Source organism: Phaseolus vulgaris, chromosome 7, assembly GCF_051622355.1.
Source record: "Phaseolus vulgaris cultivar YP4 chromosome 7, ASM5162235v1, whole genome shotgun sequence".
NCBI classification, from domain to species: domain Eukaryota; kingdom Viridiplantae; phylum Streptophyta; class Magnoliopsida; order Fabales; family Fabaceae; genus Phaseolus; species Phaseolus vulgaris.
In genome coordinates, this window is record NC_143504.1 from 45,138,143 (window position 1) to 45,246,050 (window position 107,908).

General features: G+C 32.7%; 5 protein-coding genes across 6 annotated transcripts; 3 read left to right on the top strand and 2 right to left on the bottom strand.

Moving 5' to 3' along the window:
- The first annotated feature begins 18,911 nt into the window (after window positions 1–18,911).
- Window positions 18,912–22,500, top strand: LOC137828896 (ACT domain-containing protein ACR10). Of its 2 annotated transcripts, none has more exons than XM_068635642.2 (6): window positions 18,912–19,394; window positions 19,490–19,708; window positions 20,267–20,372; window positions 20,960–21,296; window positions 21,572–21,856; window positions 22,070–22,500. In XM_068635642.2, the coding sequence occupies exons 1-6, from the start codon at window positions 19,241–19,243 to the stop codon at window positions 22,205–22,207; spliced, it is 1,239 nt and encodes a 412-aa protein (XP_068491743.1). In that variant the 5' UTR covers window positions 18,912–19,240; the 3' UTR covers window positions 22,208–22,500. The 2 variants fall into 2 exon arrangements, 1 of the variants encoding a protein (XP_068491743.1); XR_016523221.1 differs by having other exon boundaries at window positions 18,927–19,394; window positions 21,642–21,856.
- A 1,786-nt stretch (window positions 22,501–24,286) lies between these two features.
- Window positions 24,287–29,335, bottom strand: LOC137829308 (uncharacterized). Its single transcript, XM_068636113.2, has 13 exons — window positions 28,942–29,335; window positions 28,509–28,646; window positions 28,195–28,276; window positions 27,880–27,956; window positions 27,658–27,773; window positions 27,355–27,463; window positions 27,150–27,266; window positions 26,019–26,110; window positions 25,586–25,652; window positions 25,380–25,461; window positions 25,199–25,290; window positions 24,942–25,085; window positions 24,287–24,578 (listed from the first exon to the last, which is right to left on the bottom strand). The coding sequence occupies exons 1-13, from the start codon at window positions 29,179–29,181 to the stop codon at window positions 24,432–24,434; spliced, it is 1,503 nt and encodes a 500-aa protein (XP_068492214.2). The 5' UTR covers window positions 29,182–29,335; the 3' UTR covers window positions 24,287–24,431.
- Window positions 29,336–47,197: 17,862 nt separating this feature from the next.
- Window positions 47,198–49,992, top strand: LOC137828899 (protein NUCLEAR FUSION DEFECTIVE 4). The gene has a single exon (XM_068635645.2). The coding sequence runs from the start codon at window positions 48,111–48,113 to the stop codon at window positions 49,875–49,877; it is 1,767 nt and encodes a 588-aa protein (XP_068491746.1). The 5' UTR covers window positions 47,198–48,110; the 3' UTR covers window positions 49,878–49,992.
- Window positions 49,993–72,472: 22,480 nt separating this feature from the next.
- On the top strand, window positions 72,473–78,569 carry LOC137828902 (serine/threonine protein phosphatase 2A 57 kDa regulatory subunit B' beta isoform). The gene is made up of 2 exons (XM_068635649.1): window positions 72,473–74,192; window positions 77,935–78,569. The coding sequence occupies exons 1-2, from the start codon at window positions 73,026–73,028 to the stop codon at window positions 78,256–78,258; spliced, it is 1,491 nt and encodes a 496-aa protein (XP_068491750.1). The 5' UTR covers window positions 72,473–73,025; the 3' UTR covers window positions 78,259–78,569.
- A 22,033-nt stretch (window positions 78,570–100,602) lies between these two features.
- LOC137828908 (putative pectate lyase 12) lies at window positions 100,603–103,242 on the bottom strand. The gene is given in 5 exon segments (XM_068635660.2): window positions 100,603–100,722; window positions 100,724–100,898; window positions 100,983–101,631; window positions 102,118–102,578; window positions 102,973–103,242. Coding segments are annotated over 5 exon segments (1,443 nt in total). The 5' UTR covers window positions 103,107–103,242; the 3' UTR covers window positions 100,603–100,698.
- Window positions 103,243–107,908: the final 4,666 nt, after the last annotated feature.

The following is a 107,908-nucleotide window of genomic DNA, read 5'->3' on the forward strand; positions in this document are numbered from 1 at the left end:
TAAATTAAAAATATTTTATAAATACATAAAGCTTTTCTTTTAAAAATGTTTATACAAAACTCGTTTAGACAAATAATTTAAATCTATGACTCAGTCTCATTCATTTGTTTTATTTATTTAATTTGGAGGGCCCTAAGTGGTACTTTCTATCATTATAAATATAATACAGTGCTGCTTTTACTTTAAATATATTATTAAATTCATTTTTTATTTGTTTAAATTGATTCAAATGGATTTGTATTGATGGGTATGAAATGGAAAGTAAATAAAAGGACAAAAAAACTGGGTGGCATTTATGTTGTTTTGAAGTGCATGCTTTTGATAATGTTGACCGGCGCCGCCGGTGGCCAGTTTGGAGGCCATGCCCCACTTGTGGTATACATCGGATAAAGCAACCGGCCTAAGATTCTACTCCATTATTAAATTCAATAATTGTATATTATAATAACTAAATAATGTCATCAAAATTGGACTGCTGAAATGTGTTTCGAAGGTCAAATTTAAATATTTGTTGAGTCTTAAGAGTGGTGTAAGCATGGGGAGTAGAATATCAACGTGCCTAATATGTTTTTTTTTATTACTTCTTATAATTAACCAGTTCCCATTGGGAAGATATTAATACTACATTACATTTAGGTCTTATTCAAATGGTATAGGAGAATTGAAAAAATATGTAGTTAAATTGTTTTTAACTTCGATTATTAATGTAGGATTAATAAATGTATCAACATAAAATTGAAATAAATAAATAAAAAAATATTTTATTTTTATATTTATTTAGTATCATTAAATAAAAGACCATTGAAATAAACCAAATATTTTTTATTTTACTTTTATCTTTAGTATCATCAATAAAAGTTCGTACAAGAATTTTTATGTATAAAATTAATGAAATTCTTGACCCTTTGTTTAAGTTGTATAAAGTTAATGAAATCCTTGATCCTTTTGTTTAAGTTGATTTTGTTATCTTATAGTTATGCGTTCGTCCATTTGTCGAGTAATATGCATGTTTCTGTTATTTTGAAAGATGTATTATACTTTAAAAGGATTGCATAATTGTTAAAGAATAAAATTAATTTATCTTGCGCTTACTATTAGTGCACATGGAAAAATCCAATCATAAAATTTAAATTTAATTAAATGAATTGAACTTAAAATTGATATTAACTTTATTAAAAAATGTTGACTTGGATCTTTAAATTTACTTTTAAAAATTAGTCTTTTATCAAATTTAATTTATTTTTGAATTGGATTTCCATTTCTAATTTGGTTGATGACACTTTAGTTGAGGCCAAACTGATGTTTTCTTGAACGAACAACGGTTACTCAATGACTCTCCAAGCATACTTGAATTGAGGAAGTTCAGTCAACTTTGACCAAATTATCGATGTACTGGTCACATGCAAATTTATAAGGTTGAGAAAAAAATTCAAATTTCCAAATTTAATTCATAATTATTCAAATTTATATTATTTTTAATCCATTTAAATGAATTTATTTCAAATTCAAATTTATATTTTTGAATTTTAAGTTCATTCAATTTAATCAGATATAGATTAGATACATTTTTGGATGATCCAAAATGGATTTTGGATTGAATTTTGACTTCGTCCTAGCCTAGGTTGAGCCGAGTCAATCTGGGTCCAGGTCGAACAAAGTCAACCTGAGTCCATGTTGAGCCAAGTCGGCTCGAGCCAAAGTCGAGTCTATTCGGTTCAGGCCAAACTCGAGCCGAGTAAACCCTGGCCCACGAGCTGATGGGCCAAGGCACAAGTCAAGTCGACATCGACCCATGTCACGCCAAGTAGACTCAGACCAATATCGAACTGATTCGACTAAGGTCCATGTCAAGCTAAGTCGACCCGGACCCATCTCAAGTCAACCTGCATCCCTATTGAGCCAAGTCAGCCCGGGCTGATGTCTAGCCGAGTTCGCCTGACCCGATGTTGAATCGAGTCAGCCTAGGCCGATGTCAAGTTGACTCGATCCAGGCCGATGTCGAGCCGAGTCCATCTCGACCGATGTCAAGTTGAGTTGGCCCGACCTGATGTCGAGCTGAGTCGAACTGGGCCCATGTCGAGTTGAGTCGTCCCGGGCCCATGTCTAGTCGAGTCGAGTCGTTATCGGCCGATGTTGAGCGTTGTCGAGCTAAGAGGGTGTGGGCCGATGTAGAGTCGATTCGAACCAGTTCGATGTTGAGGCGAGTCGGTCCAAGCCGAAGTCCAGCCGAGTCCACCCAGACCCATGTCGAGCCAAGTCCACCTAGGCATATGTCGAGCCAAGTCAGTTCTGGCCAATGTCAAGCTAAGTCAGTTTTGGCCGATGTTGAGCCGAGTCGACCCCGACCGATGTTCAACCGAGTCGGCCCGACTCAATGTCAAATCGAGTCGCCTCAGGCCGATGTTGAGTTTACTCGGTCTGCGCCGATGTCGAGCCGAGTCTGCCCGAATTAAGCTGAGTCGAACTAACCCATGTCGACCTGAGTTGGCCTGGGCCCATGCTGAGCATTGTCTAGTCAAGTCAGTTCTGGCTAATGTCAAGCCATGTAGGTCTAGGCCGAAGTCGAGTCGAGTCAGTCTAGGCCCGTGTCGAGCTGAGTCGGTATAGGGCGATGTCGAACCGAGTCAGCCCGGGTCAATGTCGAATTGAGTTGGCCCGGGTCGATGTATAGCCGAGTCGGCTCGATCAGATGTCGAGGCGAGTCGGTTCAGGCCAAAGTCGAGCCGAGTCGGCCCGGGCCCATGTCGAGTCGAGTCAGCCCGAGCATATGTTGAGCTGAGTCGGTCCTTGTCGAAGTCGAGCCGAGTCGGCCCGGGGCGATGTCGAGCCGAGTCAGCCTGGGCGATGTTGAGCCGAGTCGGCCCGGGTCGATGTCAAGTCTAGTCGGCTCGGTCTGAAGTCTAGCTGAGTTGGTATAGGTCGAAGTCGAGCTGAGTCAGCTCGTGCCCGTGTCGAGTAGAGTCAGCCTGGGCTGAAGGCGAGCCAATTCGGCTCGGGACAATGTTGAGCTGATTCGGCCCAGGCCAATGACGAGCTGATTTAGACCGGATAAATATCGAGTTGAGTGAGCCCATGCCCATATAGAGTCAAGTTGGTTTGGGTTGATGTAGAGCCGTGTCGGTCCGGGTCCATGTCGAGTCGAGTCAGGTCAGACCCAGATCGACCTGATTTGGCCCAGGTCTAAGTCTAGTTGAGTCGACCCAGATCCAAGTTTAGCCGAGTGGGCCTAGGTATAGATCTAGCTGAGTTGGTCCAAGTCTAGCTCGGGTCGGTTTAGGCCAAGATCAAGTTAGGTAGCTCGTGTCCAAATTAAAATGGATTTAATCTAATTTATAAAATGGATTTAATCTAATTTACAGAGTCGATTTAATTGAATTTGAAAAAATCTAAATAAATTTGATCTAGTTAAAATGGATATGGATTTTAAATCCAATCCATTTGTTTTAATTTGGATTGAATATAGATTGGATTTTAAAGAATCCAATCCATGACCACCTCTACAAATTTATTATGTATCGAGTCTGAGTTGAGTTAATGATAACCTAGTATATGATGAATTAATGATACTTCAACGAATGTAAAAAAAAAAAATCTTGATTAAAATTAACATTCCTAAACTAATACCTACACAAATATTTCCTAGTGGAAGTAGATCAATGATTTCCATTCAAGTTCAAACAAGAAAATGAATTAAAAAATTGTGTAAAACATGCTTTGGTAGAAATCGTGTTTTGATCAAATTATGTTCGAAAATAACCAATTATTGATGATGATCATTACGACATGATAGATGTTCATAATGATTCCATAACTTAACTTCTGACCATATTACAAGGTTGTGGAGAAAATCTTTGCATGTAAAGTGGGACAACAAAGCTTTTGGAGTTGATAGTATTGTTGTTCCTCTAAACATTTCCTTACCAAACGTATTAGAGACTATTAAGGAAACTTTCATGTTAAATATTTCAATCATACAACTAAAAGTCATATAAGTCATATTTTCATTTATATTTGTAGAGATTACAATAATTACATTATGTTAGAAAATAAAATGGTTTAATTAAACCAAGTGATGGTGAATTAGTTTTATTTTTTTTTTGAAAATTTACTTTCTTGAAATTCATTTCAGACTTAAAAACAAAAGACACTTAAGTGAAATTAAGATTGATTTAAGAATTGAGTGCAATCAAAATTTATATTGGTTTAGATTCTCTAATCCTACATCTAATCTTACTAATTCATCATTAGAATTGTTGACAAAAATAAAAGGATATACAACAACTCTTGGTACCAAAAGAATATTGTACCAAAATGATATTAATCCTTATCAACTCTTACCTCTTAGAAAGATATATAATTTATCAACTATTGATCACTAAATACAACAACAATATTTAGAATAATGTAGTTATAATATTAAACCAAACAAATAAAGATATAATCAAACCTTCTCATAAGACGAGTCTCAAGATCAACACATTTACAGAGTGTTGATTCAAATGTTTGTAGAACAAGAAAAAGTAAAAAAAAATGCTTAGAATTTAAAAAAAAAATCTTTTGAATACTTGTTAATTAGTATACAAGACATGGAGTCAATTGTTTTATTTACTTCTCGTAAACCTTATTGAAAAAACATCTTATGCATTTGATCGATTATATTAATTATTAATTAATTATTTTTTTAAATGAAATGTTTTTTATTTTAATTGATTAAAATATGTTAATGTTAATAATTGAATCAGCTTAATATTTAATACTAGATTACATCTAATCGACTATGAAAGGTTGTAATTGATTATTATATTGAGAATTCTAAAAATACTAAAATTGATTGTTTGATTTAATTATTAATCAACATCCAATTTCGTTCAAATTATTAAATATATTAAACAAAATAAAATAGAATTGATAAAAGAAAAAAACAAATGATAAAATTTTAAAAAATAGATTAAAATGTTAAAAAGGGATTAAATTGAAAAAAATAGAAAAATATATGTTATTTAATTTAACAAAACTTCAAAACATATTAAACAAAATATTGTAAATTTTTTATTTCAAATATATTTAAAAATGAAAAAAAAATATAATTGAAAAGAAATATCTTTATTTTGACAACCAATTTTATTCCAATTTTTATTTGTTTCTTCTTTCTGATAAAATATTGACCTCTCCTAATCTATATTTTTGTCTCTCAGAACACCCATTTTCTCCCCTCTAACTAATCACTCCGGACCATTCTCTCCACATTCACCTTAACTTCCCACACCCACTCTATTTCTTTTCTATTTAATGTTTTGCATTAAGATTATGTTTGAATTAGTGACTGAATTTGAGATACTAGATTTGAAATGAGTTGTAGAAAAAATATTTGTAAAGAAAGTGTGAAGAAAGTAATGTTGTTTAGAATAGATAAATAAAGTAGAAAATGTAGAAATTTTTTGTGAAAGGTTGGTAGTGATGTGATAGATATAATTAAAATTATATTTTTTTAATTGATAAAAATGTAAGTTTACAAAATTACTCTTGTATTTAAAAATTATTAAAAAATTAATTTGATTGATTTATCTATAAATTATAATTATTTTTAATTAAAATATTATTTACAGTAATTTTGAAAGTAACTTTGAAAAAATACAAAATAATATAAAATTTGATAAAAAAATTTAAATATTTAATAAAAAAATTGTTTTTATATTAAATAACATTATTAATTTTGTCTTTATTTTTTATAATTAGTATAATTATTATATAAATTTATTTTTTATTATAAAAAATTATTTATTATTATTATTTATAATTATAATTTTATAATAACTATTAATTATTATATATTATATATTTTTATAACATAAATATATTTAAAAGTTAAATTTTTTCTGTTTTTATTATATTATATTTAATTATGTAATATTATTTTAAATAAAAGTTATTTTGAGTTTAAAATATAAAAGGATAAAAAATAAAAAATAATTAATTAATTTTATAAATATATGTTTTAAAACTTTCTTTCCAAATTTCTTGTAAGAAGCGAAGAAGAAAGTTTGAGATTAAAAAATTCTTAATTTATATGTTTATTCTCTTATTTTCTGTAGTTTCTTTACCTACCATAAAACTTTGCATTTTTTTTTGTAGTAGATACAAATCGTAAATGCTTTTGGAATTCTGCTGCTAATCTGTGCTTCTGATTCATATATCTATACTTATAACATTTGAGGGAGCACAACTACGAAACTTTCAACACGTGGCATTTTCACTTTTTTTGAAAAAAAAATCAAAATATTTACTGAAAGAAGAAAGTTTGATATGTGTCGCAATGTGAGATTTTTTGATTTTTTGTGTGAACAAAATGGGCTCTTGCCTAAGCGGGTGCAAAATCAACCCAATGTTTTAAAACTCATTGTTTTCTCATTCTCTCTCTTTCCCCAATCTCTTTCATTTTGTTTTCGCAGTTCTCTCTCTCTCTTAAGCAACTAAATTAGGGTTCCTGAATTAGGGTTTATAAACATGGCTTTTGCTTTTCCGTGAATGATTGTGCAATGACGATAACAACAGATGTTGCAGAACAATGACAGAGCACCCTTCAGGTAATTGGTTTTGAATTTGAATTTCTGATTTCTAGCGTTTTTTTCCGCTTTCCCCATTCTCTCTGTCTATGAAACCCTGATTACTCTCTTTTCTCTCAAACCCTAATCGCAACCCTTCATCTCAACCTTCCACCCTCCCTTCTCTCATGTTCCTTTACTCCTTTCCACCATTTCGGCAACTTCAAAGATGTCGTATTTGAAAGCATTTTTGCCCAAAACACCATTAGACATTTAGAAAAGGCGCGTGCTTTTGAAAATTGAAATGACAATGACGAATGTTTTTCACTATATATACAGTGTTGTATATAGCCATTATTCCATTTCTGTTTGGTTTTGTTCTTTTCATTTGACATTGAACGAGGTAATCTTTTATATTGTTTCTAGGGTTAAGTTCGTGTTCTAGGGTTGTAAGCTTGTGTTCATTTCATTTCTCTTTATTTATGCCTTTCTGATATTTTGTTCTTTTGATTTGTTCATTTAATTCTTCAACTTTTTAAGTTTATTTTTCCTCATTTTTGTTGAGTTCATATTCCAAGTTTGTAAGCATGTGTTCATCTTATTTCTCTTTTTTGGCTTTTTGATATTTTTATTTATTCGTCTAATTTTTTCTTCTGATTTGTTCATCTCATCCAAGTTATTCATTGTGTTTGTTTTTCGTCATTACTGTTTAGTTCAATTTTTTCATGGTTTGTTGCGGTGCATTTCATATTTATTTTCAATTTGTTTTGGTCTCTCCTCATTGGATTCATATGTTGTTTAGTTTTTTTCTTCCTCATTGTTTTGCTGCAAGTTGGATGGTTTTCATATTGATAATGGTTTTGTCACATGTTTTCTTCCGCACTGAATTTAACAGGGTTTCGTTTTAGGTGTATTTGGGGCCATTGCTTTTCTAAAACGTGGTACGTGGTGCAGAAGAATCATAGAGCACCTAAAAGGTAATTTCTTTTTGAATTTGAATTGTCCATTGTTATTGGTTTTGACATTTGTCATATTGGTTACTGCTAATATTTTAAAATTGCTTTATATTGGTTTATTAGACTTTATTGTGTAGGTTGCATTTGAAGAACAATCTCTAGGATCAAAGAACTTTCATTTGTAGGTTTGATACAAGGATCAAAGAATTCTTTGATTGTTTAAAGACATATTTTTTATACTCTGATGAAAGAAGTCTATATCAATGTAAAATCAATTTTTGATGTAAAATGTTTAGATTATGTTCAAGGTAATTTGATTTATATGATTGATACTAGGATAAAAGATTTCTTTGATTGTGTAAAGAGACATTTTGTATACTTTGATGAAAGAAATCTATATCAATGTAAAATCAAATTTTGATGTAAACTGTTTAGATTAGATTCAAGGTCATTTCCTTGTTTTGTGTAAAGATATGAATATTTTGTCATTGTTTGGAAACTATTTTCTATTGCATTGTGTTTTTTAAACCATAACATGTTAACAACGTAACATTACATTTAGATGATATAAAAAAATAAAAAAAATATAATGACATTGATTTCCATTTAATATTATTTAAATCATTTTATGAACATTGAATAAATTAGAAGGCTTAAGAATTAATGAATAAAATGGAAAATATTTCTAAGTATAGATTCATAACTGAACTTAAGACGAGTTATACCAAATAGTAGTATTGGAGACAATCATTATATCTTTTGAAGGTTAATAAACTTCATCAAATTTTTATTATATTAATATTATGATTATTATTATTATTATTATTATTATTATATTAAGATTATGATTATTATTATAATATTAAGATTATGATTATTATTATTATATTAAAATTATTATTAAATTAAGAGTATGATTATTATGATTATTATTATTATTATTATTATATTATAATTTTAATATTAATAATAATATTTGATTATTAAAATTAAAATCTATACTTATAAGTTGTAGTGTGGGATATCATTTGAAACACCTTTTCAGTTTTCCACTTTTGCATTGTCATCTTTAGCTATTGTCTTCTTTTGCTTCTTTCTTTCAAATATGGCAAACAGATCCTCCATGCATTAAAAAACAAGGCCCTGCAACGGTTCAGGTTCTATTGTATTCCCTTTTTTCTATTCTATTAGTTTTCTTCCTAACATGCAAAATCTTTCTTCAATTTCTTTTTGTTTTTGGTTCTCTGTTTCTGATCAAAGTTGCAACCTTTGACATGTTTATGAATATGTTTTCACCATTTTTGGTTGCTTATGGTTCTCTATTTTTTAATTTTTTCACCATTATTGTTTTTGACATTTGTGATTTATTGCCATTTATAATGTGTTTATCTGTTAATTTTATTGTTTCTGATGAATATTTAAATCCATTGCCAATTCCCTATGTTACTGCTAATATGTAGATATTTGTTTTACCATCTGTTATAGCACCACTTATACCAAATTTTCCAAATTTGGATGACATATTGACAGTGGAAACCAAAGGAAAGTTCCAAACGATGAACCTGTTAGATGAGGTGTGTTGTCTTCTATTGTTTTTGAATTTCAGATTACCATTACAGAAAAAGTAACATGTTTTTTTTTTTAAAGAATCATGGTTTAGTTGATCGTGCTTTTGCAATTGAGTTCGGGTATGAACTTGGTCCAACTTGGGTTTTGGTGGATAACGAAGGGCATAAACATATTGTTAAGTATAATATGGACTTGTGTGTTCCTGAGATCATTGGAGGATGGTCTCAATTCCTCGAATTTTATGGCCTTCGTGGCAATCATTTTGTATATGTAGGAAATAACAGTTTTAAGATTACTTTGTTTAAGGGAAGATCGTCTTCTTCAACCGTGAATAAATTTTATGATCGTATCGAGAGTCGTTGCCCTCTCATTGACGGTCCGTATCTTCATTTCACTATCGCACTATCTGTGTCAATCAAGCCATCTGGTAATTTTTTGATTACTGTATTTATACACATGTTACTTGGCTTTTAGGATCTTCATGTTTCTTTTGCCAATTTCATTCGGAAAAGCAGGCTAAAGTATACTGTCCTTCATGGACATAAGAGTGAAGTTAAGTGCAAAATTATGATACAGCCACCTCCAGAAGCTTCTGTTAAATTTGGTGCTGGATGGAGAGAATTTTGTAAGATGCATGCATCTCGTGAAGGTGACAAATTGATTTTTTAGGCTAATATTGAGGCACAACCACATATTTGAGGGTGTTGTTAGTTCTGTGATTAGTGAACAAGTTAATTTCACAAATATGTTTCAGCGAAGGACAATGTTACTTTTATTTCATTACAATATATGTTTTGTTTCATTATTACATGTTATGTGTTTGATTTTATTTTATTTTATTTTTCAAGTTTATTTAATTTAACCGTATTAGCAATAATTTAACCGAATAATGTTCTAATTTGTCTCAAAATTGGAAATTGGAAATTCGAATTTGAATATTTTATAATGCAGTATTGTATAAAGCCCAATTTGAATATATTGCATGTTGGAATTAGAAAGTCCACTTTGAATATTGCATGTCAAACCAATAACCAGCTTCAAATAACAAAGACACATGAGAGTATTTGCATGCAAAAATGTTAAGGACATACCAAATATACAAATCGAGAATACTGAGCAAACAAGATTGACAATGTTTGTGAATGTTCTTTTCCTTTCTCAATAGCAATAGCCTGTTGATACAAGGAGAACACATCCTCCATTTTTTACTGTAATATCAATATCAATGAATGGAAAAGCTGTAAACAAATCAACCTAAAATTAAGTCAAATGTAAAAACACTTAGACAAGCCAACATACCAATCTTTGTTCCATATTAGCATGCCTGATTATTGCTTCAAGAATAAAATTTCACCATCTATCACCATTTATATCTTCAAATAAGTGAGTAAAAACTGTAATTTGTAAAATTTAATAAAAAAAATAGAAAGTGGATTTTGGGAAATCATGTGGCGCCATATTGACTGCACTAAATTTGACTAGATTTATGACATTGTTTCAATAAGGTTTCTTTGTATTATGAGACACATTCATCAATGTTTTCTCCAATAGTGTATAAAGTTGAATAAGCCTTCTCAAAAAATACTTACACAAGCTAGCATACCAATTTGTGTTCTATATTTGCATGCCTGATTATTGCTTCAAGAATAAAAATTCACCATCTATCACCATCTATATCTTCAAATAAGTGAGTAAAAACTGTAATTTGTAAAATTTAATAAGAAAAATAGAAAGTGGATTGTGGGAATTCACGTGACGCCAATTTTGAGAAAATTTATGACATTGTTTCAATGAGGATTGTTTGTATTACGAGACACATTCATCAATGTTTTCTCCAATAGTGTATAAACTTGAATAAGCCTTCCCAAAACTGTAAAAAGTATGTGCAAAATTACTTTTTGCTGCATGGATTGCATTTATAACATTTTTTATGGTTTATGAGAGCAGTGCACATTGATCAATGTTTTCACATTTGTATAATTCAACCTGGTGTGTTTCATGAAGTGAACCAATTGCCAAAGCTGCCAATCCTATGAAGTTCTGGGTGGTAGAGCAAAAGGTCTGCCATGGCCTTTCCCAAATGTTGCTCAAATTGGGTTGCCAAATAGAAAGTAGATTCTGGAAAGTATCACCAAAATGGTACTAATTTTGTTTGGATTCATAACATTGTTTGAATGAGGTTTATGAGAGCAATGCACAATGATCAATTTTTTCTGCAATAGTGTATAAAGTTGAATAAGCCATCCTAAAACTGTAAAAAGTATGTGCAGAATTGCTTTTGTATATAGGCAACGTGATGTACCTTTCATTGTCGAGAGGGGAGAATTCTGAAAAAGACAATTAATTTATGTGTGCTATAAAAAAAGTCGTGCCTTGGGTTTACCTTAATGGTGTTAAAATTTAGTTGACATATGGAAAGTTGAATGTGGAAAGAATATACATTTATTATGAAGGTGTGCTATAAAGCTAGGTAATGCTGACTCTATTTAAATGAACTTTAGCATTGTGAATACATTCAAATTGAAATTTTATTCTGTCATTGTGTTTCTTTCACTAAAATTGTTTTCTGTATTTCGTGGAATACACTATGTCTATATTGAAATTAGATCAAACAATCAATGTGTTAAATGACGTGAATTCAACAAAGAAGTCATGGAATGTGGTTGTCAGAGTCTTACGGCTATGGTGTGCAAGATTTCACGAAACAGAAAATCCCTTTTTCACTAGAGATGGTGCTACAGGATGAACAAGTAAGTTTTTCATAAAACTCAAAGTTGTGACATACATATATTTTATATGTGTTGCTTTTGAACATGATTTCCTTATGTATTTTTTTAGGGAGTACGAATCCATGCATCTTTGAGGAGGACACTAATATATAAATTCCAGAGTCAGATATTTGAAGGTCATGTGTATTCCATCCAATCGTTTAGTGTGGCAGTGTGGCATCCAATTTAGGATCTTACAGAACAACTAAACATGCTTATAAGATTAACTTCCAACATGGAACAAAGGTATCTTTAATGACTAATGAAGTGGTACCACAAACTAAACCACATTACACACCTCTTTCACTGCTGGCTTTGACATCGACTTTTTAGTGGGTTAGTTAAATTAACTTTTATGTTGGTATTTGGTATCTTTTCAATACAAGTTTACTATTATTAACTTCAGTAGTGTTTTACGCAGATATTGTACCTGAGTGGAGAGATGGGGCCCAGGCACGGTCGGTTGATGTAGTATAGTTGCTGACGTGTCGGTCTTCTTCTCTTTCGGTCGGTCGCTCCTTCTTGGTGTCTCCTTCGGTCGGGCGGGGGAGGGTACCTGCGAAGGCACTCTGACGCTCAAGTAAGTATGAGATTCTAAGTGTAGTTTAGTCAGTGAATGAAAACGTACCTTTCTCTGGCTTGAGCACAATATTTATAGGATTGCCTAATGGGCTTTCTATCCCTTGGGCTCGGGGTGGTTATGGATAGGTCTTGTCAATCGTGCTCCGGAATACCCGGGGAACATATCTTCTTTCAACACGTATTCCTTATTTTTCGGAGGTGTATCTTAACTGCTTTAGCTTGTCACGGGTGCACTTACATTTATTATGCGTTCGGTCGGTCGGTCGGCTACGTGTGTTCGTCCGGTGCCTACCGGTACAGATATAATTAGAATTTTGACTGGAGTTGGCATAGAGTGAGAGTTGACAAAGGAAGGAAAAGTTACCAAAATGAATGTCATCTCCAAAGATTGTGATGGGTAATGTTCTAACTTCTATCCACCATTTTTTTTAAACTGATTGTGTAACAAAGTTGTTTTGTGAGAGTAGTTTTAGGATTCATTGCACCCTTTTTGGGAATTATGTAGATCAGTTAAATGCATCCCTCTCAGCTGGGGAAGTAGACAATGCAGTCATATCTATAGAATTTGCCAAAGTCAAGTTGTTCAGAGGTATCATTTTGGATGAATCAAAGTATCTTATCTCTATTATTTGTTATTAGTATGGATTTTTTTAATTTTCTTACATGTTAATTTTTTATTATATAGACAACATCTATGTTCAAAATTGTATTGATTGCACAAGAGTGGAATATAATGTACTGACCGAAGAAGCATTAGTGTTGAAAAAGAGGTACTTTAGAAATATCATTATTTGATATTGGTGAAAATATTTTTTGAATGAATTCTATTTTTTTTTTAATGGTAAAGGATGTTAGAAACAATTGACTCTCCATGTGTAGGATTTGCCTGTGACTTTCGCAGTTTATATGCAAAGAGGTAGATTCCAAAATGTCACTTTGCACGGTCCAAACGAACAAGTGCAATGCAAAGTTCTAATCCGAAATGTTCCCAAAACGACTGTCAAATTGGAAAGTGGATGGAAAGAATTATGCAGGGAACACTCACTTCAGGAGAATGATAAAATTATTTTTGAAGCAGATAATGAGCATACATGACTACACTTTCGAGTAATCATTATGAAAATAATTTGATTGAAAGTTTATTGTAATATATTTGGGAGTCAAGACTGTTTTTAAAGCCTGATAAAAAAGATAAATTTTTAATTTTAGTTGGACTTAATGTGGACAACCATATAGATTGTTCAAACATTATTAATATTTATAACTATTATATTTATGTTTTTTAACTTATGTTTGTTTTTTTTTATTTGGTATTTTGTTATTTTGTATAAATCTGGTGTCTTTGTTATATTGTATAAATCTGATATGAGATGATTGTATTAGGTGAAAGTATATATGTTGTAAAATTTATTATTATTAAAACATTCAATTTAACACTGTATAAAATTATTTATATAAGACAAACAACTCTATGCATCTTTATTGCAACAAAAAAAAGTTAAAATATATACCTACATAAATTACAATTATTTAATTATTTATTAATATATTAATAATATTTCATAAATACAATCTTTCTCATTTCTTATTATATATATATATGATTGCAGTCGTTTACTTTTAGATTAAACTACTTTTACTTTTATACAAAACAATAACTATTATATTACTTTCTTTTTTCACTTTAATATGCTTATCTTTTATATATTTTACTTTAATATCATTACTTTATATATATATATTATTAATATTACACTGATTTTTTAATATAATTGTGTAATTTATAATTTCTTCATATATTTATTAAATATCTATTTAGATATATATATGATTGTACATTTATTTTATATTTAGTGTCTATTAAATAAAATATGTATTTATTTGAAATAAAAGTTTTTAATTTTTTATACTAATTTTATATATTTAAATAAATTTTATATTCAATACATGCCATTTTATATTTTATTTTATTATTTAAAAATTACTTTATTAAATAATTAAAAATAATAAATTATTTAAAATATAAGTATTGTTGCACACTATTTATTTATATTTTTCTCTCTTATGCCGAACTTTGTCTTTGTAAAAGGAGATATCTTTCACTTGTAAAGTAATTTTTGAAGATTGAATGAAATTTTCATTAAGAATTATCTACTTCTCTCCTTGTTCATATCTTGATAAACTTTATCAAGTGGTGAATCTTCTCACACCTATCCTTTCATCATTTTTCTAGTCCTTAATCTATTTTATATTTTCTTTTACAAAATATTCTTGTTTTTCATTGGTTTTCAGTGACATACTAATTTGAATCACCATGGAACATGCTTTCACAAGTTTCTTCTTCTCTAAAATCTCTTGAGTTGATCAAGATCCTCCCAACATTCTAAGGTTCATGTCATCAAGTATTATTTGGAACGCAACAACTATTGTTAAAATCCAAACATTATTTTGAACACCAATCACTTAGGGCTAGACAATCCATATTATTGTTTGGAACGTAGTCACTCCTAGCTAAAACTTGAGTATTCTTTGAAACACATTTACTTTTGGTTAAGGGTTTTACAAAGAAATGTGTGATATAAAATATCACATGGCTTTGCCTACTAGATAGAGAAACACGTATTTTGACAAATACAAGATTTGAATATTGTATTATTTTGTTAAATGAACACAAACATTGTGTGTTAAGAGCATATAGAGATTTGAACAACAAATTTTGTAACATTTCCATAACTCTTGATTACTTTGGTATATTTCTTTAACTTTGAAGATTTCTATAAATAGAGAGTGGAGTAAAAAGTCGTTGCAAATCCTTTTCTCCATGTTGAGAAACTTCACTTCAATTTTTCATCTTCAAGCATTCGTATGTTCACGCATGAACGTATAAATGCATTAAATGCACTCCATGCAACATTAATTGCATATCTCTTCTTTAAGCAACACCACGATAATTGGAATGACTTATCAGATAAACCAGAGTAAAGAATAGGAATGTACGTGACAAATAACCTTCCTACACTTGACATAAGATATGTCAAAATGTGTGTTGATGCTGTACAACTTTAACATGCTTTTTAATAAAATTTTGATGGTGACAAATACTTTGCAAGATCTTTTCAGTACACATTAAGATAAGAACATTCTCTACAACATAAAATAAATTCATAAATAATTTCATCAATGTTAACTTAAAAACTTTGTACGTATCTTCTAAAAAGCTTTTGTTTATAGAAGAAGCGAAAAAACACACGTAACATATAATTTTTTAGATAAAATGCTTTATGTTTCACATTATTTATTTAAAAACTATGTCTTAGAAATGAAAAATATTCATGTTTACTCTTTATTGTTTAACAACATTATAACTTAAATTTTATTGTTTAATTTTTTTAAACTTTATTCATTATTTAAAAGCGAAAAATAAATTAAAAAATTATAAATTGATTAAACTTAAACAAAAATAAATAAAAACCCTTCATAAAAATCGGTTCACGGAGAGTCGATCTCTATCACGGACACCTTTATAAAAAAGGTGGATGAGAATTTTAATGCCCACAGAACAGTTTTGCTTCACTTCATGAACATGAAACTGGTTTACTTTTTGTTTTAAATAAAATATCTGTAATTCTTTTTTCGGTTTTTAGTTTATTGAAGAGAACCAAAATTCAAAATGTTGGATTTCTCTTATTTTAAATTCTGTACTATGATTTCTAAAATAAAAATACATTATAAAAATGATAAGATATATCTTAAGTAACCTAAAAAATATTTTCTATATTATGATTATTTTTTTCTAATTTTATACAAAATAAAAATATTATTTCCCATTCAACAATTAATAAGTTAAATAAATCATTCATATATGTATTCTTGGAGGCAGAATGGTCGAGAACGTATGGATATCCAGTACCAACATAATGGTATGAGGTCAACTTATTAACTAAATATTAACTAAAATACATATTAATAATGATTAAATCATATAAAACATTAAATAATATTAATGCTAATTATGACACACTTTATTTTATATAGATCCGTAAAATGTTTACAAATATTACACAATTATTATAAATATTTACTTGAATGTTTTGAAGAATCTTTGGCATATTTCCAATAAAAAATTAAAACCCGAACAACTAAAAGAAAAAGTAAAAATAAAAAAAAAGAATTATTCAATTAGAATTTCAACTCCTCATAAAAGAATTCGTTATACTATAAGTTTGATATTAAATTATAGAAAAAAAGGTATGCAAGAACCTGCAGATTAAAGAAATGGAAGTTGCAGGAATAGTGAGAGAAGTGAACTTTTCTTGAATCTTCAGTGAAGATTTTTTCTGATATAGTAAGTCACGTGACCTCATCATATTTTATGCTCTCAAAATCACACGCGAAGCTCGCTTCACTCTTCTATCTATTTACTTATATATTTTTGTATGCTGCTCTTACATGCAATTCAACATTATTCATCAAAATATTCCAAAGCTTTTTATTAGGGTGTTTCTATCTCAGTTTTATTAATTTTTTCATTAAGAACTACTCAAAACAAACAATATGAAGTTAAATTTGACTCTATTTTAATTTAATACAAATCAAACAACTTTAATTTTATAACAAGTATTAAACATTTTAGAATAAAATTTTATTAAATAAAGAGATATATTGAATTTTTATTTATTAAAAGACATATTTTTTATTTTTTTATAATTCTTATTATTTCAAACTTCAGCTTTTTTATTCATATATAACTTTTTTACAAAATATATTAAACATCTTCTAATAAAAAATTGTTAAATAACGAGACATGTTATGAAAATTTGTGTATAATTATTTTCATATTCACAATTTTAACTTTCTCTTCCATTTATTATTTCTTACTTCTTATTTATTGCTCTTATGATATGTTAATTCTTTATTAGAAATTACTTACACTGGCGTTTTTATTGTACAAATTCATTTTGATTTTGATGATTATTTGTATTGTATTGATAATTATATCAACTTGAATAATATATATATATATATATTGTATTTTATTTTTTTAAATATATATATATATATATTTAAATTACTTACACTTGTGTTGTCTAGTTCTCATTTATTTTTGTACTATTTTTCGTCTTAAATTATTAAAATGACATTTTTATAATATATTTCAATGATCTAATTTATATATATGATATTCTACTATTTTTAATTCATTTATTTTGGTGAATTTAAAACTTTTTGAAAAATGAAGAGAATTTAAAAGAATAATTTAATTATCATGCATTTTTTTATTTTATTTTTGGAATGGTTGAAATATCTAGTTCAAACACCGTGTTACTTTATTAAGTAACTTAAACCGTTCTCTTTGGTGTTGTTTCATTTAAATAATCATTTTTTACTATGCAATTTTCATTTTAAGAAACATAAATATTACTTTTATTGAATTAAATTATTTCTGTAACACATATGATTATTTTTACTTATTTTTAATATTTTTATTTATCATGTATATCACTCTTATAACCCGAATGTTGAATCGCATATATTTTTAATTTATTAGGTAATAAATTTACATCCTCTCCTCATTTTAAATCATAGTTTCGTTTCATTCAAGGAAACATTCTTCTCTAACATAATTATTCAATCATCCTTTAACGGTCTCAAGTAGCATAAATCCCACTTATGTCACCCAAACATCTTTTCTTTTCTTTATTTAATGAAGTTATTAAGGTGTAAAACTATTTTAATAAAAATGTATAAAAATTTATTTTTTAATTTTTTCAATCTATAGTAAAAGTTTTAAACCTTAAATAAATTGTGACAGATGTAATATATTAAAGATAAATAAATTTAGAAAAGTAAATGACGACTTTAGACGTGAGAGCACAACTAGAAGTACAATAACAAATTCTCTCTTCTTGTCGACAAAAAAATATTCTTTGATTAAAGAACATAACCACTTCTTATTTTATTACTTTTTTAAATATGCTTTTATTTTGAACTTTTAAAATTTTCAAAAAATTTATAAAATATTTTAATAAAATGTTATTGAGAGTCATTAAACTAATTAAATCAATTTGAAGATTTTCTGATAAATTTTATTTTAACTATAAAGTTTCAATATTTTATAGTTTTTATAATTTTAAAAACTAAATTATATATATATTATATCAGATGGCATTTCTTACAAAATATGTTAAATTTAAAATTTTAGCTTAATACCGTTGGGCAGATAAACTCTTCACACTCAAAAGCTGTTTTCTTTGACTTACCTATTTCTTAAAAAGAAAAACACACCTCAGATTTTTTTGTCGGTCACAAGTATAGTTTATTTATTATTTTTATGTTTTGACAAATTACTCGGATATGTTAAATTTAAAATTGTTTATGTTAATAAAAATTGAAATTGCTTATTCAAATTTACTTTTGTTGTGCATTTAATACGACATTAACAGCAAATGACACTGAAAATTATAAAACGACAAAGACAAATACTACATAAAATTATAATAATATTGTTATCACAAACACCGTCGCCTTAGATTAAAAGAAAATTACGTTGACAACTTTTTAAAATAAAATCAAACTAATCAGATTGAAAAAATTATTATAATTTTGACCGAATGGTGATGATATTGAGAAACTGCAGCCATAGCAGAAGAGGTAGTGGAGAACTGGAGATCCTCTGGTTTTGTGTATATGTTGTTGGCTCCACAAACTTCTCCATAATGATTCTTCAACACCACCACCAACCGCTGAGGCAGCCTTAAACACTCCAACACACATAAAACTTTTGGTTTCATACCTCTGAACAAAGGACAACCAGATTTTTACTATGGGCATACTCTACGACGACGTGGTGATCATAAGCCCGCCACAAAAAGACGGCGACCCAACTGTTCTCACTGTCAATTGCCCTGACAAAACCGGTCTGGGCTGTGATTTGTGCCGTATCATACTCTTATTTGGTCTCAACATACTCAGAGGAGGTACCCATCTTATAAAAATCTTTTTTTTTTTTATAATTTCAACTTCAACGTGATTTTCTTATTTTTTTTTATTTTTTTTATTTTCTGGAATGAAGATGTTTCAACGGATGGGAAATGGTGCTACATCGTTTTCTGGGTGGTTGGGAAACAGAGGACGAGGTGGAGTTTGCTGAAGAAGAGGCTGATGGAGGCATGCCCTTCTTGCTCCTCGGCTTCTGGAATCTCTTATTATCGATCTGAGTTGCAGCCCTCCAAGCCTCCCGATGTCTTTCTTTTGAATTTTTGCTGTCATGACCGGAAAGGGCTTTTGCATGGTAATTTTGGGAATTTAAGTCATGAGTTTTTTTGCACTCTACGTGTGTGTTGTATTGCTTTTGATGATATAATTTGGACACTTTGGGTTGGTTTAAGGCTGTGCTGATGTTTGATAACTTGATATCTTTATTGTTTCTGTTGAAAAGCCTGGTTTTAAACTGCGGTCCTGATTCATGATATTGCAAGATATAGTAGACAAATGCGGTTGGTGTGTTCTCAATTGTGGTTGTGATGCCGTTTCGGTGATTCCATGGTCGAAATTGTAAATGCATACCGTTTTTTAAAACCTCTTTGCATATCTCAAGATCAATAATCTTTGGGGTTTCCTTTTATGATGAGGCCATTGATGTCCTTCTAAAAGGCATTCTGATTCTAAAGCTTTATTGTGCACTTACTATTCATTATGCATATGCCTTGCCTGTCGTGTATTTTGCCTCCCTTAATAGACATATTGATTGGAAGTTATCTGGTTTTTTTGGTATTGTTATTTTGAGATTGATGTTTTATGGAATTGGTAGACAGAACAAAATGACTGAATGTGTTTATAATGGTCGCAGATGTTACTGAGGTTCTTTGTGAGCTGGAACTCACTATAAAGAAAGTGAAGGTATCTACTACACCTGATGGCAAGGTGATGGATCTGTTTTTCATCACTGATACCAGGTTTACATTTTATATTTGCTTTCCTCTAATTCTTCGTTCATTTCTGTTGAAACTTCTTGATCTATTTGTTAAGACTGCAGTATGCAAATTACTTTGGCCATTTTGAATGAAATTAACATACATGGTTTGGAGATGAAAAAGAAATTAATCACTTGAACTCCAATAATCTCTATTTTAAGTGTGAGTCCTTTTCAGATCGTGTAGAATAGGGAAGTAGAATAACATACAAGTAGCAAAGATCTAGAAACTTACTGTATTAAAGTTGAGTCGAAAGTAGTGTCATGTTCTCTTGCGTGTTGGCTTATTGATGAAAACATCTCCAATGTTTCTTTCCATCAGATTCTCCAACAAAACTTTCTAACTATTGTCATCTGGATGGTCGTCCTATTCAGTTTTATATTTTGTTTTGTCTGGGAAATGTGCTAATACTTCTATATGAAAGTCTTTTTTTTAGCTTACTTGTTTCATTCGAGAGTGTTGCATTGTGTTTTATGAGGATGAAAGTTTATTTGATGATGTCCCATTTGATGAAAATTTCATCTCCTTTGAGTAATGTAGTTTACTCCTTAATCTTGCATCTATGTCAGAGAACTTCTTCATACAAAGAAGAGAAAGGACGAAACAATTGAACATCTAACAGAGATTTTGGGGGATGCCATCATTTCTATTGACATAGAGTTGGTTGGCCCAGAAATTACAGCTTGTACCCAGGCATCTCAATTCCTTCCAACTGCAATCACAGAAAATGCCTTTGATTTGGAATTGCCTGATTTGGCGCGTAGCGGAACTCTGAGGTCAGATTATGTTTCTGTCACGATGGACAATACGCTTAGTCCTGCTCACACCCTTGTCCAAATTATGTGCCAAGACCACAAAGGTCTACTTTATGACATCATGAGAACTCTGAAAGACTACAACATTCAGGTACAGAAATTTGAAATCTTAATAATACTACAATTCTTAGAGTTGATTTTATGCTGCTATAAATTGATTTGTCATCAGAAAAATAATTGATAAACCTAGACTTCATTTCATCTTCAATTTGTTGTTTTTGTACTTACATACCACAAAATGAAATTTCACTTTCCTTCTACTCAGTCTATTTGCCTTTGTGTTTCTAAGCTTAATGAACACCGGCTTACATATACTTAGTCATCTTTAGTATCCTAAGGGTACAACCTTATTTGTCTTTCAACCAGATTTCTTATGGGCGTTTCACTACAAAACCTAGAGGAAAATGTGAGATTGACTTGTTCATCATGCAAGCAGATGGCAAAAAGATTGTTGACCCAAACAAGCAGAATTCATTGTCATCACGCCTTAGAATGGAACTATTTCGACCACTCAGAGTAGCCATTGTGAGTAGGGGCCCGGATACCGAGCTTCTGGTTGCAAATCCAGTGGAGTTATCTGGCAAGGGCCGGCCTCTTGTTTTTCATGATATCACTCTTGCACTCAAAATGCTCGGCACTTGCATCTTTTCGGTAATCACTGATCCTAACACGCTTCCTACTCTTTACTGAAGTCATAATTTGAATTTCCACTGTCATAACTTCCCACTTTCTTGAATCATTCACATTGCTCACAAACAGAAGTCAGTTTTACTAGATTTCACATACTTTTATGTTTTTTTGTTCTAGCAACTTGATACATTTGTGTTTACTTGTTTTCTATATTGTGGTTCATTGTTATCACAGGCTAAAACTGGGAGACATGTAATTGGAGATCGTGAGTGGGAGGTTTATAGAGTCTTGCTTGATGAAGGGGAGGGGTTATCTTTTCCAAGGAACAAGATTGAGGAGGGAGTTTGGAAAATGCTGATGGGTTGGGAGTAACATGGTTGCCATACTGACATTGCATCCTTTGGATTGGATGAACCTCTCTACCTGTGTACAGATAGCTGTGTTTAATATAGTTTGTTGTTATTAGGAGTAATTGTGAAATGTGTAGTATGCAAAAATGGTAGCTTTTGCTACACCATGCTTTTCAGCTTTTCTATAATTCTAACTTAATGTATATAAATGAGAAGGCAGTAACAAGTAGAAGACTTTGGATGAGAGAATTTTGCTCAGAGCTATTAATTATAAGTGAAAATGAAATGAAATATTGTAAAGTGATTAGTATACCAGTCCAGTTTTTTCCTATTCTGGTAGCAGTAATAAATCTAACCTTAACATAGTTTTAACTATTAATAACCCAAATAACATTCACATTTAAGGTATATTGTTGGAAAAAAAAAATAGAATGGAAAGACAATAATAATAAATAGAACATTATTGAATTAGTTTAGATGTTGATAAGGTGTCCCCAAGGATATCAAAGAAAGGAAAGGATAAAGTTCTATTCAGGGATTTTTTTTCTTTTGTTTTATATTAAAGATCTTATATTTAAGATAATTCATTTTTTTTCTTGTTAATAAAGTGAATATACACAAAGTTCATAATTTACATAAAATATTCAAAAGAAAGGGAGATAATTAAATAATAAGAAAAAAAAATTCGGAATGTTATTTGTGTCCGACCAGGTATTATTTTAATGAGTTGATTTAATACAGTATGTAACTTTTGTGCACAGTTAATTAATAATAATTATTGTATATATTTTAAATTAGTTATCGCAAAACACTATCAACCTATCATTATTTAAGCGAAATAATTAATTATAATTAAAATAAAAATTCGATTAAAGTAATATAAGTTGAGATATCTTATGATAATATTAGACAAAATATTATCATGTACGTGTTCCTTTAAAGAGCTCGTTAAGACTAGAAATAGAAGAAAGAGAGTTTATGAAAGTATTTTTTTTTATCATGTACGTGTTCTCACCACTTTTATGTATTCTTTTTTAAGAGTCAAACTTTGCTTCATTTTGTATTAATTACCTGTAAGTTATTTTCATTCCAAGTTATAAAGATTTAAATTTATGTTTTTGATAATTTATTCTACAATTATTTCACTGCTTTTAGACTTTTACTTTTATCTCAATTTATATTTATGACCCTTTTAGAGTTTCTTTGACATTATATGCATTACACCACACTTTATTGCTTTTCAAATCGTTATATATTATTTATTAATTAATGCTCTTTTCAAATGTTACTTTGTGAAATTTACAAGTTAATCTATACAAAATACACAACTTTCTCTATGCATTTTCATTAAACAAAATGCTATTTTAGTAACTATAAAAATTAAATTTAATCCTTTTATAGTATATTGTTAATTGAAATTGATTGTTTTATGTAAAATCGGCTAGCTATTATCATATTCTAAATTGAAGATCTAAGAATTGTTAATGTAAATACCAAGAACTCACAATTATATTTGTTTTGGTTGAATAAAATTCATAAACTAATTAAAAAGAAACACTGTACTATTGACATGTGGGTATTTTAGGACTTCCTTTTAATATGTTTTTTCTTATATATATATATAGTTTAGATAGATATAAGAATAAAGAATCACGTGAAAACTGATATTTTTGGATTTTTTTTGTTTTCGTTTTCAAATGTCATTATCATATAGAAGCTCCATGTGCAATGGTACAAATCAAATGATTCTTTTCATGCTTGTGGTAGATATTTTGGTGCTCTGCGTTCATATTTTGCTTGACAACTGGTTCACTTGTAAAGGTAAGAAATTACCAACTAACCAATTTTATAGAGAGTTTGGCAAATAGTATTGCAGGGTCCATCCACAATTAGCTGAATGATACCAAAAAGAAAAACAAAGAGGGGTTGCAAGGTGTGTCTTTTTCTTTGCTTTGTTTTTGGAATTTGGATCATCATTAACCCTTTATGACAAGTTATTATTTTGATTTGGAGTTAGAATTTGAACCAGAACCAGTTACAAAGTATCATCAACTTAATCACTTGAGACAAATGATCCTTTTTTTTCAACCCTTTTTGGCAAGTTGGGGGAGAGAAAAATCATAAGAAAGAAGTGATTAAAACTTGGATTATATGGACTATAGAGAGACAATCATTGCAAAGAACAATTCAGATATTGCACTATTTTGTATCTATTAATTAACATTGTTGATTGTATAATTTGTTAATTACAGTTTCCAGTATATTCCCAATTTGTGGAAGATGCCAGCCACCACACCCCAGAAAGTGATTTCTGCAAATATGACATATAACAGAGTTCCCAACCTCTCTGAGTGCCAAACATTGATAAACACATGATTCTGAATCCAATTTACCTGATTCATGGTTTTCATATGCAATAAAAATTGTCAGCATTTTAGTCAAGCTACTTGAAATCTAACTGAAGACAAAAAAAAGATATTTCTTCAGAGTTCAAATTAGTTTTAATTCTAATATTTTAAAATAATGCTTTTGTTTTCCATATTTAGTGAATTTCATTATCCATCCTATCTTATATATCTGTCATGAAATGTACAAAATGCAAGAAATATAACCTCAAAATCATCATTTTTGAAGTATAATAAGACTGATTATGACAGAAAATATAGCAACTTTAGCTTAAAACAAGGTAGAAAGATATGACTGGTAAATTAAAGTAGACAGCATGTATAATATAAGTCAAAAGGTGAGGTTCTTACTAGTGAGTTATCTGGATCCTTGTAATACCATCCATTTACAAATGCTGCAAAGATGCCCTGTGCTGCCATAACAAACACTAGCATTGCATTCATTCCTATCCATTCCAAGAGCAAGAATGGAGTACGAAGGTCCCAAACATCTATCTGTTTCATTTTCAGAAATACTATATAAGAATCATAATTAATTATCAATATCAAACAGAACCATAACTAACATTTGAAATTAAGCTATCAGATTGAATGATCACATTGCATACCAGTAAGTAGAATACAGAGAAGACAATTCCAGCTGCCCCAGCTGTGAAACAAACATAGCTGAAGCTGTAGAGTTGCTTGTTGATTGGGATTGCTGCCATATTCCATGGAAATATTGTCACATATTTTCAGCAAAAGTATATACATATATATAACAAATGTGACATGTCTTAGTAGCCTTACCATCTGTAAAATGAAGGATGATGCCTATGATCAATAAGAAAAACCCTAATGAGAGCCATTGCTTGAGCCTCTCGGAATGACCCTGTGAACAAGTAAAAATTTAGAAGGAAAAAACTTAGTGAGTGAACAAGTAAAAATTTAGAAGGAAAAAACTTAGTGTGTGAACAAGTACAAGGCATGGGACATTATTGTGTAAAGTGTGTAACCTTGAAGTGAATCAAGACATGTCCATAGTGGATGCCAATGATACCAGAGAGGATAGCTGATATGGAACTACATAAAGAGAAACACAGAACAATTTAAACATGTTTTGAAAGCTTAGATTGATTAATGATTGGTTATTATTTTATTTTTCTGGTAGTAGATGTCCAATTCACTATATAAAGGGTTTTCATATAATCAACATTCCAACTTAACTATAGATTTAGATAAGCTGATTAGGACATGAATTATGCACAGAAAACAGAGTTATATGGAGGGTTAGTTTGTCAGTACCTATTTTACCTTTTCTTAATAAAAATATGTTAAAAAAAATTATAATAACATTAAACAAACTTGAAAAGCTACTGCAATAGTTTTTCAAGAAGTTTAAAACAGAATATTTTTAAAAAAGAAATCACAAGGGTACTACTTATAAACCTCAACAAGCCTTCTGGTTCAAAAGGAGCACGACACCAAGATGGAGCATTTTTACGGAAGTGGCCTTCAGCTGGAGAACTCAGTGTGCATGCCTGTAAAACGTTTTGTCAAAAAATACATCATTCTACCTAAAACTCTATAAATAATTATTCATAATAAATATTCATTATCTAGACTTTTTTTATAGGTTGTATTGATATAAATTAATGTACAATTTACTAATGAGTAAATACCTATATTCCTTAATTATGGTGATAGATATTAATTTGTGCAATATAAAATGGGTTTTTGACTATCATGGTTTTTTTTTTTGCTTTTTACTAAAATGGGATCCGTTTAAAAAAAATTACAAATTTAGGCAAGTTGTGTCAATTCGGCACGACTTCATATACACAAATCGTCCCAATTAGGCACAACTTATGTCTTGTCATACTGAAGTTGTGCCACACGACTTCTGCGCTGTCACACTGAAGTCGTTTCAACTAGGCACGACTTATGTCCTGTCATACTGAAGTCGTGTCAACTTGGCACGACTTCTGCCACGTCATAATTTGTTTAGTTCTAATTAATCTCTTCTCATCATTACGTGTTCTGTAAAATCATTACTTCTCAAGCTATTTATTTTGTAAATTCACAACAATAATTCTCTATTTATTTTCCAAATACAATAAATTTTCATTTATCTATTTATTTCCAAATTCAATAACAGTTTTCTTCATTTTTTAATTAATCAAATAATCAAGTTATTGTATTACATTACCGTCAAACATGATCCATACAAGATTATCCAATTTTTTGTTTCTTAAAACTAACACTCTTAGAAAATTATGTATCAAATTAATTTTTAACATTACATGACTTAGTACCCAATATATAAACAATAAAATTAAAAAAATTATGACGTGACAGAAGTCGTGTCAAGTTGGCATGACTTCAGTATGACAAGGCAGAAGTCGTGCCTAATTGAGACGATTTGTGCATATGAAGTCGTGCCGAATTGGCACGACTTGTGTAAATTTGTAATTTTGTTTAAACGGACCCCATTTTGGTAAAAAAAAAATAAAAATAATCCCATCATAGTCAAAAACCCATATAAAACTTCAACTTATGCTAAACTAAGACAAAACTCACACTTGAGCGTGTCCAAACAGGCTGGGAATAAAGATGATTAACGCCCCAAACTTGTCTATCCACGTAACCAACCGCGTTACATGCAGGACCTAGGTGTCCTCGTATTCCACATTGGACCTAGAATCAGGAAAGTAGCATCAACAAAAGAACATAAACCTATTGAAAATTTGAGAAAAATATCAATATCTAGAGACAGATTATGTACTGTGTATCTCTTTGGTTCGTAGCTGTTATAATCCACGAAACTCCAATCTGGAACGTAGAGGCTGAAGGTTGTAACCATGTAAATCACAAATGCCACAAACCCCCCAAACCTATGTAACACAAATGTATGTCTGTCATAAGTCCTAGCAAATTCACAATCCCATTAACTGTTTATATTTCAACCAACTTTCAACAACTAAAAAGTGGTTTAATTTAAAGACTATGAATATCATCACACAAGAATATAATTAAACTTTTTATATTTTAGTGGGGTTTTGAGAATGAAATGTGTTGCTTTTCTCACCATTGCCATCGATAAGCACTAAAAATTGAAAGGTGTCCCGGTTTCAGGGTATAGGGTCTGAGCTTGTTGGTGTATGTCTCTATTAGAGCAACAACACAGTACACAAGGGCTATTCTCTGCACAGACACAATATGCAGAATCATGGTTACTCAAGAACTGAGCTGTGGAAATTTAGTATAATGGAATTTAGATCCGCATGTACTAGTTTAATTCGATTCAAACCTGGAGAATGCCACACCATCGTATAAATCTCATGTCAACTCCATATGAGAGATCATCAGGTGCATGAGAATATCCACCTGCGACTCCAATTTATCAATGTCGATTGAAGAGTGTGTGACTTATTGTCAACTACTATGAATATAAAAAGAGGGGTTTGCATGAATCAATTAATGCATGATATGCATTAATGGTAAATTAGATACATGCAATGGTAAAATAATCCTTCACTAAAACTTCATAACCTCTGTTGTCAAGTTTGAGTTTAGTCTTCTACAATAAGTGCGTTAAGAAAGTGAGCTAGGGAAGTTTTGTTACCTTGCAAAAGAACACCCCAGAAGAGAAGCTTCAATGTCCTAAGGATTATCTTCTTCACAGCATCCTTAACCCTGGGGATTCTCTGTGTTGTCACATGTTAAAACCACAATTATAAATGAAATAATACAACATATACTGAATTGCTAAAGTAAAATTTACTTAAATCTGGGTACAATTTACTTAAAGTAAAATAGTTTGTTGAAACAAGAAGAGCCAACTATGAATAACATCTTATGATAATACTACTATGCAGAGAAAAATTCATAAACAAGAGCCTCTTCAAGACCAAAAACAACAACTACACAAGCCTCTACCTTCAGTGCGAGGGCTATGGCAACCCCAACAATGAAAAGAAAGAAAGGCATAACAAAATCAGCCAATGTACATCCATTCCACGGGGAGTGATCAATTTGTGGATAAGCTCCTCCCGCATCATCTACTAGTACCATCAGCTGCACATTTAGCAAAGGTAAAAACAGTTACACTTAACAACACTTTTCACACTTCTTTCCTTTTCAAAATGAGTTGAAAATCTTTTACTGAAATAGAGTTATTTTGATAATGGTAAATTGAAACACATCAGTTTACAATTATAATTTTCAAAATTGATCATTTCAACAAAAAGTTTCTTTTATCATATTATAATCTAGTGCACAGTGGTTAACATATGATACTCTTTCGCAATGTACATAAATCATAAGAAAATAATATATTATCATCTTTAGTTACAAATTATCTAACACTGACCACTATGGTGAGACCCCTAAATGCATCAAGGGTTGCAACTCTTTTTGTCTTTTGCTTCACCAATGGTTGTTCTTGCTCCACTATTTGCCGAGTGGACTCACCCTCTTGTGTAGTACTCCTTGTGTCTCTGTCATGTTCAATGGAATCTCCATCTCCATTGGTTTTTTCAATTTCCTGTTTCAACTCGCCATTCTGGGGAGTGCTGCTGAGCCCTTCTTCCATTCTTTTAGCTTCATCCATGATACAATTCCTCTTTAGGTGGAATCAATCAAAACACTTAGTTGCCAATGCTTAAGGGTGTAGGACATAAATACACACACGTCCACACGAGACAGAAAAAAAGTCTCTGGGAGAAAGACAGAAAATGGAACAACATTCTCGTTTGACTGAGAAACTCTTCACATTCTAAGCCTGCCTTAATTTTAACATCATATCTAAGGTGGGTGTTTAGATTGCATCTGTTTTAACTAAAATATAGTTTTTGAGTCAAAAGTTCTGCATAAAAGAGTTTAATCATAAACTTTTCAAACAATACAATAATTTTGAATCAACCAACAAGGTGGTGCGTGTTAACGAGTGTAGCCGGTATTTTGTTTCTTGTTCCTGCTCCAGAAACCAGAATTGCAGTAATCGTATGAGTACGTAATTGTCAATCTTTAATCACAAAAATCCCTCTTTCTGTCCTTTTGACCAGAATTTCGTAACACTTTTATGTTCGTAGATTACCAAGTACGGTTGTTTTGGTTGGAAGATTTATATTATGGACGGAATCTTGAGTTGGAATTTCAACACATGGTTCATGGCAGTGTTGGTTTTACCTTATATTGCAGCAGCCCAAAAAAGAACATATTATCAAAGAAAGGTATTTTTGTTTTCTAAATATATGCCAATTATAAAGATTAATTAAGTAAAATAATATTCAACCAATATATAATAAATAACTATACACATTAGTTCATACTTTTCTCCACATATTACTTGAGTAGGAACATTCTAGTCAATCATTTAAAAAATGATTGTAGAGTATATTATCATGCATATTATCTCTTCCATATTTACTCTTTTAATTACGATTTTTAACAAATATTGATTCTTTTCCATAAACCATGTCAAAATCACATTCAACCTTAAAAGTATACATATACAATTCCCCAATTTTTATTATGTATAAAAAATGTCATTTTCCTATTTATTTATTTATTCATAATCATATTGTAAAATAAAAACAGTTTTCACCTCCAATTTTTTTAAGTAAATACTAAATTACTTCTAAAAATTCTGATAAAATTAAAGTATAGTAATATTAAATTTTCTCATCATATATACTCCTCTTACATTTTAGAAAATAAAAGCTTTAAAATGCATAGATTATATTTCACTGTCTATAGATTATATTCATGGAATAAAATGTATAAAGAGGACCTATAAAATTCTTGAAATTGATATATATCACATATGGTTAACGAAATATTCTTATAGTTTCAATTTTTTGAGAAAACATATTCTTAAACATTTTAACCCAATCAAACCCCATTTAATACGAAATCAACATGCAAAAAATTAATATTTGTCTTAAAAAATAGTAAATGACTTTAAAAATTCCAAAAAAATACCAAAAAGTTTAGAGGAATCAAAACTATGAGATATTGTCTACTACAAATAGAATTCACTAATGTTTCCTAGTCCTAGCAAATAGTGAATAAGCAAATATTTGTCATCCATCTTCTACATCTACAAGTATTATTCCATCTTTGGTAAGGTTGACTTTTAAATTCTTTACCTAAAAAGGCTAAAACAAATTATACCAAAAAATGGTACCAAACTATTACCAAAAACGATAAATCTCTATTGAATAATGTGTCAAATCACCTAGAGATATTTGTAATTAATTTATATCTTTCTTAAGATTTATCTCACACGACAAATTTATATATTCCATTAACTATTTTATCTTTAATTTCCTCTTGTTGCAATAATCTTTCATTTATGAATTTGGTGTTGGTTGCCAAGGTGGCACCCTATAGGTATCTCCCATTCACATGGGTCTCTACCCCAGCTGAAGGGTCAAATTGAATAATGAAATATTTTCCATCCTTATAATCATGATAGTCATGTTTGGGTCAACACAGAACTCATCATCAACATATTGATCAGTGTAATTTGTTTGTTTAATGAAGATGTTATTGTAGTGGTCGTGATAGACATTGTAACATTTTTTAATTTAAATGAACTTAAACAGTAAATTAAATACTTTATTAAATTTTCTGCAGCAATTCTTTAAACACTATTTTTATATAAAAAAAATCTTTGTTGTTAAAAATAAACATGAATAAAAAAATGTGTATAATGTATGTGTAACCGGACGAGTCAATTTCGGTATGACACCGATTGACCAACTCAAATAGTACAAAGGTACATAATAACAACAATTATGATGACTTTGAATGAGTCAACTTACACTCCGAAATATACAGAAAATATCTCCAAAATAACAAATAAAATTAATTAAACTGAAAGATATACATTTCTAGCATTAAGGAACCATTATGCATGTCAATTGACAACCGATATTCGGTCCATAAGGGTCAAGACCCATAAATCAAACACTATAAATAAAGCCCTCTGTGAAGAAATGAGGTATGTTTTACATTCTGCTAGAATACACTTAAACCAAAATACTGACTTGAGCATTGGAGTACAATTCGTAGATACCCCCAACCGACCGAGCATCAACATTGAAGGAAGAATACTTGAATAAATTTGGAAATCACCGACACGTCAACAATTGTACATCTAGCTATCTAGGCCCCTCAGCCTATACAGGTATAATTGGCGCCCACCGTGGGGCAAAGGTAGTATTCAACAACAAATTACAATTGACAACGATGGTATCAACAAGGAATAATGCTAATAGCGATCGTATGGCAGATGAACAGATAGCTATGATCCAGGCCCTCCAGGCACAAATGGATTATGACAAAAAGGTATCGCGGGCCAGTTACAGAATGAAGTCGACATGAGGTGGAGATGTCCCTTTTGAAGGACCAGAACAAAAATCTACAGCAGCGGCTCGATGGGCGTGAGCAAGAAGAACAATCCCAAGCACCACCACCAACCCGTTGAATCAAGTGTGTTCAAACTTTAAAGAATCCAAATCCTTTAAGTTTGATGGAAGGCTTGATGTGCTTGTTGTTGATGAGGTGTTTTAGAATAGGATATGGGGTAGATTACCTGTGTAAATCCACTCTTGATTGAATCCAAAACTTAAGTATTCTCAAACCTTTTGAATTGAAAGTGTTTTTCAAACTAAGTGAAAAACAACTTGTTATTTTGTCGAAACAACCGATTGTTTTATACTTAGGTATTTTGAGAAAGGTTGAAAATTGTTTTTGGTGGTTGACTTGCTACCAAACCAAAACAACCGATTGATTCGAGCATTCAATCGATTGTTTGTTTTCAAACCATAACAGAAAACTGTTTTGTGCTTTAACTGAGCTTTAAATGATTTTATAACTAAATGCGCTCCTGTTTTAAATGCTTTGACCAATCTTTTAAAGATATAAAGAGTTTTTTCAGCTTTTGTAAAAAACAAGAACTGAGATTTAATCATAGAAAAACATATTTGAGTTTTTCACTAATTTTGCTTTTCAAGAGTAAAAGATTGCCTTGAGATTGCTTTGATCAAGAGAGAGTGGAATAGGATTTTCATCTTGTATTGATTTCATATCATTCTGTAACAAGTGTAATCCTTCTATACATTGTGTAAACTCTGTTGTGTGAGGCCAAGAAGTGTTGTGTGCTCTTGTGGTTGTCAAGATCAACATTCTTGGTGGTGTATGTGCTGAGCCAAAGGAAGTGTGTGTCTTGAGGGGATCAAGGTCACTTCTTTGGAGGTGTGTGTAAGTAATCTAGGTTTGATTACTTAGTGGATTCCCCCAATGGTTTCTGGGAAGACTGGATGTAGCTCTTGGTTTAAGAGTGAACCAGTATAAACTGTGTGTGCAATCTCTCTATCTCTTAAACTCTTTAATTTCAGTTTGTATAGTTTAACTGGTATAAACAACCTATGCTTAATTGCTTTGTGTTTTTGGCAAACTGAGTTCTGAATCAAGTTTTCTCAAAGAAATTTCATTCTAGACTAAAAAGTTTGCGAAAACCCTCTTTAAACCTTTCACCCCCCTAGTTTAAAGCCATACATTCTAACACAACCCACCAAACCCATTAAACTCACCAGAGTTCCAGAAACACTCATCTGTCGGAAGACGAGGAAGATCCGAGGGGACATCTGTTCACAAACTAAATAATGAACACACCACTCCCTCCCAAGTAGAAAGGATTAACTATCAAACCCTATGATGGTTCCACTGATCCGGATGAGCATGTAAATGTCTTCAAAACACATTTGACTCTTTACACAACCAACAAGGCACTAAGGTGCAAGGTCTTCCCTGCGTTCCTTCAAGGGGGACCGCTCGGCCGGTTCACCGGGCTCCCTCCTAACTCCATAGGGATTTTTAAAGTTCTAACAACAAAGTCCATCATATAATATGCAACTAGCCGACCACATCACACCTCGTCCATGTATCTCCTTAACGTGAAACAAGAAAAAGGAGAATCTTTGTGAGCATTCATGGATAGGTTCAGCAAAGTTTGAATAGCTATCAAGAACTTGATGCCCGAGTTTGACATGCATCACCTTGTCTCAACAATTCGCCCAGGTCGATTCTCCGAAAGCTTAATCAATAGATCGGCCAAAAACATGGATGAATTGAGAAACCAGGCAACTAAGTTCATGCAGATAGAGGAACACATTGACTATCATAGGATTCATCAATTTGAAGGCGCCAACAAAGGGAAAGAGAAAGAAAAAGACAGAAGCAATTGACTTGCACCAAGTCGGTCCGACCGTTATTCAGCTTCTGCCTTTTCCTTAGCAAGCTCAACCTTTATCAACTCTACCTCAGCCTTTAGTGCCTCCTGGGCCTTCTCAGCGACAATATTCTCTTGGCGTCCTTTTTCTTTCCATGCTTCAAACACCTCCAAGGTCATTTTCAGAGAACTGGTCGACTTGGCCAGCATCATTTTTAACTTCGGTATAACCACATTCGTGGTACTTTCTAACTCTTATCCAAGAATTTTGCCAACCACCAGCGTCCGACTCTGTAGCTCGATCCATTCCGAAATCAAGTTTTTGGTCGGAACGGTCGCCAAAACGCTTTCATCCTTTGGTGTAATTGCAATTTGCACCCCTAACACCATTTGTAGGAGGGGGTTGAGCATAGAAGGTTGTTGAGAAGACGACCCCGCCTCTGCGTTTTGTTGGACCATCTTTGTCGGAAAACCCCTCTTTCGACTCAGTGGAGGAGCATTGGTGCTTGGGGGGATAACATCAACCGGAACGACCAAGTTACCCCTCCCAATCGCCTTGAAATTGCTTATTTTTCTGTTAGCCGCCTGACACCTCAAACTGGTCATGAAGTTTCCCAAAGCTACATCCATCTGAATCATGATAGTTGCAAGACACAAACGAATTAAACACCATCAACATAATGAATACAACCATGTACATAAGAAATCTACATACCAGTAAAATTCGTCCATTTCTTAGACGACCCGTATAATGCTATCAACTCCCGCGTAGGTAACTTATAGGGGACCTGGTAAAAAACAACAAGAAATGACTGGTCCAGTGTTAACATTGACGACCTCGGCCAGATGACAATTTGGGTAGGATTTTGTGTCCAATGGAAAGGAAATTTTGTTCACCCTCCGTAGTATAAAAATAATCTCGGTCGTTTGACTCCACAAATATTTTGAAGTATTTTTCCTTAAAAATTTTGTACGAAGTGGTGAAAGGTGCAAAACAAATACTCCTTGGTCAACTTGACAAAGACAACCAACTCACGGGAGAACTTGGTCGGGAGAACGATTGAGGCGTAGGAATAATCTTAAAGATATCGCAAAGAATACAGAACACTTGGAGAGTCGCCCACGAGTTAGGGTGTAGTTGGGTTGGCGCCACTTTGAGGATCTGAAGGACCCCCATGGTGAAGTCATCGAAGGGAAGGATGATATGTAAGTCATCGAAGGGAAGTATTATAAACAAAAATGAAATTGTGAGGTGTGTTTTCCCGAGCATGGCAAACTTGGTCGGTGTAGTCGCAAATGTCAGCCATCAGCGCATCCAAAGGTGAATCAAGCTTTAAGAAAACAACTTTGGATAAATATTTATCTAGATTATTGGAATCCATGAAGAAAGTAGGGATTTCAAGACATGTGGATCAACCCACTCGTAACTCGAACCGTCAGATTTATAGTCGTCCAAGCTGTTAAAGATGGTTGCTGCCTCTACAAGACATGTGTTTGATGAAGCCATTTGTGTACATTTCATGTATAGTTGTATTTGCTTTAAGAATGTCTTAGGTATAGGTTAGAGGTTGTTTAAGAGTAGGCTTTTTGCTAGGTAACTCACCTCTTAACCCCTGACCATGTGATAAGAGTAAGCACAAATTTTCTGAAACTGTTTTTCACATGTTTTGCAAAAAAACACCTTTACTGCATAAAAATAAATTTGTTCTTTTCTAAATAAACAGATTCTTTTTTAAACTGATGCATTGACTAAGGCTTTTGTGAAAATCAGGTTTTGTGCATCAAGTATTTTGACTAAGTCTTCTCTCTTTCAAAACGATTGTGTTTCGATAGTTAAGTCTTTTCTGTTATCGTTTTGAAAAATAAATTTGTTCATCTGTAAATGAATAGATTCTTTTTAGTATGGTGCCATGTTTATCTTAAACGGTTTTTTCGTTTTGTCCCTGCACCAGAATGGTTGACTGAGTCTCCTTCACATAACAAATTCTCTAACTGCTTTTGAAAATAAATATGTTCTTTTTATTTTCAATCTGTTCTTTTTATAACAGCTTTAACTGTTTTTTGAAAATATGTTATAAGTTGTTTTTCTATAAAAAGAAAACTTGTTCCTGCGTTTAAAAGTGAATCATACATTTGAGAAAACAAGTTTTACATTAGAGAATTAAGGATTTACAGAGAATTAGCATGTGTTCTTGAAAGATTTCAAAAATCAAAAGTGTGCTTGTTCTTGTTTGGTTCTAAGGCTTGGTGAGAGGTGCTGCTACTGTTTGAGCAATCTGTTCTACTGGTTTAAGGCAGATTTCTGCATCCTCTATCAGGTGTATTCGTTTCATAGTTCTTTTCTTGTAAAAGTGTGATTGTAAACTCTTCTTGATATGGTTTCTTGAAGAGTGTGTGTGTGTGCTAAAATAGTGTTTTTCAGCAAGTATGTCAAGTTTCTTGTAGGGTTCAAGAACAGTGGTTGTGTAAGTGTGTTTGGTACGTTTTGTTTAGTGGATTTCACCTTGGATTAGGTGAGACTGGATGTATCTCATTTGAGTGAACCAATATAACTGTTGTGTGTTCATTTCTCTTCATCCCTGCACTCGAATTCTTGCTTATCTGCTAATTTGCCAGAAATTAAATCTGTTCAATTAAAAATAAATTTGTTCTTTCTGGGCTTGTTCATACAGTTCTTATTTTCTGGAAAATCAGTTTGGTTCTATGAAGAAAATATATGATCTGTTAAATACAACTGGAACAAGTTGATTGTGAAAGGTTACCCAATTGATTGTCAAGCTAATAATTGAACCTCAATCACTTGCTTAAAAGTTGAAGGTTACTGGTTTTTGTTGTTCACTGTTTTTCTCTTTAATATCAGTGTGTGTGTGACTTGCAAATTAATCTGTATAACCTCGAGAATAACTTGGCTGATATAAACGTTTTCAAACATAAACAGTGCCAAAATAAATTTGTTCATTTCCAAATAAATCGATTTATTTTCTGTGTACTGTGATAAAACAATTTACCCCACACAAGTTGATTCTGCGAGAATTTTTTAAAAAGGTCAATTCACCCCCCCCCCCCCCCCCCCCCCCCTCTTGAACTTTGACACTATTGAACCCAACACAAGCCACTAGCGTCTCTCGCACTACCAGATGCGGTGCGAGTAACATTCGATAACTCTATATCTACAACATTATTAGAAGAGTTAAGAAGTATAGGATGACTAACTTGAATATTGTACGACGAATGAAAGTAAGTGAACAAACTCGAAACTCAGAGCACACATGGTAAACCTTATAAGCAACAAAGAAAGCGTAAACCTTTCCTCATGTTAGAATATATGGCCTTAAATGAGAGGGGGGGTGAATTGTTTAAGAAAGATTTTTGCAAACTTTTAACCTTAGAATGAAAATACTTTGAAAGAACCTTGATTAAGGATTCAATTTTTCCAAAACAAACAGCAAAAGCACAAAGCTGGAAAAACAATCGGTTGTTTTAGCGAAACAATCGGTTGTTTATACCAGTTCCAAAATATCAAAACTGAATTAAAGAGATAGGGATAGAGACATTGTACACAGTTGTTTATACTGGTTCACTCCAAACAAGAGCTACATCCAGTCTTCTCAGGAACCCTGAGGATATCCACTAAGCAATCACCACTTGATCACTTACACCACAACCAAGAGAATGACCTTGAACACCTCAAGAAACACACTCTCCTTAGCCAACACTAAGATTGCTGATCTTGACCACCTCAAGAACACACAGCCAATCTCAGCAAAACACACACACACGAATTGTTCAGCAGTTTTACAAAGATTACACTTGTTACAAATGAATATCTGAAATCAATACAAGTAGAATCCTATTCAGCACCTTGATCAATCTCTCAACTCTTAAGCAATCTCAAAACTCTTTGAAAAACTCTTAGATTAAAACTTTGTTTCAATATTCTTAAAACTTAAAAACATTTTTTCAGAATATACTTAAGAATATAGTTTGTTATCAAATCTTAACAAACTCTTAATTGCATTTAAAATAGATTGGTCAAAGCATTTAATGACTGGAGCGTATTCATTTAAAGCATTTAAAGCTCAGTCAAAGAAAACAGTTTTTTTGTTATGGTTTCAAAACAAACAATCGATTGTTTCCTCGAATCAATCGGTTGTTTTGTTACTTAACAAAATTCACCATTCAAAAACAGCTTTCAAACTTTCTCAAAAACATCTAAGTGTAAACAATCGGTTGTTTCGACAAAACAATCGGTTGTTTCAACTTAGTTTGAAAAACATTTTACTTTGTTAAAATTGAGATGCTAATTGCTTTGAGATTTAATCTAAGGGTTGATTACAATATTTAAACTACCCCAGAACAAAGCTAAAACCAGCACAGCAGCATCAAGCAAAGCAGAGGCTTCATCATCCTTCAAAGGATTTGGATTCTTCAAAACATTGAACACCACTTGTTTCAACACCTCAGTCAAATGAAGTCCTATTTATAGGCTGACAAAGAGAGAGATTATTGTGCATACAGCTCAGAACCGTTAGATGCATATCCATCTAACGGCTCACGCCACCTGACATACGAAACGACACGCAACCTCAACCATTCAATCTATATGGTGTTATTGAAATGGCAATTTTATTCTAAAAAGTAAACATAAAATCTTTGTCAAACACTTAATGTTTCCAATAGTCACATCTCACCTCGGGAACTCCAATGGTTATTTTCGACTCTTTAAAAATAAATTTTTTCGAGCCTGGGGCAAGTGTACCGGTCGGTACAGGACGAGCCAGTTTCGGTAGGACGACCGACCCACCAAGTCAAATAGTACAAAGGTACATAATAACAAAAATTATAATGGTGTTGAAGGAGTCAACTTACACTCTGAAATATATGAAAAATATCTTCAACATAAAAGATAAAAATGATTAAACTGAAAGATATACGTTCCTAGCATTAAGGAACCACTATGCATGTCAGTTGACAACCGATATTCGACCCATAAGGGTCAAGGCTCATAAATCAAACACTATAAATAGAGTCATTTGTGAATAAGTGAGGTATTTACATTTTGCTAAAATACACCTAAAACAGAGTACTGACTTGAGTGTCGGAGTGCAATTCGCAAGTAACCCCCGATCGACCGAACATCGGCATTGAAGGAAGAAGACTTGAAGAAATTTGAAAATCACCGACACGTCAGCAATTGTACATTCAACTATCTGGACCCTCAACCTGTATAGGTACGTGTACAAATTCTTAAAGTTGACGTCAACATAAAAGAAAATTGATGAAAAATGTTGATAAAAGAAAAACACAATCTGGAATTAAAACTTGAAAACAATTTAAATAAAATTCAATAGAGAAGATTTGATGCAAATTAAAATGTAAACATGAAAGAAGAAGAATAAGTAATGTGGATTATTTGAGAATTTTGAAAAAAAAAACAAGGAATAATATATTGGTTTCTTAAGTAAGTTGAAATAATATTATTGGAATTAATTATTATATTTTTGGTATTGTTTGTTTTAGAATTCAGAATTATTATGATGTTTTAGAATTCATAATTTTATTTTTAAAAGACACTTAGATGAATTACAAAAGAAAATTTTATTTTAACTATCATTAATTTCAATTTTTAAATGATACGAGACTGTTGAGGATATAGAACAATAAAAAGAATAGTACTAAGAAAATATCAATTACTTGAATATGGGATTATAGATATTGGTGATTAATATATGATAATTGTCCCTCCATTTGCCTCACCAATTTTTTGTTTTTACATATTCTTTTATATATAGAGAGAGAAAGAGAACTTTTTTTTTACAATAATTATCCACTGTGACTCTTACACGACCTTTATTCAAAGTGATGATTGTTTGTTGGAAAACACAAGCTCTTGATCATTTTTCAACGCCCACGTTCAATATTCACAATTTTTTTCTTCATTTTAATTTATCCTATCCCAAGATTATCACACTCATCTGCTTTTCAAGTAATCGAATCAGATCTTCTTTTTTTATTATATTGTTTTAATTTTTTTATATATTTTCTCAATATTTATTTACCACTCATTACAATATCATTTTTCTCTCTCTCAGTGGTAAGGTTCATCTTGATCACATTGTTAAATGTGTAACAGAACAAAAAATCAAATTGATGTTGCAATAAGACTCACTGCAAAATGCAGGTATTATCTTTAACATGATAAATATTGATCTATCACTTTTGAACACGGTTCTACGAAGATAACAATGCAGCTGAAACTCTTTTGATAAACTTAGTACCTTCTACGAAAATCTTAGTTTTGTTTCATCTGAATCGTCTTCTTTTCTCATCCAAATTTGTTTAACAGATACTGCAGGAACTTGCTATTCTAGAATACACTAGTCCTTATCTCATGTTTTCTCTTATGTTTTCGTCATCCTATGACCTTCATAGTTCTATCATTTACAAGTTTCTATTCTTCACTTAAATTAAAAAATGAAAAAAAAAACTTTACTTTGACAAAAAAGAATTACTTTTTTGTTCTCGATTTAAATTATAAAATATTATGTTTCTTTTACTTTGTTTCCTCTTTACCAAAGTGAATCGATTTAAGAATGCACAGAGAAATAAAGATTTATTCAAAAACTTCTCATGAATTTAGATTACATAATTAGCAATGAAAAATATCTGAAACGTAAAAAAGGATTTTTAGATTTTTTTTATCAAAAATATGTAATTTCTTTCTAATTTTATCGAAATGGATAAATTTTTTATTTTTATGAATATGGATAAACCGTGATACTTTAAAATAAGTTCAGAATAAAATAAATCAATTATACTTCAAAAGCAAAACATTAAAATAGATTCAAAATTTAAAAAAAAAATACTTTGATATATGTACGACTTTAACCAATTTTTTTATTAAAATCAGAGTAAGTTTTTCTTAAAATAATGTTTAGAAACATAATTTTAATTTTTTTTATAATTTTTCTAAAATTTTGTTTCGAAAACACACGTTTTTAATATTTTTTGTGTATTGAAACAAGATTTTGTGTTTTTCTACTTTTTTTAAAATTTCGACCTTAAGTGCTTATTCTGCCATGGCCATAATTTTGCAACCAATGATTACCATTCTCTTTTATCCTTTTCAACTCCTTATCTTCACTCTTTTCTCCTTTTACTATTTTTTCTCAATATCACTACTTCCAGCTTTTTGCTTGCTTCTGTGCCATAGACCCTCATGTTATTCAAAAGGTTTCATCTTTTTGTTCTCACTCAAACTCAATTATTTTCTCTCTTTTTTTGATAATATTATCAAGGTCATTAAATTTGATAGATAAAGGTGTTTCTGCAATTATTAATGTCTTTACGCCCATAAATTCATTCATATGGATACTATGTTTCTGCAATTATTGATGATGGATCATAGAGGAGAGAAAATAGTTGTCTCATGATCGTTTAGCTTCAATCTTAATTTTACTGTAATTATGTCTCTCTCGTCTTTTCATTTCTCATTGTGACATGATAGAATTGTAGCTTCAAACCATAATTTTAATAAAAAATAAAAAATATTAAAAATTCTTTAAAAGAGTATGACTGTTGAGTACAATTAATAAAATACCACTATTAAAGATCATTGATAAAAAAAAATAAGTGTCGAAAACCATCAATAAAAAAATATAGATAAAGTATAACCATTGATCATTAAAAAAAGGTAATACTGTTTATTAGAAATTCAGCAACATTGAAAATATAAAATAATAACAAGAAAAAGATAGAAGAAATATTTGGAATTTCATTTCCTACTTGCTTCAAATCATGAAGAGATTTTCACAACTTACAAATTTTTTTGGCTGATTAAGATCTAAATCCAATGGTATAATGGTATAATCATGTACACCTCTTCATAAAAGCATTATTAACATTAAGTTGGTATAAAAGCAAACTCTTTATTGTTGTAAGTGATAGAATAAATCAGACAATATTAAATTTTTTCTACTAGGTAGAAGCTTTCAAAATAATCTAAATATTTTGTTTGTGTATACCCATTTGTAATAATCGTGTTTTAAATCTTTCAATGGTACCATCAAACTTATGTTTGATCTTATAAACCCATTTACATCTAATAAAGTGCTTTCGAGGAGAATATTCATCATGAACAAGTTTGATTTTGCTCAATAGCAAGTAATTCCTTTCTTATGACTTATTTTCAACAATCATATTTAGATGTCTCAATAAAAAAGGAAAGTTCATTTTGAGAGAAAATGTTAAAACAAAAACTAGTCTATGATTGAAAATAATTAATAGAGACAAATAACTTTTAGATAGGATATTTAATACCTAAAGACTAATGGGCAATAGGTTGAGAGAGAAAAATTGTGTGAAAATCCATCAAGTATTCCAATCTTTTTAGTGTGGGATTAAAAGTACGTAAAGGAAAACTTGATGGTGAACTCATTTGTATTTCCATATGAGTAATAGAACTAGTAGATTCACTACTTGAATTTATAAGGACATAATTGTGTCCAATGTTTTCCTCAAATGAAATGTTGGTGTGATTATTATTGTTAAGTGTTGATGCAAAAGATTATGCATAGGACAATCAACCGCTAAGAAGAATCTCAAGAAAAGAACAGAATTCATAAATGTGTTTTCCACGTATTCAAGAAAAGTACTTAATGTGTCTAACATAGCCAAATGGAAACATATTATTACATTTCTTGAAACAATAATGCTACAATTTTTTAAGATGAAAAGAACAAAACATCATGTACCTTCCTTATATCCTAAAAAATACATTTTTTAACTCTTGAACTGAGTTGGGCACATGAGACATTAAGGGTACTAGGAAAGGTTAGATAGCCAAATATTTTTAAATGGTTGAGATTGTTTCTCTCCTATTAATAAGGTGAACAAAATGTGGGACAATAAATTATCAAAGACTTGTAGGAAAATTTGATTCAAAAATAGGAGCACAAGAAACATTCATAATATGTTTCCATTTTGTTGAGGAGTTTAGGGTTTAAGGTTTAGGTTTGGTGGACAATTATTTTATTGTTGAAAAGTTTCATGCATAGAAAATCTAGGTCCATTATCATTTCTCAAAAAATTTAATTTGTTATCAAATTGATTTTCAAATTTAATTATAAAGTTTTGTAAACTTGTTCTTGCTTCATATTTTTATTTTAACAAACATATCCAAGTGAACCTAGTAAAATCATTCACCAATGTGAGAAAATATTTGTAACTTTTTATAAATGAGATTCTAAGTGATCTCCAAATATAAACTCGTAATATTTCAAGAAATTTTGTAGACTTTATATTGTTAAGGGGAAAAAGATTGTTTCTTTTTTTTTTACAAAGTGACAAACATCACAAAGAGAAAAAAAGTAAAGTATTAATATGAGGAAATATAATGTGTTTTAGAGAATCATCTTAATCATGTCCCATGTGACAATGCACAACTTTACTATTTCAGAATCTATGTTAGATCTATTTCTATATTAACATGAGAAAGAATCATCTTATAATTTTTATTTGTATTTCTATTTGTACAACTTTGTGTAAAAGAACAAGAAAAACTTGAACTTCTCTATTGATATAAGTTTTTTTATTTTATTGAAAAATAAAATAGTTTGAAGATGAAAAAGAAGAACAAGGTTCATAACACATCATTCAATTCAAGAAACTCAAAAATTTTAACCGTACAAACAATGTTTTTATGTAATTTGTTACTATTAATTAGGTAGAAACAATTGAGTATCAGAAATATTTGTGATTGAGGAGAATAAATCTTTATCAATACAAGCACGTATGAATAAAAGCTTTGAGATCATATTAGAAAGTGATTTTAAATTTAAATCAACCTCATAAAATCAAATTGTAAAATGAAATTTATATTCATTTTTATTCTTTCATAATCTTTGGTGAATGTTGAATTCCAACACACACATCAAAGACGGGATATATCATAACTGATATTAATCTAAGTTGTCTTGTTAATAGTTTAAAAAAAATCAAATTATTTAAAATTCACAAATAAACCACAAGAAAATAAAAATTATTGGTAAGAAAAATAAAAAAAAACACATATATATAATAATATGAGAGGCATAAAATATTTCTTATAATATTTTGGTATGATGTTTGTACTGTATTAATTATTTTATTGCGTATTTTTTTGTCTTATTTAGTATTCTACTAAAAAAATGTATAAATACAATATGTAAAAGCTTATTCCTTTTGTATTTCTGTTTTCTTTAGTTTGTCAACATCAATTGTGTAAGTATATAATTGACATTCATTTCACATGAAATGTCATTTATGTGAAAGAGTAAATTAGAAGTAAACGAGAGGGAAATTTTTGTATTTTGAAAAGGAAAATGATGGTTGAACAATCGGTACCGTAGTTGCTCCAGCATACAACTGGCTATGTGACAAAGTTAATATTATTTTATTGGAGTTGTGGGGTCTGCATTTAATAGATTAAAAATTTTCTTTAAGGGTCAAAAAGGGGAAAAATTATGATTTAAGATATTGGGGCGCCTCCTTCTCCTCCATTCTCGTAAGCATTGTTCTTCATTCTCGTTCACATTCCTTCATTCTCGTGCAAGTGCGGTGCGCATTGTCCTTCATTGCTGCAAGTGTTGTGTGCATCCTTCATTCTCGTGCAAGTGTCGTGAGCATTGTCCTTCATTGCTGCAAGTGTTGTACGCATCCTTCATTCTTCTTGACGTTCTCGTTGACGTTCTTGCTGCAAGTGACGTTTTTTGTCGTCTTCCACCTTCTTCTCAAGGTTGCTCGTCCAACTTCTCTTCCAGCATGGGTTTAGGGTTTGGTGACCAAAGGTAATACATTTTCTATTCATTTCTTTATTAAGTGAAACATTCATATTGTATGCTTTGTCCTGGGTGATATGTGTTTAAATCTGTTGTGGTCATTGTTGTTTGAGTTTACTATTTGGATTTTTTATGGAGCATGACTTATTTTTGTGTGGAATTTGTTGTTAAAATCATATATTTGCGTTTGCTTAGTTTGTGTAAGTATGTATGCTTTTTTAGTATTTTTTTTTCTCCAAAAAAAAGACATTTTATGAAGCTATTCTTGTTGGGGTGGGGCATGATTTAGGGAGAAAGTGAGTTAAATAAGGTTTTTAGAGGGTGATAGTATGTGGTGACCCTAGTAGGAATATGTGGTGACCCACATTACACTTCCTGCACAGACCTATGGAAATGGGAAGTGAGTGTTTGTCTTAGTTGGGGAGGGGCATGGGGCATGAGGCAGGGAGAAAGTGGGTTAAATGAGTTCCTTAGAGGTCATGAGAGTAGGACATTGTGAAGTGAGCACAAAAATTCACTCAACTTATAGAGTGACAGTATGTGGTGACCCTAGTAGGAATATGTGGTGACCCACATTACACTTCCTGCACAAACCCAGGGAAAATTTTTATGGAAATGGGAAGTGAGTGTTCGTCTTGGTTGGGGAGGGGCATGAGGTGGGGGAAAGTGAGTTAAATGAGTTCCTTAGAGGCCATGAGAGTAAGACAGTGTGAAGTGACCACAAAAATTCACTCAACTTAGATGGTGGCAGTATGTGGTTACCCTAATAGGAATATGTGGTGACCGACATTACATTTCCTGCATAGATCTAGGGAAAATTTTTATGGAAATGGAAAGTGAGTGTTCGTTGCCTTTTAAGGGAGTTATGTACTAGGTGGGAGGAGAGGAGTCACGGTTTTGTAGTGAGCTCTAGAGTTGTCCCATTTACTGTATTAGATGTTTGTTTAGGTATATGTCTTAGAGTTGTGGGAGACAATTTTGACTTAGCAAAAACAGAAAACGGTTGTAAGAGTATGAGTTTTTTCAAACGTAGTGATGTATCTGTGAAAATGATTTATGGTGAAATTGTTAAACATCGCAACGAATGTTCCATAAATGACTTTTGCATGCTCTACATTTTGTTAGGAATGTCACATTTTTTATTTTCAAGTAGAATGAGTTTAGTTCCTGGTGGGTTGTTTAGGGTTATGGATGATCTGGGCGAATTGGGTAGGTTTAATTAGAGAGGTTTAGTTTATGACTTTTTGGTTAAGAGTTTGTGTATGACGAGGAAAACTAATGCTACATATATCCATGTTGGTGGTTGTGTCTACTTGATGTAGGTAATTTAAAATGTTTAGTTCGTATATGTAATGACTTCCCATCCATTTTGTGGTTACTGACATTAATTTATGACATGAATTGTGTAGATATGGGCTCTTGAACATTTGTTCTCTTACAAGTGCCAAGTGCCGAGGATTGGAAATAGATATCCTCGTATCACACATTGGATGGATGTTAGGCTGGGTGACATTGAAATTGCATTCCGACTGCAACAGAATGTGGTTTGTAGAATACATTGAAATTTTTATTAAAAGTAGAATACTTATTTTTTTTCATTTATGTTGGTATTTGTTGTGTGCATGAACAAGTTATTGTGGACTTATCTGCGTCCAATGAAGAGCTGCAAAATGAATTCGTTCTACAAGCATTTGAGGTAGTTCGACGTGGATTTACAACCAACATGTCAAAAAAAGGACTATGGTAAAATAAAGGTGAAAGTAGTTTATATGTTTCACCAAGCGAAGGAACAACAGGTTCTCATAAGCAATTTGGAGAAGGAGTTGAAAGAGTTACAAGAATTTTTAACTGCATGGGCAAAATCTGATGTGCATAATAGTCATTCAGTAGAGGATGACGAACATCTGCAGAGGTCTTATGTTGATGATAAAGACGTATCCGAAGAGCAAGATGGGAGAAAAGAAAAAAGTAACAACTTCACCCAAGTCAAGCATAAAGCAAAGAAACGTGTGAAGTCGACTGTCATGAAAACACCATGGACTAGCTATGCAAGGGCAAAAAAATGAATTTCTTAGTCATACTTGAAAGGGATCATACAAGAGGTGTGTTTAGTACTTAAGTATGTTTATTACGGAGTACTTGTTAAGAATGGTACATATTTATTTTATTGGGTGTAATGTGGTTACAAAATTTAAGAAATGTATTTAGCAACTACCTTCTAATGTTGAGAATTGTAAATTGATTGGAATTTTTCAAGTGTATGCTTGAGCAACTGCGGTACCAACCATCATTTTCCTTTTGAAAAACATGTTTCACTAAACTACAAAAACATGTTTCACTAAACTACAGATATAACATTGGAATCATACTACCAATGCAATCACATGACTGTGTTCTGTTACGACCCATGTGCCTCCCTGATAACAAAAACAAAACATCTCAGAAAATAATCTTCTTCAATAACGCTTCTGTTGTCATTTACCTACAAAAGAAACAAAAAAATAAGTTGACTTTTACGCTTTTCTCTAAAATTGTATATACCAATTTCTCACCACCATCGTTTTACTTCTTCTGTGAATCAGGGTAATTGGATCTTAAATATCTATATCACTTTTTCTATACTTCTTATTGAGTTTTTATTTCCTCACTTATCTTTCAATGATTTCTTTTCAGAGTCAAAGTTCTTTTAATTCGCATATTATAATATTTTGTACTGCACCCATAATTATCTTTCAAAATTAAATTTCATTATTATAAATATGAGTTTGTATTAATACTAATCTTCATCTCACTTCTTAATAATCATAATCTTTTATATGATTCAAATGACTGTGATCATGTTAAAATTTACCCAGATTTACCAAAACAATAAACATGTGATACAAAATCGTATGATAATTTATGGTAAATGACATGAGACAGGGTTAGACTCAGATTCTTTCAAAACCTGTAACAAATGGCAGATCAAGATTCATTAGTTTATAATAATCAATCAATTTCAAGCAACACAAGTATCAAAAAAAGAAAATCAATCAACCCTATGTAGCTTTATACCTATACCCCCTGCTGTACCAAACGACTATGAACTGCAGAATACCATGCTCACTGGAATTCCTCATATTCCCAAGTTTCCCACAGAATCCCTTCTCTTCCCTCAATGGCTAGTTCAACCAGCATCTTTTAGTGCTTGTAATATTCTCAAATCATGCACAATTTCTTTCCCCAAGAATCTGGTTCCACTTTTGGTGGAGAACCTAGTTACCACAAAGTGACTTTTATGTTTTATCATACAGCATATTATTGCATCCTCTAAGTATATATGTTCTTATCCCATACTCAAAGTTAAGCTCCGTGCGCAATATATACACATACTCACACAAGCGTGATTCTAAATCCACAACAAAAGAGAGAGTTTGGTTGGTCTTTCCACAGCAATACAACCCTCTCACCACACGCACCTTGTTACAATAATTTCCTCCAAAAATGGCAGGGGAAGAAGAGCTAGCAAAAACCAAGGCCTTCATACGCCATGTTATCACTGGTCGTTGGTTCATGATCTTTGCCTCGTGTCTCATCATGGCAGTTTCAGGGGCAACATACATGTTTGGTTTGTACTCCAACGAGGTCAAAGCCTCTTTGGGCTATGACCAGTCGACGCTAAACTTGATAAGCTTCTTCAAGGACCTTGGTGCCAACCTTGGAATTTTCTCTGGGTTGATCAATGAGATAAGCCCCCCTTGGGTTATACTAGCCATGGGAGCCACTATGAACTTTGTTGGCTACTTCATGATATGGCTCTCTGTCACTTCACGCATTGCCAAACCCCAAGTGTGGCAAATGTGTCTCTACTTTTACATTGGTGCTAATTCTCAGTCTTTTGCTAACACTGGTGCTTTGGTAAATTGTGTCCAAAGCTTCCCAAGAAGCCGTGGAAGTGTTATTGGTCTTCTCAAGGGTTATGTGGGTCTAAGTGGTGCTATTTTCACTCAGCTATACCATGCCTTCTATGGTGAAGACTCCAAGGCTCTTATATTCCTAATTGGGTGGCTTCCTGCTGCTATTTCCTTCATTTTCCTTCCAACAGTTAGGGTGTTGAGTATAACCCCACAACTCAGAGAGATCAAGGTTTTTTACCAACTTCTTTATATTTCACTTGGGGTTGCAGGGTTTCTCATGGTGTTGATAGTTATACAGAACAGGTTGAGTTTCACTAGGGTGGAGTACATAGTGGATGGGATGATGGTTCTTTTCTTGCTTCTTCTCCCACTTGGTATTGTGTTCAAAGAAGAGTTCAAACTTTGGAAGAACCAAAACCAAACCTTCACAGATCATGCAGATGCTGCCTCAGTTATGGAATTGCCACAACCACAAGAAGCACATGCAGCTGCATCTTCTCATTTGGAGGGGAAAACTAATTCTTGTCTAGAGAACGTATTCAAACCTCCAAAAAGGGGCGAGGACTACACCATCTTCCAAGCTATTTTCAGCATCGACATGTTGATTCTGTTCATTGCAACAGTGTTTGGTGTGGGAGGAACATTGACGGCTCTTGACAATTTGGGACAGATTGGAAACTCATTGGGGTACCCCAAAAAGAGCCTCACAACTTTTGTGTCTTTAGTGAGTATATGGAATTATCTAGGAAGAGCATCTTCTGGCTTTGCCTCAGAAATTTTGTTAACCAAATACAAATTCCCTCGTCCCTTGATGCTCACTCTAGTCATGCTTCTGTCCTGTGTTGGCCATATTCTAATCGCTTTTGGTATCCCAAACTCACTTTATTTCTCTTCAGTGATTATTGGGTTTTGCTTTGGGGCCATGTGGCCCTTAATGTTTGCCATCATATCTGAAATATTTGGCCTCAAGTACTACTCTACTTTATACAATTTAGGTGCTGTGGCAAGCCCTGTTGGATCTTACATTCTGAATGTGAGAATCACCGGTTATTTGTATGATAAAGAGGCTTTGAAGCAATTGGGGATGAAGGGACTCACAAGGCAAAATGGGAAGGACTTAACTTGCTTGGGAGTGCAATGCTTTAAGACAGCTTTCATCATAATCACTGCATCAACCTTGGTTGGATGCTTTGTTTCCTTTATTCTAGTGTTAAGGACCAGAAAATTTTACCAAGGTGACATTTATGAAAAGTTCAGAGTTGAACCAGACACACCACAGAATCTTCCAACTTTTGGCACCTCTGCCACCACCTCAAACTTCGCTCAAGAACCAGATAAAATCAATAGGAAATAATGTATGTTCAATGTCTGCATAGTTTACCTTCATTCACTGAAAAAATTCATCTTACAAACTTTGTTCACATCAACAATAATGAGATTTTAAGGACCCAAAAGTTCATTTATGTATACTTCTAGTGTTCACAATAATCTTCTCAAACGTTTAAGTTATATCAGTTTACGAAAAAAACTATGGTATGAACAAAAATTGATATTCCAACATTTGTTTGCGGTGGCAGAAATCGTGTAGAAGCAAGCTCTTACATGATCTCTCACCGTTGTATAGATTTTTTTATGGAGATTTGTATGTTCTTTTTTTTGTTTTTATTTAGTTTTTTGGGTTTGGATTTATATATGAACCACGTGAGTTTGAGTTGGACAAATTTTCAGCTCAACACCTTGCTTTATTTGTTTTTGTTTGATTTTTTAATAATAGTAAAGATTTTCAGTCACTTTTTTTATAAACATTTTTTAGAGTTTATGTCCTTCAAACTTGTAATTGCTTAAGTGGTAAAGAATAAAATCAGTGACAGATACCACATTTGTTCGTTTCAATCAAAATGGAAGAAATAATGCTTGAGGGAATTAAGTTCACGAATAAATAATTATGAAAAAAGTCATTTTAGATTACCTAATTGGTAAACCAGTCTTTAAAACATGATTATAATTTCACAACAAATCTAAAATATATTTTCAGACGGATTATTGAACAACGTGAACATATAATCTGAAAGGTATTCAAAGTGTTTTAAACGGAACGAAGTCTTTTTTATTATTATTGAAGTAATGAATAAAGGTGTTTTTGTAAATGTAAAGCATCAATACGATGACAAAAAAAACAATAGGACACAGGAAAGAATGTGGGCCGAAAATTTTATTCCAAAAATGCAAATGGAAAAAAAATGCAAAACAGGAAAAACATAAAAATAAAAACAAGGTTTATTTCATAATCCATTTTTATAAGGCAAATTCTTCCTGAACCTTCGTATCTTCTTCCTCTACCTCTATATTTTTTTAAATTTCAATAATATATTTTTGAGTATGGTGAAGAGTGTGATGTCTTCTTCTTTATTTTCAAGTAGTGGTTTAATTAAGACAAATTTTGTAGTGTTTTTATTGATGGTGATTGACTTTTGTTCGCTTATTTTTTTATTTTTTAGAAGGCACAAAACCTACAAAAAAAAAATCAAGGAGGTATGAGAATATAATACAAAACTAAAAAAAAAATATTTTTGTATTAGAAACATCAAATTCAACGAATTTTCTCATTAACCTTCTCACACATGCTCAAATGATCGAAGTGTTATCTCAAACACTATGATTCGAGAATAATAAAAATGTTATAGGTAGAAGAGAGATATGAGGTTATTTAAAAAAAGTAATATTATTATTTATTTAGAATTATTTAAATTTGTTAAAAGATTAAAATCGATTTCTTACCACTATTATGGAGGTGCATGATGAAATATATGACAGTGGAGATGAAATATATGGAAGTAGTGGGAGAATTTTACTTTTATAATTTTCGTGTACTTTTAAGAATAAAGTGTAGGTCATTTTAAGTTTCTATGCAGTTATTCAAAGAGTTCAAATTTAAAAAAAATTATATTAATGTATACTCTGACAATAAATAATATATATATATATATATATCTCATGATTATTAAAAAAATTGTCTATAAATTAATTTTAATTCATAAAAATATTTACAGAAAAGTTTATTAAGCAAGAGAAAGAATAGAAAAGAAAAATACGTATTCATATAGCTTAGATAATATAGAAGGACATGACAAGACATTAATGGCTCCAAATATTCCCACTAATTCTACTCATGATTGCAAGAGATATGATATTTAGGTTATCCTTTATATTACTTGCATTGTTGTTTACAAAAGCTAATTGTATCATTAAGCACTTTTTTTAGTTGTGAATATCTACACTCATGTTTACTAACGATCCTTACCATTGCATTATTATGTTTTGTTTTATCCATCACAGAGATAAACTATATTCAACTGAATTATCATTTCTATATTTATTTATATTTATATATTTAAAGTATAATTTAGATATTTTAAAAACAAATTGTTATTTGTAGATTAAGAGCAAACTATATAATTTTTTTTATTAATCTGATATGTCTCTTAAGAACAATATTATAAAAGAATTATCTAGTTTCAAAGCAAATAACTTCTTATACGTATGTATTAATTGAATTTAATGATATTGCGTACTTTAATGTTTTTTTTAAATGAGAAAGATATTCAAAAATAAATATTCATTATCTTTAGTTTTTATTGGGGTCCTGTATTTTGGTATGTTCAAAAGTCACACTTTATTTTAGCAGATGATACCAAAAGTAATTTATATACATATTCATTCCTTAATTTTTTGAGGTGTCTTTTAAAAATAAAATTATTATGTAATCATTGAGCTTCAAAGTGAATAATACATAGATGTGGTAATTGACTTTAATAATATCATTTTATACTCACATTCAATGCCATTATGTTTTATTATGAACCTTCTAATGTGTATATTTTATGAAATTGTAGCTCATGATGTTGGGTATGAAATCATGACCAATTGGGTTGGGTTGACTAGACACCATGTTTAGTGAGTGGGCTTAATCATTGTGTCCCCTTTACAATTTCTATTAAAAAAGATTATTGTACTTGTAATTGGTGCGCAACAGGACAGAAATAAAAACCTAATAGTTGTCCGTGTGGATGTAGATTGCAGTTGGCGACCGAACCACGTTAAATCTTGTGTTGTTTATTTTCTGTGGTTGATTCGTGAATATGTGTGTTGCTTCCGCGTGCATTTTTTCCATCAAGTGGTATCAGAGCCTGGTTCGCTTACACTCTAGAGACCCGATCAGCAGAAATTAATCGACTCGAGACGTGAAAATTGCGGCTGTAGCAGCGTCCCAAAGTTAGGGTTTTGTAGGGGCTGCAGTAACGTCCCAAAGCTAGAGTTTCACAGAAGCGGCAACAACGTCCTAAAGTTAGGGTTTCACAGGGCCTACAGCAACGTCCCAAAGCTAGGGTTTCACGATGGCCCAGGATTCGCGACAGCCCAAACCTACGACTCACAGCAGGCGGTGCGACGTGCAGTGGTGTGGGTCGCGACAGGAGTGGTGGCGACTCGCGACGTTGTGCAGGTGGCTTGCTCGCAATAGGGTTGTGTCCTGGCAATTCTGCGGAGTGCGCCAGTGCGGTGGCGGATCGCGTTTCGTGGCGAACAGGTGCAAGTGCTTGCGGTGAGTAAGACGGTATGGAGGTGCAGTGTGATGGCAGTGACGAAAGACGCAGGGTGACACATGCATTTTTTTGCGGGTGCAACAATGACGGTGCGATGTTAGGCACGGGGTGTGGCTGTTTTTCGCTACGACATGAAGTTATGACAATTCAGTTACTGAGCACATCAATAATCAATCTTAGCCAGACTTAAGTCAATGACCATTAAGTTCGATGATGAAGTTCAAGCTTTACTATTGCTATTGTCTTTGCCTGACAGTTGGTCCAAAACGGTTATAGCAGTTACCAGTTCAGCGGGATCCGATGGATTCACTTTTGAGAAGATTTGTGATCTCATTCTTGGCGAGGATATCCGAAGAAGGATTTATAGGGAATTATCTAGTGAATCGCTATATGTCATCAGAGGTAAGAAAAATATCAGAGATGGTGGGAGCAAGAACAAAAGAATGAGTCAGTCAAAGACTCGGGATTGCTCAAGTGTAACATGTTGGAACTGCTAGAAGGTGGGGCATTTCAGAAATCAATGTTGAAATGATAAACAAGTCAACATTGCAGAAAACTTCGCGGACGGGGACTTTTTAGTTTGTTGCGCAGATAACAGTGTGGATTCCTGGATCATGGATTCTGATGCTTCATTTCATGCTACCCACAACAGTGAAGCATTGCAGAATCTAGTTATTGGAGACTTTGGAAATGTAAGACTAGCAGACAACAAAACTCTTGATGTTACGGGCATGGGTGACATAATGTTGAAGACACCAGTTGGTTTCTGGACTTTGAAGGATGTCAGAGTTGTTCCAAGCTTGACGAAAAGTTTGATTTCTGTTAGGCAATTGGATGAACAGGGACATGATGTGAAATTCGGAAATCAGCACTGGAAGGTCGTCAAGGGAAATTTTGTCATGGTTCGTGGAAGAAAGAGAGGTTCACCGTATATGGTCGGATTACCGTATGAGGGAGTGACCGTCCTAGTTCAGAAGATAAACAAAGTCCGGTTCACAGAATCTCGTGGGCAGAAGAGGGTTGTCTTTACAAGAGAGAAACCCAGAGCCACAAGTCAGATTCAGGATGAACGAATTTGGAGAGGTTCAAGTAGACCAGTCAGAGGTACTTATGTTAGAGGGAGCGCGGGTCGTGCTTCAACTGAGGTTCCTAGACGAAAGTGGGTTAGGAGAACCAGTATTTCAGTTGTTGAAACATCTCTAGAAAATTTCTTGTTGAGTATGGAGTATGTTTGTTCTCATGCTATTCCAGGATCCGATAGTTTGTGTACGTGGGAGCCGGTAGGAATAGAGAACGGGTCAGTAACTGACGTGTTGAAACTCAGGGGAGTTTTAATGAAGTATTCAAAATGATTAAGAAGGTTGGTGGCAACTAGAGGTGGAACATTGAGTTTCGTCAACAAATTACATAAGTACATGTACACAATTGAAGGACAGGTGAACATTGTTTTGTGGCTTCAAGTAGGAGATTGTTGGGTATGAAGTCAGGACCAATTGGCTTAGGCTAACTAGACACCATGTTTAATGAGTGGGCTTAATCATTGTGTCCCCTTTATAATTTCTATTTAAAGAGATCATTGTACTTGTAATTGGTGTGCAACAGGACAAAAATGAAAATCTAATAGTTGCATGTGTGGATGTAGGTTGCAGTTGGCGACCGAACCACGTTAAATCTTGTGTTGTTTATTTTCTACAATTGATTCATGATTATGGGTGTTGCTTCCGCGTGCATTTTTTCTATCATATGAGACCATCTAATGGTTATTCACTTCAATAAAAAAACAATCTAATTGTGTGTGTATAAGACTGATTGATCTTATTTAATTTGCGCATACTAAAAAATCGTAGTCATAATCACATTTTTTATATAATGAAATACACTTTCTCCCTTAACCTTCTGAACCGCCTTTTAAGGAGAAAATCGTAACGGAACTCCAAGCTCTAAAGCGAAGAATACCTCGGATGTGGTGACTGACTGTAGCGATACTATCTCAACAGACTTGAGGTCGGAACATTGATACCGTCTGTGGGAAGAAATGAGGTTCAAAAGTTAAACCCTCATTCCCTTAGCCCTGGACTGGAGACTTATTCTGGTACACCCAATAGTCCCACGTTACTTAGGAGTAAAGGTCAATGACAGTTTGAATACACCTTTCTCGCATAATCTTTCAAAATGCTTTTTAAGGACAAAATCGTAAAGGAACTCCAAATTCCAAAGCGAATTATTATTTTAACTTATAAAAAATTTCATTTATTTTTTATTATTCTCCTCTAAAAATGTTTATGGAGAATTTGGTTAAAACTCAGTCTAGTCTAATTCCTTTTTTTTTCAATTATTTTTGTCAATTTTAATTCTTTTAATTTTTCTCGTTCTTTATATATTGTTTATTTTAAAAATAGTCGATTCTAAAATATTTTATACAAGATAAAAAGAATTTGGATTCTGAAAAGACCCATTAGTTAATTTATCTCATTTAATATTTATTTTAAATATCAATTACAATTATTATTTTAACTTATAAAAATTTTCATTTGTTTTTTATTATTCTCCTCTAAATATGTTTATGGAGAAGTTGGTTAAAACACACTACAGTCTTATTTTTTTTCAATTATTTTTGTCAATTTTAATTCTTTTAATTTTTCACGTTCTTTATATATTGTTTCTTTTTATTAGTTGCATATGTTAATAGTCGATTCTAAAATATTTTATACAAGATAAAAAAAGTTGGATTCTGAAAAGAGCCATTAGTTAATTTATCTCATTTAATATTTATTGAATAAAAAAATCTCATAATTAAGAGTAATTTATAAAAATATCAACAAAAACATTTTTAATTATTTTTCAATTAGAAAGATAAATAAAAAAAACTCTAATTTCATTGTCATTAGAATGATGATGGTGCTGAATTAATTTATTGGTATACTAGTTGAAAAAGTGAAAATGTTTGTATTGAAAAACAAGCTCTATACATTATATTCCTACACCTCCATGATTTTCTTTTTAGACTTCTATTACAGCGAAAAATATTATAAAAGAGAATCTTAATTAAATGATTTGAAAAAAAATTTGAATTATGAAAGTTAAAAAGTTAAGTTTTGTATTCCAAATTCCCTGTGAGTGAAAAATTAATTTTCCCTCCACCTCCATACCTTTCTCCTACAACTCTATATTAATTATGAAAAATCAATTTTAATTTTTAAATTTTTTTTAAATAACCCTGATTTTAACTTTTTTAAATTATCTTAGTTATATCTCACACTCTCATATCTCTCTTCTAACCGCATATCTTTCTTCTAGTTGCAACACTTTTATTTTTCTTCCGTTATAATGTTTGAGAGAGCAGTTTCATTAGTTGAGCGTATGTAAAATGATTGCCAAGAAGATTCATTGTATTTGAGGTTTCCTGGTGTGGAGATAATTATTTTTTTAGTTTTGTACTCCATTTTTTTACCTTGCTGATTTTTTTTTCTAGGTTTTTGGTTTCCAAAAAAAATATAAAAAAAAATAAGTAAACGAAAACACAACCACCATTAGTAAAAACAATAGAAAATTTATCTCAATTACCAATGTTAACCACTAACTATCATCAATCATCAATCACCACAAGCAACCACCCACCACCACTTGAGAATGAAGAAGAAGACATCACAACACCATACTCAAAAGAGTATTATTAAAATTAAAAAAATATGGAGGTACAAGAAGAAAAAAGGATATGGACTTACTTGGAGAATTTCCCCTAATTATGGAGACAGTTTCTTCCTGCACCCCCACTTTTTCTCCCTGCACCCCTACACTCTTATGCAAAGACGAAATCACCCTTATTAGTTTTTAAAATTCCAAACATATCCCTAATCTAAAAAAACCCTAAAACAAAGGCAGCGACTGATCTTCTCATTTGCGTAACCGTCTTTCTCCCTCTTCCATAACAACGTAGTAGTGACACCTTCATAGCATTCTCCTTTCAATCTCACATATTTCTTCTTGGTGATTTAAAGTGCTCTTGGCAAAGTTAAGTAAATTCCTTTGTTTTCAGATTTAGACATTCGTTTTTTCCATGGATTTATGTTTTTGTAAACGTTTTTTCACATTTCGGATTATAGAATCCAGTATAATTTTGGATAAGAGAATACGGTAAAATCCCAGACTTATGGCTTTGGTAAAATCTCGAATTTTTGATTCCGGGAATGTTCTGGATTTTTGGATCCGGTAAGCTTCCGAATTTGTGGATCCGGTATTGTATCGAATTGATGTGTCTAGAATAATGAGTTGCTATTTGTGTTTGTGTTGACTCAAATTAGTAAACAACAATTGTATTGGGTCAAGGTAAAGGAGTTATGGGGTTGGGTTAGTATGCACTCATTAATTAGTTTGTAATTTGGTTTAACTTGAATGGTGTAATTGAATAGAAATGATGAAGAATAGGGGTGTAGGTTCATAAGGTGATCGTTTATGTCCCACAACCTCTGTTAGAAGAAGAAGAAGAAGAAGACATGTTAATGAAGATGAAGAACATGTTGAACATGAATATGCAAAACATGTTGAACTTGAAGAAGCTGAACCCCAAATGGAGGTGGAGGATGAAGACGCACCTGAAGTAGAAGGTGAAGGTTATCCCAAAGGTCCACGTGATGGGACATTGTTGACAGGTTATGAAGCCCATGTGGCCATGCAATTACGGAATGGTGTGGTAAGTAAATATGTTGTAATATGATACTTGTTCCCTGTTAATTTGATATGATTTGCGTTGATTAAATTGTATATTTTATATGATTTTGATTGGTTAAATTAGAATCGATGAGAGTTAAAATTGGTGTCTCATGGCCGAAAAATGAGTAAGATGGGTGCTCCTCATCCTTAGATACTACCTGCAGTGGATTTGTCAGGTTTAGTTGGACTTGTTGGGGCAAGCTATGACACGATAGACAAAGGATTGATATGTGCCTTTGTAGAAAGTGTTGAACCAAGGGGTGTTCAAGCTTTGAAGAATCCAAATCCTTTGAAGGATGTTGAAGCCTTGGTTGTGCTTGGTGTTGCTGTGCTGGTTTAGTATAGTTCTGGGGTAGTTTGAGTTTTGTAATCCACCCCTTGATCGAATATAAAAGCATAAGCATCTCAATCTTTGTGAAAGTAAAATGTTTTCAAACTAAGTTAAAACAACCGATTGTTTTGTCGAAACAATCGATTGTTTATACTTAGGTGTTTTGATAAAAAGATTGAAAACTGTTTTTCAAATGGTTGAACTGTTAAGAACCAAAACAACCGATTGATTCGAGGAAACAACCGATTGTTTGTTTTGGGACCATAACAGAAAAACTGTTTTATCTTTGACTGAGCTTTAAATGATTTAACTGCTTACGCTCCAGTCATTAAATGCTTTGACCAATCTTTTAATGCAATTTAAGAGTTTGTTAAGATTTGATAACAAACTACATCTTTGAATAAATTCAGAATAACAGATTTGAGAATCAATCTTTGACAAGTTTTTACTAAGAGTTTTTTATTTTTTCAAAGAGCTGAGATTGCTAAGAGTTTTTGATTGATCAAAGTTTTGTGGAATAGGATTCGACTTGTATTGATTTCAGATTATCTTCTGTAACAAGTGTAATCCTTGTATTCTGTGAAACAAGTTTAGTTTCTGTGTTTGCTAAGATTGACTGTGTGTTCTTGAGGTGATCAAGATCAGCAATCTTGGTGTTGGTGTGTTGGCCAAGGAGAGTGTGTTTCTTGAGGTGCTCAAGGTCATTCTCTTGGTTGTTGTGTAAGTGATCAAGTTGTGATTGCTTAGTGGATTTTCTCAGAGTTCTGAGAAGACTGGATGTAGCTCTGGGTTTGGAGTGAACCAGTATAAACATATGTACAATCTCTCTATCTCTAACTCTTTAAATTCAGTTTTTAATTGTTGTTTACTGGTATAAACAACCGATTGTTTCTGTGAAACAACCAATTGTTTTTCTGGTTGTGCTGATTTTGTTTGCTGTTTTTGGTAAACTGAATTTCTTAACAATAGTTTCCTGAGATAAATTCATTCTTGTTTTAAAAGTTTACGAAAATCCTCTTTAAACAATTCACCCCCCCCCCCCCCCTCTAGTTTAAAGCCATTCATTCTAACAATCGGCATCAAGAGCTTGGTTCTTGAAAGTTATTCAAGTTGATCCTAAAAATCTTTTTTTAATGGCTGATAGACTACCTTTTGGGGAAGGTGCTTCAATTAACAAACCACCTTTGTTTTGTGGTTTGAACTACCAGTTTTGGAAAGTAAGAATGAAAATATTTATGGAATCTCTTGACAAAGGAATTTGGGATGCAATTGAAAATGGTCCTTTTGTCCCAAAGTTTGAAAAGGATGGATCTGTCATTAAGAAACCATGGTCTCAATGGACTGATGCAGAAAGCAAAAAGGCCAAATTCGATTGCATTGCCAAAAATATTATAACCTCTGCTTTAAATTCTGATGAGTTTTTAAGGGTCTCGCAATGCAAATCATCAAAAGAAATGTGGGACACCTTGGAAGTCACTCATGAAGGAACAAATGAGGTGAAAAGAGCTAGAAAGCATGCTCTTATCCAAGAGTATGAGATGTTTAGAATGCTTAAAGGCGAAACAATTACTGAGGTGCAGAAAAGATTCACGCACATCATCAATAACCTTATGAGCCTTGACAAGACCTTTGATAAAGAAGAGCTGAACATCAAGATCTTGAAATGTCTTGATAGAGCATGGCAACCAAAGGTAACTGCTATTTCCGAATCTAAAGATCTAACATCATTAAGTGTTGCTTCTTTGTTTGGAAAGCTTAGGGAACATGAGCTAGAGATGAATAGACTCAATGTTCAGGAGAGTGAAGATAAGCACACAAGGAGCATAGCCTTAAAAGCATCCAAGCACAAAGGAAAGCAAGATTCTAGTGATGATAGTGATGAGGAAAACCTTAGCTTGCTGTCAAGAAAGTTCAGCAAATTCCTAAAGAGAAACCGCAACAAAGACAACAACAAAGATAGGTATGGAAACAAGAAATCCAATTATTTTAATTGAAATAACTATATTTGTTTTGGTTGTGGTGAGCAAGGTCATATAAAGGCAGATTGTCCAAACAAAAGCAAGGAGAAAAAGCCCAGTTATAAGGAAAAGAAAAGCAAGACAAAAAGGGCCTACATAGCTTGGGATGAAAATGAGATATCATCATCAAGTTCTTCATCAAGTGAAGATGAGAAAGCAAACATCTGCTTGGTTGCTGAGAATGATGATGAATCTTGCAGCTCAAATGAGGTAAGTTCATGTGCTTCCTTAAATGAACAAAATTACAGTGAATTGCTTGAAGCTTTTCAAGAAACACCTGATGAAGCTAATAGATTGGTTCTTTCAAACAATCGATTGAAAGATCTTAACAGTTGGCTTGAAAAGAGAGTTAAATCACTTGAAGAAGATCTGGAAAAAGAAAAAGTGATTTTGAAAAATTGGAAAACCATTTCAAAAATTCTTCTTGCAAGTGTGATACTCTCATTTGCGAAAATTGTGAAAATATTGAGAAAAAGGTTCACTATCTTGTTGAAACTGTGGACAAGCTTTCAAAAGGGAAATCTAACTTTGAGAATGTCTTGGCATCTCAAAGTTGTGTTTTTGGAAAGGCTGGTTTAGGCTTTAATCCACAAAACAAGCAAGATAAGTTTTCAAAAAGTTTTTCAAGAAAATCAGAAAAACAACCGATTGTTAAGACGAAACAACCGGTTGTTACATGCTTTTACTGCATGAAGAAAGGCCACTCTGTTAGGTTCTGCAAAATAAAGAAATATTCTGTTCCAAGAGGTTTTATGAAATGGATTCCTAAGGGATGTGAAGTTTCTAACTGCAAAGAAAAGTCAAACGGACCCAAATTTATAAGGGGACCAAATCTTGCTCCTTGAAATCTTTTATGCAAGAAAACTAAAGAAAAAGGAGGGACTGGGTCATCTGATCAAGTTTTTGAAGAAAAAGACAGTCATTGAAGTTGAATCAATGTTATGCAAAAGACCTCAACAGTGAAAAGAGGCTTCTTGATCATAAAGCACATGGCTCATTGAAGAATTGACATAAGGATAAGACTTTCCTTTATTTGTTCTTAATTTCTGATTCAAAGTTCTTTCTCATGGTTAAACAATCTTTTTATTATGCTCAATGTCATCTGTTTTGAACTCCTTCTGCTCATGATTAAAATTCAAAAATAGTTTTAACTGCTACAGAAAAACAACCGATTGTTTCTTCGAAACAACTGATTGTTTTGGGTCTGACAGCATTATGAAGAAATTGTTTTAATTGCTATTTTGAATTTCTATCCGTTGCAGATCAATTCAAAAGAGAGAATCTTGGTCAAAGAATCTGTGTTGAAAGTTGATTACGTTCATAAAAGAGTTACAACTGTCATAAAGGAAAATATTCAAAAATCTTGGGAATTCAAGATCCTTAATGACTAGTCAAAGATCACATGTGAAGACCATGTGATTTTCAGCTTTTTCTGATGTTTTCTGTGCAGAGCAGAGTCAAGTCCTCTATCTCTGAAATATCAGGTACCCACTAAATAAAATTGAATGCTAATTGATTTTTATTTTATTTTTTGCTATAAAATCTGGTGCAGCTGATCTCTTCCACAAGAACAACTAATTGCAACATCTCTTGCAAAAATCTGTGAAGAGAGCTTCTTCTCTGTTTTCTTCTCTGCCATCATGGAATCAACTCCTCCCACCTCAAAGAGAGTCAAAACCAGGGCTGTAAGGTCTGGAGGAAGGTTAGAAGGCTGGTTTTCTGGAGACAATGATCTTATTGAAAAGTATAGGTATGAAACAAGTATCAAGAAGATAAGCAACCCCAAGGTTGTATGCTTTGACTGGCTGAAAAGTCAAAAGCTTGATAATGTGAGAAGGCTGCTCAAGGATCAATCTCTCATAAAGTTCCTGGAGATGAAGGGAAACATATATCCAGATTTGGTGAGGGTGTTCTACACAAACCTAAAGTTTGAGGGAAACAATCTAGTTTCTCATGTGAAGGGTGTAGAAATGGAGATAACTCGTGAAGTATGGACTGTTGTTGCTGGTCTCAAGTTCTCTGGTCTTAGAATCAACAAGGGAAACCTTGGAGTAGTGGAGGATTTTAACAAAATCCAATTCTACAAGAGTTGCTTGAAGAATCAACATGCTCAAGTAAGTACATGCTCGGTTGGAGGTCTAAAACTTGATGAAAGATTGCTTGCTCTCATTGTAACTTGGATTCTAACTCCAAGGGGGAGTAATCATTATGTTCTCACTGAAGAAGATCTGGTATATATCTTCTTCATCACGAAGAAAATCAAAATCAATTGGATTCACAACATCAAAGAGCACATGCAAAAAGCCATGAGGTTAAGTGATTATCATTATCCATATGTTGTTTTGATATCTAAATTTCTACTCTATTTTGAAGTAAATCTTGAAGATGAAACATCTAAGTTGGTCAAGTCAACTAAAGATTTGAACAATGGATCACTAAGCAAAATGGGTTTTACCAAAGTAGGTGGAAAATGGATAAGCAAGGATGGTGATCTTGGTGCCTCATTTAGTGGTGCTGCTAATCTTGAACAAGATGAACCTGTTGACATGGATGTTCAACATGAAGATCCACCTGAAGATTATCAAGATGCTGGACCAAGTGTTGGTGCTGGAAATCAATAAGAAAGGATGCAAACCATGTCTCCTTTTGAAAGACTCATGATGAATAAGCTTGATAGCTTTGCTGAAAATCAAAGGAGCCTTCATGATCTCTGTGTTAGTAATTTCCAAAGGATTGACACCAGGTTTGACAACATGGATGCGCGGTTCATGACTCTAGATGAACAGATTGAAGCTGTCCAGAACCAAATCTTTGATCTTCAGTTTGCTGATAAAGAAGAATGAAGGAAAAACAATCGATTGGTTATCGGAACAATCGATTGTTTTTGGCTGTTATATCTGGTTTTTTGAATTTCTTTCTTTCTGTTGTTACTGCTTTAATTCTGATGTAATCAAAACAATATCTTGTTTTATCTTTTCTCTTTGTCTATTTGTGAAGACGAATAGAGGGAGATATATGATGTGTTTAAGTTTTTGTTTTCTTGTTGTTAAAACAGTTTGGGATGAGTAATATTTTCTGATATTTAGCTCTGAAGTTTATTACTGTTTATCTGTGCTAACCAAATATCAGAAGTTCTATGCTTTGTTCAAAACTCTATCTTGCAGGAACTGCTTCAGATTCAATCAGGTACAACACAAGCATCAGGGATTTGTCTTCATCAAATAGGGGGAGATTGTTGAACCAAGTGGTGTTCAAGCTTTGAAGAATCCAAATCCTTTGAAGGATGTTGAAGCCTTGGTTGTGCTTGGTGTTGCTGTGCTGGTTTAGTATAGTTCTGGGGTAGTTTGGGTTTTGTAATCCACCCCTTGATCGAATCTAAAGCATAAGCATCTCAATCTTTGTGAAAGTAAAATGTTTTCAAACTAAGTTAAAACAACTGATTGTTTATACTTAGGTGTTTTGAGAAAAAGATTGAAAACTGTTTTTCAAATGGTTGAACTGTTAAGAACCAAAACAACCGATTGATTCGAGGAAACAACCGATTGTTTGTTTTGGGACTATAACAGAAAAATTGTTTTATCTTTGACTGAGCTTTAAATGATTTAACTACTTACGCTCCAGTCATTAAATGTTTTGACCAATCTTTTAATGCAATTTAAGATTTTGTTAAGATTTGATAACAAACTACATCTTTGAATAAATTCAGAATAACAGATTTGAGAATCAATCTTTGACAAGTTTTTACTAAGAGTTTTTGAGTTTTTCAAAGAGCTGAGATTGCTAAGAGTTTGTGATTGATCAAATTTTTGTGCAATAGGATTCTGCTTGTATTGATTTCAGATTATCTTCTGTAACAAGTGTAATCCTTGTATTCTGTGAAACAAGTTTAGTTTCTGTGTTTGCTAAGATTGGCTGTGTGTTCTTGAAGGGATCAAGATCAGCAATCTTGGTGTTGGTGTGTTGGCCAAGGAGAGTGTGTTTCTTGAGGTGTTCAAGGTCATTCTCTTGGTTGTTGTGTAAGTGATCAAGTTGTGATTGCTTAGTGGATTTCCTTAGGGTTCTGAGAAGACTGGATGTAGCTCTGGGTTTGGAGTGAACCAGTATAAACATTTGTGTACAATCTCTCTATCTCTAACTCTTTAAATTCAGTTTTTAATTGTTGTTTGCTGGTATAAACAACCAATTGTTTTTCTGGTTGTGCTGATTGTATTTGCTGTTTTTGGTAAACTGAATTTCTTATCAATAGTTTCCTGAGATAAATTCATTCTTGTTTTAAAAGTTTACGAAAATCCTCTTTAAACAATTCACCCCCCCTCTAGTTTAAAGCCATCCATTCTAACAGAAAGGTGGCACGCAAAGACAAATTCCTTTCATCTTCCTGTAGGTGAGTTAACCATCACATTGGATGATGTGTTGAATTTGTTGCACCTCCCAATTATGGGATAATTTTACACGTACCCGAGCTTGGATACAACTGCGGCGACTGATTTGCTTGTTGATTCACTTTGTGTAGATTGGGTAGCAGCTGCTGAGACTCGTCATTGTCGGGGTGGACATGTGCGTCTAAGCTGGTTGAGAGAGATGTATAAGGACGCATGTACGAAGAGACAATGGACTGTGGTTGCACGAGAATATTTGCTACACCTAATAGGTTACACCATCTTTGCAGATAAGAGTGCTACATCGGTTAGTGTATCCTACTTGGGATTATTTGTAGATTTAAGGCACACCGGAGGATACTCGTGGGTAGCAGCTGCTTTGACCCACATGTATGAGCAGTTGGGAGATTGTTCCTATGCAAATAATAGACAGTTAGCTGGATATGTCACGTTATTGGCATCGTGGATATATGAGCACTTTCCGAGTATTGGGCACCGCCAGCTTCGGGATGACTATGTTGAGGATGAGCCGCGGTGTATGAAATATGTGATCGGGAGTAGGTTGTCCACACTTGATATGAGTTGCATTGAACATAGACACTTTAGAACTCTTGAAAACAACATTATAGGAGAAGTATAACAACATTTAAAGGATCAAAGAGTGCTTAGAACAAAGGAAACGAAATCAACAGACTAACCCTAAACCCTATTAAGTAAGTCCTACCAGAGACTAACACCTGATCCAAAGATTACCAGCGAATCCAACAGAAAGGATCAGGGTAAGTTCAATACAACTCATGCCGTGCATCTCATATGTCACGGTGTGCATGAACTCCTCCATCAGCTTCTCACCACCTGATATCTTAATCTATGTGACTTAGATCACCAGTGAAGCTCGGAGATCTCTGTTACCACATAGGCATCAATACTTAATACACAACAAACATCAGTCCATACATTATCCCAAATGTATGAATTCAATTCCATACCATTCCGTCATACAACATCATTCAAAAAGTGATCTACAATATTCAAAAGCGTAATTAACATAAAAAAAACAACACTTAAATATTAAACCATCAAAATATAATATTTTTCAAAATTTAAATAATATATAAACAAACAACCCAATATATAAACACACAACATCCCTGCAAGAAAAATTGAATATTGGGACCACGTCCCTTCCGCATTCAGATCTTCTATCCTAGGGTGCTATTAAAAATTAAATTTAGCTTCCCTTACCTTAATTGTTTGTTTTCCAAGCAACTTTCTAGAATTTTATTTCCCACAATCTGGATAAGCTTCAAGATTTACGGACCTAATGCAAATTATCCAAACAGAACAAAAATTCAGTATATAATAGAATAAGTTGATAGGATTAAACTTCTCAACTGACCCCACCAAGATTGATAACTAAATCCTAAGAAAAAAAAAGAGAACAAAGGATATTTAGAGTAAAAATGAACTTACTCTGTTTGAAAATATGATCGGGTAGAAATGTTCCTTAACTCGTCAGCTACAACGTGGTCCGATCAGATTCTAAAATAGATGAAGATTGGAAGATAAAATTAAGAGAGAGGGAGAGAAGAGAATATGGAGAGAGAGAGAGAGAGAGAGAGAGAGAGAGAAATGGAGATAAGGAAGAAGAAAGAATGCATGTAGGGGCTTTTGTTTCTGTTTTTAAAAAAGTGACGTTACAAGACCCACAAATTAATTTCAATATCCATCCTTCACCACTCTTTACTGGATACCCTCGTAATCTGAAAGGACAACCACATTTCCTAGTTCCACTCTCAGTAACCTGTAAATCCTTCTTATATCGTTTGTATTTACCTCCTCTCTCACAACCTAATAATACAAATGTCTTCCTTCCTCGTTGGCCAGTTAAAGTATCCGATCTCAATATCACAATAACAAAACCAAAGTGAAACGTAACTTTTCTAACCCACTTTAGGAGCTCATCCCGAGTACGAAATACCTATAAAAGTTATCATAACAAATTATTTACTAATTAACAAACAACTTAAACATACTTTACGAACTTAACTTTACCTCATATGTAGTAAACGCATCTGTACATTCATATATCTTCGATTTAGATAATGACTTCTCAATATCATCATCATCCCACACATCAACCTCATCATATAATTCTTGTTCAAATTCTTCACTATTGTCCATGCTTCTACAAATAAAATAAAATGAAACAAAATCATTGCATTCCGGATCCATGAATCCATAAGTCAAAAAAATCATTCCGGATCCAACAATCCATAATTCAAAAAGACCATTCTGGATTAAGGAATCCATAACACAAAAAAACAATTCCGGATTCATAAATCCATAATGCAAGTGATGCATTCCAGATTGAGGAATCCATAACACAAAAAAACAATTTTGGATCCACCAATCCATAATGCAATTTAGGCTTCCGAATTCAACACTCTGGAAAACAACAATTTATGACCTTTTACCTTCTGGAACACCCCCTCATCCATAACACACAATTTAATCAATTCTGGATTCATGAATCCATAATATATTACCAGATCTCGATATTCGGTAACCCCGAAATCCCCATAACCACCGTATTCCTAAAAAAAACTTAACTTTTACCTCTATAACCCAAACAACACTTCGACAACGTTGCGTACTCCTCCACCTTGCTTCGAACAATTACAAAGACCTTCCACAGCAGTTGATACTCAAGGATAAAGATGAACAATGAAAGTGGAAATACAAAACGGGTCCCTTTTCAAATTATAGGTCAAGGTTAATGTTGGAATATTTAAAATTGTGGAGATGTAGGAAGAAAAACGTGGGAGTGCAGGAAGAAGAAGCCAATTATGGGTTATAAGCGAAGGCCCAAGCCCAAACCACGTGACCCCTTCCAATCTGCAATTGCAACCACAGAACTTTTGACTATCTAATATTTATGATAGAAAGTACGATAATTATTAATTTTTTTGGTATTGTATTAAATAAATTATTTACGACGAACAAAAAAAACTATTCATGATGAAAATAAATAAATTATTAGCGCATGTAACAATTTTCAACCTATTTTCTTATTGTCTATAGTAAAGCTGTAAAGGTTATTCTGTTCATAAACCTTAGCCAGAACAATTTTTTTTTTAAAAGGAAAAATAAATTAATGATATTTGACTTTGTAAGTGATAACATAAGACGTCACCATTGAAGATTGAAAATGGAGCTTTGGTAAAACAAGTTTATCATGTTTGTGGTGACTGATACTGATACCATGAACCATCCTTATCAGACTTTGATCATCATTAGACTTTGATTATGTCCGACAATTGTGTTTGTTGAATACACATTACTTTATTCTCACTTTTCATTTTTCTACTTAATGCTCAACTTCAGATAACGCTTACAGATAAAACAAATTAGGTTAACACTTATTCAATTTTATAAATTATACCTACTTGTATCATACAAAATTACACGTACAATAAATTATAAGTATACAAAATTATTAATTTAAGTGATGATGTTTGTTAAACATTTTTAATTATTATTGTAATTTTTACCTAATTTTAAGAAGATTTTTTTTAATAGTCAACTTATACTCTTTTAAAAGATTGTTATCTTGTTGTAATTATTGGATTCTTCATTATTTTTTATTCAAATAATATTTTTTTATAGTAAAATTTAGATCTAATTAGTCGTAAATTATGAATGCGAAACTCTCACCACCTACTTAAATTTCTTGAAAAACATTTTGTATTCTCTATAGGAATTAATAAAAAAATAGTTTAAAACTTAACCATTAATCAAAGGTTTATATTCTGGTATACCCAAAAGTTTTACATCCTCATAAGTAATTATAATTATAATTTATATATATTTTATTTTTTTATTATATTATTTGAGACATTTTTAAAGATAAATAAAATTGTAACAGAAAAATAAAAATTCAAATAAAAAAATACTTTATACTAGAGGTCACAAAGGTTTGATCAATTTTGTGGATAGGATCGAAAAGAAATAGTAACTCGATTTTGTGGATAGGATCGAATAGAAATAGTAACTCGTTCTCGTTCTGTTATAGGATGGATTGACAGATCGAAAGATTGGTCCATCACTTTTTATTTATTTATTTATTTTATATCTATTTATTTGATTGTAATATATCATTTTGTAGACAATAAAAAAATAAGAAAGAACAATAAACTTAAATCAAATTTTAATATTCTAATAAAAAAATTAATACCTAATAAAAAAAATATCAATAATATTTTAATAAATTAATAATGTATAAAAAAATTAATTTAAATAAAGTTATACATTTACCATATTTTATTCTAAAAATATAAGATTTTTTTAAAAAATGTTAAATGAGTCTGTCTCACCTGTTAATTACAGGTTAAGTAGATTAATATTAGTTGACGAGTTAAAAAGTTAATCCAGTCTTTTTGTTATCTTCTTTATACGTGATGATGGATTGATATAATCTTAATATAATTAAAATTGAAACAAAATTCTTTTTACTTTTTTTAAGTATAATTATATTATATTATTTTCTGTTTTCCTGTTCTACTTTTAGATAAAAGATTCTTGTGGACTCAATGCGAAAGGGCGAACAAGTTTCTTTTGAAAAGTTCCACACTTTTTTCCGGAACCATCAAAAGAAATACAGTGAAGAAAACGAAAGATCGAAGACTCTTTTGCTTAGAGAGTCAAATAAAACCTTTGATGCTTGTTGAAAGTGTTAATCACTAAACTTAGGATCAAAATTCTAAGTGTGTAAAAGTGGATAGCTTGCAAGTTAGCCATGAATACCAAAAAACCAATTTAAACTTCTATTTTAAGTTATTTAAACATTTTTTTACTTTTAATATTAGTAATTTAATTATTAGGAGTGTTTGTTTGAAGTATTGTATTGTGTTTTCTGAAATTCCCATGAATGTTTTAATTAGAAATATTATTACTAAGTATATATGTAAAAAAAAAAATATCTGGTTACATTTTAAAATTTACATGAATATTTTTAAAATTCCCAATAATTTAAATAAAATACATAAAGTTAGAATGAGTAACCTTAAAAAAATACTCATGTAAGAGCAAATATGTCATTTTTTATTTGTTTTTTCTTATAATTTAATAAACATTTAATTGTGAGTGTCATGATAATATTGTTGAAAAAATTATATATCTATAAAACAACTCTATTTAATGACAATTGATTTAAAGCTAAAATCTAATATTATAGAGAATTTATTGCGAAGAAAGTTTATTTTGTGCGAAGAAAGTATTTTGTAACATTACAAAACCATAATGTAATAATTACATTTTATAAATATAATATTATTTATTTATTTTTATTTTAAAATAATAAACTATTAAATTCATAATAAAATACATTTAATATTTTATTAATATATGTTTAATGTTAAATAAATAAAAAATTTAAAATAAAAACTAAATTAAATTAAATTTTGATAATTTATTTAGTATAATTTATTTTGAAATATTATTTCATTTATTTAAGGTTATAAAAAAATTTATTTTAACTTAATTTTTTTAATCTTAATTAAAATTTTCAAAATTTACAATTCAATCATATCATTCACAAACTTTCATAAATTTTCTCTTAACTTTCTACTCTTTTTTCCTTAATCCAAACAACATCACTTTCCTTTCAAATCTATCATTTTCATCTCCCTTAAATTCATCATCTAATCCAAACAAAACATTAGTTCGACAAAAAAATATATATATATATATATATATATATGAGAATTTTGCCAATTAATTTTAAGCTAAAAACTAACTAATATGACTTTTGACTAATATGCTATCTTGCTTTAATAAAAAAATAAAATAAAAAATAACAATATACAAACTAGAAGATACGAAAGTTTAATTTTAAGCATAACATAATAAATCCTTGATATGCCAAATTATTTTATGCTTTTTGGTAAATGTGTTTTGGATGACCTATTTCCTTCTCCACGATGAAACTTATTTTATCATCTCTCATTAGCCGATATTGATAGAACAATGTTTGGTCTAATGGTGTGGATTTAGTAATTATTTCAGTCTAAAAAAATATTTTTTTAGAAAAAAAAAACAAAAAATACTATTTTAATAACATTATCCAAAATGTCGATAGAAACTCAATTCATTATTTTAGGATAATAAATATGAGAACAAATGGTAACAGGATTTTAGAATGAAAACAAAAAAGATAATTATAGATTTTTTTATATATAAATATTTTTACTCTTTTTTAGATTGAAATAATAATAAAATGTTGAACATGTTTAGACACTTTGTTTTAGTTCTATGTAGTATGCAAACATTTCATATAGTATTTGAAAATGTTGTCAATTGTTCACAATATACATTTTAAAGCTTTCAAATTAAACTATTTACCATTAACTTTTTAATATTTATTTTTTTATTATAAAATAGGTTAGACATCAAATATAATATCTCAATTAGACTAATATCCTAGGATCCAATACCATGAAAAAGTATTATTAAAAAAAATATAAATAAATATAGAAATTACATCAAAACTCATGTAACAACAAACTTATATCATTTAAAACATTTATATAATATACCTTTAAACATGGAAAATATTATTTGTTTCATACTTACTATCATCAAAATTAATACTTTGAATTTTATCTAAGGGTTTCTAGACATTGTAGAAAAATCATTTAATGTAATTGATTAGAGAATGTCTAAAACTAATTTTAATCTAACAAAATAAATATACTCTTTTTACTTTTTTGTCATTTTAACTTTATTTTTGATTAAATATTCCTGTATTAATTGTGGTATTCGTAATTCAATTAACTTTTATATAATTGTTTAGAGTTATTAAAAAAATGTATAAAAAGTCAAAGATATAATATTATATACATTTTTTATATAACTGATATAATTTAAAATAAAAAGCTTATAAAATTTTATAATATATGCTTAATACTCAACTATGCCAAAAACAGAGCAACTTTGGTGCATAAATTTTCTCCAAGACCAAATTTATACAGAATTTAATCAGGGTTTGTTTATGCTATTCACTTATTAAGAAAATTAAATTTTGATTTTGACAATCTATAAAACAAAAGAATTACATTAAAGACTTGTATAGATAATGAAAAAAAAAAAAAACTCTAGTTTGGAAATTAAGAGAAAGGATTTGCATCCAAGAATTTTGGTAGTTGATTTACATAGCAGTGCCGAAATTGATGAGATGCCAAAGATAGGTAGTGGAAATAGTCATCCATAGGTACACATTCATTCATTATCTATGCCTCCCTCAATTTTTGAATGGATCAAAGCTTCTTAGCACATCACGTTAGAATCTAATATATATAGATACCATTATTTTATTTATCATTGCTGACCCACATCATTCATAATTGCATCACACTCTTCTCTCTCTGCCATATCATATTCAATTATTCATAAAATAAAATCAATTAAAACACCCCATTATGTTTTAGAACATTATGAAAATGAAGCACTAAGAAGTGTTGAAACAAAGATTCAGATACCATGAAGAATCTTACCACATTATAGGATTTGGTTTTGTTTGTAGGGTTTTACCTGTCACACACACGTAGCAAAAACAGATTAACAGAAGATGTGGCAGTTAACCACAAAGAGTACTGTATACGACATAAGCATGGCACGTGGCGAATTCAGAATCCCTTATTACTGAGGTATATTATAGCCCAGACCAACTCCAACTACACCCAATTACACTCCTGTGCCCGTGCCTGTGCCTGTGCCTAAAATCATCTCACTCACTTAATCCATTTTCTTCCTTTATCCAATTCAAACTCAACCATACCACAAAACACACATAAATAAATAAATAAAAATGTGCATTATTTTATTATGAAGTGTAAACCACTCCAAAAAGTAGAAAACAAAACCAACTTCAATGGTTGAGAGATATAAAAAAAAGAATAAAAAAATGACTGTTTCCGGAAGCGATTATTGTAATCCATTATAATCACTCACTTTCCACTCGCACCTCTCTCTAATCCCACCCCTTAATTATCCTTGTCTCTCTTTCTCTCTCTATGCTGTTTCTGTGTGCGCCATTCCTTCTCCCTCGCCGGAACACTTCTCCGATCGATCCAACCATCAACGTAACGGCATTCACACCGCTCATTTCACTTCAATGATTCCTCACTCGGATCCGTAGCTTTCACAATCTCCCAACCACTTTCCTTCGCCATTCTCGTTTCTCGCTTTCAGATCCGAATCCCCACGCCAAAATCGGGGGATAAAGAACCAACCCTTCATACATGGATTAGCATCACACCTCGATGAAAACCTTTCCCTCACGCGTCTCACGCAACCACACGTTTTTCTCCTGCACGACCTCGCCTTCGCCACTACGCACCACTTCATCATCCTCCTCCTCATCATTCAATCCTAGGGTTAGGGTTTCCGTCTCGCGACACCAGAATGTTCAAGAAAATCATGAAAGGCGGGCACAAGAAGCCCTCCAAGTCCGAGGCAAGCGATCCCGTGCTTGCGCCGTACGCCGCCGCCAACCGCAACTCGGCAGCGGCGCCCTCGCCCAATGTCGTCGTCAACCACGCCTCGCGCGGAGCCGGAGGTGCCGCGCCTCCTAGCTCCGGCACCGCGATGCCGCTCGTGCCGACCCCCGGGGCCATGGAGCCTCTGCCTCCTTTTCGCGATGCGCCGGCCTCTGACCGGCAGAACCTCTTCCTCCGGAAGCTCCACGTCTGCTGCTACGTCCTTGACTTCTCCGACACGCTGAAGAACGTTAGAGAGAAGGAAATCAAGCGCCAAGCGCTGATGGACCTCGTCGACTTCATCCAATCTGGCTCCGGCAAGATGTCGGAGAATTGCCAGGAGGAGATGATCAGAATGATCTCCGTCAATATTTTCCGGTGCCTCCCTCCGGCGTCTCACGAGAACACCGGCCAGGAACCCACCGATCCTGAAGAGGAGGAACCAAGCTTGGATCCGACCTGGCCTCACCTTCAGCTCGTCTACGAGCTTCTCCTCAGATACGTGGTTTCCTCCGATACGGATACGAAAATCGCAAAACGATATATTGACCACTCCTTTGTTCTCAAATTGCTTGATTTGTTTGATTCCGAGGACCCGCGGGAGAGGGAGTATTTGAAAACCATACTGCATCGTATATACGGGAAATTCATGGTGCATAGACCGTTTATTAGAAAGGCTATTAACAACATTTTTTATCGGTTCATATATGAGACTGAGCGACACTCTGGTATTGGGGAGCTTCTGGAGATTCTTGGGAGCATTATTAATGGGTTTGCGCTGCCCATGAAGGAGGAGCACAAGTTGTTTCTGGTGAGGGCGCTTCTGCCTCTGCATAAGCCGAAATCGGTGGGCATGTACCACCAGCAGTTGTCTTACTGCATTACTCAGTTTGTGGAGAAGGATTTCAAGCTGGCAGATACGGTGATTAGGGGGTTGTTGAAGTATTGGCCTCTTACCAATTGCCAGAAGGAGGTTCTCTTCCTTGGAGAACTGGAGGAAGTGCTGGAGGCCACGCAGGCCGCCGAGTTTCAAAAATGCATGGTTCCGCTTTTTAGACAGATTTCACGCTGCCTCAATAGCTTTCACTTTCAGGTTCGTGGATGATTGCCATCTTCTATGATGGTGTTAGTTTGAAGTTGAGATTATGGGTGGCTGTGTTCCATTGTTTTTATTTCCGGTTTTGAGTTTGCAATATTACTCATGAACTGCTACCTTGCATGCTATATGATATGTTTTACGTTACACATCCAATCTAGCTCTTCTTTTTAACTCGTGGGTTTCTTATTTATAGAATGCGGGGGTTGGGGGATGTAAGTTTAAGCTGCATAATTAATGAACTTTAATTGTTTCATTGTTTATATGTTTTTCCTTTTATAGCTTCATAGTGTAGTGAGAGTGAATCCGTTTTCTTTTTTTCTATTGTTTAGTTGCTTTTTATGTCATGCATCTATTGCTAATGCTCCAATAGATAGGAAAAAAAAAGGAAAAGAAATATTATACTGGTCATTACTATTAACGTGGGAAGGGATTTTTGTTCGAGTTGAATTAATTGTATCCTTGCCTTTCACACATTGAAACCAAAATAGACAGACACATGCACATGCTTTTGCATGTACAGGGATTTTGACTTCGTTATTATTCATTGTCTGATTCAGAGTTGAGTACTTAAGTGGCAAGTTAACCGTTAGTAATCATGAAATTGTGTGATTTATATATCTCTTTTAAATAGTAAAATACTTGGCACAAAAAAATATTATGAGTAAGGATATATGTTGGGGACTATAATGTTTATTTTCTGTTTGTTAAATGCATGAAGTTAATGATTTTTCTATATATTTTATTTAAGAAGTCTGTGACTTATATTTTGTTTCTTTCTCGTTGTTATCTTTATTTATTATGTCGTGAGATGCATGTGACTTTAAGAATGCTGACATAATTGAAAGCAAATCTTGAGATTGCAGTTGTGGGGAAAATGGTTATAGGGTCAATTGTTCTTTTGTTCCCTGATTTGTTTGGATAAATGCAATACCCTTCTTGATTTAAGATTCCAAACATATTATCCTGTGATTTAACATAATCGATTGCACTCTGCCCCCCTAACAACAAAATTCAGAGTCAAGTTATAGATGGAATCAGTCATACATTCTAGATATAGAAACAGTTTGAAAGGACATAAGAATTCGTAATGAACTTCTGCTCTGCGAAGCTGTCCTTAATTTCGTTAATGCGACATTATTGTGGATGACCTTTGTTTTTCAACTGAATAGAAATGGGGAATATTTCAAAGGGACATAACATGTTCTCATAAGTCATAATCTGCTTGCATCATCTAACAGCTGCCTTTCTACAAACCCTCCCATGAACACCTGGAAAGGAAATTGCTCTTTTATTAGGATAATTATCCAAACTAGTAAACATGTACCTTCCAATTTTCAGAAATGCCGAGTGTTGTAATCTTGCTTTAAATATATTATAATCTAATGATTATTGATATGGCATAATTTTTATTCTTATAGAGCTGAAGGATAGCCCTTGATGAATTATTTTAGGAGAATTTCACTCATCAATAATGATATTTGTCTCATTATCATTTACTTCCAAATTATAATGTAGTTTCCTATTTTATTCTAATTGGTTAGTATCTAATAAGTCATGATGAAATTTTATGGCTGTCTGAGCATCAAATCTTCACAGGAATTTATTACTCCCTTTTGTTTCCTTTTCTGGAGTTTAGAATGTTGTTTAATCTTGAGAGTGTTGTGCACGATCATCAATCTGATAGATGTAAACCAGTCTATTGCATGTTTCTGAACTGTGTTTGAGCATGCTCTTTGGAATCTAATTAAGCAATGAAATAACTATTTCTAGGGCTGGCGATTTGAGTCCTTTTTAGTAGATCCAATCTTAAGATTTCTGGAAGCTTTTGCTATTGGTTACTTAGTCAATAAAATATCTTCCTGATGCTTGTATGTCACTAAAGGCAGAAACTATTTTTTATTCCAATGAAGAGAAAATCAGCACCATGGAAAGAAATAATAGCTGCGCCGGTAAAAATATTGGGAGAAGTAATGATGTATTTCGTGGGAGTTAAACCCACCAGGAAATTACATAGTCTGTGATGTAATAAAGGGCGAGTCCTAACACATAAGGAAAATAATTTCTAGTTTTTTAATTAAATCCACCTTAAAACATTTTAAGAACCTTAAATATTATACTGTTTGCAACCCTAAAATAGTATTACTGGCTTTACTTCTGTTGAAGGGCCAGTGGTACATTGCAAATTATCTTCAATTCTTCACAAATCAAGTGTGAATGAGTTTAGTTTATTAGATCATGAGGGTGTTGCAATTTATATGATATATCAGGGAGCAAATCGCAATTGAGCCTTCATTCATCTTTTCTGTTTCTTCATTAATCTTGTTCTTCGTAAGCGTATCTTGGTTCTGTCTTGTTCCTTCTATTATCATGATGATGAAGCTGCTGTCTCTTGGTTTCTTATTAAGCCGCTGCATGATTACATCCCTTTGAAATTGCCAAAATAACAATTTTTCATCCAAAATTGGTTCAAATTTCTAAAATCTCAATTGATAATCATTCAATTCCCCTTAAAATTGAGAGAATTTTTATCTTCAGTTTGCCAAGACAGCTTGGGCAATCTTATTTTTTCGTTTCTTTCACTTATTAGTGAATGGAAGACTGGAAGTTTAAGCTGGCTAATTTTTTAAGTCACAATTATTGGTAGAGTTGAGGTCAAGAGGGTGGTATGCATTTCATTGCAAATTTTATTGTGCTTTTGAATTGAAATTGAGTAAATTTCACTCCTCTCCTTCTAGATGCTTAACTTCCACTGTCCTCTCCTCTATTTTAAAAAACTAAACTCCTTTAAGAAATTAACGTGTTACCCTTCTTTTATCCATTTTAACGTCGATGGTCCTTTTAGAGGACAACTTTCATCTCTTTGTAATTCTCTGCATCATGGATAACCTGTTTTAAACCTCTATGATCGACTTTGCAACATTATGAGATGATTTGTACATTTTTTTATACTTATACTGGACATTGTTAAACTTAATTTATATCAATAATAAGATGTTCAAAATTAGTTCAGTGGTATTATAAAGTAGAGAAGGAAAGATATCCCAGTCCCATTTATGGCTTCTCAACTGCTGAGATGTTTGTTTAAAAAATGAACTGCAGTATATCATCAGCATATTTTAGCTTTCATTGTTAAAGGGTATTTAGCACATTTATCTCTGATTCGAGGGTAGGGTAGCGATGAGTATGTTATTTATACCAAAATTTTAGATTTCATTTTAAACCTATTAATTTGATGCATTGATTCATTGTGTTATGTTGAACAATTCTTCTACTCGCTTATTATTGAAATCATTTAGCTACTGAACTGCAGTATCTTTTAGTCTTTGTTATATGATGTGAATATTGTTCTTCCTCTACCTTAAAAAGAAGAAAACTAGGAAAATGAAAGGAGAAACATAAAAAGTAAAAATCCGAGCAAACAAGAGACGCTCTTTAACTGATCAAAAGTCATTTGTTGAGTGCCCCATAAAAAATGTAGTTGAACATCTCTAAGAATATGGTCTTTGTCAATATGGGAATGATTATTTTTATGTCTTCATTTCATTCATGTTTTCCTTATAAATTTTTAAACAGCTTCTGTAATTAATTAGGGAAAATGTTATTCTGAAGTTTTTTAATCAGCATGGAAGGTTTAGAATCGTGAACAGTCAGAAGTGATTTTTTTTTACTGTTATTATTTTTCATGGTTTAAATGTTCTTTGAGAATTCTTTGCGCTTAGCCACACTTATAATGCAGGTTGCCGAACGGACCCTGTTTTTGTGGAACAATGAGCATGTTGTGAGCTTAATTGCTCAAAACAGGACGGTGGTACTACCAATAATATTTGAAGCATTTGAGAAAAACATCTCGAGTCATTGGAATCAGGCAGTACATGGACTGACCGTGAATGTTCGGAAAATGTTCCTGGAAATGGATGCAGAATTGTATGAAGAGTGCCAGCGGCAGCACGCAGAGAAAGAGGCTAAAGCCCAAGATGTAGAAGAGCTGCGGGAACTTAATTGGAAGAGACTGGCAGATGCGGCTGCACAGAACGGAGTTGAGGACATGGTCACAACTTAGCCTTGTTAGTATACTACCACAACTGCAGGTGAGTGTTAAATAGGTTAAGTAAGGACCATCATATTCTCTTGTCCGTTTTGGTGCCATTATTTATTGGTTTCTTTCTTTTCAGCCTAATTTTTTCTCCTCTTCTACTTATTACATCAGTTGGATAATTAGCAATTTTAAGAAATCAGTGATTAATGTAACTTATTCGAAGTTGTTAGCAATGTCTGCAGATTAAGAACGTTTTGTGAAATACTTTCTTGTATTTTTCTCCTTTTATAAAGAGAAATACGGAAGATTTTTTCTTTTCATTTCTCAAGACAAAATCGCACCTTTTGTTTGTTCTTCAATTCGGCCATTATGATTGGAATTTTGAAGGCGTTATGCTGAAAATTCCCTTCAAAACTATATGCAAATTGACATATTTTACTATGGAAATTGCTACATTATCAGAGTAAGAGTAAATCGGTTGCTAACTAATTTTTGGTGAATCAGTTGTTTCTCAGCACTGCTCACTTTAATTCGGGTTGCTAGATACCACTAATATTGAGCAATAATTTTTCTGGGCATAATTTGGACATTATTTTTTGAAAACCTGACAACCTTGCTTCTTCCAAAACTACTGGACATTATCTTTTTATATTATACATGTTTTTTCTTGTTTTCTTTTTCATCGTTTAAATTAATGGTTTTTTGTAGGAGTTTCAAACTATTAAAGAGGTTCCGATTTGTTTGGGACAACTTTTTTTTCAAAAAATATTGTTCAAATAAGAAGTTTGAAGGGAACATAAATTGAAGTTTTAATATTTTTAAAATTGAGTTGTTTTTATATATCTCGAAATTTATAACTTATTTTTTTAATATATTTTTTAAAAATCAATTTCTGATAATTCGAACAGTTTTCTTTTAATTTCATATATATTCATTTTATAATTTATTCTGTAAAAGCTGTTCTTTTATTCAAACAAGATTATTATCTTAAAATTGGTTTAAATAATTTTTTTATTATAATCAATTATAAATATAGTATAACTTTTACAACTATTCCAAATACGCTGATGACATAAAAAAAGAAGTATGGTGATAAATTATACGAAATATTAGTAGAATTAGTGTAATTTAAGAAAAATATATTATATAGTGATATTTTATGGAGGATATTTTTTGTAAAAAAATTTGTTAATATTTTATTTTATTTACGCGTTACCCTTAAGGAGGTTATATTAAGCCACTTACACATAAAAAACTCTGTTTTTTCTTTTTTTTCTCAGTAAGTAGATCATTGTATTCTGGAATCCCATAGTTTGAAGGTGTATATCCCGTGGGGTAGTGAAAAGATAAAATGTCTCCATGTTTCAGATTTATAAAATGCATTTAGTATATTCTATAATGCATTTCAGATTATATATATTTTAGATTGTATTTTTAGATTTAGAAATACATTTTAAATTATATAATTTAAAGTGTATTAATACATTTTAATTATTCATTTTAAAATATACTAATTTTAGATTATTTATTTTAAGATATACTAATATATTTTGGATTATATATTCTGAAAATATATTACGAATATATAATTCAAAATACATTTTATATTTATTTTGAAATATAAATTTTAGAATACATAATTTATATCATAGATCTTGCAATCTTAAATATATATTTTTATTTTAAATTGTATAATTTAGAATGAAAATTTGTATTTTAAATATATAAATTTTATATTTTAAAGTAAAAAATATTGATGTTTCACAATTTTAGATTGTATTATTAAAAGAACTGAAAATAAATATTATAAATAAAAAAATAAAGTCGAAAATTTAAAATTTATAGAGGTGCATGTTGAAAGGATATGTTAACCTTATAAGTATAATTATTTATGATACATAAAAAAATGTGTGTAAATGTGTAGGTAAAATGTATATCTCTAACAAAAATATTTTTAAGTAATGTGTGTGGATATGTTATATTATTTCAAATCATAAAATATAACATACAAACTCGTTTCTTTTCTTCTACCAAATTATAAGTATCATCAATATGATAGATAAAAAAAAACCCATCTATGTGAATATGTGTGGGTAAATACTAAATACGTTCCTTTAAGACGAATATTTTTAAGTCATAAATATAAATATGCTATATTAATCCACTCATAAAACATAATACACAAACTTATTTTTTCTAGCAAATATAAATATCATCATATATGTAAATGCGTGTAGGTAAAATCTCTATCTAGTACCAAATAGATACCTTTCAACTCATGAGTATCTTCTACTATTACTAATAATTTTTATTTGCATTTTTATAAAGTTATATAATCAAAGTAAATTTATTAATAAGATTAAAATAATGACCAAACAAATTTTTATAATTGAATTTTATTGATCTATATTTATTATTTAGACTTATAAAATTAAAATTATTTTTAAAGGGAAAATTTTATTTAAATTTCTACTTTGAGTTATCTATTTTTTTTAGTGATATGAAATTGGATGTAGTCTCCTATTTACAGACAAAATCAGTATAAAAACATCTTGACTAAAAAAAATCATCTCTTATCTTATGAAATTTCATTTATTAAAATTCATCTAATTTGAGAAAGAGTCCTGGAAAAAAAAGTTTAAAATTTTAGATAGTACATCTGTCAAACTTATAGGTATGTTTGAAGAAGAAAAACAAATTATATGTTAAGTATAAATTTGTCTATGTTATTTGTGGACATTACTTGTTAGTAGTATATTGTTTGATCGATGGATATGATAAATGGTATAGTTTATATGAGTGAAATTTTAAGTGAGATATATTATATGTTTAGTAATTAAAAATGCATAATGTTACAAGTAGGTCAAATTAATTAAAGGTGTTCTTATTTAGAAATGATTTACTCAATTTTTATGTATAAAAGTAAAGTATATATTTTTTGTCCCAATTTGGTAAAATTTTAAAGTATGCAAAAACATGATTTTTGTGGAGTCGTTGGCGAGAAATTTCTTATTAGGTGAAATTCTTTTAATTGAAAACTTTTGAGTTTAAGCATATGCTTATATTTTCATGACATTAACGTTCATCTTTAATTAAATTTTTTGTCTCAACCTTTAAAGTATCATTTTATTCTTTTAAAGTCGTCAACGGTCTAGCTCATTTTCGTTTTAGAGGGAAACTTTGTAGCTAGACCCTTATAAAACATTGTTGGGTATCTTTCTGGTCACAACTTTGAAGGTGCACTTCATGAGCTCTAAACAAGATAATGTGCTTCTAGATGCTCTTACACTCTCACACTTTAGGCATGCTATCAAGCAACTTTAAGTTTATTTGAGCCTTTCATAAGTTTTTTCCTAAATCTTAGACCATTAGCAAGATTTGCATTCCGCTAAACATGTCATTGATAGATTCATCACCCTTTGTGGTAAAAGATTTGTATTAATGTGTGAGAGTAACAATATTCCTTTGTTGCACATGCTTATTTCCTTCATAATTAATATTCAAGGAGTCTCAAATATGCTTTGTTGTTTTTAACCTATAAACTTTTTTATATTATTTTTTAGATAGAACGTGGAATTAAGTTGTACCGCCCAGGTAGTCGGAATTGATGACGTGGCAGCAGGTGCGTGTTGAACGGGACACCTGGCTGGCAGAAGGGAAGGAAGTCGGGGGGCTCGTGTGATCGCCAGTCGTTAAGTTGGCGTGCCCCAATCTCTAGCATACCTAAACCGGCGGTCACCAAGTTTGTGTCATAGTCGCCGGGTGTGAACCTAGGCGACAAGGCGATCGGAGATCGCCGGAGGATCAGGAAAGCTTGTTCCAGGCTTTCGAAGCAAAGGATGAAGTCGTCAGATGGTCATTCCCTAGCTGGCTAGAGGTTGAGGTCGGGGAACAGCTTACCCGAGCATGCACAGTGAAGTAAGTAAAGTAGAGTATAATGGCGGCCGGCGAGACCACAGGGAAGGTGTGTATGAAGACACCCGTACTCGCCACACAGAAGAGATCGCGCTCCAAGGCAGCTACACGCTGAGTTGCTTCCTGCATAAGTAACTTAGTCGAACAGCCTGAAGAGTAAGAGGTAACGCTCAAGTCAAGGGTGCTCCAGATGGTGACACGTGTCCAGATGTGTAACTGTCAGGAGAGAGAAAGCGCACAGGTATAAGGGATCCTAACGAACTTCTGAGGTACGCGCGTTTTAGAATACTTCTTTTACGCTTGCGAGAACTTGAGTACGCTGAGAGAGAACATTGCACGGTTCCTGAAGTTCTTAGTTTTCTCTTAGTATTTTGGTGGTTCAGTCGCTGACTTAGGCGTCGGAGCGAGCGCGATCGGCCGCAGCGGCGCCGTTCTGTCTTTTGCAGGTTCTTGAGGTGAATCAAGGCGAAGGACGGAAGCTAGCACGGTGCTAAGTCGATCCAGTTTCGACAAGACAAGGCTCTTGCGTTCTGGTCAACAGGTAGGATCAAAAGTATACCTTGATTTGTTGTTCAATTGCATAAAGTCCAACTTTTTGTGCATACATCCTTCTTAAGGAACTTCTATGTTGATGTCACCTCTTGTAATCATTGTCCATAGTTAATAGGGTTGGGATTTGAAGTACATCTCCAGTTGATCCTTCTAGTATTCTCTTAGAAAATTTGGATGGTCTAGTGATTGGCACTCCTTTGACTATAAGTTGTTCTTCTGTTTCTGTCATATTATTATTTTTCTTTAGACATGACTAAGTGTTCAACCTTTTAGAGATTGAACTCTGATACCAACCAAAAAATATAGATCAAATATATAAGAAGGGAATGTTGAATTGTTTATTAAAATTTTCACAATAGTTAGTAAGAACAACATTGAATATGGTCAAAAATAGATTTTTAAGTCTTATGATTGATCAGTTGTAGTTTTCGTTAAAAAAACTTTTTTTTTTTAAACCTTATAAAATGATCTCATTCTTTAATGCCTTGGACAATAGTTTGAAAGAGTTAAATGGAAGAGAAAAATTTAAGCTTTTATATTTCAAACTTTGGTGTAAAACACTTATTAAAATCGTGTAAAATATTGTTAAATTTATTGAAAGATGATGTAACACATACATTCACAATATGATATTATTGATTATTAGTTTATTGACAAAGGCAATTTAGGCTTTTTCTAAATACAAATTATTTTTTTAATATATCACATAAATCAAAACACTCAACTCTTCAATTATTTTTCTTCAATTTTCATTCTATTTCTTTCAATACTATTGTAATTATTATTTGTAATTATTTTTATTCCTTTTAGCGGTTGTCGGTTTCCTAACTTACCACATTCGTTTCTTTTTATTTTTAATACCTTCCTTTGTTTGCTTGTAAAGTGTTTCAATACATTCAATGAGAATAAACTTTTTGAGGGATATAAATTACAAATCCTTTGCCACAAGGTTTTCGTTTTTTTTTTCAAACACAAACTATGTTTTCATCATGGTATCCAGAGTGGGTTGAAGAACCCTGTTATGTTTTCGTTGTGTTCATCTCCGTTAATCCTTCTATTTATTTTTTGTGGATTTTTGTTTGCTCTTGCCTTTCCATGGCTTCCTCGTCTGTCAAAAACGATGATCCCGAGCCCAAGGTTTCTGAAGTCAAGGTGTTCAAGGATCCTTCTGGAGATCCCTCTAGTGCTTATTACCTTTATCTTGGTGAGAACCCTGGAGCTGTTCTTGTTCATCCTCAACTCAGTGAGCAAAATTACCATTCTTGAGTAGGAATATGATAAGAGCGCTCTTGTCGAAGAACAAATTGAAATTTGTTGATGGCAATATTTGTTGAAGATGGATGAAGTCTCTTCTCTACCTAGTGTTGTGTGTGTTTGATGTAGAAAAATAGCTAGTTTTCTTTGAAGTTTGTAATAGGTTTAGATGATCTTGTATGTAGGCTTGTAATTGAGTAAGGTTGCCTTTTGCTGTATGACCCATCCTAGATGCCTAACCAAGTCTAGATCAAGCACATGATGTGGTTAAAGGGTTTTTGAAAAGCTTTTAAAAGTGCTCTTAAAAGTTTTAAATCAGTACAAAAAATAAATCTGTTTTATGGAGAAAGAATCGGTTTATTTCTTCTCTGTTAAAAGGCTTTTCTAAAATTCTGTTAGGGCACCACAAGTAAAGCTTAGTTAGTTATTTCAGTTAAAGCTGAGCTGGCCTGTTTACTATATTTTAATCTGTTTCACTGTGAAAGAACATGTTTATTCTTTGGTCAGTTGAAAGGTTTTTCACAAGTTAGTTAGGGCACCAAAGGTACAACTCAGACTAGCCAGTTATTTTAGTTAGCTGAGTTGGCGGTTTTCACAAAATAAATCTGTTAAGTTCAAAAATGAATTTGTTGTTTTCATAACTGCTTTTCAACTGTTTTTTGAAAAGAAGTTAGAAATTGTTTTCTATATAAAGAAAAATATCTCTCACATGAAAAGGTGCTGAGCAACTACGTTTTTGACAAAGATCAAACAATTTCCATGTGAGAAGAAGGTTTGAAAGATTTTTGAAAGGTTTTCCAAAGAGATTTTCAGGTGTGCTTGTTCTAGGAAACCTTTGATCTTGGTGAAGGTGCTGGTGCAGTTCTGCAGCAAATTGAACTAATGGTTTTGAGTTCTTGCATCTTCTTTTCAGGTGTAATCTTTCCTTTATTTTGGTTTGTAAAGGTGTAAGTGTTAGTCACTCCTTAATAGGGTTTCTTGGAGTGCAAGGTGTGCTGAAATAGGGTTTTTTCAGCATTGATTGTGTTGTTCTTGTAGTGTTCAAGAACTGCTGTGTTTGTAAGTAATTGGTACTATTTTTAGTGGATTCCACCTTGGGGTAAGGTGAGACTGGACGTAGCTCTGTATGAGTGAACCAGTATAAAAACTTGTGTGCCTTTTCTTCTCATCCCTGCACTCATTTCTGGTTTTGCTTAATTCTGTCAAGAACTAAATCTGTTCTTTTGAAATTGAATTTGTTAATTCTGGGTTTAAGTAAAAACTGTTCTTCCTTATTTGTTAAAGTTCTCTAATCACAAACAAGACAGTTGTATATGATGGTTTAAGTGATCTGTGAACAAACAGTCTAATCATTAAAATCTGAGAAAGAATCATTCTCCTTAAAACCTTGTGTTGAGTAAATTTGTTTGATTTTTAAGCATAGCTGTATCCTTCATCCTCATAATATTCAGCCAATCTGATTCTGGTATAATTCTCTGTTGATCACAATTTTATATTGAACAAATTCAAATTGTGCTAGACTGCTCTGAAGAATCAATCTGTTTCATGTAAAAACAATCTGTTCTTTTTGCCTCTGGTATACTGAAAATTGTGTGTTCTTGCGAAAATTTTATAAGCTCAATTCACCCCTCCCCTCTTGAACTTAGACACTAATAGACCCAACAATTGGTATCAAGAGCTAGGGCTTGTATTTTGCTCAAGTGTGTGCATGATGTCTGAGTTTAAAATGCCTTTTGCTGAAGGTGCGTCTATTAATAGACCTCCTATGTTTGGTGGTGTTAACTATGTTTTCTGGAAAATCAGGATGAAGATCTTTATGGAGTCTATTGACATGGGAATCTGGGATGCAGTGGTCAGTGAACCTTTTATACCTATGCAGGTTGTCAAAGATGAAACAATAAAGAAGCCTTGGTTTGAATGGAGTGAAACCGAGAAGAAGAAGACCCAATATGACTCCTTAGCCAAGAATATCATCACCTCTGCACTGAATATGGATGAGTTCTTTAGAGTCTCTCAATGTAACTCAGCAAAGGAGATGTGGGATGTACTAGAGGTGACTCATGAAGGAACTGATGATGTGAAACGGGCAAGGAAGCACTCACTAATTCAGGAGTACGAGCTGTTCAGAATGCAATTAGAAGAAAGTATTGCAGATGTGCAGAAACGATTTACACACATTGTAAATCACCTCACTGGCCTTGGTAAAGTCTTTGACAAAGAAGAGCTTAACATAAAGGTACTAAAATGTCTTGACAGGAGCTGGCAGCCTAAGGTAACAACAATCTCAGAATCCAGAGATTTATCCAAGATGTCCACTGCTGCACTTTTTGGAAAGTTGATAGAGCATGAAATAGAGCTGAAAAGATTGAAAGAACAAGAAACTGTGGAGAAGAAGGCCAAAGGAATTGCTCTGAAAATTACCATGGAACATGATACAAGTGAGGAAGAAGTTGATCCTGAACATGATGAGACCGTGAGTCTGCTCACCAGAAAATTCAGCAGGTTTCTTAGAAAGAAAAACCGTGACAAAACTCAACAAAGAAAGAGGTACTCTAAACAACCTAATGATTCAAATTCTTCCAATTACACATGCTTTGGATGTGGTAAACCAGGTCATATAAAAGCTGATTGTCCAAACAATCAACATAAAGAAAAATCAGCAAGCAAGAAGAGTGACAAAGGCAAAGGTAGAAGAGCATACATCTCATGGGAAGAAAATGATGTATCCTCATCCAGTAATTCCTCAACTGAAAGTGAAGAAGCAAATCTGTGCTTCATGGTGAATGATGAAGGATCCAACTCTGACTCAGTAAGTGATTTTTCCACTGATTCTGAGAATTATGATCAACTGTTAATAGCTTTTAAGGAAACACGTGATGAAGTAAACAAGTTGGCTATAATGTGCAACAGATTGAATAGAATAAATAGGGTACTTGAACCTAAGGTCAAAGCTCTTGAAGAAGAATTGCACAAAGCTAAAACTGAATTGGTTAGCCTTGAATTAACATGTTTGCATGCATCAATCAAAACCTGTGATAATTGTAAGAAGCTGGAAAAATAGGTTGAATATTTGTTAAAAACTCTCTCAAATTTCACTAAAGGAAGAGAAAATCTTGAAACCTTATTAGGTTCACAGAATGCTGTTTTCAATAAAAATGGTCTAGGATATAATCCTGGAATGAAAAGTAATGTGAAAAAGCTGTCTAGTTTCTTTGTTCCTTCCAAAACAGGTTTTTCCTCTCTTAGTTATTAAAAAACAATGCATACTGCAACATGTTTTTATTGTATGAAGTCTGGTCATGTATTTAGAACATGTAAAGCTAGGAGGTACCTTGTTCCTAAAGGATTGGCCAAATGACTTCCTAAGGAAAGGTATTAATCATGCTGGACCCTAGACTAAAGGGGTACCATATGTGCTAAATCTGTTTTGTTGCAGAAAAACAGCAGGAGAAACCAGTGGTACCTTGACAGTGGCTGCTCAAAGCACATGACTGGTGATGTGACTCAGTTCATAAATCTGAAACTCAAAGCTGAAGGGCATGTCACATATGGGGATAACAATAGAGGAAAAATTCTTGGAAGAGGAGATGTTGGTACTAAAGACTCAACCACTATTGAGAATGTACTGTATGTTGAAGGGCTAAAACATAGTCTTCTAAGCATTAGCCAGCTGTGTGACAAGGGATACAAGGTAAATTTCGAAGCCAACACTTGTACAATTTCAAATGAAATTTCTGGTAAGGTGCTGTTCACTGGAAAAAGGGTAAATAACATCTATCTCTTAGATATTATAAAGAGTTGTTCTGAAAATGAGTGTTTGTTGTCTAAAAATGATGAGTCATGGCTGTGGCATAGGAGGCTAGCTCATATTCACACAAATCACTTGAATAAGCTAAAGTCTAAGGAACTTGTTTCTGGTTTACCAAACATAAAATTTCAAAATAACATATTGTGTGATGCTTGTGTAAAGGGAAAACAGATTATAACTACCTTTAAATCAAAAGATATGGTTTCTTCAAATAAAGTTTTGGATGTTTTGCATATGGACTTGTTTGGACCATCTAGGACTGCTAACTTAGCTGGAAATTACTATGCTTTGGTGATTGTTGATGACTTTTCAAGATATACATGGACTTTGTTTCTTGCTTCTAAAAATGATGCATATAAAGCCTTTAAGAAACTAGCTAAGGTTCTGCATAATGAAAATGAAAATAGGATAAAACAGATTTGTAGTGATCATGGGGGAGAATTTCAAAATGCAAAGTTTGATAAATATTGTGAAAAACATGGGATCATACATAGTTATTCTGCTCCTAGGACACCCCAACAAAATGGTGTTGTTGAAAGAAAGAATAGATCACTAGAAGAGTTAGCTAGGACTATGCTAAATGAATCTGGTTTACCTAAATACTTTTGGGCTAATGTTGTATACACTGCTTCTTATGTGCTTAACAGAACATTGATTAGACCAATTCTTAAGAAAACTCCCTATGAATTGTATAAAGGTAGGAAGCCTAGCATTAGTCATCTTAGGGTGTTTGGCTGCAAATGCTTTGTTTTAAATAATGGTAAAGATAATCTGGGGAAATTTGATCATAAATCAGATGAAGGAATACATATTGGATATGCTATAAATGGTCATGCTTATAGAGTGTATAACAAAAGATTGCTTGCAGTTGAAGAATCTATACATGTTGTATTTGATGAAACAGATTTTTCTGTGCCCAAATCTGTTCTGGATGAACCTGGTATGGATGATTTAAGAACCATTATGCAACAGGATCAATCTAGTGAGCTTGGTGCAACTAATTCAAATTCTATCAAAGAATCTACTGTGAATGCAGGACTGCCTAAAGAATGGAAGACTCCAAGGGATCTCACTCTTGACAATGTAATTGGTAAAATTGAGAAAGGAGTCTCAACAAGGAATTCACTCAACAATTTCTGCAGAACAGTGGCTTTTGTGTCACAGATTGAGCCTAAAAGCCTGGAAGAAGCACTGCAAGACAGCAATTGGATAACAACAATGTAGGAAGAGCTGAACCAGTTTGAATACAATGAAGTGTGGACTCTGGTTTCAAGAAAGCATGAGATGAACATCATAAGAACCAAGTGGGTGTACAGGAACAAGATGGATGAACATGGAGCTATCACTAGAAATAAAGCAAGGCTGGTTGCTAAAGGTTATAACCCAGAAGAAGGTATTAATTTTGGTGAAACCTATGCACCAGTAGCACGTCTTGAAGCTGTCAGATTACTTTTAGCATTTTTCAGCATACAAGGTTCAAGCTGTTTCAAATGGATGTCAAGAGTGCATTTCTAAATGGCTACATCAATGAAGAGGTGTTTGTATCTCAGCCTCCAGGGTTTGAAGATCACAAAAATCCAGAACATGTGTACATGCTTAAGAAGGCCTTATATGGATTGAAGAAAGCACCTAGGCAATGGTATGAAAGGCTAAGCGAATTTCTGCTCTCTCAAGGATATAGCCGTGGCAATTCTGATAAAACTCTCTTTATAAAGAAGAAAAGAGAAGATATCATACTTGTGCAAGTCTTTGTAGATGATATTATCTTTGGATCCACAAATGAAGAGATGTGTGAAGACTTTGTGAAAACCATGAAAAGTGAGTTTGAGATGTCAATGTTAGGAGAAATGAATTTCTTCCTTGGACTACAAGTTAAGCAACTCAAGCATGGAATTTTCATAGGCCAAGAAAAATACTGCAAGGAACTGCTTAAGAGGTTTGATATGGATCAATGCAAAGCAATCAAGACTCCTATTTCAACAAGCTGCCAGCTGGATCAAGATTTTGCAGGAAAATCAGTGGATCAAACCAAGTATAGGGGTTTAATTGGTTCCTTATTATACGTAACTGCCAGCAGGCCTGACATTATGTTTGATGTGTGTTTATGTGCTAGATATCAATCTAATCCAAAGGAATCACACTACAATGCAGCAAAGAGAATTCTGAAATATTTGCAAGGATCTAAGGATGTTGGATTATGGTATCCTAACAAGGTATCCTTAAATTTAACTGGTTTTTCAGATTCTGACTTTGCAGGTTGTAAGGTGGATAGGAAAAGCACAAGTGGAACTTGTCACATGCTTGGATCAAGTCTAATCTCTTGGCATTGCAAGAAACAAGCTTGTGTTGCTCTCTCCACAGCAGAGGCAGAATACATAGCTTCTGGAAGTTGTTGTGCTCAAACCTTATGGCTAAGGCAGCAGCTAAGTGATTTTGGAATTTTGTTAAACAAGATACCTATAAATTGTGATAATACTAGTGCCATAAATCTGTCTAAGAATCCTGTCATGCACTCAAGGACTAAACATATTGAAATTAGACATCACTTTCTAAGAGAACATATAGCTAATGGAACTTGTGATATACAATTCATTGGTACTGAATTTCAACTAGCTGATCTATTCACTAAACCACTTGCTAAAGACGGGTTTTATTTTCTTCTAAATGAATTGGGTATTATTAGCTTAAATTGTCCTCTGCAGTGAAAATTTCAATCTGTTGTTTTATGTTTTAACATGTTTTGTTCCCTGTTTCAGAAATCACAGCTGTGACTAGGAAAGAGAAAGATTTACTTTTCTCTCTCTCACTTTATCTTTGACTCCTTTTTCGGTTATTAACCAGCAGGCCTATGGCAATTAGTGTGTGGGTATCCTAACTGATTGGATATTGTGGAGGTGCAACAAATTTGGTTTGCCAAAATCAGGTTCCAAAATATTCTTACGTGAATTAACACCTGAACCTACTGCACCATAGGAATAAAATCTGAAGCATATCTGATGGATTTGATTTTTCTTCAAAACCCATAATTCCTAAAATCTGATCAAATCGTTCTTCTTTAAAATCTGTGATTTTCAAAATTTGGTTTAATGATTCTATATAAACCTAGCACAAATCAGCTTTTCTCTCACACCTTCTCATTTGTGCTATAATCTGTCCAGGTTCACACTTGCTTCACCACAGGTTTCGGTTCTGTTCTGAGTGGTAATCTGTACTGTATTTTTTTTCTAGAATTGTATATTAATAAACTGGTGCAGGGAAAAACAGATTGAGCATGGCATCCTCATCACACAGAAAGAAGAAATCCAAGGAGCAATCCAGCAGCAACCAAGGTATTATGGAGAAATGGTTTGCTGGAGATTCTGAAGCAATGACAAGGTACATCCATGAGACAAGCAGAAAGCAAGTCAATGCGCCCAAAGTGCTGGAATTCTCTTGGTTGAGAGAAGAAAATCTGACTGAAGCAAAAACCTTGCTCAAGCATCAAAAGCTGAAGAACTTCCTAGAAATGACTGAAAATGTCTATCCAGACTTGGTGAAAGTCTTCTACAGCAACTTGGTTCAAGATGGAAAAAATTTGGTCTCCCATGTGAAAGGTGTGAAGCTGAAGATTACAAGAGAAATATGGAGTAATGTGGGAGGAATCAAGTATTCTAGAATGAAGGTAAGCAAAGGTAACACTGCTGGAATTCAGGTTCAACAAGATGCAATTTTACAGAAGTTGTGTGAGAAACCCTGCTGAACCAGTGGCTAGATTCCATGCTGGAAATCTCACAATCATTCCAAGACTCCTTGCCTACATCATTGCTTGGCAGCTTACTCTAAGAGGAAGTAATCATGCAACTCTCCATGAAGAAGATTTGATTCTGCTGTATTGTATCATGAACCAACTCAAGGTAAATTGGGTGAGTACAATGGTGGAGCATATGCTCAAATCCACAAGGTTACCAGACTATCTTTTTCCATATGCTATTTTTGTGTCAAAGCTAATTGATTATTTTGAAGTTGACACTACAAATGAGAGAAATGACACCATTTAGGCAGCAAGTGAAATAGACAACTCCACTTTCTTGAAGATGGGCTTTCAAAAGGAAGATGACAGTTGGGTATTAAGAAGGAATGCTGCAAACAGAGCTGAAAATGAAGCAGCTGATCCAGAAAATGAAGAAGAAAATGTTGATGGAGTGCAGAACATGGATGCATCACCAGTGCACTCTGCTGCACATGAAGATGTTGCTGCTACAAGTCAAAATGCAATGGTTGCATATGAGGAACCTGAGTACAGAGGTGAACCTCTGTCTATGTTTGAAAGACAAGTGCTAAGCAGGCTGGACACACTCACATATGAGCAGAAGGCACACTATGAAATGACTTACGCCAGGTTTCAACACTTGGATGACCAACTTGAAGGAGTTCAAGTGCAGCTAGCTGAGCTCTACTACAATGACAAGTGATCCTATATCTAAGTCTTTAGCTTTTATATGTTGAACATTTTGGAATTAATCTGTTTGTCTTAATTCTGCACTGGTTTTTAGTTGATTTCATTGAGGTTTGTAATAGAACTCAATATTGGATTTATAGTTTGAACTGAGATGAATGGCTTGTATGTTTTATCCCATTCTTTATTCTGTTTGATGAATCCAAATGGGGAGAAGAACAGCCACAGAAAGCTACATGGTACATGAAGGTAGCACAAAACTCACAACTGCTCTATTATGGTTTTATGTCTAAAAATTATGTGCAGGTTTTGGCAGCTAGTCTAATACAGATTGTGATCATCAAACTATGTTGTGCAAAGGGGATTTGTCTCCATCAAACAGGGGGAGATTGTTGAAGATGGATGAAGTCTCTTCTCTACCTAGTGTTGTGTGTGTTTGATGTAGAAAAATAGCTAGTTTGCTTTAAAGTTTGTAATAGGTTTAGATGATCTTGTATGTAGGCTTGTAATTGAGTAAGGTTGCATTTTGCTGTATGACCCATCCTAGATGCCTAACCAAGTCTAGATCAAGCACATGATGTGGTTAAAGGGTTTTTGAAAAGCTTTTAAAAGTGCTCTTAAAAATTTTAAATCAATACAAAAAATAAATATGTTTTATGGAGAAAGAATCGGTTTATTTCTTCTCTGTTAAAAGGCTTTTCTAAAATTCTGTTAGGGCACCACAGGTAAAGCTTAGTTAGTTATTTCAGTTAAAGCTGAGCTGGCCTGTTTACTATATTTTAATCTGTTTCACTGTGAAAGAACAGGTTTATTCTTTGGTCAGCTGAAAGGTTTTTCACAAGTTAGTTAGGGCACCAAAGGTACAACTCAGACTAGCCAGTTATTTTAGTTAGCTGAGTTGGCGGTTTTCACAAAATAAATCTGTTAAGTTCAAAAATGAATTTGTTGTTTTCATAACTGCTTTTCAACTGTTTTTTGAAAAGAAGTTAGAAAATGTTTTCTATATAAAGAAAAGTCTCTCTCACATGAAAAGGTGCTGAGCAACTACGTTTTTGACAGAGATCAAACAATTTCCATGTGAGAAGAAGGTTTGAAAGATTTTTGAAAGGTTTTCCAAAGAGATTTTCAAGTGTGCTTGTTCTAGGAAACCTTTGATCTTGGTGAAGGTGCTGGTGCAGTTCTGCAGCAAATTGAACTACTGGTTTTGAGTTCTTGCATCTTCTTTTCAGGTGTAAGTGTTAGTCACTCCTTGATAGGGTTTCTTGGAGTGCAATGTGTGTTGAAATAGGGTTTTTTTAGCATTGATTGTGTTGTTCTTGTAGTGTTCAAGAACTGCTGTGTTTGTAAGTAATTGGTACTATTTTTAGTGGATTCCACCTTGGGGTAAGGTGAGACTGGACGTAGCTCTGTATGAGTGAACCAGTATAAAAACTTGTGTGCCTTTTCTTCTCATCCCTGCACTCATTTCTGGTTTTGCTTAATTCTGTCAATAACTAAATCTGTTCTTTTGAAATTGAATTTGTTAATTCTGGGTTTAAGTAAAAACTGTTCTTCCTTATTTGTTAAAGTTCTCTAATCACAAACAAGACAGTTGTATATGATGGTTTAAGTGATCTGTGAACAAACAGTCTAATCATTAAAATCTGAGAAAGAATCATTCTCCTTAAAACATTGTGTTGAGTAAATTTGTTTGATTTCTAAGCATAGCTGTATCCTTCATCCTCATAATATTCAGCCAATCTGATTCTGGTATAATTCTCTGTTGATCACAATTTTATATTGAACAAATTCAAATTGTGCTAGACTACGCTGAAGAATCAATCTGTTTCATGTAAAAACAATCTGTTCTTTTTGCCTCTGGTATACTGAAAATTGTGTGTTCTTGCGAAAATTTTATAAGCTCAATTCACCCCTCCCCTCTTGAACTTAGACACTAATAGACCCAACAATATTGACATGTCGAAACGCCATGATCCTCTGTTTGAAGCATGGGGGAGGTGTAATGTGATGGTCTTGTCTTGGATCAATCGCACCTTGTCTACACAAATTTCCGAAAGCGTGGTTTACATAGACATTGCAAAGAATCTATGGGATGATTTGAAGGAACGTTTTTCAAGAGGCAACCATTTTCGCATCTCCGATTTACTCTAAGAAATTTACTCCATCAAACAATGTGAGAGAAATGTTACACAATTTTATATTGATTGAAAATTATTTAGGAAGAATCTGAATATTTGAGACCTATACCAAGATGCACATGTGGTGGTACCTGTCAATGTGATCTGTCAAGAATCTCTCACATTTATAGAGACTTAGAGTACGTTATATGTTTTTTGAAAGGGCTTAATAAGGTTTACAGTACTGTTAAAACTCAAGTCTTGATGATGGAACCCCTTCCCAACATTAGTCATGTGTTTGCTTTGTTGATTCAGCAGGAACGTTAGTTTAACGGAATTGGAAATTTGGATAATAAAGTTGTGATTAATCTTGTTGAGAAACAACAAAATTGGAATGGAACTGACAAACAGAATAATTGGAAAATGCAAGATCAAGGGAATTGGAAACCGCAAGGGAGAAATATCAACTGGAAAGGAGGAAGAGGTAGAGGTAGAAGTTTTACTCAAGGGAAACAATATTCATATTGTCACAGACTGAATCACATAATTGATTAAGCACGGGTACCCTCCTTGGTACAAGCAAAGAAATGAGAATTCTGAAAGGGAGAAAAACAATGACCAATCTTGCAATATCATTCTAAGAAGTGATGATAGTCAAAATCATAGAAATAACAATGATCAAGATATAAGATAGAATAATCCTCCTTTGACTGCTGAACAAGTTCAACAACTTTTGAAATTGCTCAAGAATCACCAAACCACATTGTAAACCAAATACACAGTGTCAACAAAGATGACTCGGCCATACATCATACCAAACCAGGTAAATCATGTAAGAAAGTATGGTTTTAAACTAGAGGGGGGTGAATGGTTTAAAGGAGGTTTTCGTAAAATTTTTAAGATAAAATGAAATTCTTTGCAAGAAACCAGATTTAGGAATTCAGTTTGCCAAGAACAAAGCTCAAAACAGAAAAACAACAGAAAAACAATCGGTTGTTTCGCAGAAACAATCGGTTGTTTATACCAGTAAAATAACAACAACTGAAATTAAAGAGTTTAAGGAAGAGAGAAATACATAAATAGTTTATACTGGTTTACTCTTAACCCAAGAGCTACATCCAGTTTCCCAGAAACCACTGAGGAATCCACTAGGTAGTCAAATCCAGATTACAAACACACACCACCAAAGAAGTGACCTTGATCCCCTCAAGACACACACTCAGCACATACACCACCAGGAATGTTGATCTTGACAACCTCAAGAGCACACAACACTTCTTGGCTTTACAACACCAGAATGTACAAAAATTGCAGAACGAATTACACTGTTACAGAATCAACTGAAATCAATACAGAGTAATCCTATTTCACTTCTCTCTTGAATAACCAAAGCTCAAGTTCAAACTCAAAATGCTTAAAAAAACTCTTTGAAAACTCAAATATGTTTTTCTTTCTTGTTGTTTGTTATAAAACATTAACAAACTATTTATAGTATTCAAATCTTTGGTCAAAGCATTTAAAGCAGGAGCGTATTCAGCTATGAAATCAATTAAAACTCTTTTAACAAACAAAACTATTTCTGTTAGGATTCCAAACAAACAATTGGTTGGAATAGCGAATCGATTGTTTGGGTTTGACAGCAAGTCAACCATCCAAAACAGTTTTCAAACTTTTTTAAAAACACCTAAGTATAAAACAATCGGTTGTTTCGACAAAACAACAGGTTGTTTTTCACTTAGTTTGAAAAACACTTTAATCTTAAAAGATTTGAAAACACTTAAGCTTTAGATTCAACAAAGAGTGGATTACAAATATAATCTACCCCAGATCCTATTCTAAAGCACCTCAGCAACAACAAGCACATCCAACCTTCCATCAAACACAAAGGATTTGGATTCTTCGAAGTTTGAATACACTTGATTCAACTAATCAAACATTCATTGGATTCTCAATACAGGTGCCACTGATCATGTTACTTACGATAGAAACCAATTTTTTTTTTTTTTAGAATTAAATCTGTTTTCATAAAACTGCCTAATAATTCATCTGTCATTGCTGAATATGTTGGAACAATACAACTTGATAATAATCTTACCATTTATAATGTTCAGAACATATCAAATTTTGTGTTTAAATTGATTTTTGTGCCTAAGTTGATTAGTGATTCTAATTGTAAACTGATATTTTCTCATAAGAGTTGTCAGATACAGGACAATACTACATTCAAGACGATTGGTCAAGCTGATATGCATAGAGGTTTATATTGTCTTCATGATTCTGTTAGCATACATGAAGGAAAATATTTGATGAATTGTAATGTTCTTAATTCTAAAGGATATGATGTTGACCTATGGTATTTTAGATTAGGTCACCCTTCCAAACATGTTGTTGAACAAGTTTACAAAACATTTCCTTATGCTAATTCCAGTTCTGATAAGTTGTGTGATATATGTCACCTTGCTAAACAACATAAACTGCCTTTTCAAATAAGTGATACTGCTTCTTTAAACACCTTTGATCTCATACATATAGATATATGGGGACCTATTGTTGTTAGGTCTATTCACGGTCATAAATACTTTTTTACTATTGTTGATGATTTTTCCAGGCACTCTTGGATTTTTCTTATGAAAACTAAAGGAGAAACTAGAAACTTGTTACACAATTTTATTATTCTTGTTAAAAACTAGTTTAATCTGAACATCAAAACTATTAGAATTGATAATGGAAAAGAATTTGATTGTAATGAATTGTATGAGAAATATGGCATTATACATCAAAGAACTTGTGTTGAAACTCCCCAACAAAATGTTGTTGCCGAAAGAAAACACCAGCATATCATGAATGTCATACGTAGCCTTCTTTTTCAATCAGGTTTGTAAAAAATATACTGGTCTTATGCTGTCAGTCATGCTATTCATTTAATAAATAGACTTCCTTCAAATGTTTTGGAAGCTAAGTCTCCTTATGAGATGTTGTACTGTTAACCAACTACATATTTAAATCTTAAATTCTTTGGTTGCTTATGTTTTGTCTTTACTTTGGAAAACAATCACACTAAGCTAGAACCAAGATCTAGAAAAATTATTTTCATTGGATATAAAACTGACATTAAAGGATATGTGCTGCTTGATGTTAAAAATGGAGAATTTTTTATCAACAAAAATGTTATCTTTTATGAAAACATTTTTCCTTACAATTTCTCCAATCATCACAATAAAAATAATGATAGTTTGATTCATGATGATGCTAATTTCTTACTTTAATAGTTGTTCTGGAAGTATTGTGGCTCATGATTTAGGTAATATTGTTCATATTCAAAATTATGATAATACACAAAATTTCTCACAATGCTGATTTTGTTTTGGAGATTACGAATTGTGTTGACAATCTGACAGAAAATAACAACTTCAATAATACAGATAGTGACAATAACATCTCTGTTGAAGATTCTGACACAATTATTCAAGATGGCCTTGGTAGTGATTTGAGACGATCTAGAAGAATAAAGAAAATTTCGTCCTATCTTGTTGATTATCACCATCAAGTTGCCAATTTGTACAAAGGTTCTAATTCTAATTTCAAAATCAAATATCCTATATCTTCTTTTTTGACATATGATTTCCTATCTAACAAACATTGGAATTTTACTTTGGCTATTTCTTCACATGTTGAACCCCACACTTACGAGGAAGCCATAAGAAACTCTAATTGGGTTGAAGCTATGAACAAAAAAGTTTGTGCTCTTCAAGTTAATAAGACATGGTATATCATTGAATTACCACATAACAAGACTTCTATTGGATGCAAATGGATTTACAAGATAAAGTACCAATCAAATGGTTCCATAGAAAGGTATAAAACACGGTTAGTAGCTAAAGGGTATAATCAGTTAGAAGGTATAGATTTTTTAGATACTTTTTCTTCAGTTGCTAAGTTGACCACTATCCATTTATTGCTTGTTCTTGCATCTTCATATAACTGGCACCTACATCAATTGGATGTGGACAATGCCTTTCTTCATGGAGATCTTGATGAAGAAGTTTATATGACTCCTCCTCCAAGACGTATCACCTCTAAACCTAACCAAGTTTGCAGATTAACCAAGTCTTTGTATGGGCTGAAACAGGCTAGGCAATGGTTTGCCAAATTATCTTCATTTCTTATTTATGTTGGATTTATAAAATCTAGTTCAGATTATTCCTTATACATTAAAAAGACTGCATGCACTTTCACTGCTTTACTTGTTTATGTAGATGACTTCATCCTTGCTGGAAATTCCATGGATGAGATCAATAATATAAAGAACTCCTTGCATTCCAGCTTCAAAATCAAAGATCTGGGTCAACTCAAGTATTTTCTCGGATTGGAGATCGCTAGAACAAGAAAAGGGCATACATATATGTCAACGCAAGTATGCCCTTGGCATTCTCAACGAATGTGAAATGCTTGCTAGCAAGCCATCCTCTACTCCTTTGATTCATGATACCAAAGTTCTATTTTGAAGACAAACCTCTTCTTCACAATGCCAATTCCTACTGCAAATTAATTGGGCGGCTTCTCTACTTAACCAACACACGTCCTAACATCACCTTTGTTGTACATCTCTTTAGTCAGTTTGTTCAACAACCAACCATTCATCACCATCAAGTTGCTCAACATATTCTCCGGTAAATAAAAGTCAATCCTGCATAAGGTATTTTTTTTGCTGCTGACAACAACATTCAATTGAAGGCCTTTAGTGATTCTGATTGAGTTGCATGTCCAAAGACAAGGCGATCCATGACTGGCCTTTGTATATTTCTTGGCACTTCTCTTATTTCTTGGAAGTCCAAAAAGCAAACCACCGTATCTCGTTCTTCCTCTGAAGCTGAATATCGTGCTCTTGCCACTACTACTTGTGAGGTTCAGTGGCTCACTCATCTTCTTAATGATTTTCATATCAAGCCTGATGCTACCACGGTTTTATACTATGACAATCAAGTTGCCTGTCACATAGCTTTCAATCCAACTTTTCACGAAAGAACAAAACATATTGACATCGACTGTCACATTGTCCGAGAGAAGTTAAATGCTGGACTTTTTCATCTTCTTCCCATTCAATCTTGTGATTAACCAACAAATATCTTTCCCCAAACCTTTACATCATGCTAATTTTAAAACCATCATTTCCAAACTTGAAATAATGTGTATGCATTATCCAACTTGAACGGTGGTTATCTAACTTACCATATTCGTTTCTTTTTTCTTATTTCTTTTTAATAATAGAGATTACAAATCCTCTACTACATAAGGTTTTAGTTTTTTCTTTCAAACACACTCTGTTTTCATCAAATACAAATAACTACATTCTGTATTTTTCTTTCTCTTTATTTTTTTCAGTTTTCAATCCAAACAAAATATTAAGATAATATTACGAGCTAGAGTGCACAAAAAGTTGCCTAGAATACCTTCAAAAAGATAAACCAATTGGACCACGACATATATATATATATATATATATATATATATATATATTGAAATGTAAGCCTGGTCCTTAAAAAAACAAAATTATTTTATCTTGTATTATGTTTTGCTTACACTTTGAATGCTTTCGCAAAAAATCTCATTTGTTTAGTAAACTTTAAAAGGAAAATTATAAAATTAGGAGATAAAAAAATTAAAACAGCACACTGAAACTGATCTTGATATTTAAAATTTTCAAAGTAAAATCCAATTTTAAAGTGTCGGATTCAGATTTTAGTAGAAAAAGAATCTGTGTTGTGACAATTAATCCTACTATACTAAGAATATTATGAACTCATGTTTCGTTTTGCATGTCCTACTCGTTTTCATTTTTAAAGGATAAGCCACCCTAAATTAAAGGAACACCACCATTGTTCTTTCCGTTTTCCTTGGCGCCTTTTTTTTTTCTTTTAAATTAAACAATCATCACACAGATATGGAAAACACGAAAATCACGGCCACAGTTTTGGTCAAAAAGAAAAGAAAAGAAAACAACAATATCTGTTCGTCAAAATGGAACATCAACTAAAACCTACATAGACACGCATCAGAATTATCTGTTACTTTGTCTCATTTTTGTGTAATAAACTAAAATAATTATAGATAAACTTTAAGATCAAACCCTACCCTGACAAGATTGCATCATCTTCCTACCTACTCCAAAAAAAGTAGCATAAAGTTCATAACTCAGGTAGGTCAATGCAATTTCAAACACTTTTGGACATAAGAGGGTGGGGAAAAGAGGTTGGAACGAAGATATATAACGATTATGGAGGAAAAGATTTAGTCTCAACTCAAGTAATGGGTGTCTGGTTGATTTCATTCATTCCAATAGAGACAAGAAACATCATCGTATTCAATTGGTTACAACTCATTTGCTATAGAAGTGTTGTTAAGGTAATTTGTATGAAATAAGAGGCAGAAGAAAGCGAGAAACGCAGATAGAAGAGTGCAAGTAGGTGAAGGTGGCAGCGGCACTGTACTCCGAGACATGTCATCTGTGTATTCTGGACCTGTATCTGAAAAATACACTGCACCATCGTTGGGTCCTCTCGTCCACATTCCCAGATTATTGTCCCTGTTCATCATTCAACCATGTTTCACATTTCATTTCCATCTTTTCATGTAAATCAAATTCACAATTTCATGTTATAAGATATACCTTGCAACGCCGAGAACACCAGCAGACATGGTGAGGAGCGAGATGCGATCCACGTTCTTAGGCTCAACGCTGTACGCATTTTGGTAGGCAGCTCCGGTCTCACCTCCTGAGGCCACGAAAAACGCGCCGTTCAGCATCACGTCCCCTTCCGACCTCCAATTCCAGCCGCTCCACTCTCCTTCTCCGGCGTCCAGCCTCTTGGTAATCTGCTTCGCGTACGCATTCTCCGGCGCAGTGTAGCGGTTTCCCTGGCTGTTAATCGTAGGCCTCCCACTTCCCCCGATCGCGTACATCTCCCATCGCGTGAAGTCGTTGTTGACGACGTGGATGTACCCTAGTCTGCAACGCGGCATGCGCTGCACCAGATCCTCTCCGAAGTGGTTGAACGCGATCGTCACCTGCATCGCCGAGTCTGGCAGGTAGTGGTCGCTGTGGCCTAAGAGCATCACGTCGTTGTGGTGCGAAAAGTGGTTGTTCGAGATCGTTATTGCGGTCGAACCCATCACCGCGTCTATCAGACCGTCCTTGCACCGTGATAGCGTGCAGTGATCGATCCAGATGTCGCGCGACGAGAAGATCGAGACTCCGTCGCCGTCTGATTCCGTTCGGTAGCCGTAGTGCTCTGGACTCGACCGCACGTTAGTGTTACCTGACAATGGTAGTAATAATCACTACACATTTCTTCTCTCTTACTTTTTTTCCACGAGAGTACTACTTTACTTACGTGGAGAGTGAAAAAATCAACGTTGGAGGGAATCAAAAGCAGAAGCAGAAGCAAAGCGGGAAAAAAGCATCACTATTTCTCCATTGAATCTAACTTTGAAACTTACTTTATTGCATGATGTATAAAGCAAAGAGGTCCAATAAATTTATGGTCAAAGCTTAAAGCTTGGAGACGGGGTTTCAATGGAAAATGTTTTAATTTGTGAAACAACCCTTTTTTATTGCTTTAACTGATAAAACAGATGGTGACAAAAGAAGTTCCTAAAGTGAAAACCGAATCTGAATTTTACTGAACATGCTTGCTCTCCATTTCTTTTATTTTTTTATTGATAGAATAAAATTGTTAGTTTCTTTCAAAACTAAGAAAAAGAAGAGAGTATGTAGCATAACACTATTGAACGATGAATGTTACCAGAGGGATGGCAATGGTGGATGTGAATGTTGTGTATAATGACATTGCTAATATACTGAAGAGTGATGCAGCCTCCACCCACAATGTGCACATCAGCGCCACGCCCATCAATGGTTTTGTAGCTATTGAAAATGAGTTCCTGAGAGAGCTTAATCATCATGTTACTGGGGAACACGATCCACAGTGGCTCATTCTGTATCACTGCATACCTAAGTGTTCCTGGTTTTGGGTTCACAGCGTCCTCATCAGATGAATCAGTGACTATGTAAAATTGCCCACCTTTTCCACCCTTTGCGTTCTGCCCAAACCCAATTCCACAATCAGCTAGCCTCTGCCTGTTGTTGGCCCAATCTGGGTCACACTTCCAACAATCATCAATGGGGTTACCTGTGAGACATGACGCCACCTCTTTCTCTGACAACCCCAGCATTTCCCTTCTTCCCATTGAAGCATTCACCCTCCTAAAAAACACTAAATTAGTAGCGGCTTTCAAAAAAAAATTGTCCCTTTCGTAGTCTAGAATTAAAAATTAGTCAAAAAAACCATTTTTTATCATTAAATACAGTCACTAATCGGTAAATTTGTGGCCACAAAACTGAGTAACTTAACTTGTAACCCTGAAAAGGGAACAAGAAATGAAATGTGAGTTCTGGTGCTTGGCAATGACCCAGATGTAAAGATTGTCCCTTTATGTTTTAGCTTATATGTTAATAGAATGACATGATAATTCGCAATGTAGGGTCTTCAAGATAAGGTGAAATAAAGGGGTTAAGCGAGTGGGTTGGTCGTGCTTCTGTGTTAAACACCTAAAAAAAAACTAAAAAGACAGAAAAATGGGGTTTTGGAATGATGTACCTATGAACTTCTGTGGCAACAGCTTCCGGGTCTGGATGTTGCCCTGGAAGAGTGAGGTTGAGCTTTGCTGTTCCATGAGGTAAAAATGAGGGCAGAACGGAGAAGAAGAGGAAAATGTAGGTCGTTTGGACCATTGTTGATGAAGAAGAAAAGTGGTGCTCTGTGTAAGTGTTGCTGCCACTACAATACACAAAGTGTGAACACTTCACTCACTCTCTCCCAATATTGGTCGCTCAAAAAGATTGGTACTTGCTGGTCTTAGTTTTTAATAAACAATGCAGTAGCTCCGTGATTAAAGGAATGAGCAACTATGTGAACAGTGACAATGGACACAATGAATGACCTTTTCATAACATCTCTCAGTACAAAGTGTTTACACCTCCAATTTGTGTTTTGATTATTATTATTATTATTATTATTGTTATGAATAAAAAAGAAGAGAAGTGGGATTGGAGGGTGTGTGAGGAGCATTGAGCAGTGTTACAATGAAATAACGTTGTCCCTGAGATCGAGGTACTGGTTGTTCTGAGAGTCACTTGACCTGATATGACCCTTGGTGTGTTTCAACGTATAGTACTGCCATTTCTGACGAGTTGAATAAATAATAATGTGAATTAGAGAAGGACAAAGAAAAGGGTAGTTAATTAAGAACAGGAACATTCTTGCAGAACTTCAAACTGCTTTTTGACTTTTCCATCAAACTTTTTCTTGTATTGTTTTTGTTTCATTAAATTATATTTTTAATCTTTTGCTTATATATAAATAATGTAACCCGTTATTTTATGTTTTTCTGTAATTATAAATGATTTTACAAGTACCATTAAATCATTAATGTATATAGAAAGAATAATAATTGAGAAGTTTTAACTTTAACACCAAAACTTTTCAATCTTCGAAAGAGACAACAAATACTCTATTATTGTTGGTCATTTTAACAAGTTAATTTTTTCTAGTTTAAATAAAAAGTAAAATAAGATTTGGAAAATAATGTGAGTAGCTTTGATGAAAGAAATTTGGAATCATTGAATGTTATATTTAGGAATGCACTTTCTCATGGAGAATAATTTTTTGTCCCTCACAATTGAAAGGATGGCATGAATTACAAACCTAAATAACAAAACTAATTTCTCATATCTATATTAGTGTATCTGTCCCAAATCTTGCATATGATTCATATAAAATTAAATCATACATGTTCATAAAGGGTTTAAAAGTGAATTGTTTTGATGTTGTAAGTTTGATATAAATCTCATAAATATCATTTGTATAAATGGTGAGGAGGATAAGAAACACTAGGGTGATATTAACTATTTTTGTTAGCTTATGATGTATAGGAGATATGTATCAGTAATGTCAAAAGCATGTGGTTGATGAAGTGCAAAAACATATGCACCTATACCTCTTGCAAAAATCACAATGAGATGGAGACTACATCAGATGTACTGACGAAAAGAGTCTTAATAACAATGTTGTTTCAAAATTAAAATATTTGTTTTTTTATCTAAGTTGATATGCAAATGCTTGTTAGCAAGCTTCAACTGACTACATCAACTGTGGAAGTCTATTCATAAAGACCAAAATTGGTCTTTATGAATAAATCCTAAATTAGCAAGCTTGTTAGTATAAACATTCCCTTCATGAAAAATGTGAGAAACCTGAAACCTAATTTTTCCACAGCAATTAAGACAAGTGTTCCAGCTATTACGAAGCATCAAAGGAACATTAGTTCTAACAGTAAATTCAGCACAAACCAAGGCAGAATCACATTCAAGCCATAAATTAGTAAGATCCATATTTTGAGCTTCTTCAATAGCGTGTATAACTCCATAAAACTCAGCAACCAAAGCAGTTTGAACATCAAGAAAAGCAGAGAAGCCACCAATAATTCCTCATACTCCCACGGAAAATACCTCCACGAGTAACAAGACCAGGAGAACCCCTAGCAACACCATCATTGTTAATTTTAACCCAACATGGTAAAAGAAACTCTCATCTAACAAGAAGAGGACGTAGAACTTTACCACTACGAGTATGAATATAAAAAAACTTAAGAACATTGAAATCAAATATATCATTACACATAGACCTTTTAGATGAATTTCCCATTAGACAAATGAGATCTTTAATGACAAATAGTTTTAGAAACATCAATTTTAACCTGAAATCTAGCATAATTCCTCATACACCATATCATCCAAATAGAAAAAATTATCACAACAAGTTTAATCAAATTAACCAAAGGACTACCATCACTCTTAATAAAAGAAAGAAGATCATCCACATTAGAGAAATGCGAATTAAGAAAAATTTGTTGAACCCAACTCCAAATATGCAAAACATTAGGATATTAAAAAAATAAATGTTGAATAGATTCTTCCTACTTTTTACACAACGCATACATAGAACATATATGTAAGCCTCTATGCTGAATGTGTTAATCCGTAGGAAGTCGCCCATAAAAACTTTCCTGAATATTAGAATTTTGGAAGGAGGAATAAATGGAGACCAAATGAGTTTGTCCCAACCACATGGAACTCCTGGATCCAATAAATAAGTCATATCCGATTTGAGAGTGAAACGACCAGACTCGTCCAAAATCCAATTAGAAATATCTGGTTCATGCCTAATCATGATATGTTCAAAAAAATGAGGCATCTCCCATAAAGGTAAGGGAATATGCCAATCACTACCAATCTAGAATTGGGAAACTGTATCCTGGACCATCAGATACCCCTGCAATGTTTGATAAAGAAGTAGTAGAACATCACTTATCATTCCAGAAATTAATAAAAAAGTAAATGTATCAACAATCCAAGAAGTATGTTCAAGAATAGTGTCATAAAATTGTTTAATATCAGACCAAATAGAGAAGGATTTATAAGTCATTCTAAGTTTGTACTTTGATTTAAGAACTCTGACTTTCAAGAGAAGAGACAAAAGCTTATTACTATAAACAAAATTCCAAATAAACTTAAGAAGATATGCGTTATTTTCAAGATAAAGGTTAATAATCTTGAATCTTCCATTATAAAGAGAATAACAAATCTTAACCAATTAAATGTAACTATATATTTTTTTTCATAATATCACCAATCCAAATAAAATTTATACACTAGTACTCAACTTCAACTTGATTAAGAATACAAACATTTTATGCTGGTTTTTGTGTTATATAATAGAAGAACCTTTTTTTTCATAGTAGTACATGAAATAAAATAGTCCACTTTTTTCGTTTCCTTCTCACTAGTTTCGCCTGTGTAATAAATGCAATATGAAAATGCATGCAAGGTCCCACAACCAATACCTTCTTCTCTCCCATTGCACCACTACATGGTGCTTGCGTTAATTGATTTGATGTCTTCAACCCTTTTAATGATGTGCTTTGATGAAGAATACGTGTTTGGTACGATATCAAGAAAAGCATGAGAAGAAGATATGAAAATATGTGCTTGGACATGTAATTGTGTTATCTTTAGGTTTAGTGTGTGTGTGTGATATTTAAAGAAAATAATGATAAAGAAAATCTTTAAATAATAATTTTAAAGATTAAAAATAATTAATTATTATATTAACTAAATTATATATTAAGAAATTAAAAAAATTATTAGTGTCTAATGTTACTATTAATAAAATATTATAAAATAGTTTCTAAATTAATTATCAAAGTTTTAATTATTAATATTTTACATTCTAAATTAATTTTTTAAAAATTAATAGAAATTAATTTAGAATATAAAAAATTAATAACTAATAATTAAATACTAAGTAATAATTAGTCTATGTGAATTGTGATTTGTTTATAAATATTGACGTTGATTGTGTTTGATTTTAGACTTATTTTAATTTTTATTGTAGATGATGACTATAATGATACTGTAAATAAATTACGTGGAGAATATATTACAATGCTGATGAAGAGGATTAAAGTTTAGGATTTAGAGAAGATAATTTTAAGTTTTTGAAGAATTTTATATTATAAAGTAGTGTTAATTTATGTAATAGGAGATGAATTCATAATAGTAATTTCATTTTGGATATATTTGGATTTAAATAATTTTAAGAAACATAGTTTGAATCATATTCCATATTTGATTATATTTCATTTAGACTTTCGTATCTATTTGAGGAATTTATTTTGAGATATTTTTATAAAAAGCTTAGGCTTATTGTGTTTGATAAAAAATATATAATAATTAATTAATAGAAATAGTAGGATGTTACATGTGAGTATATTGGTGTGTCTTAGCAAACTCAAGTAGGTTTTGGAATAGAATGAATGTGATGGAACAACCTAAAATAGAATTTGAAATAGACTGAATGAGTACAAAAATTTGTTACGGTAATCCTTCTCTCTATTTGTCATTTCTTCCTTTCTTGATAGAATTCAATATTGATTTTCTACATAAATTTTAAAGCAACTAAATCCTGAAATTTATCATTAATGTTCCTATTAGGGAGATGGGACCTAGAGAATTATTGAAGTCTTCTTCTCCTTTCTTCTGTCGGTTAGGTTGCTGGGTGGTGAGCTTAGATTCTTCTCGTCCTCCTGCTTCTCCTTCGGCACTCGGTCTCGGGTGAACACCGGATGGTAGGGTACCTGTGAAGGCACTCCGACGCTCAAGTCAGTAAAGCGGGTGGTCAGCTCTCAGGTAGGTGAACAATAATAAATGACATATCTTACTCCTTGGGATGCGTGCTATTTATATTATTCTAATGAGTCTACCTTGTTGGGTCCGTTTATCGAGGTGACCCTGCTTAGGGTTGTATTACTTAATCCTTAATGACGGATTAACTTCACTAACCTTGGTTTGAGCATTAGCAGTGGTATGGGTCGGTCGTCGGCCAAGTCTTCTAAGGTGTCAGCCTGACCTTGATCGTCTCGGCCAAGCCTTCTAAGGTCTCGGCCAGGTAGACCGTCGGCCAAGTTCCTCTGGTC

Bases quoted from the DNA above. Each gene is read 5' to 3' on its own strand.
- LOC137828896 (XM_068635642.2), top strand. From the start codon at position 19,241: ATGGGCATACTCTACGACGACGTGGTGATCATAAGCCCGCCACAAAAA. The intron at 19,709-20,266 runs GTAATTTTGGGA...TAATGGTCGCAG, and splicing joins CCGGAAAGGGCTTTTGCATG to ATGTTACTGAGGTTCTTTGT. The intron at 21,297-21,571 runs GTACAGAAATTT...TCTTTCAACCAG, and splicing joins TGAAAGACTACAACATTCAG to ATTTCTTATGGGCGTTTCAC.
- LOC137829308 (XM_068636113.2), bottom strand. From the start codon at position 29,181: ATGGATGAAGCTAAAAGAATGGAAGAAGGGCTCAGCAGCACTCCCCAG. The intron at 27,774-27,879 runs GTTTGAATCGAA...GTGTCTGTGCAG, and splicing joins GATGGTGTGGCATTCTCCAG to AGAATAGCCCTTGTGTACTG. The intron at 25,462-25,585 runs GTTACACACTTT...ACTTGTTCACAG, and splicing joins ATGTCTTGATTCACTTCAAG to GGTCATTCCGAGAGGCTCAA.
- LOC137828899 (XM_068635645.2), top strand. From the start codon at position 48,111: ATGGCAGGGGAAGAAGAGCTAGCAAAAACCAAGGCCTTCATACGCCAT.
- LOC137828902 (XM_068635649.1), top strand. From the start codon at position 73,026: ATGTTCAAGAAAATCATGAAAGGCGGGCACAAGAAGCCCTCCAAGTCC. The intron at 74,193-77,934 runs GTTCGTGGATGA...CTTATAATGCAG, and splicing joins TCAATAGCTTTCACTTTCAG to GTTGCCGAACGGACCCTGTT.